At 42.0% G+C, this 144,179-nt stretch overlaps 2 protein-coding genes and 1 long non-coding RNA gene across 3 annotated transcripts in view; all 3 read left to right on the forward strand.

Moving 5' to 3' along the window:
- Positions 1–16,156: 16,156 nt before the first annotated feature.
- On the forward strand, positions 16,157–87,921 carry LOC115569835 (NACHT, LRR and PYD domains-containing protein 14-like; the record flags this gene model as incomplete). Its single annotated transcript, XM_030398000.1, has 10 exons — positions 16,157–16,230; positions 17,633–17,645; positions 17,840–19,878; positions 21,462–21,635; positions 26,615–26,788; positions 27,222–27,395; positions 29,245–29,418; positions 57,509–57,682; positions 87,298–87,471; positions 87,753–87,921. Coding segments are annotated over 10 exons (3,339 nt in total), but the record flags the coding sequence as incomplete, so codon positions are not given.
- A 21,334-nt stretch (positions 87,922–109,255) lies between these two features.
- On the forward strand, positions 109,256–114,867 carry LOC115570013 (uncharacterized). The gene is made up of 3 exons (XR_003981673.1): positions 109,256–109,293; positions 111,021–111,171; positions 114,856–114,867. It is a non-coding gene; the product is annotated as an uncharacterized LOC115570013 (long non-coding RNA).
- A 28,741-nt stretch (positions 114,868–143,608) lies between these two features.
- Positions 143,609–144,179, forward strand: part of LOC115569889 (NACHT, LRR and PYD domains-containing protein 14-like) — a 75,362-nt gene continuing 74,791 nt past the window's right edge. The window contains exon 1 of the mRNA XM_030398096.1: positions 143,609–143,756. The gene's annotated coding sequence lies outside the window, so the exon portion shown is untranslated. The remainder of the gene's footprint in view (positions 143,757–144,179) is intronic.

Genomic DNA, 144,179 nt, shown 5'->3' on the forward strand with positions numbered 1-144,179 from the left:
CAGGACACAGTGTGACTTCTACGTTTATACATAAAGCCAGTCTCTGTCACACACACACACACACACACACGGAGGATACAAACACACTCTTACACTTACAGGAGCACACAGCGACAGCAAAGCTTATTTCCTAATAGAGCTGTTTGAAGCATCATATCTGATCTGTCACCAACAATTAATGATGCCTCCATTCAGACAGGATGTCACTTTGTGAACAGGAGCATAAATTATACACTATCTGTACAGTAAGGTAGGATTAAGAGATGGAGCATCTTACTTTACTGAGTAAAGTTTAGAAGATGATTTAGGATGAAGCTCAGAGTCAGTCAGCTGATGTTGATGGAGTTGATGATGAGGAAAGTATGAATGTGTGAGCAGAGAGTGAGTGCTGGAACAGGTGTTTGTAAAGTGATGCATTTACTGAAATATTGTATTCGGGGCTGAAAGTAGAAGTGCCGTCTGCCAATGATATGATGGGAACCAGGGCGGGCTGGCCATAGGGAGGGTTAGGAGTATTCCCGAATGGCCAGTCTTTTCCAGGCCGAACCGGTCGGTGGTCGTAACGTTTTTTTACCCCATAAAACGGCCGCAGGTGGCACAGAGTGGAACGTTAGACTGGGTCAATCTAATATTTTGCATATTAAAGGGGGATACGAGTGGCCCCTCCCAACATGAGCTGATCCTTGTTTCTATTAAAATGTGATTGGCTCAGCCGCTCAGTCAGTCATTAAACTGTTATTTTCCTGTTAAAAAAAAAGAAAGTGGAGCGGGATAAATTAAAATTAGCAAACATGCTAAAAAGAAAGAAGCCGGAGAAAGAGATGGGTGGAGCAGAAAAACTAAGGGCAAAAAAGAAAAAACGGTTCATACAGGATGCAGCCATATGCGCCATATTAACAGAGCTTTTAGTGGTGGAGGGCTGAAGGTCAGTGCGGCTACAGTCAGCCAGGCCAGTGAAGACACAGACCCAGCAGCAGACCCAACGCCGGTGTTGTATCGAGCTCTGCTTACTCGTCGAGATGTGTTTCCTCTGGTTCCGCCCCCATCCGAAATGGCCCGATGGGCGAAGGAAGCGCGCGTTCATAAAAAGCTCGCCCCCGAGCTGCTGTGCTCGTACCACAGAGGCACTGTGGAGAGAGCTAAGGTTCAAAATTGACTTCCCTCGAGATTTGGTCAAAGCTCTCCCGGAGGTGGGAGTTAAAGACGTTCCCAGCAGGCCCTCACAATGCGTTTGGGTCTGCCAGGTCTGTACAGCTTCCTGACTGACCGTGTATGGGAGACTTGAAAACACCGTAAAATACCAAATAACAGCCGGGCCGTTTATTTGTTTCAATCACTTAACAGACCAGGCAGCAATTTGGGACAATCGTTTAAAGTCCGTGTAAACCAAAATCAGCCATTTTCTTCTAAACACATTAAATGGGTCATAAATGTGTTTACTTAAAACATGTAAAAGCCATTCGGCCATGTAGAATTTAATTTTGGAGCTAGGCTCACAAACAGTTTTTCAACATTTCTGTGTTCAGGATTTAATGGGCGGGTCAGAAATCATGCAAATCATGGCCGCGTTAGGTAACGCGGCCATATGATTTGCATAAACCCCGCCCTGCTGCGGAAGTGGTATAAATACGTTCAGCGCATCGGCTTCAGCGGTTCTCCCACTCACTCTCCAGTTTTGGATTGCATTGCTTACAATAGTTTGCAGCTAGCTAACCAGTCAGCTAACCAGCCATGTCTCCTCCACATCGCTCTGCATCTTTCCTGGATGCCACAGTGTGCAGGGTGACTGCGCTGTTAGCTTATTTAAGTTTCCTTCGGATGAAACGTAAGGAAAGGGGGGAGTCCATTGACGCTGGTCAACTCCGTCCCCGGTCTCCGCCAACGAGGAGATGTGACCGCTGCTGACCGCCGCTGACACTCTCCGTCCTGCTGACGGCGGGTCCCACCGGCATGATGTGGCCGCCGCGCCGCAGCATGCCCTCCGTCCCGCTGACGGCGGGTCCCACCGGCATGATGTGGCCGCCGCGCCGCAGCCGGCCCTCCGTCCCGCTGACGGCGGGTCCCACCGGCATGATGTGGCCGCGCCGCAGCCGGCCCTCCGTCCCGCTAACGGCGGGTCCCACCGGCATGATGTGGCCGCACCACAGCCGACCCTCTCCGTCCCGCTGACAGCGGGTCCCACCGGCGGTATGTGGCGGTAGTATCAGGGCCGCATTATTGGTGAGCCGTCCCAGTGTGAACGGCTAATCCGGAGGCGCGGAGCGAGGGCGTGTCGGTCTGACAGTCTAACTGCACAGGTCCTTCACTCAACTAAATACAGAGAAATGTCCCACAAAGCAGCGTTACATGACCGAACAAAAGTAACGTAGTAACTATAACTGTCTTTAGCAACTTATATGAGGAAAACAAATCCCACAGCTGTATGTGGAGAAGCGTCTGTCCTCCTGTCCGTCCCCTCCCTGTCCTCCCGACTCTTCCTCACATTTCTGCTCACAAAACAGCGTCTGTCACGCTTGTCACAAGAGTGTTTAACTCACCGAGTGTTTGACGAAAATAAATCACCGCGACCACCAGCCCTCCTGACTGAGACTTAAGGAAACTGTCCCCCAGAAAACAGCCTCCGTCCCCGCGAGTGACAGAGTCAGACAGCGTCCTGTTTACTGATGGTGATTATGTATAATTATGTAATTTAGCGCGAAAAACTTCACTCCGTCACTTTCCAGGATGTTTAGTGGGTCAGGATCTCAATCACTACACGTTATAACAGCATCTATATGATTATAAACTGTCCGCGGGTTTAGATAGACAAGGGGAACACCTGGGGAACACCTGGGGAGACACCGACGTCATTAACATGACGTGTAGCCCCCGCCGCATGGGCGTGGTTCCAGCGCCTCTAACTGACACGCCCCCAGCGTTTCACAGCAGAAAGAAGTGCTTGTTTTTCCATGATTTAGAGACCTAATTTTATATACTTAACAATTTTTTTAATCTTTCAAATTTGGCTCAGTGGTCAATGATACATGTTTCTTTGGTGTGACAAACTCATAACACAATTTTTTTGCCGCTTTACACGGACTTTAATTCCTTCCTCTCAAAAATGAAAATGTCTCCCAACACCTGGTGAATGTATGTAAAAAATGCAATATTTGAAGATAAAATTGCTCTGACAAAACTGTCAATGGAGTAAAAACCCAACACAGGAAAGTGATTATAGCCAATGCCTCAGTTCTTATGCTGGAATTGAAAGTTCAGTTCAGGATTTGTATTTGCTTTAACCCCTGCTGTATTTGCTTAATACCACAGACAGACACACACAGACACACACACACACACACACACACACACACACATAAATGTATATTTCGACAGTTGCCATTTTAGAATTCGACAGAAAACATCTGTCTGAGTATTTTTATGAATTAGAAACAGAAGAGGATGAAAGTACAAAAATAACATTATGTCTGATTTGATAATTGATCCAGACCTGACTGAGATCAGCAGCTTGTTATTAATCTGTGTTGACATGAACAGCTGTCTGAATGTTGTGCTGACATGTGGATGATGTCTGTAGAAGGCTGATGATGATCCACAATAACACAATGACAAAGTCTCTCTACTCATTTTAGAGAAAAGCTCATTGATGGGGACACAGTAATGTTGAGCTACACATTTAAAACCTGAACACATCTGACTGGATTATAAAGTGATTTTTATCTCCACCATTTATTCTTTTTTATTTATTCATTCATTCAGATTGTGGAACTGCAGTTTGTCAGAGATCAGCTGTGCTTCTCTGGCCTCAGCTCTTAAGTCCAACCCCTCCCATCTGAGAGAGCTGAAACTGAGTGACAACAAGCTGCAGGATTCAGGAGTGAAGCTGCTGTGTGATTTTCTACAGAGTCCAAACTGTAGACTGGAGAGACTGATGTGGGTTCACTGACTATGTTACTGTTAAATAAATATTTGAGCTTACATTCATACATTACTTACATCCATAAAATTATAAATCTCCCTTTGTTCATATGTTCATGTTTTTTAAATCTAAATTTAGTCTTCAGACTTCTGTTTCTTAAAATAATGTAGAAAATGTTCAGTTAGTTGTTAAAATAAATTAATGTTTATTATTTAATCTGTTAACAGAAGATCCTCTGAACTTATATTTGTTTTACACACATTGGATTATAAATTGATTTTTATCTCCATCATTTATTCTTTATTCAGATTGTGGAGCTGCAGTTTGTCAGAGATCAGCTGTGCTTCTCTGGCCTCAGCTCTGAAGTCCAACCCCTCCCATCTGAGAGAGCTGGACCTAACCCTCAACTACCTGCAGCATTCAGACATGAAGCTGCTGTGTGATCTGAGGGAGAGTCCAGATTGCAGACTGGAGACTCTGAGGTCAGTAGAGGGTTGGAGTCAGTTCATGCTGGTTTCAGCAGCAGGGGCAAACTGGGGGGAAAGTGGGACTGACTACCAGGGCCCCAGTGGGGGAAGGCGCCCTCGAAGGGCCTGAAATAAAAATGTTGTTTTTATTTATTTTATTTTTTTAAATCTCAAAGTAATTAGTGTCATAACTAACTTAAAATTGGTAGAATAAATCAGATGAGAGACTTTACTCTGTATAAAATAAATAGTGGAGGCTGTCTGAGGCCCCTCTCACCCCTCACCGTACAGAATGTTTCAGTCCACCCTGCAGCTGCAGGAGCGGGAAGATGCGTCTCCAAACATCTTCAGGAGCGGAGTGGCTGCTGCTCATTAACATGTCTTTCCCCAAGAAAACAAAACCAGGGAGCCTTAAACGAAAGGAAAAGGCAGAAAGGGAAAGCAAGCAAAGAGAGGGAAGACAACTCCTCACACATTTCTTTCAAAAGAAAGATGAGCACAGTTCACAACTGGCACAGTTTAAGAACAGTTAAAGCTAATTATATTGTCAGCAGTTGTAAAGACTGAAGGCAGTCAGACAGCCATGAATCTAGTTTCTCAGTTTGAGCAGCAGCAGGTTCCTCATCCTCATCTCACCCTTCATTAAGTGCTGACTCAAAGTTATTATTACAAGTAATCATTTCACATTCAGGTCGCGGACCTCGTGGTAAAAACAGTTAAAAAATGGAGCGATATTTAGCTCCTTTCCCGTAAGCTAGCATGACATGTTTGGTATCAGGATTCATTTTAATTCCAAGATTTCTTGATGCTTATGGCTTAAAAATCTTAAAAACTGATTGACCATTAATGTTAATGCCAGATGATCCACCATCGTTTTCAGAGGGTTTAAAGTAGCCAAGAAAGCCAAGAGGTGGAGAATAATTCCAACTTTAAGATGATGGTGATCAATGAGGCAGAGTATAATTAAAATAAACATGTCGTTCGGTTAAATTATGTTAGAAAATAGACCTACCATTAGGCTGCAGTTTAATTTCTGGCCTATTCAAACAAGTCAATTTCATTTAAAGATATCACGTTACCTTGTTTGTTTCAGTGTGTTACTATTACTGGTGCATTCTAGTCACATTTAAATGTTTTTCTTTATGAAAATAACATTTAGTCTAACAGATACATTAAGTGCATCAGCAGCAGCAGCAGCATCATCAGCAGCAGCTGTCTGTCAGCCCCCTATAAAATAAAAATAGCCTATAATCCATCTTATTTCAGAATGATTTTCATGTATCAAAAACAGTTCTGAAATAAAAAGAGCTGATGCATGTGTATATATACAGTGTTTCCTCTACATCCATTTAGAAGTGGCGGCGCAAATACACCACCGCCACCGTCATATCTCCACCTTCACAGCAGAGTCCTGCACTGGGTCGGGTGTCGCGAGTGCTGAGGTAAACTAGATAACTATCTTGCTCAGTATCTACTCTTTGGAGTAGATTCCCCCCCCCCCCCCCCCCCCCCCCAAGAACTTACTGGTGCCATCGACGTTAATTACTCGCGAGAATGCGGCCTTGAAAGTGACATCACGTCAAGCACCCAGGCACCAGGTCGGAGAGTCAGATGAGTTTCATCTTGAAAATAGGGCAACGACTCACTGGAGAAAAGGTAGACTTATTAGCTTAAGAAAATGTATAATAGATTTTATAAGTTCAATAGACATTCACAAAATATTAATGGCCAGCTAAGGTTAGGTAACATATCTGTAGCTTAATTAATTGGGCCCAGTGCCAAATCAACTCAGTGTCGCTAACGTGAGTAAACTAATTGATAGCATTAAGCGAGTATATACACGCCATGATGTAACTGCTGACTGCATTTTCAGATGAGCTTGTTCAAATATTTCTCAAAGAAGAGAAAGACACCTGATGAAGATGACGCTAGTCAGGTATCATTAGCCTTTTACTGACTCAAATGATGATGGTTAGGTAAAAAATTGTGTTCACACTTGTAATCTGATGTGATGTGAGTGTAAATTATCTAAGGTTTATGTTTTTTGTAATCATATAAGACAAGTAACATTAGACAGGGAGGAGCAGTCGAACAAAGTGAAGGAGAGCAGAGTACAGCAGGGGGAGAGCAAAGTGAAGGAGCAGGAGAGTAAAGTGATGGTGCAGGAGAGAGAGATGAGAGTAGAGGAGAAAAACCTAATGGGAAGCACAGGCTATCAGGCTGGGACCCTAAATGGGTTGAAAAAAATAGCCGGTTCCACTCATGGCTCTACCACACTGATAATGGTGATAATGGTGAGTGTTTATGAACCTTTTTTTTTTTGCATGATATACATGTAAATATTTCTGTTAAATAAATAAACAATAAAATAATAAAAGACATTTTCCATGCCAGCCATTCAATAAAAAGGGGCATTATGCTGGGCATAAAAGTAAAATCTGCAGTCAAGTCATTTGTTTACGCCGCCACAGCTCCTCGGAGAGCCTGCCCCCGCTGCTGAAAAAAATCCTAGAGGAAACACTGATATAATATAGTTCAAATTCAGTAATCACTAAAATAGAATGTTTGGTCAGTAGTTTGGGAATCTCACCTTCCTGCTCTGTAAGAACAGAGGAGAACATTTCTGCTGCATGCAGACTGTGCGACTCAATACAACTCTCAATACAATCAGAGAAATGTTTATATTTTCTGGAAATCAGGAGATTAAATCGCAACAACCATAAAGGCTCATATATGTCTTTTTTCACCCCAAATCCAAAGCTACCACCTGTGAGTCTGCAGCTGTGGAGATAAATTAGAGCTGCATGCGGGACGACAAGGGAGACAGTGAGCAGTAACCCCGTAACTGTCATGTTGCTCTTTCACAAATATGGGAATGATAGTCCAAAATATCATTAAAATGCCTAGTTTTATATAAAACAGCGTCAAAAAATTTTGCCAGCCTATACAAGGGCCCAATTAGATTTCTTTTCATGGGGCCCAAAATCCCTGGTGGTGCCGCTGTTCAGCAGTATTGTACTAAACACAGTATCAAAGTAAAGATCCAGTATTTTCTGCTTTCCTCAGTGAAGCTGTGAGAGGAGAACAGTCAGCCAATCAGACGAGCCAGAAGCTTGTTGTGATGGTGTGTTTGAGTTGATGTGAAGACGACTGTTGTTGTTGTGTTCATGTCTACAGGAAATAAAGCTGATCACAGCTGACAGCATCACAGGATGTATAGAGACAGTGTCCTCATTCATCAAACTGTCGGAGCATCAAATCTGATCTCAAAGTGTTTGTTCTCTCATTTCAACACTGAAGAACTCATCACTTCATCTTTGTCACAGCTCTCAGATCAGTCTGACTGAAGGCTCTTATTTCAGAGAACCATCATTACACTTAGTAACCATGTGGTCTGTATACAGACCAGAACCTCTGCTGAAGTCCAGAAACCACAGCTGATGTTTTACTGTTCAATCTAGGACCTTTAACGTTATATTTATATCTGCCCATGTGTCATTTGATTTGTCCAAATATTTTATAACAGACTCCATATTTACATATTTGTCATGTAATGTTTCCAAAGTAGATGAAATCTTTAAATGTGAGTGAGACTCTGGTTTTTAACAGCAGTAAATCATCATTAAAGTGAGCTGTGAGTATCTGTGTTCCTGCAGTAATGATGCGTTCAGGGACTGTCAGCAGTTTATTTCCACTGTGTCCTTCAGTGAAACCTGCAGAGTAAACAGACTTGATGTCCAAAGTGTCTGCAGGTCTGTGAGCTTCACTCCAACACGTTAACATGAAGCTGAAAGGAAGCTGGCTACGCTACACAGCCGCTCCACTTGTGGTCTGAACAGGACTGAAGTCCTGCTGGTCTTTATATCACTGACTGACAGCTGATGGAGGGAGTCTCTGGAAACACTCATTTATCACTTCTGCTGTCTCTCTGCTTCTCTCATCAGCTGGAGGGGATATCTGTGGTAGTGATGAAAGGTGGAGGTGTTGAGAGGATCAGCTGTGTCCTGATGATCCAGAGAGGTTGAAGCAGCACCATCAGCTGGTGGGTGGAGAGGCTCTGACTGGGCCGTGTTACTGGGAGGTGGAGTGGAGAGGAGAGCTTCATCCAGCAGTGACTGACGGACCAATCACAACAAGTGGAGATGACTGTCAGTGCTGCAGTGTGAACTGCTCTGAGATCAGCTCCACTGTCACACACAATGTCCAGTCCAGCATCATCCCTGTGTTCCTCTGGATGTGACAGAGTATCATCAGTGTATCTGGACTGCTCTGCTGCTGCTCTGTCCTTCTACACAGTCTCTGCAGACACACTGACACTCCTCCACTCCTTCTGCTCCACACTCACACACCTCCTCCACCTGGACCTCCACCTGGACCTCCACCTGGACCTGGACCTCCACCTGGACCTGGACCTTTATTCTTTTATTCACTCACATGTTCTGAACATAAAGAGCCTCAACAACTGTTTGTCGACAAAACTGTAGATTAACATATTTAATTGCATATTTATTTTTGCTGTCAGTTGCAGCTCCACCATGTGGAACGATGGTGAATTGCAGTTTATTTCCACATTATATTTTAGAAGTTGATGTGAAAAAGCAGTTCTGGTTCTGACCACCAACACCAGATTCTCTCAGAACTGAACAGAAAATAGTTTGAGAAGAAGAAAAGATTTAATCAGAACTTCACCGAAGTCTCCAAACTGAAACACGGTTCTGACTCCAAACCCGAGTGTTCTGAAGATTGTATGACAGAGCAGGGGCCTCATGTATCAATGTTGCGTACGCACAAAAACGTGGCGTATGTCATTTTCCACGCCAACGTTCAGATGTATCAAAAGTGAAATGACCGTGGAAATGTGCGCTGCCTCACGCAGGTACGCACGTTTCTACAGCTATTGTTCCTTTGGCGACACTTAGAGGTGATGCTGGGAAACTGTTAATTATGTGAAAACAATTAGTCCTCAAAGTAATGTGCACATCAGAGACACAATAATGGACAATTAACACACACGTGTTTGCAATCATATGGATGGATATAAAAGCATGCGCAAAGTGATGAAAAAATGGCATTAACAATGGCAGCCTTGGCCTTGTTAGAAGACATCGCAAATGGTAATATCAGACGTGAGAGGGTGTTTAGAGAACGGGAAGATCTGTTGGCAAATGACGACAACTGGCTCATGAGTCGTTTTAGGTTGTCGAGGCCAGTGTTACTGGAGCTGTGCGCAGAGCTGCGGCCCGCCCTAGAACGAAACACAGCCAGGAGCCAGGCGTTGTCCGTGCCCACACAGGTGCTGACCACTCTGTGGTTTCTGGTAACAGGAGCCTTCCAGAGGGAACTGGCCGACCGGTCAGGAGTGTGCCAGTCCACTCTGAGCCGAGCCATGCCAGCTGTGTGGGAGGGGATCATAAGAATGTCATCCAGGTACATCAAATTCCCATACAATGCTGTTGAACAGACCATCATTAAAGCGTAATTTGCAGCAAGAGCCTGTTTCCCTAATGTAATCAGAGCTATTGACTGCACACATGTTGCTGTAAAAGCGCCATCACAGGATGAATTTGTTTTTATCAACAGGAAACCTTTTCATTCAATTAATTTTCAAATGATATGTGATGCGCAAATGCAGCTCACCAACATCGTGGCAAGTTGGCCTGGTTCAACACATGACTTCATTCTCACCATTAGCATGGTTGGTAACAGGCTGGAGGCTGGCACGGTGCGCGATGGGTGGCTTCTGGGTGAGTTAATAATTCATCCGTTTAATTGCGCCCCGAATGTAAACCAGCACAATGCCTATTTGGGCACGTGCATTCAAATATATATATATATATATATATATATATATATATATATATATGTATATATGTGTGTATATATATATATATATATGTATATATGTGTGTATATATATATATATATGTATATATGTGTGTATATATATATATATATGTATATATGTATATATATATATGTATATATGTATATATATATATATATATATGTGTATATATGTGTGTATATGTATATATATATATATATATGTGTATGTGTATATATGTATATATATATATAATTATTATTATTATTATTATTATTATTATCATTATTATTATATATTTCTTTTTTTTTTTTAAAGCAATAGTGATTCAATCGAGTGGTGCATGAACAAAGGAAACTAAACCTATTTCACATGTTGTATTCCTCCTTCATTTGACTCCTGTCCCCCGCCCGTTGCGGTCACGCTTCGGCGGTGGGCCGAAATCCTCCGCTTCACTTTCACCTTCACGTCGGACCATTTTTTTATTTTTTTTATTTCAGTGAGTGTGCGCTGCTCTGACCCCACAGCGTTAACTGCATAGTAATAAATACCAAATAATACAGATCTTCGCGTCTCGACTTCATTTAATAGAGTTTCGAGCTCAGACTCAGTGAAGTTGCGCTTCTTCACTTTACTCATGGTGTGAATCTGATGGTGCAGAGAGGGGAATCCCCGGTGCAGGCCCTATTTAAATGAATTTGCATATTTAAATGGGGGCGTGGAAAGGGACAAAGGAAAAGTGCTTGGATCCATGCGTAAGCAGACTTTGATACATCTGATTTCTTTAGTGCGTACGACAGTTTCTGGATTCTCGCTTTCGCCATGTTTCAGTAAGAAATCCACGCAAGTCTTAGTACATGAGGCCCCTGGTGATTTGAGTGGATCCAGCCACTAGGGGCGCTGACGAGCTCAATCAGGTTTAGTGCTGCTGATTGAGAGTGAGAGAGAGAGAGAGAGACGGTGAAAAGTGTGTTTAGCAGGTGGATGAAGTTGAGTTTGCCACTTTGTTTCAGTTGATCCGCCGTTTGTGGTTCAGTGTGCGTCCAGAGAAATTAAGTTACATTGTTTATTTACTGGATGCATTTTTCATTGTTGTTATATTTTGTCTGTTTATAAGTCTGCTAATTGAGATTATTTCTGGTACTTAAGAGTGTATTTCTAGCAGTGTTAGCTTTCACTGCTGATGGTTTAAATGGTCATTTATGTTATATTAATGCCACTGCCTATTTTCTTTGATGTCAGTTACATATATATGTGATATAATATCATGTATATTGCTTCTGTATACGATGTGTCATATTTTCATGCTGATGACAGATTATAAATTGGAGTGTGTGTATGGTCAAGCATTTTGTGAGCTGTATATTGATGACTGTTATTGTTTTGGTTTATTCTAGAACCACACATACCACCTCTGTCAGTGTACACTGTCTACACTGGATTAAAGTGTCATTAAAGGGATTGACTGTTTCCTGCTTCATTTCATTTAAGTCTTGGGGGAACATCATAGACTGTGTTCTAACCGACACACACTTCGCGATTACAAATCAGAGAAGCCAGACTACAACCTGTAAACCTCCATCACACCCAGTATGTTTGTTATTGTCGAGTGGATCCGACCAGACTGTTGTGGCAGAAAGTGACCTAAAGAATCCAAAGAGTCTGGTCATCATTGTGAATCTGTCGCCTTAAACAAACTTTAACTTTCACATGATCATTTGATCCGTTGTTAAAAAAAGACATTTTCTTCCGCTGATCTGGAACTGGTTCAGAGAGACGATGTCGGTTTTTTAATTTCTCTAAAGAAAAACAGATTCTGTAAAAGACAAATCACTAAAAATGAGCTGGATTTGATGTTCCCTCTACGGGTCGACTGATGTGATTATGTTTGTTATTAGTAATCAAGTAGATAACTGATATTAATTTACAGAAAAATAAAAACCTCAGTGTGAAAGTGGAGAATAATCAGTGATGGAATGTAACTACAATTTACACCAGTACTGTACCTGAGCTCAGTTCTGAGGTTCTTTCCTTCAGTCAGTCCATTTTTCTGCTACTTCCTCTGTACTTCCTCTGTACTTCCTCACCAGTGACTCAACAGATTGAGATCATTCAGTGTTGAAAGGCTGTTAATTGTGATGTGTAACCAATCAGAGTGCTGTGGGGGGACGTGGAGTGAGACCAGACTGGTGACGACAGACAGAACGCTGCATCAGAGGTAAAGGATCTGTTTTCATTTCATTTATTTTATTGGCAGCTGGACACAAAACACTCAGGAAGCATTGATCAGAGAAATGCTGAATATCTGCCCTGATAATGGCTCTACACACAGTTCAGCTGCTGTCGTTCTGTCTGTCAGCCTTCATCTACAACACATTGATGTGTTCTGGAGCTCGGCAGCGTTGAAACCAGAACCTTTGAGTGTGAATACTGTCGTCCAACCCAAACCATGATCTGTGGGTTATTTCCTCCAGCTCTGATTTGTAATATAGCAGGTGTAACAGAGTTAGAAATAACCTGTTGTGAATTTCTACAAAATAGACATGCTTGTCTTCTAAACATGTACACTGTAGTTTTGGAGCCACCTGGTGGTTAATAGTGCAGATTCCTCTTTACGCGCCTCAGCAGAGGAAAATCCTCCGAGCTGGAGGTGGAGACATGTGCACAACTAATGTTTCTGTGTTTAATGTTTTAACGCTCTGTGAGACTGTGAGGAGCATGTATTTTTACTGTGAGGATTACTAGCATGTATACTGAAAGTTACAGACGTTTCTGTGCAGAAATAGTAACTTTATCAGCCAGTAATTAACGTGTGCTGCCAATGCTAATTATCTAGCCATGCACTTGCTAGCTTGCTCCCGGTGCAATATTTCATGGTTGAATATGTTCAGCTTGGGCTGCACTGCTACATCCTTCTTGGACTTGCTGATATCTGTGGAAAGATGCACAGTAAAGATAGGGCACAACTAGAAACAACATTTATTTACTGTTGTATGCATGGATTTTAAAATGGAGCCCAAATATTTCTTTCTTTTTTGAACATAAGAATCACAGATTAATGAGGCAAAAACTCATTTCTGGCAGAAAGCATCATTTTATGGACACACTGTACTATGAATTGTAATGACACTGCTTTGCAAATGTCCTGAAGAAGAAGAGCTGTTGTACATGACAAACCTGATGGTGCAGTACTTGATCCACATGAATCCACTTGCTGTTCCTCTGGTTGTTCCTCTCTCTGTCCCTGTATGTTTTCTTCCTCCTCACCCTCTGGAGTGTCCCTCTCTGTGTCAGTGCCCTCACTTTCATCACCTGCCTTCTCTCCAACCTCCACCAGCTCCTCAGCTCTCTCAATACCTTGATATGTTTCTCTGGCACAGCGGTGGCCAGGGACATTTTTACAGGGTCACTGACCCCTGTAGGCCCCCGTGTAGAGCCGCCACTGGCTGTCACACATGGACGTCTTCTTTCTTTACCTTTTCCTTCACTAGTGCTGCACTTTGTAGCTTTACTCACCAAACACTCTCATTTATGACTTATTCTAATTAGAAAATCACACCTTTAAGCATCAGCAGCTTCAGTTCTGCTAAATTCAATATATTTAGTCGACGGTCTGTGATTTGTTTTGCTTTTTACAAACTTTAATCCTCCATCTGCTCAGTGATGCATTAAAACTTACAAACTCATTCTTAGAAATGATGATAATAAATAAAGCTGCAACATTCACTATCTGTTGAGCAGGAGGTTAAAGAAGAAGAGTTGAGTGATGTTCAGCTTCATCACTGATGAATGTGACAAACGTTGTACTGCAGCGCCCCTCTGCAGGTGGAAGCAGTCACCGCCTCAGATATCTGATTTCCACCTTTATTATATTTCTACATCTGTCTTCTGTTTCAGCCAGTGTTGGAGAAAGTACTCTGAGTCAGACTCCAGTAAAAGTCAAAGATGTGCTGTTGAAATATTAGTTTGGTGAAAGTGAAAGTCACAAACATGAAGAGTACTCGAGTAAAAGTCTTTATTACAGTTGGTATTAAAAGTAACTGATCCATATATTTACATGTTTGTATGAAGCGTTCACTCTGAGTCAGCTGATTATCACAATCACTGTTTGGATTGTTGATAGAATAAATTAATTTCAGAATGATCAACTTTGGCTCTGATGCAGAATGTAATCTGCAAAGTAACTAGTAACTAATGTAATCACATGTCATCAGTGGAAACAGAGAACAAGAATCATTTGTTTGTGTAACTGAGCTGATTACAAAACACTTCCACAGTATTTGACTACATGATCATCATGTCTCAGTGTTTCTAGCCTGGAAAGTAACTAAGTACATGTACTCAGGTACTGTACAGGTACAAATTCAAGGAGCTTAACTTGAGTGTCTCCATTTTCTGCAGCTGTATACTTCTACTCCACTACATCTCAGAGGGGAATGTTGTACTTTTTACTCCACTACATCAGTCTGGCAGTTTAGGTTACTAGTTACTTTTCAGATTACATTCCCGTCCTGTTTCTCCAGGTGTGTTCATGTTGAATGTTTGTGATAAACTGACAGTGTTGTAAAAAAGTACCCAGAAGTCAAACTGGAGTAAAAGTAAAGTATCTGATATTAAATGTACTCGAGTAAGAAAAATACAAGTGAAAGAAAATGATGCATAAATGTACATGTATGTTTGTAATGTGTGTATGCTGCGGGTCGACTGATTATCAGAGCTGATGTTCAACTTTGTATTGATTGTTGGAATCAGGATGATAATAAAATAAAGTGAACAAAGTGTGTGTGTCACTGAACCTGACTGAGAGCATGAAGCACAATATTAAACACACAAACACACATGTGGCCCCTGTGGTGGACAACAAGAAGACAACACGTCCAGTATCAGACTGCGCTCCAGCAGCCGTGGCTCATTTACGGTAATCGTACTGAACCGGCTCTGACTGGGTCAGACTGCAGTCTCACATCACAACCATCAAACATGTAACCAGACTTTTACAGCAAGCAATTCTGAAGCCAGAATATTGTGTTCCGCTCCGTTCTCTCCTGCTTGCTCCCTTCTCTGTTTCCTGTCTGTCCTGGCCAGAGGTCAAAGGGAACACACACACACACACACACACACACACACACACACACACACACAGCAGTAGGTGGAGAGAGGAGGAGGAGCTAAGATCATGTGATCCAGTGAAAGTGAAAGTGTTCAGTCAGTTGTCTGAAGTTTGAGGCGACAGACGAGGGAGGAATCTAAAGCTGATGCAGGGTGAGTCTTCATCTAACCTTTTTTATTTCACTGCCAAAGTCTGTGAGTGAATGTTCAGATTTAAAGAGAGCTGACCAAGTGGAGATCTGCCTCCATATATTATACTGTACACTGCTGCTGTGGGTGTGAAGGGAGAACCGGAGATTGTGAGCTACTTCCTGTTTCTCAGACATGTCGTCGTGTGGAGGAAGCAGAGAACAAAATGGAGTCTCCAGTGTCCAGCTGTCTGTCTCTGAAGAGTGACTGGTCCAGAGAGAAACCTCCAGTCTTCAGTACTGAACCAGAACCCTCAGACACACAGTAAGAGAACTGATACTAACTTATTTATCTGACTCATTTTCAGTCTTTTCTGTTTCACTGGTTGATTGTGTGTTTTATGTGACATTATTTACTGAGATGTATTTGCTGCCTAAATCTAACAAACTGTCTGTGAAACTAAAATAAATAATGTGTCTTCCTCTTCTTACCTGTGACAGCTGTCAGTCACCTTGAAGAAAGCTGTAATCTGATCTAAGAGGACTAATACAAACTTTTAAACTGTTGCAGGAGTTTGTGTTTTTAGAGCTTCTTAAATGACATCATAGATTTTTTTTAGGGTGTTTGTGAGATTAATAAAAAAAAAAACATGTTTGTGTTTGCAGAGTTCAGTCCAACAGACAGAGAGCAGAGTCTCCAGTGTCCAGCTGTCTGTCTATGAAGAGTGACCGGTCCAAAGATCATCCTCCAGTCTTCAGTACTGAACCAGAACCCTCAGACACACAGTAAGAGAACTGATACTAACTTCAGTTTATACAATTAAATCATTACCATTATATGACTGTAGCTGCACAAAATATAGGAGTAAATATTTTGTCTGGAAATTACATTTTAAATCTTTATGATTTGTATTATACGTAGTGACGAGACAATTATGTGTCAACATCAGATATTCTTTTTGAATCCAGGAGTGTTGCATCATGGGATATAGCCTAAATATTGTTGACTAGTGAGATACTTCAATTTCATTCATTGTTTGTCTGTTAGAGAAATTTAGTCTTCAAAGTGTTTAGTTTGCTCAGTTAAACCTTCAGGAGTTTGATGGCTTATTCAACGTGTTTTGCTGCGATGGAAGAATTACTGATGAATGAAAACCAACAAAAGTCATCTCAGTGTTTTTACTGCAGATGGATCAAATGATCTGTTCAAAACACAAGAATTACAACTTTCACTGAATGTCAGGATGAGGAGCACAAAGTATTTTACAGATAGATAAATGACACAAATGAGGGATTTATGTTCCGCTTTAATGACAAGTGAGGATTTCTTCTTTATCTTTGCAAAGTAAAAGGCTCCATTGATGAGGGCTGGAAGTATCTCATGGAAACTGTCCCAGAATCTTCACTCTGAGATTGTTTTTATCTTCATCAAACCTTTTTTATCAAACACAGTTGTTGAAGAAAGAGGAGGGTATATTGTACTAAGCAGGGCTCTACGCTGACATGTTTCCCAATGAGCACATGTGCTCCTAAAGTAAAATATCTGGGAGCACAAAAAATATTTATTTATCAATTTATTGAACACTTCACACTTAAATAGGCAGCACAAAGAAAATGATTTACAGTATTTGATTTCATTGTTTTCATTTCATTTTGTATCCAGTACTGAACACAAAGGATGTCAGTTGTCCAAGTGCATATTAATATTCATATAAAATAGAGGAAGCACTGAAATACAAAATAAAATGGTGTGTCTTATTTCTCCAATTTACTAATACAATCTGCTGCTGGTTTGGAGTCACTGGGCCACATGACATGAAAGATATTGAAAAACTGTAATTATTTAGTATTAATATATTGATGCTTAGTCATTTAATGAGGGTCCCTAAATCAGTCTCAGTGATTCAGCGCGGCTCTGGAGGTGAGCTGACCGTCCTCCTGCTGCTCACACTGGGTGAACCTCAGTAAAGTCTCAGCTGGACCCCAGTGAATATCCGCCCAATATCCAACCTGAAACTAACTTCAGCACAGTCCGTTGACCTGCGTTGCGGCCAGAGGATTGTAGTTTTTGAACAATCGCAGACAAACGAAGGTTGTGACAGTAACTTGTGACCTTTGCTCGCACACTGTGCGCCGAAATCAATCAGATCGATCACTGTTTTTTGCCTTAATGTGGCTTTAATGACAGTACAGGCACAGATGTGACAGGAAACAGTGACATGCAGCAAAGGGCGCCCAGGCCGGGACTCGAACCCGGGGCCGCTGCAGCGAGGACAAAGCCTCTGCATATCAACTGAGGGAAGCAGCGCCTCTATGATTTCTAATCTGAGTGATTTTCTTTTATCTCTTCAGAAAGACAGAGGGAAGTGTTTCTGTGGAGGAGCAGCCGTCCTGCTGTTCTTTGTGTCAGGACGTCCTGAAGTATCCAGTCTCTACCAGCTGTGGACACTGGTTCTGCAGACAGTGCATCACCTCATACTGGGACCAGTCTGCTTCATCAGAACACTCCTCCTGTCCCCAGTGTGGAGAAAGATCCAGAACAAGAGCTGATAGTGTTCTGCAGGAGGCTTTAGATGAATACAAGATCAGTCTGAGGAGGAGATGTGAACGTGTGACTGAAGGAAGTGATGGAACAGGAAGTGATGAAACAGGAAGTGATGAAACAGGAAGTGGAACCCTCCTCAACAGGATCTACACTGAGCTCTACATCACAGAGGGACAGAGTGAAGAGGTTAATACCCAACATGAGGTGAGACAGCTAGAGACAGTTTCCAAGATGGAGACCCTCCATGACACTCCAATCAGGTGCTGCGACATCTTTAAAGCCTCACCTGACCAACAGAGACGCATCAGAGTGGTTCTGACCAACGGCGTCGCTGGAGTTGGAAAAACCTTCTCGGTGCAGAAGTTCACTCTGGACTGGGCAGAGGGCTCCGAGAACCAAGATGTCAGTCTGCTGGTTCTGCTGTCGTTCAGGGAGCTGAACCTGATCAGAGATGAGCAGTACAGTCTTCTCAGGCTGCTCCATGTTTTCCATCCAACATTACAGAAGGTGACAGCAGAGAAGCTCGCTGTCTGTAAACTTCTCTTCATCTTTGACGGCCTGGATGAAAGCAGACTTTCACTGGATTTCAACAACCATGAGGTCGTGTCTGATGTCACACAGAAGTCATCAGTCAGCGTGCTGCTGACAAACCTCATCCAGGGGAAGCTGCTTCCCTCGGCTCTCGTCTGGATCACTTCCAGACCTGCAGCAGCCAATCAGATCCCTCCTTCATGTGTGGACAGGGTAACAGAAGTACGAGGCTTCACTGACGTCCAGAAGGAGGAGTACTTCAGGAGGAGGTTCAGTGATGAAGATCTGTCCAGCAGAATCATCTCACACATCAAGACCTCCAGGAGCCTCCACATCATGTGTCTGATCCCAGTCTTCTGCTGGATCACTGCTACAGTTCTGGACCACATGTTGACTACAGACCAGAGAGGAGAGCTGCCCAAGACCCTGACTAACATGTACTCACACTTCCTGCTGGTTCAGACAAAGAGGAAGAAGCAGAAGTACCATGAGGGACATAAGAACAGTTCACAGAAGCTGACGAAAGCTGACAGGGAAGTTCTTCTGAAGCTGGGGAGGCTGGCGTTTGAACATCTGGAGACAGGAAACATCATGTTCTACCAAGAAGACCTGGAGCGCTGTGGTCTTAATGTCACAGAGGCCTCGGTGTACTCAGGAGTTTGTACAGAGATCTTCAGAAGAGAGAGTGTGATCTTCCAGAAAACAGTCTACTGCTTTGTTCATCTGAGCGTTCAGGAGTTTCTGGCTGCAGTCTACATGTTCCACTGTTTCACCAACAGGAATACAAAGGTCCTGGAGGCTTTTCTAAAAGAGTCCAAATTCAGGGAACCCAAACCAAAGTTTGTTTTTGAGAAGATTTCAGAGTTTTTTTCTGGCCATGAGACCAGTTACCCATCCCTGGATGACTTCCTGAGGAGCACCATGCAGAAATCCCTTGAAAGTAAAAATGGCCACCTGGACCTGTTTGTTCGCTTCCTTCATGGCCTCTCTCTGAAGTCCAACCACAGACTCTTAGGAGGTCTGCTGGGTCAGACAGACAACAGTCCAGAACTCATCCAGAGAGCCATAAACAACCTGAAGGAGATGAACAGGGATGATGTCTCTCCTGACAGAAGCATCAACATCTTCCACTGTCTGATGGAGATGAACGACCACTCAGTTCATCAGGAGATCCAAGAGTTCCTGAAGTCAGAGAACAGATCAGAGAAGAAACTCTCTGAGATCCACTGCTCAGCTCTGGCCTACATGCTACAGATGTCAGAGGAGGTTCTGGATGAGTTGGACCTGAAGAAGTACAACACATCAAAGGAGGGACGACAGAGACTGATTCCAGCTGTGAGGAACTGCAGGAAGGCTCGGTAAGTCCAGATGTGATTATCAAGACTGTAAAACAACATCAGTGTTAGAGTAGAGATCCTCCATCAAGACACATGTACGATATAAAACCTCCACATTGGAAAAGTTTTCCTTAAATTAGTATTTAACCTGTTTCTTTATCAAACAATTAAACATGTGTTCATTTAGAAATGTCTATAACAATCATTGTTGTGTTTCTATCTATGAAACTAGTGAACACTAGTAACTTCTGTCATCTTCTCACTGTCTTTCTTTGGGTGATGGAGGCTTCAGAAATGTCTCCACAGTCGAAATTTTAATCCACATTTTGTTCATTGTTTGTTTTTTAATGCGTCTTTATCAATTCAGTTCAGTGGAGTATTTTATCATCACCGAGCTCAGAGAAGAAGTGAAGCTGTTACACACCTGAACTCCACTTTACACAAACTGTCACTGATACAATTATAATTACAGCTCAGTATCAGCAAGGACTTGATTCAATAAGTGTCATGATACATTGTGATACGATACATATTGTGATATATTGCACTTTAACACATAGTTACTGAAAATGTAAAAACAGATCTGAACTACAAGTTGCTGTGTACAGTCACACTAGCCTCATTCACACGGCCCTGTCAGTGCAGGAATCATGCAGCGATTCTCTGCATCACCGTCTGTGTGACAGTTTCACTGCGGCTCTGATCCGCCTCCGGAGGTAGAATCAGAACCACAGAGGTGAGCCGGGTTTGGATCAGGGCAACTTATATGAGGAAAGAAATGCTGCAGTTATACATGGAAAAGCTTCTGTCATCCTGTCTGTCCTACTGACTCTGATCACATTTCTGCATGAAAATGAAGGTCAGTGATTATCTGACGCGATTCAGAGCAAAAAACATGAAAATAAAGTGCATTAAGTTCTTTTGGGTCACTGAACTTATGTAGATGTCTTCATGAATTGCACAAGTATTCTGACTGTGTCCCTAAACACACAGGAAACATCTTCAGAAAATAAAGTTCTTGTATTCATTTCTTGTGTCACTGTATGAACAGTGTCCTGCGACACCTACAGGAGGTTGTCGGCTTTCACAGCCCGTTTAAAACAAGAAAAGTTAGTTTATTCATTCAGCACTGATTAAACTATTAATGCAAAAGAAATCATTAAATGAATTTACTGGTAGATGAAAAGCAGAGTGACGTTGTGTTAAACACATGCGAGCACATAACTGAGATAAAAACATACAAGTGCAGTTTCAACTGAGTGATTTTACAGCAAATCTACATCATGTTAAATTAGAGTTAAACAAACAAATCACAGCATGTTGGTTATTAGAATATGACACTTTACATTACAGCTGTTTGATGGACACTTTTGTCTAAAGCCTCAGATTTGTGTTCATCATGTTGCTGGTTTGGGTTTGACATGTGGACAGGAGGTGCTCAGTTTTAAACCACAGACCTGCTGATCAGTGACTGACCAGCTCAGACTCAACAACTGACCAGCTGGCCACAGACACTCATGTTCATTTGCTTTGTGATTAAACATGCAGCGTCTATTTTTATGATGAAGAATGTTTACAGGTTTTTCTCTGTTTTTCTCTCACAGATTTGTTGACTGTGAACTCTCAGAGATTCACTGTGAAGTCGTGGCCTCAGCTCTGAGGTCCAACCCCTCCCATCTGAGAGAGCTGGACCTGAGTGGAAACAACCTGCAGGATTCAAGAGTGAAGCTGCTGTGTTCTGGACTGAAGAGTCCAAACTGTAAACTGGAGGTTCTGAGGTCAGTTCCTGTCTCTCTCTTATACACTGTATATCTACCTGATTTAAATCTGTCACAGAAGTTTTAATTTCCTTCAGTTCTCTTGTTTTCTGTCTTTATCTGAGCACAAATCACGCAGATCTTTTTAATGTTTGTCAGTCTGAACATTTTGATTCAGAATTCAGTCTGAACTCAAACTGGGTTGGTGTTAGTACAGAAACTGAAGGATTTATATGTTATTGTGCTGCAAAATGAAATCAATATCTAAATTCTTGGGACACATCTACGTATGAAAATGTAGGAACACATGCCTTTGTCTCTGCATCTTAAGGTGGTCTCATTTCGGCCATGATTACCTTTAACCCAAATCGACTGCTTTCTCCAGCATATGGGACTGAAAGCCCCCATATCCTGGCCTGGCAAATCCTCTCCTCCCCACAAAGTGAGAGAATGTTGTTTATCTTGCTATAAACAGATCACCAGAGATCTTCTAAGTAATTTACAACAACTAAGCACATCTGGTCTGTTCCCCTTTCTCCAAGAAGATAAACCCTGTTTCCTAAGGTCGAACAAGGTCAAGCCTGATGGAGTTTTCTTTGGTCACACAAAAAGGAAGAAGGACTGGTTTTCTAACATAGATGTGGTGATTTAAGATGTTTCACTCTACGTTTCTCTCCCTCTGGAACATTCTCCAGTGGGGGAAGGCTTAATGGGAAACCTAATCTGTGTGTTCTTCTCCTCACATGTCCAACTGTTATTAACAACTGCTGTTGTTCCTGGGTCTGGCATCCCAATCCCCTTTTGCAGTCTTCTGTTCTCACCCAAATTCAAATACGTCCTAAATAACTGATAAACTACAATTCCAACTTCTTAATTTTAGCAGATTCCAAAAATAGCCTAAGAAGGTCATTCAACAGATCTTTCTTATGTTATTGTCAAGTCAAATGAAGTTTATTACTCAATAAGTTTGAGGTCAACAGAAACCCCCTCCCCTAGGTGAAGATGGAGGAGACTTGATCATCATCATTGTGTGATACTTGTGTTATTTACCCGTTAAATGTCTGATATGTTTTGTTAAGATAGAACTACAAGGAATATGTATAAGTCCTTGGTTCTACTGTGTATTGTATACTTTATGGTTATGTGTTGTACACTGTGGTGCTCCATGTCTTAATCAGGTTATAATTCTTTTGAATGACAAATGATCATTATCATGTTGCATCTTTTCACGAAGGCAAAAATTCGACTTTTAAGATGGTGAAGTTTTGGGAAGGTTAAAACACGATTTCGAAATGTTAAATACAAATAGTATAGTTAGATTAACTTTTTGGGAGCAGATCACAGGAGGTGTGACACTGTCAGCCGGCCTCCCCGTTCAGTCTGCTGCAGCCGGTCATAAAAACAGACACTCTCCCCTGCTCTTCTCTCTCTCTTCTTCTCAGGACACGCTCCTCTCCCTGTCCTCTTCTCCCCCTGCTTCTTCTCCTTCTTCTCTCTTCTCTTTTTTGTTTTCCATTTTTATTTCATTTTTAATTTTAAAGTAATCTTTACTTTTATTTTTGGCAACAAGCTCCAAGACAAGCGAATTGAATCCCTACTTTAAGTACTTTACTTTTCTTCAATTTTTAATAGAACAAATTCTTTTTGATTTTATACTGTTAAAGTATCACCGCCTGATTCAGAAGAAGTTGAATTAGTTTCAGAATCAGAACTTGAGTATTACTATTTGAAACCACCAACAAAAGTCTTTTTCAAGACTGGGATCATCTGATGTAGAACATTGCAAGCCTTGCAAAGAGTCCAACGAAAGAGACTTTGTGTGCTCCCAGCCGAGACCGACTCTGCCCCCAGCGCTCCCAAGGCGGAAACCCCCGCTGGGCCTTCGGACCAAGAGTTCCTCAACAGAGCACCGGCCTTCCCTCTGGCTACTGGACCAACGCGCCGTGCCGTAGTCCAACCCAGAACTCTCAAGAACACCAAACTTCAGTGCTTCCCGACTCCCAGACAAAACAGGCTGAACGTCTTCATGCAGCTGGATCCACACGCATGAGAATGAGTGGTGTCTAAAGTTCTGACTTCTGTCAAAGTTCTGACTTCTGTCTAAGTTCTAACTTCTATCTCATGAACTTGAGAGAATTAAGATTAAGGTCTCGTACGATTAAAAATGACTCCCATAATATTTAATAAATATATAACTCGATCCTTTAACTTTACCATCTACTGACGGTCACACGACTTTATTACTTCCCTAATTACAGTCTTTACATTTTCTGTTGTCTGTTGTTCGTCTAAAATTGTCATGTCTTTATTTTACCCAAATTATTTAGTCAATAAACATATAATCGTTTGTCTTTGTCTGGAACTTAATTTTAATATGGAGAACCGATGGATACGTGCAAAGAATTCACTACTTCAGAATATTGAGACTGAATAAATTGATTTTGAATGGACTCTAACTGTCCAAGCTAACTGATTCAGTTAGGTGTTTGGAATAATGTCCTCCGGATTATTCCAATAACTAAACACGGAGGTGGTGCCCCTTTAACGAGTGTAATATTAATTGCCAGTGATTAATAATCATATATATATCAAAGTAGTGTGTGAGCAGTGTCTCCTACATTATCTAGTTATGGTGCTGCCCATGTCAGGACCATACTTTGCTACAAAAAGTTAAAATAAAATGTCTTTTTATACATAACCTTCAGGACACAGTGTAACTTCTACATTTATACATAAAGCCAGTCTCTGTCACACACACACAGACACACATGGAGGATACAAACACACTGTTACACTTACAGGAGCACACAGAGACTGTAAAGCTTATTTCCTAATGCAGCTGTTTGAAGCATTATATCTGATCTGTCACCAACAATTAATGATGCCTCAATTCAGATAGGATGTCACTTTGTGAACAGGAGAATAAATTATACACTATCAGTACAGTAAGGTAGGATGAAGAGATGGAGCATCTTACTTTACTGAGGAAAGTTTAGAAGATGATTTAGGTTGAAGCTCAGAGTCAGTCAGCTGATGATGATGATTATGATGATGATGATGATGATGATGAAGTCTGAATGTGTGAGCAGAGAGTGAGTGCTGGAACAGCTGTTTGTAAAGTGATGCATTTACTTAAATACTGTATTCAGGGCTTAAAGTATTCCGGCACCGTGCCGTCTGCCAATGATATGATGGGAACACAACTCTCCCGCTGTCAAACTGACATTATTAGCCAATCAGAAGTAAAATGGGGCGTGTCTTGGAAAAATGTGCTTCAACCGAGTCTGCTGCATTGATCCCCGTGCAGAGACGTCACAGAGGAGATTAGGATGGAGAGCAAGTTGATGAAGCCTGGGGGAGATGCGCTCCTAATTGATAACGGATTAACAAATAAATGGCGCTGGTTGTGGATAGAAGAAATAGAGAAAGGCGGTCAGCCTTTTGGTAGCTGCTGCAAGAAAAAGAGCAGCAGCTTGCTCCTGAACTTTCTGCTCCAGACAGCTAATATATGCAACTAGCGGGGGAAAAAACCACATCACGGATCTGACCCGGATCATAGAGCAGCTGTTCGAACTCTCCAACGCACAACACGATTACCGGGAGCAACAACCACAGCTGACGTACCGGCATCAATGACTGACCGTGTGTGGGAGACTTGAAAACACCGTAATATACCAAATAACAGCCGGAGCGTTTATTTGTTTCAATCACTTAACAGACCAGGCAGCAATTTGGGACAGGCGTTTAATTCCTTCCTCTCAATAAATCCCGGATGAAAATGTCACACACTTCTCCAGCTACTCTGTGAATTCTCTTGCATCCTTCTGGGCAATAGTTGTCTTCTGCAGGTGAAGTTGTTGCGGCGGAGGAAACGATTCAGCCGACCAGCACTCCTCATCTCTGCTGTCACTCACGGTGGCGGACATTTGTTTCTCCATTGTCCTGATCATTTTGCGGGACACTCTCTCGTGGCGTGCCCGTTTGCTGATAACTTATCCCCGCATGTTTATCTCAGGCTCCTCGCTAGCCTTCTTCCTCCCTCCAGCAGGCAGCCTGGCCCTGTTGCTGTCCTCCTCGGACAGACGCTGAAGCTCCGTTTCTCTCACTCTCTTCTGGTCGACAGAGAAACATCGAGCGGCTGCTTCTCCCGAGTTTTCCTCTGCATGTTTAAAGACAGAAAGTTTGAATTTCAAGTCGTACTTTTTCTTGTTTTGCTGCACCGGAGCCATGGTGATCATCAGTGTGATACTGACTGACAGAAAGCAGCACGACACGTGAAAAAGGCGAAGAAGAAAAACGTGCAGTGTCAGTAGTCACATGTTCTTCCTCGATTTAAATACATAAATAAATAAATAAATGAATTAGACCCGACATTTATTTGGAACTGGCAGTTATTCACCAACATATACACCTGCACCCGGCGTTTAAAGGGACCCTGCGGTTCATTGAAACCCGGATATTATTTGGTCATTTACGGGACACGTGTGCACGTTCATCGCAGAACATGATTTGTCTTTCAAGCTCTCCCAACACCGGTAAATGTATGTAAAACATGCAATATTTGAAGATAAAGTTGCTCTGACAAAACTGTCAATGGAGTAAAAACTCAACACAGGAAAGTGATTATAGCCAATGCCTCAGTTCTTATACTGGAATTGAAAGATGTCCTGCCGGTTTTTTTCAGTATGATCTAAAAATATTGATCATTTTAAATACTTTTAATGATAAATGTTTAATTGATCCAGACCTGAGTGAGATCAGCAGCTTGTTATTAATCTGTGTTGACATGAACAGCTGTATGAATGTTGTGCTGACATGTGGATGATGTCTGTAGAAGGCTGATGATGATCCACAATAACACAATGACAAAGTCTCTCTACTCATTTTAGAGAAAAGCTCATTGATGAGGACACAGTAATGTTGAGCTACACATTTAAACCTGAGCACATCTGACTGGATTATAAAGTGATATTTATCTCCATCATTTATTCTTCATTCAGATTGAGGAGCTGCAGTTTGTCAGAGATCAGCTGTGCTTCTCTGGCCTCAGCTCTGAAGTCCAACCCCTCCCATCTGAGAGAGCTGAACCTGAGTAACAACAAGCTGCAGGATTCAGGAGTGAAGCTGCTGTGTGATTTTCTACAGAGTCCAAACTGTAGACTGAAGACTCTGAGGTCAGTTCACTGACTCTGTTACTGTTGTATTGTTGAATAAATTGAGTATACATTCATACATTACTTACATCCATGATGTTCTAAATCTCCTTTGGTTCATATTTTCATGTTTTTTTTAATCTAAATTCAGTCTTCAGACTTCTGTTTCTTAAAATAACTGTAGAAAATGTTCAATTAGTTCCGTTCCGTTCCATTTTCTTTTCCGCTTTTTCCGTGAGGGTCGCGGAGATGTTTTATCCTCCCTTTTTCAGGGGGGTTACTGGGGCCAAATCCAGTGACTATGGGCGAAGGCCAGGGCACACCCTGTTAGTTGTTAAAGTAAATGAATGTTTATGATTTAATCTGTTAACAGAAGATCCTCTAAACTAACATTTGATTTACACACATTGGATTATAAAGTGATTTTTATCTCCATCATTTATTCTTTATTCAGATTGTGGAGCTGCAGTTTGTCAGAGATCAGCTGTGTTTCTCTGGCCTCAGCTCTGAAGTCCAACCCCTCCCATCTGAGAGAGCTGAACCTGACTGGCAACAAGCTGCAGGATTCAGGAGTGAAGCTGCTTTGTGATTTTCTACAGAGTCCAAACTGTAGACTGGAGACTCTGAGGTCAGTTCACTGACTCTGTTATTATTGTGGATCTGAAAGTTTCTATAACAAATGAACCTAATTCATATTCACACATCCAACACTTGTTACATTTCCTCAATTTCTTATTTATTGCTCAGATTAATATGATGTGAAAGTTGTTCTGCCACTAAACTGCAGACATAAGGCTGATGTTATACTGATCCTCACTGAGTATCTTAATGCTAAAGTCTGTTTTCTTCTTCTGTGGTTTAACTGTGGTTGTTTAATGTTGAGCTGCACATTTAAACATATACTAGACAATTCATCCTGAACATCTTCAACTCTTGATTTTCATCTCAAATTTCAATTTGTTTTCTAAAACAACTACATTTCTATTCATCTATTGAACAATAAAAGATATTCATGATCTTATTTTCTAAACATTTTTCATGAATCTTAAACTGACTGAATAGTTTAAACTGACGATGGTTTTATTTTATGACTCAACTATTCCTAAAATTAATATTGTAGATGTTTTTTGTTCACATGTCCCCAAATTCATCCTGACATATTTGCATCTTTATAAACTTTGTGATCTTGAGTTGAATCTTAAATCAGTTTCTGTGGGTTTTATTTGTGTTTGGCTGCACAACATGAGGTTGTATAGATGGAGCCACTGGTGGAGCTGCAGAGTTTTCCATTTTCTAAACTTCTAAATTCTAAACCTTCTTCAGCTCTGAACACATTATTAATCACTGAGGACTCTATCTGTAGTTATAAACTCTCCAAAGGAAACGAGTCAGGAGTTTTAAATAATCAATAAAGTTTATCATCTGTTCCTCGCACACATGCTAATGTTGAGATACACATAGACACACATTCACATAGTTTCTGCTGCTGGAGGATCACTGCAGGTGATGTCACTAATATTTTCCTCATTAAGGATGTATTTCTCCCTCATCCCACCGTTATTGATCAGGATGATACCTGTTACGGTCCCTTGCATTCAGTAACGAATAGGCTGGAGCTCGGCTGGTGCAATCTTTTTGTTTATCTTCTGGCACCGTGGAACTAAAAACACACACGAGCGGTTTCATTAAAAACAAAAAATTGCTCACACAAAAATATACTGCGCAACGAGTTCAAGTTACACTCCCGCTCCTCTTCCACATTCATACAATTTAACACCGCAATTCATTGTTCATTCATTCACATACAAAACACACCAAGCATTTACCTCAGTTAACCTACCAAGGATGTAAACGTTGCACTCCAGCTCGTACCAGCTCCGACTCGTATCTCTTCTGGCAGTAAACAAACGCTGCAGTTAAAGTCCTGCTTACATAAACAATAGCATCATGACTGAACATACTTAGTTTACATACCAAATTCCTTCATTCCTTTCCATTACTACAAAACCTGGTGGCTAATCATGGCAAAGCTTGGCGTGCTTTGTGTGACAAAAGTAGCGTGTGACGACACCAATGACCCTCATACTGTTTCCAGGGCGCATGAAGAGACCCGGAAGATGTATAGAAATAACACAGGTACAAAGACACCTGGTGGCCACTTACAATACCCTTTATGACCCGTCACACCTGATCCACACACTGAGATCTGCACACACAGAAAGACGCAGCAGTGCTCCTCCTGCTCCTCTTCCTACTGCTCCTCATCCTCTTCCTCCTCCTCCTCCTTGTGCTCCTCCTCCTCCTGCCCCTCTTCCTACTGCTCCTCATCCTCTTCCTCCTCCTCCTCCTGGAGGACCTAAATTCAGTATAGCGATGCACTTTAAACCACGTGCTTTAGACTGTATAGACTGGGCCCTTAATGTTTTTTGAAACAGGAACTTTGTCTTCTAAACTTACATCATTTATTCTTTATTCAGATTGTTTGGCTGCAGTTTGTCAGAGATCAGCTGTGCTTCTCTGGCCTCAGCTCTGAAGTCCAACCCCTCCCATCTGAGAGAGCTGGAGCTGAGTTACAACAACCTGCAGGATTCAGACATGAAGCTGCTGTGTGATCTGAAGGAGAGTCCAGACTGTAGACTGGAGACTCTGAGGTCAGTAGAGGGTTGGAGTCAGTTCATGCTGGTTTCAGCAGTATTGTACTAAACACAGTATCAAAGTAAAGATCCAGTATTTCCTGCTTTCCTCAGTGAAGCTGTGAGAGGAGAACAGTCAGCCAATCAGACGAGCCAGAAGCTTGTTGTGATGGTGTGTTTGAGTTGATGTGAAGACGACTGTTGTTGTTGTGTTCATGTCTACAGGAAATAAAGCTGATCACAGCTGACAGCAGGTCCGTTTCTGTCTTTTTGCGGGCCCTATGCAAGATGCTGTTTGGGGGCCTCTATTTTGTCAAACTATGATGGATAGATTCCTAACCCTTTTAGGTGATCCACAAAGATGCAACAATCTATTACATTTTAAGAGGAAAACAGGTTAGAGTCGTGAAAACCTCTCAAATTAAAATAAAACATCTTAAATTGACCCAACCAAGCAAGTTGAACTGATAGAACATGATAATACAAAGTAAACAATGGGGATCCTCTATAGGTCAATACATGAAACTGGTGCAGTGCTCCCCAAAAATATTTATTTTAAATTGTAAAACATTTTTAAACTTAAACATCCTGGTCCGGTGGTGCTGAAGGCGGCCGCGCTGCTTCCTGGTCCGCGGCTCCATATTATTTCAGAATTGCTCCTGCAAAGACAAAACTCCTCAAGTTACCAAGCAAAATAGATCCTCAGCAAATATTCAGACCATATAACTGAGTTATGTTATACTAATGCAGAAATTCATAATCTGATTTTATATTAAACATTGTAGTATTCAGCACAGTGTCATTTTAAAGCACCCAATTTCAAAGTTGTCACTCTTAAGCAGTTTTAAACACATTGTACTTGTTAGAGTTACAAATGAAGATAAATGACTGATGAGCACTTTGTGATACTGAAGGAATATTTGTGTGTATATTTCACAGGTGGTACAAAGTGGACTACTTGTGTCTAACTGATGATCTGGTCTTAACTTATATTCTGTGGGCAGAACTAACGGTCATATATAGTATAGTTTACTTTATGATTATGATTCTTTTAAATAAAACAAAGTAATACATCAAAAACATAACTAAACTGTAGGAATGTAGCCAAATTTGTCCAAATGATATCGTCACAATAAATATTGTAATAAATGTGGTAAAGAAAGACACAACTAACTCAGTGGAGTTAACAATAATCCAGTCAGAGCAATAATCCACTGCCACAATAGTCCATAATAATCCACAATAGGCCTGATATGTATATGTGTGTTTAGCACACTTCACATTAGAGAACTATGAACTGAGAACACAAGAACTGATAAATTAATCATAAAAATAATTCTGAAGTAATGTTACGTGGCAAATATTGAACAGGAGGTTTATGACGGAGCAGCAGCTCCACCCGACGAGGATCCAGCAGACATGACAGACTTCTGCCTAACAACACACCCTCCCTCACAAATGTAATGCCAACAAATTGGACCTGCTGTAATCAGCCCGTTCCTAAAGGAAGCACTTAAGCTAGCTAAACATTCATTAAGCTAGCCCCTCCACCCAACATCATGAAAACAAACCTTACCTTCATCTTGGGAGTGTTTTTCTTCATCTAGTTTCTTGTTTTTTCTGAATTAGATGAATACTTTCGTTTTGACAACATGCCGTAAATGACCGGTACAGGCAGCTCAGCACAACTCGCCTCGCCTCTCCTCGCTTAGTAATACTGGTCGTCATAGCAACAGGGCGCAATAGACACCAGATCGGACCAATCGGTAGAGAGCAGATCTGACCAATCAGACGAGCCAGTTGCCAGGTACTTTTCACACCTTTTCCGTCGGGTCACTCCTCAGATATTGAGAATGAACCTGCAACTTGAGGGGCCCCCTGGTAGCACGGGGGCCCTCTGCACCCGCATAGTCCGCATATAGCAAGATACGGCTCTGCTGACAGCATCACAGGATGTATAGAGACAGTGTCCTCATTCATCAAACTGTCGGAGCATCAAATCTGATCTCAAAGTGTTTGTTCTCTCATTTCAACACTGAAGAACTCATCAGTTCATCTTTGTCACAGCTCTCAGATCAGTCTGACTGAAGGCTCTTATTTCAGAGAACCATCATTACATTTAGTAACCATGTGCTCTGTATACAGACCAGAACCTCTGCTAAAGTCCAGAAACCACAGCTGATGTTTTACTGTTCAATGTAGGACCTTTAACGTTATATTTATATCTGCCCATGTGTCATTTGATTTGTCCAAATATTTTATAACAGACTCCATATTTACATATTTGTCATGTAATGTTTCCAAAGTAGATGAAATATTTAAATGTGAGTGAGACTCTGGTTTTTAACAGCAGTAAATCATCATTAAAGTGAGCTGTGAGTATCTGTGTTCCTGCAGTAATGATGCGTTCAGGGACTGTCAGCAGTTTATTTCCACTGTGTCCTTCAGTGAAACCTGCAGAGTAAACAGACTTGATGTCCAAAGTGTCTGCAGGTCTGTGAGCTTCACTCCAACACGTTAACATGAAGCTGAAAGGAAGCTGGCTACGCTACACAGCCGCTCCACTTGTGGTCTGAACAGGACTGAAGTCCTGCTGGTCTTTATGTCACTGACTGACAGCTGATGGAGGGAGTCTCTGGAAACACTCATTTATCACTTCTGCTGTCTCTCTGCTTCTCTCATCAGATGGTGATCTCTGTCATAGTGATGAGAAAGGTGGAGGTGTTGAGAGGATCAGCTGTGTCCTGATGATCCAGAGAGGTTGAAGCAGCACCATCAGCTGGTGGGTGGAGAGGCTCTGACTGGGCCGTGTTACTGGGAGGTGGAGTGGAGAGGAGAGCTTCATCCAGCAGTGACTGACGGACCAATCACAACAAGTGGAGATGACTGTCAGTGCTGCAGTGTGAACTGCTCTGAGATCAGCTCCACTGTCACACACAATGTCCAGTCCAGCATCATCCCTGTGTTCCTCTGGATGTGACAGAGTATCATCAGTGTATCTGGACTGCTCTGCTGCTGCTCTGTCCTTCTACACAGTCTCTGCAGACACACTGACACTCCTCCACTCCTTCTGCTCCACACTCAGACTCCTCCTCCACCTAGACCTCCACCTGGACCTGGATCTCCACCTGGACCTTTATTCTTTTATTCTCTCACATATTCTGAACACTAAAAGCCTCAACAACTGTTTGTCAACAAACTTGTAGATCAACATATTTCATTGGATATTTGTTTTTGCTGTCAGTTGCAGCTCCACCATGTGGAACGATGGTGAATTGCAGTTTATTTCCACATTATATTTTAGAAGTTGATGTGAAAAAGCAGTTCTGGTTCTGACCACCAACACCAGATTCTCTCAGAACTGAACAGAAAATAGTTTGAAAGAAGAAAAGAAGTTTGTATTTAATCAGAACTTCACTGAAGTCTCCAAACTGAAACACGGTTCTGACTCCAAACCCAAGTATGTTTGTTATCAGAGCAGGTTCTGTATCTGACAGCTTTAAAGTCTTCTTTGTCGAGTGGATCCGACCAGACTGTTGAGGCACAAAGTGACCTAAAGAATCCAAAGAGTCTGGTCATCATTGTGAATCTGTCGCCTTAAACAAACTTTAACTTTCACATGGTCATTTGATCCGTTGTTAAAAAAAGACATATTGATCAGAGTTGCTTTTATTTGCTGTAATATCTGTAGATTTAGTTGTAAAGTCAGTTCAGTCTTAAACTTTGCTCACACACTGAACATCAGAACATTTTCACTTCCTTTAGACGTGAAGTAAGAAACATGTACTAACTGTTACCCTGAGTGTCATTATCAGTGATTAAGAAATATATAATGAATGTTTTATATTTAATCCCACTATTCAAATCTCATGTGATGTAAATCGCCTCCATCTATATTATCATAAATGTTCTGCTTGTTTAAACGACGTCCGTTTGTTGAATCACTTCTCTGGATTCAGGTTTTATTTCTGATCATTTTCATCAGCTTCTGGATTCTTTTCTATAACAACATTTATTTGTTGGTAACAGGAACAATTGAAAATAAATCAAACTGAAGAAAGTCTTTGTCCTAAAATGAATCAATAAAATCTCCAAAGTATCAGAAATGATTTGGTCAGAGTTCATCCCCGCACACACACACACACACACACACACACACACACACCAGAGTGGAGACACACTTTAATGAAGGATACACATTTTAAACATGCACATCTACACACACACACACACACACACACACACACGTGCTGATCACCTGTACAGCTGTGTGTGTCTCAGGCTCCTCCCTCCTGTCAGGTGAAGTCTCACAGACCACAAAACATTTCTGGAGCTTCACAGTAAAATATGAAAGAACTGCAGCAAATGAGGAACTGATTTAAAATGTAAAAAACAACCAAAGTAACATCAAATGTCTCCACACAGCTCGTCTGCTGATCACAGTCTCACACACAGACTCCATGTTTCTACTGAAAGACAGAAAGAAGTTCATGTAGAACATTTGCTGAATGAACAAGAAGGTCCAAATAATGCAGAATGAGTCAGAGACAGAGTTTCACAGAGTTTATAAAGTGTCTCCAACTCAACAACTCACTAAACTGACACATTTGTTAAGGGAGTCTGGGGACTTTCTCCACGGGGACAAAGAAGTAGCCTATATTGTTACTGTTTAGTGTCTTTGTAACATGTGACATGTTTAGATCAATAACATGTTTCTTCTTTCATAAATGGAGTGTAAATGGTGAAATCAGTGTAAACAGTGTGTTCAAACAGCTGATCAATGTTGGCAGGTAAGACTTTAGCACTTTAGACACAGAAGCAGACAGGCTGGTACAGACATGCTGCCACAAACTGACACTTTTTACAAGGAGACAAACAACTTCAGCTGAAAGATTTAATGCTGAATTTACAACAAGGACACAATGAGTTACAATCTGTCACACACACAGTTTCATAATGTTTATAAAGCTTTACGCTACACAACAACTCCTTAAATTAGCTGATTTGTTAAGGGAGTCTGGTGAAATTGTGGTTAATCGTTGGCTTTATGTATCAAATGTAATGCTGAATTTACAAGGAGGAGACAATAATTCAGAATCTGTCACAGACACAGTTTCACTACGTTATAAAGTTTGTTTTAACTCAACAATTCTTAAAATCACCACATTTGTTAATGGAGTCTGGTGATGTTGTGGTGAAACAGTGTTTGTGAGAGCAAACATGTCAGTTTCATCACAGTGAGAGAACTCTGCCTGTTGATGTTTCTTTTTCTTCTTCTTCTTCTTCTTCTTCTTCTCTGAATGTGTTCTGATCGGTGTCACATCACTCAGGACGGATGTTGAGAGCAGGTCTGATCAGCCTCTCAGTTTAGTTTAGTTTAAGATGATTATTTAATAATAAAAACATAAATATGAATATTTACATTTCTGGTTATAGATCCTCCTAAATCCTGCTCACTGGACCTTTAAGATCAGAATGAAAAGCAGCTGAAAGAAAAGAAGGTTGACTGACTGTAAAACACACTTTTTATTATCCCAACATGATATTAATATATTATAAAAACCTGAAACTTGTGTCTCCAGAGAAGTTAATGATCATTAAAAGCTAATTTCAAGATATAATTTTGTCATTTGAAAACTGTCTTTGCACTGAGACACATGTAAGAAATGTAAAGTGTCATTAAAGCAATAAAACTGGTCCTCTGCTGGCTGCAGTGAGTCCACAGCATGAGGAGCAGCAGAGTCTCCCCCTAGTGTTCAACATCAGTCAGTGTGATGACAACTGTCAAATACAACACATTCATATATGAAGAGATTTCATCTGTTTAACTTTCTGATACACAGATGGAAAAATCATCTACACACCAGACCTGGTTTGGATTTTCCTCAATTTAAGCAGCAGTACAAACAGGATGATACCTGCAGGTTTTCTCTCCTCCGTCAGACTGCCAGCATGTTTGATTGTGTGCAGAAATGTGTTTTTGAATCAAAGCATTTTAAAACACGTCTCTGCTGCTGCTGCTGCTGCTGCTGCTGCTCGGGGGACAGGAAGAGGAGTCTCATGTTCATGTTGGACCAGGGTTGGTTTCCCTCAGGCCCAGTAACAGCTGGGGGCTCGTCCGGGATCTGAAGGTCCATGAGGAGGTTCAGTTTGTCTCTGTGTTAGTGGCCTGCAGTTAAATGTGGTGTCGTCTCTGTTGTTAACTTGTTGTTGCTGCATGTTAGTTGTATTTCTGACTGAGCACACTGACCAGATCGCTGCCGGGAAACTTCAACAATTTACCACTTTATTATTTTTGCTGGTGATCCTGAGTGGACCCACGCTTCAGTGTTTTACAGCCGACTAGATTCCTGGTTTTCGGTGAAGCAGCTAAAGTTTGTTTCCTTGGTTTTCTGCTTTAAACAGCAGCGTGGTTTTGTGTCGGTCGTGTTGTGATGTGTGGCTGTCATTAATACTTGTGTGCAGTAACTTCTGCTTGGAACTGGACTCCACTTTTGTTGGGTCACTCGTGGTTGTTTTGGAACTCGGTGGTTCTTGGTTTCTATTCGCTGACTCCGTTTCTAAATGAACGTTTGCTGCCGCTGCTCTCTGTTAGCAGAGCGGAGAGACGCTGTGAGACGAATCCACAGAGAAATCAGGTCCAGTAACACGAAACAACTTCAACAATCCTTCACAGGCAACCAAAGAGCTGTGAGGGTCTGATTGTTCATGTCTCCTTACAGAAAGTGATTCACACGTGTCAATGACTACCAATAGTTACGTAGAGGAAGTCTGCATCACTGTCCTGTAGAAACTTCTGTTTGAATGACTTGATTGAACTCTGTCCTGTATCATCTGCAAATAAAAGCATAAAACAGTCTCCATCTGATGCTGATGTCTCTGTACGAGGCGACATGAGAAGCAAACGACCGTCAGACGCATCAGATACGTCGAATTATTGAGACCATGAAGACAAAGTTTACTGTGTTTCACCTCCGTCATCTCTCGTCACCAGAATCAGCAGAAACAGAAGTTCCTTTGTTGCATGAAAGAGACAAAACTTCAATCTAAACTTCACGTTAAAGCTGCTGTCACACATGGAAGTCTTCTTTCTTTACCTTTTCCTTCACTAGTGCTGCACTTTGTAGCTTTACTCACCAAACACTCTCATTTATTACTTATTCTAATTAGAAAATCACACCTTTAAGCATCAGCAGCTTCAGTTCTGATAAATTCAATATATTTAGTCGACGGTCTGTGATTTGTTTTGCTTTTTACAAACTTTAATCCTCCATCTGCTCAGTGATGCATTAAAACTTACAAACTCATTCTTAGAAATGATGATAATAAATAAAGCTGCAACATTCACTATCTGTTGAGCAGGAGGTTAAAGAAGAAGAGTTGAGTGATGTTCAGCTTCATCACTGATGAATGTGACAAACGTTGTACTGCAGCGCCCTCTGCAGGTGGAAGCAGTCACCGCCTCAGATATCTGATTTCCACCTTTATTATATTTCTACATCTGTCTTCTGTTTCAGCCAGTGTTGGAGAAAGTACTCTGAGATGTGTGTATTGTAGTTTAGCAGATGTAATATGATTTGGATGGGTGTATTTTCTTTGTTAGTGGATGTAAATGGGGGTGTGTGTATACAGGTTACAGATGATGTGGTGTAAATATAGGAATAAAACTGGTGTGTTAAACATGTTGGTAGGCAGTGGATCCCGGTGGATGGAATCTTCCAGGGTCATCAGCTGTGACTCCCTATAAACAGGCTCCATTTTAACAACCTGGTGTGGTTGTACTGAGGACTCTGTGCTGTTTGCTGAGATGGACGAATAAAGAACCACCTCAAACCTCCTGTTGGATCATTCTGTGCTGAACCATCCAGCTGTAACTGTGGTTCATTCTCACAGTGACTGTTGCTGTGAACACACTTTAAATACACAGCAGGCTGCACAACTGAATACACAACACACACACACACACACACACACACAAACACGTTTTACTCTCCACCACATCTGCTGAAGAGCTGAATCTTATTTTGCAGACTCACAATCAGATGATGAGTCATAAAATATGATTTTTTCCAGCATCATGGATTAAAATGTCAAACAGTGGAGTGGTTTAACTTGACAGCAGCTCGACTCAGCGTTTACTGAAGTTAAGACCTGATAATACAGATCTGAGTACAGTGGTAATATTACTCTGTTACTCTGGCAGCTGCAGTTTGCTGCTCGCTGTCAGGCTGCTGTTGACACACTGAGACTTGATAGACTAACTCAAGTTGTTGTGGTGTTACAAAGACGACTGCAGCAGCAACATGTCTGTGAAGAAGCTGTTCCAGGACAAAGCTCACGTTGAAGAGCTGAACGTTACCAAATACTTGTTCAGCTGATCTACAACCAGAAACATTGTTCAAGGGAGGTAAACTCAGCTGACCAGGGGAAGATTGTCTGACAGCAATCTGAACTTAGTTTGCTGTGTTTGGTTTATCTGTGTTAGTTTGAGCTGTTCAAGCAGAGGGAGGTCATCATGGAGACACCTGAACAGAACAAAGTACACATGTGATTTACAGGAAATGACAAGAGGAGGAGCAACACTGACCAGGTGGTTCAGGTACAGCAGGTGAGAACAGGACAGGGACAATAAAACTATAAAACTGAACGTGTTCAGTCAGAGTTCATTTTGAGTCGACAGCAGCAGGACGAGGAAAAGAAGTCAGAGACAGGGTGAGTTTTATTTCTACATAAATATTGTTCTGTGGTCAGAGTCTCTGATCTGGATCAGAACTTCTGACTGTATATGGTGTATATGTGATCCTCTCTTCTCAGTCTGGGTTGAGACTCTTAAACAGACTTGTTTGATTCTCATGTTCTGAGTTCACTGTCAGTGTTACTGGTTACCTCTCAGACTGACTGAAGTCCAGAAGACCACAGTGGTTTTGTTTTACTGGATTTAATTTGATATTCAATATTTTGTCCACCACTTCAGGTTCAGCTGACAAAATGATTTGGTAATTTCACAGTAAATCATTATCAGCAGGTTCAACCTCAGTTAAACATGAACTGCACAAATGTCTGTTTTATAGACTTGGATCAAACTGCACAGGCAGTCAAGATATTGTGTTGTTCCAGTGTAGATACAATAAATGTTGGTCAAAAGTATCATGTTGCTGTTAAATATTAACAGAATGTGTTCATATTTCACAGTAAAGACTGTGAGCCTCTAACATCTGAGGTCCAATCATATTGCAAAGTTTTTTTTCATGCCCATTTAAAGCAAAGGATTCAAAAAATAATCAATCATTGTATTTGATAAACACCAATTTAAATGAGATATCACAACATGTATTTTAGAAGCTTCTTAAAACATGTGATTTATTGCAGGACTATTCAGTGAGGTTACATTCTTTTGAGCAAAGAATAACAGAGAGAAGCTCATAAAGTGATCACACCACAAACCTGAGCAGGTGATCCAGGTACATGAAACATGGAGGAAGCAACCAACAAGTTAGAGAGAAAGTGTGCAGGCAGTTAGTTGAGTCTCTGTTTTGAGTGGACAGAGCAGGACATCATACTGAGGGACGTCCCTTTAATTACACATAAACATGGCCCATCTTTGTAAATGTCACTTTTGTTGAGCATCACATTGGGTGATGAGTCTGCAGCTTCACCAGCTCCATTTTACACCTTCCTCCTCCTCTTCATCTTGTTTCACCTGTTTGTCTTCCTCGTCTTCATGTTGTTCTCCTTCCATGTGCTACATATTTACCTCAGTGCTTTCTGAAGTGCAGAAGATGAGTGATTGTGTGGAGGAAGAGGAGGATGGAGCAGAGTCTGCAGTCTCCAGCTGTCTGTCTCTGAAGAGTGACTGGTCCAAAGATTTAACTCCAGACTTCAGTAAGGAACCAGAACCCTCAGACACACAGTAAGAAGACTGCCATGTGTTTAATCACAGAACTGTCAGTATCAGAAATGTATGCATTTAGAACTGTGTATTGACAATTTAACAGTGACACCAGTGGCGTGCACAGTTAGACACTAGGTGGTGCTAAAGCACCTGCCCTTTGCCCTCTGGACCAAGCAAGTGCCCTATAGAAATTTCTTCTTCATCTATAAGTGCACGTCGATTAAAAGCGTGTGATAATAATGCCCCAATTAATATTCCCTCCACCCCAACCCCACCCGCACACACCTCTGTGAACGTGAACGCGCAGAGCGGACACAAACGGAGGCACGTTGTAGCAGCAGACAGTGCGCAGACACACACCTCCTCCCCTGCACACCTGCCAGGTAACACATACATGAATCTAGTCGAGTGTGTTGTTTGCCCCCTCAGCCTCAGTTGCTATAACTTGCATGTATGTGTGTCTGTTGTGAAGCAGCCTGTCTCAACGCCACACAGCTGGGCATAAATTAGCCGACTGCTCACCTGCTTAACAAGCTAGACGCTACCCAACATCAGTAATAGATATGACGTGATGATGACCACCGGTAGAGTTTGTCATTGGTGTCCTACAGCATGTGAATCTATCAGTATACTTACTTAGGATGAATATTTAGTAGGCTATTGTGTAGGTTTACATTAGGCTACATAATTAACACTTGCAGTAATTTATTTGCTAAATGACAAACAGGCAATTCCCAATTGCCTGCAGAAAAAGAAGCCCTGTGCCTTGTTGAAATATAACCAAACAGTCTTATTCATATTGTCAGTCTTTCTAATGCCTAGAAAGGAGAGGATAAGAAAGGAAACAGAGAGGGAGCTACACCAGGCAGCCCAGGGGAGCAGCTCTCTGCTCTCCTGGGTAAAAGCATCCACCAACAGCAAGGAGGAAGAGGAAGATGAAGAGGAAAGGTCAGAGTCAAGAGTCATGTTCACTGTTTAGGACATTTTAAAGCTCAGATTTGAAAGTTGAACTGCTCCTCTAGTTTTACTGAAATATCTTAAAAGCTGTCCACATTTTATTTTAACTACACAAAGTGGTTTGGCTGTACTAAATTAGGCATTAAGCTATTTTAGCTAATTATATTATTTTGTACCAACAAGTTATTTATATGTTACAAGACTTGCATTTTGTATTTACATTAATAGGCTATATTCAACCTTAAAAAATAGGCTATTACTAAAACTATAATCATGCTATTCTAGGCAGCTACAGCAGGGAAGCAGTAGGCTTATTTTTTAAATCTCACACTGCTATAATAAGGCAGCCGTCAGTTCTACATGCCGCATAAAGTGCCCTTATTTTTCCACTGAGCACCTGCCCCCCAAAATGTCTGTGCACGCCACTGAGTGACTCACATGAAATAAATACAAACATGTTGGTGTTTCCAGAAGTCAGTACCACAGACGGAAAGAAGAGTCTTCAGTCTCCAGCTGTCCGTCTATGAAGAGTGACCGGTCCAAAGGTCTTCCTCCAGTCTTCAGTACTGAACCAGAACCCTCAGACACACAGTAAGAGAACTGATACTAACTTCAGTTTGTACAATTAAATCATTACCATTATATGACTGTAGCTGCACAAAATACAGGAGTAAATATTTTTTCTGGAAATTACGTTTTAAAGCTTTGTGATTTGTATTATACGTAGTGACGAGACAATTATGTGTCAACATCAGATATTCTTTTTGAACACACTGCAGTGTTGCATCATGGGATATAGCCTAAATATTGTTGACTAGTGAGATACTTCAAGTTCATTCATTGTTTGTCTGTCAGAGAAATTTAGTCTTCAAAGTCTTTAGTTTGCTCAGTTAAACCTTCAGGAGTTTGATGGCTTATTCAACGTGTTTTGCTGCGATGGAAGAATTACTGATGAATGAAAACCAACAAAAGTCATCCCAGTGTTTTTACTGCAGATGGATCAAATGATCTGTTCAAAACACAAGAATTACAACTTTCACTGAATGTCAGGATGAGGAGCACAAAGTATTTTACAGATAGATAAATGACACAAATGAGGGATTTATGTTCTGCTTTAATGACAAGTGAGGATTTCTTCTTTATCTTTGCAAAGTAAAAGGCTCCATTGATGAGGGCTGGAAGTATCTCATGGAAACTGTCCCAGAATCTTCACTCTGAGATTGTTTTTATCTTCATCAAACCTTTTTTATCAAACACAGTTGTTGAAGAAAGAGGAGGGTATATTGTACTAAGCAGGGCTCTACGCTTACATGTTTCCCAATGAGCACATGTGCTCCTAAAGTAAAATATCTGGGAGGACAAAAAATATTTATTTATCAATTTATTGAACACTTCACACTTAAATAGGCAGCACAAAGAAAATGATTTACAGTATTTGATTTCATTTTTTTCATTTCAGGCAGCACAAAACAATTTCTTAAATTTACAGTCATTTATTTTTTTTCATTTCATTTCGTATCCAGTACTAAACACAAAGGATGTCAGTTGTCCAAGTGCATATTAATATTCATGTAAAATAGAGGAAGCCCTGAAATACAATAAAAAGAGGTGTGTCTTATTTCTCCAGTTTACTAATTCAATCTGCTTCTGGTTTGGAGTCACTGGGTCACATGACATGGAAGATATTGTCCATCCATCCATTGTCAACCGCTTATCCAAAATCGGGTCGCGGGGGCAGCAGCTTCAGTAGCGAGCCCCAGACATCCCTTTCCCCGGCCACATCGGCTAACTCTGACTGGGGAATCCCCAGGCGCTCCCAGGCCAGAGAAGAGATATAATCCCTCCACCTGGTCCTGGGTCTACCCCTAGGTCTCCTCCCAGTTGGACGTGCCAGGAACACCTCCTTAGGAGGGGCCCTGGTGGCATCCTCATCAGATGCCCGAACCACCTCAACTGGCTCCTTTCCACGCAGAGGAGCAGCGGCTCTACTCCGAGTCCCTCCCGGATGGCTGAGCTTCTTACCCTATCTCTAAGGGAGACCCCAGCCACCCTGCGAAGAAAACCCATTTCGGCCACTTGTACCCGCGATCTCATTCTTTCGGTCATGACCCATCGCTCATGACCATAGGTGAGGGTAGGGACGAAGATTGACCGGTAGATCGAGAGCTTTGCCTTTCGGCTCAGCTCCCTTTTTGTCACAACCGTGCGGTGAAGCGCATGCAACACCGCACCCGCTGCTCCGACTCTCCTGTCAATCTCCCGCCCCATCATCCCCTCACTCGTGAACAAAACCCCGAGGTACTTGAACTCCTTCACTTGGGGCAAGGACACATTCCCCACCTGGAGTAGGCAATCCACCGGTTTCCTACTGAGAACCATGGCCTCAGATTTAGAGGTGCTGATCCTCATCCCTGCCGCTTCACACTGCGTTGTAGATCTACAGCCGATGATGCCATCAAGACCACATCATCTGCAAAAAGCAGTGATGCGATCTTAAGGTCACCGACCTGTAGCCCCTCCATACCACGACTGTGCCTCGAAATCCTGTCCATGTAAATCACAAACAGAATCGGGGACAAGGCACAGCCCTGGCGGAGGCCAACACCCACTTACTTCCGAGTATACGCACACAGCTCTCGCTTTAAGAATATAGGAATTGGATGGCCCTGAGAAGGGACCCCCTCACCCCATACTCCCGAAGCACCTCCCACAGAACATCCCGGGGGACCCGGTCATACGCCTTCTCCAGATCCACAAAATACATGTGGACTGGGAGATTGTACTCCCAGGCCCCCTCCAAGACCCCTGCCAGAGTAAAGAGCTGGTCCGTTGTTCCACGACCAGGACGGAATCCGCATTGTTCCTCTTCAATCTGAGGTTCGACAATCGGCCGGACCCTCCTTTCCAGCACCTTGGAGTAGACTTTCCCAGGCAGGCTGAGTAGTGTGATACCTCTGTAATTGGCACACACCCTCTGGTCCCCTTTCTTAAAGAGAGGGACCACCACACCTGTTTGCCACTCCTTCGGCACCGACCCTGACCCCCACGCAATGTTGAAGAGGCGTGTCAACCAAGACAGCCCCTCAACACACAGAGCCTTCAGCATTTCTGGTGGTATCTCATCGATCCCTGGGGCTTTGCCACTGTGGAGTTGTTTGACTACCACAGTGACTTCACCCAGGGAAATCGGTGATGATACCCCATCATCCTCCAGCTCTGTCTCCATTACAGAGGGTGGCTGAGTGGGATTCAGGAGGTCATCAAAGTACTCCTTCCACCGCCCTATGACCTCCTCAGTCGAAGTCAACAAGGTCCCATCCTTGCTGTACACAGCTTGGATGGTTCCCCGTTTCCCCCTCCTGAGGTGGCGGACAGTTTTCCAGAAGCGCTTTGGCGCCGCCCGAAAGTCCTTCTCCATGGCCTTGCCGAACTCCTCCCACACCCGCTGCTTTGCCTCTGCCACAGCTGTGGCTGCTGCCCTTCGGGCCCGTCGGTACCCCAAAACTGCCTCAGGAGTCCCCCGGGACAACATGTCCCTGAAGGCCTCCTTCTTCAGTCGGACGGCTTCCCTGACCACCGGTGTCCACCATGGTGTCCGAGGGTTGCCGCCCCTTGAGGCACCTAAGACCCTATGGCCACAGGACACAGCTGCAGCTTCAACAATGGAAGCTTTGAACATCGTCCATTCAGGTTCGATATCCCCAGCCTCCACAGGGATGCTAGAGAAGCTCATCGGAGGTGGGAGTTGAAGGCTTCTCGGACAGGAGCCTCCCCCAGACGTTCCCAGCTTACCCGCACTGCACGTTTGGGCTTACCAGGTCTGTCCAGGGATTTCCCCTGCCATCGAAACCAACTCACCACCAGATGGTGATCGGTTGACAGCTCAGTCCCTCTCTTTACCCGAGTGTCCAAAACACACCCGAGTGTCCAAGCCCCAGCCAGGACCTCCAAGTAGGCCGCATACTCCGAACTGCTGTTCGGTGCATACACAGAGACAACAGTCAGGGTTTTCCCCCCAGCCCTTAGGCGTAGGGAGGCGACCCTATCGTCCACCGGGGTAAACACCAACACGGTGGCGCTCAGCCAGGGACTTGTGAGTATCCCCACGCCCGCCCGGCGCCTCACACCTTTGGCAACTCCGGAGAAGAATAGCGTCCAGCCCCTTTCCAGGAGTTTGGATCCAGAGCCGATGCTGTGCGTGGAGGCAAGCCCCACCAGATCCAACCGGTAGCGCTCAACCTCCCACACCAGCTCCGGCTCCTTCCCCCCAAGAGAGGTGACATTCCACGTCCCCAGAGTCAGCCTCTGCCGCCCAGTTCTGGGCGGCCGAGGCCCGCCACCACCACCGCCACCCATGTGGCATCGCACCCGACCCCAGCGGTTTCTCCTGCGGATGGTGGGTCCACGGGATGGGGGAGGGAGAAGTGCCACGTTGCTCTTTCGGGCTGTGCCCAGCCGGGCCCCGTGGCAGACCCGGCCACCAGGCGCTCGCTCTTGGGCCCTCCGTCCGGGCCTGGCTCCAGACGTGGGCCCCGGGCTTCCTCCGAGCAGGGTCTCTCGCCTCACACCTCTATTTTCCATGGGGTATTTTGAACCATACTTAGTCTGGCCCCTCACCTGAGACCAATTTGCCTTGGAAGACCCTACCGGGAGCACATGGCTCCTGACAACCTAGCTCCCAGGTTCATTGGGACACGCAAACCTCTCCACCGCGATAAGGTGATGGTTCCCGGAGAGAATGGAAGATATTGAAAAAATGTTATTATTCTGTATTAATAAATTCAAGCTAAGTAATTTAATGATGGTCCCTAAATCAGTCTCAGTGATTCAGCACGGCTCTGGGAGGTGAGCTAACCGTCCTCCTGCTGCTCACACTGGGTGAACCTCAGTAAAGTCTCAGCTGGACCCGAGTGAAGATCCACCAAATATCCAACCTGAAACTAACTTCATCACAGTCCATTGGCCAGAGGATTGTAGTTTTTGAACAATCGCAGACAAAATAGGTTGTGACAGTAACTTGTGACCTTTGCTCGCACACTGTGCACCGAAATCATTTTCCCGGTTCACACATACATTTTTTTAGGGGTAAATACGAGTGAAATGCTCGAACTGTAGAGCCCTGCTAAGTGTGACCATGTACTTTGTCCAGCATGGTTGAAGTGTTTAATAGCTGCTAATGAGTTAATGTTTTATGGTCCTTTTTGTTTGTGTAAAAAAATTTCCCATTAAAATAAATGTGTCTACTATAATCAAATGATGCAAACTAAAGCCCGACCGATTTATCGGCGGGCAGATATTATCGGCCTATATTTGGCATTTTCTAAACTATCGGTATCGCCATTTATAATGGCCGATAAATGAATATTTTAAAAATTAAATAAAAACGGACGAAACACCCTCCAACCATGTTATGAGTGTTGTAGTCCACCAGAGGGCGCTCTACAACAGGTCGAGTCTATGCCACCTGATTGACGGACAGGACGGCCAGTCTGAGATCTTCTTGTTGGGTCACGGGTCACCATGCATGCGCAAACGCGCTAGCTACCGTCGCTACTCTGAAGAAGGGGAATGTTGAGGGGTACTTTGAACTGTTTATAAAAAGTACAACACTGACTTCCCTCTGAAAAGCAACTGAGAAGGAGAAACGCGAGGGAACTAAAATCACAGTTTATCGGACAGCATTCGTTTTTCACACAGTGGAATTCACAAGCAAAGGCCGCCATCAAAGCATCGTTATGGGTGAGTCACTCTATCATGCGAGGGGACGCTGGCGTGAATATCACCGCTTCTCAATCTGTGGCAAAACTGTTTTTTCTGTTGGAAAAGAAAACCAAATTGTGCCGACAAGCTCTGGGGCTGTGCTACCGACTTTCAAGGCTACACACCTGAACAATTGGCTCCGTGGACTCATTGGCTGTGGATCAGTGGGTAGAGGGTCGTCTAGTGATCGGAAGGTCACTGGTTCGAATCCCGGCTCCTCCCAGTTGCATGTTGAAGTGTCCTTGAGCAAGTTACTCAAATTGCACCTGATGAGCAGTTGGCGCTTTGAGCTGTCAGTAGACTGGAAAAGCGCTATAAACATGAAAGACCATTTACCATTTACCTTTCTCCGCCGATCAGTTGTTAGCCTAGCAACGCTAACTTTCAAACCGACGTACTCAGTACTCTGTGGGCTGTCCATCATTGGTCCGCTGGTCCTCCCTCCACCACAACCTCGGGGTTATTCACCGCTTGGCTCCTTTGTTGCTGTCCTCTGCTGCTGTGGTCTCTCCCGGCTCATGGCCATGTTGGATGGTCGCTGCTTCGCGTTGCTGGTGGGGTCTTCATGTGTTCAGTGCAGGACCTCTGCTGTCACTTCACCCCACGCTGTGCTCATGGAGCCTCCAGAAGTTAAATACGGACGGTGCTATTCCCTCCGTGCTGACTGACAGGCCATACATTTATTTCTTGTTTTGTTTGTCTCACTTTGTTAAGTGCTAAGATGATAAAAGAGGCCTCCGTTGAGGCAGCTGACTTCTTCTTTTGGGATTTTGAATACAAACTAGAATATTATCAATGAAAGCTCTTCAGCTATCAAGAAGTACAGTTACACAGAGCTGTGAAGTCATGGCCGAGGATTTGACACAGCAGCTTCGGAGAGACATTGCAGACTGCGAGTGTTTCTCACTGCAGTTAGACGAGTGTACAGACACCAGAGATACAGCCCAGATGTGTGCTCTTATTCGGATGGTGTTTACAGATATGACCGAAAAGATGGATTTTTTTTCTTCTTAAATATATATATCTGCTGATATATCAGAATGTTTTAAATCACCAAATATTTGCATCGGTCAGGCTCCAATGCTCCACTGTGACTCAGACAGAAACAAAGTGTTAGTGATTGGGAGTTCAGTCCAGATTCAGACCTTGGAGAAGAAATACTTATGTTTACAGTCTGTCTTCTCTTTTGTCAGACTGATCTATGATTTCTAATCTGAGTGATTTTCCTTTATCTCTTCAGAAAGACAGAGGGAAGTGTTTCTGTGGAGGAGCAGCCGTCCTGCTGTTCTTTGTGTCAGGACGTCCTGAAGGATCCAGTCTCTACCAGCTGTGGACACTGGTTCTGCAGACAGTGCATCACCTCATACTGGGACCAGTCTGCTTCATCAGAACACTCCTCCTGTCCCCAGTGTGGAGAAAGATCCAGAACAAGAGCTGGACTGCAGACAGTCAGTCAGACTAACACTGTACAAAGTAAGACTGAACATCTGTCTGCTGATGTCATCATGTCTGAAAACAGGAACTGTTCATTTATTAAAGGAACAACTGTTGTGTTCTCTACAGCATTTAATATTATCATGAATATCATTCATTCAAAAGCATTTGTATTTCATCAAGATTCTTGCTCTCAATTTAATCCCAGAATTTTTTCTTCTCTTTCAGCTGATAGAGTTCTGCAGGAGGCTTTAGATGAACATAAGATCAGTCTGAGGAGGAGATGTGAATATGTGACTGAAGGAAGTGATGAAACAAGAAGTGATGGAACAGGAAGTGGAACCCTCCTCAACAGGATCTACACTGAGCTCTACATCATAGAGGGACAGAGTGAAGAGGTTAATACCCAACATGAGGTGAGACAGCTAGAGATAGCTTCCAAGATGGAGACCCTCCATGACACTCCAATCAGGTGCTGCGACATCTTTAAAGCCTCACCTGACCAACAGAGACACATCAGAGTCGTTCTGACCAACGGCGTCGCTGGAGTTGGAAAAACCTTCTCGGTGCAGAAGTTCACTCTGGACTGGGCAGAGGGCTCCGAAAACCAAGATGTCAGTCTGCTGGTTCTGCTGTCGTTCAGAGAGCTGAACCTGATCAGTGATGAGCAGTACAGTCTTCTCAGGCTGCTCCATGTTTTCCATCCAACATTACAGAAGGTGACAGCAGAGAAGCTCGCTGTCTGTAAACTTCTCTTCATCTTTGACGGCCTGGATGAAAGCAGACTTTCACTGGATTTCAACAACCATGAGGTCGTGTCTGATGTCACACTGAAGTCATCAGTCAGCGTGCTGCTGACAAACCTCATCCAGGGGAAGCTGCTTCCCTCGGCTCTCGTCTGGATCACTTCCAGACCTGCAGCAGCCAATCAGATCCCTCCTTCATGTGTGGACAGGGTAACAGAAGTACGAGGCTTCACTGATGTCCAGAAGGAGGAGTACTTCAGGAGGAGGTTCAGTGATGAAGATCTGTCCAGCAGAATCATCTCACACATCAAGACCTCCAGGAGCCTCCACATCATGTGTCTGATCCCAGTCTTCTGCTGGATCACTGCTACAGTTCTGGACCACATGTTGACTACAGACCAGAGAGGAGAGCTGCCCAAGACCCTGACTGACATGTACTCACACTTCCTGCTGGTTCAGACAAAGAGGAAGAAGCAGAAGTACGATGAGGGACGTGAGACGAGTCCACAGGAGCTGATGGAGGCTGACAGGGAAGTTCTTCTGAAGCTGGGGAGGCTGGCGTTTGAACATCTGGAGACAGGAAACATCATGTTCTACCAAGAAGACCTGGAGCGCTGTGGTCTTAATGTCACAGAGGCCTCGGTGTACTCAGGAGTTTGTACAGAGATCTTCAGAAGAGAGAGTGTGATCTTCCAGAAAACAGTCTACTGCTTTGTTCATCTGAGCGTTCAGGAGTTTCTGGCTGCAGTCTACATGTTCCACTGTTACACCAACATGAACACAAAGGTCCTGGAGGCTTTTCTGGGAAAGACATATGTTGATTCAACACTTGATGTCTTGCTGACGGGAGCCATGGAGAAATCCCTTGAAAGTAAAAATGGCCACCTGGACCTGTTTGTTCGCTTCCTTCATGGCCTCTCTCTGGAGTCCAACCAGAGACTCTTAGCAGGTCTGCTGGGTCAGACAGACAACAGTCCAGAACTCATCCAGACAGCCATCAACAACCTGAAGAAGAAAAGGAAGAAAAATGTCTCTCCTGAGAGAAGCATCAACATCTTCCACTGTCTGATGGAGATGAACGAACACTCAGTTCATCAGGAGATCCAAGAGTTCCTGAAGTCAGAGAACAGATCAGAGAAGGAACTCTCTGAGATCCACTGCTCAGCTCTGGCCTACATGCTGCAGATGTCAGAGGAGGTTCTGGATGAGTTGGACACAGAGAAGTACAAAACATCCAAGGAGGGACAACAGAGACTGATTCCAGCTGTGAGGAACTGCAGGAAGGCTGGGTAAGTCCAGATGTGATTATCAAGACTGTAAAACAACATCAGTGTTAGAGTAGAGATCCTCCCTCAAGACACATGTACGATATAAAACCTCCACATTGGAAAAGTTTTCCTTAAATTATTATTTAACCTGTTTCTTTATCAAACAATTAAACGTGTTCATTTAGAAATGTCTATACAAATCATTGTTGTGTTTCTATCTATGAAACTAGTGAACACTAGTAACTTCTGTCATCTTCTCACTGTCTTTCTTTGGGTGATGGAGGCTTCAGAAATGTCTCCACAGTCGAGATTTTAATCCATATTTTGTGCACTGTTTCTTTTTTAATGCGTCTTTAACGGTTCAGTTCAGTGGAGGATTTTATCATCACCGAGCTCAGAGAAGAAGTGAAGCTGTTACACACCTGAACTCCACTTTACACAAACTGTCACTGATACAATTATAATTACAGCTCACTATCAGCAAGGACTTGATTCAATATGTGTCACGATACATCGTGATACGATGCATATTGTGACATATTGCACTTTAACACATAGTTACTGAAAATGTAAAAATTGATCTGAACTACAAGTTGCTGTGTACAGTCACACTAGCCTCATTCACACGGCCCTGTCAATGCAGGAATCATGCAGCGATTCTCTGCATCACCGTCTGTGTGACAGTTTCACTGCGACTCTGATCCGCCTCCAGAGGTAGAATCAGAACCACAGAGGTGAGCCGGGTTTGGATCAGGGCAACTTATATGAGGAAAGAAATGCTGCAGTTATACGTGGAAAAGCTTCTGTCATCCTGTCTGTCCTACTGACTCTGATCACATTTCTGCATGAAAATGAAGGTCAGGGATTATGTGACGCGATTCAGAGCAAAAAACATGAAACTAAAGTGCATCAAGTTGTTTTGTGTCACTGAACTGATGGAGATGTCTTCATGAATTGCACAAGTATTCTGACTGTGTCCCTAAACACACAGTAAACATCTTCAGAAAATAAAGTGCTTATATTAATTTCTTGTGTCACTGTATGAACAGTGTCCTGCGACTCCTACCGGAGGTTGTCGGCTTTCACAGCCCATTTAAAACGAGAATCATTATTTTCAGAATACAGATCGTTGGAGCTGGAAATCGATTAAGTATATTGCCATTAAATATTACAATATATTGTTGTATTGACATTTTAGCAACCCTAATTATAATTATCGTATTCATTTAGCTCTAATTACACGATTAATGCAAAATAAATCATTAACTGAAGTTACTGGTAGATGAAAAACAGAGTCACATCAAAGTTGTGTTAAACACATGCAAGCACATAACTGAGATAAAAACATACAAGTGCAGTTACAACTTAGTGATTTTACAGTTAATCAACATCATGTTAAAATAGAGTTAAACAAACAAATCACAGCATCTTGGTTATTAGAATATGACACTTTACATTACAGCTGTTTGATGGACACTTTTGTCTAAAGCCTCAGATTTGTGTTCATCATGTTGCTGGTTTGGGTTTGACATGTGGACAGGAGGTGCTCAGTTTTAAACCACAGACCTGCTGATCAGTGACTGACCAGCTCAGACTCAACAACTGACCAGCTGATCACAGCCACTCATGTTCATTTGCTTTGTGATTAAACATGCAGTGTCTGTTTTTATGATGAAGAATTTTAATAGTTTTAGTTTTTTTTCTGTCATCACAGATTTTATGATTGTGGACTCTCAGAGTTTCACTGTGAAGTCGTTGCCTCAGCTCTAAAGTCCAACCCCTCCCATCTGAGAGAGCTGGACCTGAGTGGAAACAACCTGCTGGATTCAGGAGTGAAACTGCTGTGTTCTGGACTGATGTGTCCAAACTGTAAACTGGAGACTCTGAAGTCAGTTCATGTCTTTTTCTCTTATACACTACTACCTACTTATACTACTTGATTTAAATCTCTCACAGAGGTTTTGAATTTCCTTCAGTTCTCTTGTTTTCTGTGTTTATCTGAGCACAAAACACACAGCTCTTTTTAATGTTTGTCAGTCTGAACATTTTGATTTAGAATTCAGTCTGAACTCAAACTGGGTGGTTAGTACAGAAACTGAACGATTTATCTGTTATTGTGCATACACTATTGACGGAGGCTGCCATGCAAGGCGCCAACTCATCAGGAGCAATTTGGGGTTCAGTATCTTGCTCAAGGACACTTCGACATGCAACTAGGGGGAGCAGGGATTTGAACTGGTGACCTTCCAATCACTTGACAACCCGCTCTACCCACTGAGCCACAGCCGCCCCAACCCCCCGGATGGCACCCCCGTAGGCAGGCCAGACAGAGCTCCCGGAGCGGAGGGCCCCCATGAGGAGAACACTGGAGCTGGAAACTAAGAAACAATAAATAAAATAAGTACTCAAAAAAATGAAAAACCTCATCATAAATGTATGTTCATATAAATTTCTAAGAGCAAAACACAACTTTTAAGCACTAAACCCGTAAAAGCAGCGTTAAAAATAAATGAATAATAAAACCTTTAAGAGAAAATTAAAGGACAAAGAAAAATGACAGGACAGTATAAATGAGTGGAACTAGATGAGTAAAAGGGGACTCAGTTAAAAGCTAAATTAAAAAGGCGAGTCTTGAGCCTGCGTTTAAAAGCATCAACAGACTCTGTGGCCCTGAGGCCCTCCGGCAGGCTGTTCCACAGACGAGGGCCGTAATGATAAAATGAGGCTTCACCAAAGGTTGTGGTTCTAACATTGGGAACAGATAAAAGACCAGCACTGGAGGACCTCAGGGTCCGCGAGGGCCGATGCGGTAAAAGCAGGTCAGACAGATAAGAAGGCCCAAGGCTGTTAAGACACTTAAAAACTAATAAAAGAACCTTAAAGTCGATCCTGAAGTGCACAGGGAGCCAATGCAGTGATTCTAAAACTGGTGTAATGTGAGCCCGCCTTCTGGTCTTTGTCAGCACCCGTGCAGCTGAGTTCTGGAGCAGTTGAAGCTCTGAAATGCTCTTTTTTGGGAGACCAGAGAGCAGGGCATTAGAGTAATCTAACCGGCTAGAGATAAAAGCATGCATTAGCACCTCTGTGCTGGCCAGAGAGAGAAACGGGCGAACTCTGGCTATATTCTTAAGATAGTAAAAACCAATCTTTGTAGTATTTCTGATGTGTGGAATAAAATCAAGCTCAGAGTCGAAAAGAACGCCCAGGTTTCTTATGCACTGTTAGTTTTGGTAAAAGTTTCTCTCTCTTGCCTTCAGGACCAATAATTAAAACCTCTGTTTTGTCCTGGTTGAGCTATAAGAAGTTCTCTGCCATCCATGACTTTATATCTAAAATACAGTTTAAAAGGGAATCAATAGGCCCCGTGTCATCAGGAGACATGGCGATGTAAAGCTGTGTATCATCAGCATGGCTGTGAAAATTGATGCCGTGCCTCCTGATGACATCCCCAAGGGGAAGCATATATAAATTAAAAAAGTATTGGACCTAAAATTGACCCTTGGGGAACATGCATCCATACTTACAAGAAAGTGACGATCTGTGAGGTAGGAATAAAACCAGTTAAGAACAGTACCAGAGAGGCCCACCAGGTGTCTGAGTCTATTTAACAAGACTAGTGCAGTGCCCGTAGGAAAAGTGTATTCCTATAAAGAAGTAGGAGGTTAAGTATCTTTTTCATGGATGGCCAAATGAGGCTGTGTTTGAAGGTGGGACTTCAAGGATATTTAGGTTTGTTATGAAATCCGATATTCCAGGGTATAATTGGCTGTTTTTGACTATTTTTGATTTTGCCTTTATATTTCACCTTAAAAGCTATTTACTTGGTGTCATTATTTTCAGCACAACCTCACATGTGTGACTGTACAGTTATTTTTTTATTTTGACAAACTGTATTAACACAATTGACCTAAAATCACAAAAAAACATAAAATCCGAGTAGAAAAAGTTTTTTTTTTACTGCGAAAACCACAAATATGTTTAACAAACCATTTGTTTTTTGTTTTTTGTTTTTACTTATAATGCAAATATAAATTGTTGTTTGCTAAATTTGTGCATACATTTAAAAAATGTACAAAGTTATATGTAACTATTTACATTTAAATGCAGGCAATGCTCAGGTCTGCCCGAGCTCCTTAAGAGCTGCACTGCCTGCTCCACATTCAGCTTCTACTCATTATTCTGACTCATTAAAAAAAAAACGACTCCACTACACACTAAACACACTACACCAAACAATACATAACACACTAACTACACACTGCAAACACGCTAAATGCCACAAATCTCTCAACTCTCAATATCGCTGTCTCTACACCGACCGTCGTAGCCTGTCAATCATCCGCCTGGGTCCCTCCCACAACTTCCTGTTCCTCAACAACCAAACTTGCTGCTTGGACACTTTCGTGACAAACCCGTTTTTACCGTTTCTTCCTGCACCAGACACAAAGTAAACGTGACGGCAATGTTCGCGAAAAAGCGTGGCAGACATTATTTACCCTAGGTCCGGTTGTCCGGTCGGAGGTGGGCCATGTAGCTAGCGGCTAGCTACACACGAACATCCACAGATTCAGATTCCACTTTGTTGTCCGCGCGTCTCCGGATCTCCTCAGACCCGAACAGACTCGGTCTGGACTCGTTTAATCTCATTAATCCACAGCAGTCAGTTTAGATGCACAGAACAGGACCGAACCGCCGGCAAAATCCCAGTCAAGCTCGCGCCGCTGCAGGTATAAATCCGTTTGTTTCTTCAGGTATATCGTGGGCTTGAGCTCTGCAGTGATTGGCTCTGGTGCGCACGTGGCCATGGTGTGCAGTGATTGGCTCTGGTGCACACGTGACTGTGGTGGCTCCAGTGGACAATGCTTGCAGAATTTGAAGCATTTATGAAATAATTTATTCGCGGTATCATTGCAGTCCAAGCAAATGCTTCGATGCACACCACTGAACCACACAGCAGCCATGTTGAAAGTTTCAGGTCAGTGTGATCCTGATCCGCAGAGATATTTGACTAACAGAAACACACACACACACACACACACACAGACAAAGATTCCTTGTATTTATAGAGAGATGTGGTGCTCTACTGTATCAAAAGCAGCGCTTAGATCCAGTAGCACCAGGACTGACAGTTTCTGAGACTCCATGTTACACCTGAGATCAATAACAATCTTCACGAGGGCTGTCTCGGTACTGTGGTTCATCCTGAAACCAGATTGACACTGTTCTAAAAAATTGTTGCTGTTTAAAAAATTATTTAATTGGATATAAACCAGCTTTTCTAAAATTTTACTTAAAAAGGGTAAGTTGGAGACAGGTCGGTAGTTGGCAAAATATCAGGATCCAAATTGCTCTATTCCAGAAGGGGCTTCACCACTGCTGTTTTAAAGGCAGTGGGGAAGACACCCGTCTGGAGAGAGCAATTCACAAGATTTAAAAGTTCAATCTCAAAGAATGCATGAAATTGTTTTAAGAGTGATGTGGGAATTGGGTCTAAAAGGCAGGTTGTTGGGTTAACTCGGGAGAAAACTCTACCGAGTGTTTCTGCATCAACCAGGACAAAACGCTCCATTGTCTCCTCAGATAAAAGCGATGGTTCAGGTCTGTTAAAAGCAACATTGTTTTGTTCTAAAAGAGTGGATCTAATGCCATCGATTCTACCTCTGAAGTGGTCTGCAAAGTCCTCACATAGATTGTATGTTGGAACTATGGAGGACTTCTTAAAATCATTATTAATTAAACGAGCGATTGTGGAGAAGAGGAATTTATGGTCGTTCTTTTTGTCTGAGATGAGTTGTGAAAAATGGGAAGTTCTTGCCTGTTTTACTGCTTTATTGTCGGTCTTGAGTTTGTCCCGGAATATGTCATAATGAACTGTTAACTTTGTGTGCCTGCATTTTCTCTCTGCACTCCTGCAATTTCTTTTCAGTTGTTTTATTTCAGTCTTTATCCAAGGTGGTGTAGGTTTGATTGATACCATTTTTGTGGAAAGTGGAGCCACTGAATCTAGGGCTGACCTGAGTTTACTGTTAAAATTATCAACAATAAAATCGCAGGGTGCAGGTAAAATGTCAGCAGTGCTATTGTGTAAAGTTTCAATAAAATGCGCAGCCACTTCAGGAGTAAGGTAGCGCTTCCTCACTGTTCTCGTCGGGCCTCCTGTTGGATAAAACTGGAGATATTAAAAAACAAACAATAATGGTCAGACACAGCCAGGTCAACAACAGAGGACACACCAGTGGACAGGCCATATGTTATGACCAGGTCCAGGGTGTGTATCATCTGTGTGTATGTTAAAATCACCAGTTATTAAAACTTTACTATAAGTTGAGTGTAAAATTGATAAAAGTTCGGAAAACTCACTGATAAAACAGGGATGGTGCTTGGGTGGTCTATAAATAGTCATACATAAAATCGGAGGACTGCTAAAAACAAAGGCATGGTATTCAAATGATGTATAGTTGTTAAAAGAAATGTCCTTTGTTATTAAAGAGTTTGAGATGATTGTTGCAGTCCCACCACTTCTCCTACCACTCCTCTTAGAAAATAAAAAACTAAAGTTTGGTGGGGAAGCCTCAGTGAGAACAGCTGGTGCATCAGTGCTGAGCCATGTTTCAGTTAAAAATAAACAGTCAAGTTTGTTCTCTAAAATCAGGTCATTGATGATAAAAAACTTGTTCGACAGGGAGCGAACATTAAAAAGTGCCATGTGGAGGGCTGCATGTGGGCTGGTTGACTCACTCACTTAAAGGGATAGTTCGGGTTTTTTGAAGTGGGGTCATATAAAGTACATATCTATAGTCGATCTGTTTCCTACCGTAATCACCTATCAGTGCAGCCTCAGTTTGGAGAAGTAGAGAGCCGCTCCAGCCCAGAGGCTCAGCTTTGTACTGCAGTGAACGGGTTCCAGGGAAAAAGCAAAATTAACCACCTAAAACAAGACTCACCTAAAAAAATGTTACATCAGTTCAAGTGTACGTTGTATAAGTAAAATTCACATCGCTTTACATCGCCGTCAGGCCGCGCTTTCTTTTGGCACTACATTTTCTCAACCGCAGAACCCCCGTATCACTACACATAACCGCTAATGCGGAAGGATACGGAGAGTTAAGTTTTGTTTTTAACGAAAGTAAACCTCTCGTCCAAGCTCAGTTTCTCTCACTCTCTTCTGGTCGACAGAGAAACATCAAGCGGCTGCTTCTCCTGAGTTTTCCTCTGCATATTTTAAGACAGAATGTTTGAATTTCAAGTCGTACTTTTTATTTTGTTGCTGCACCGGAGCCATGGCGATCATTAGTGTGATACTGACTGACAGAAAGCAGCACAACATGTGAAAAAGGTGAAGAAGAAAAACGTGCAGTGTCAGTGGTCACGTCCTCTTCCTTGATTTAAAAAGAAAGAAATAAATTAGACTAGACATTTATTTGGAACCGGCGGTTATTTACCAACATATACACCTGCATCCGGTGTTTAAAGGGACCCTGCGGTTAATTGAAACCCGGATATTATTTGGTCGTTTACGGGACGCGTGTGCATGTTCATCGCAGAACATGATTTGTCTTTCAAGCTCTCCCAACACCTGGTAAATGGATGTAAAAGATGCAATATTTGAAGATAAAACTGCTCTGACAAAACTGTCAATGGAGTAAAAACTCAACACAGGAAAGTGATTATAGCCAATGCCTCAGTTCTTATGCTGGAATTGAAAGATATCCTGCCATGTCTTCCAGTATGATATAAAAATATTGATCATTTTAAATACTTTTGATGATAAATGTTTAATAATTCTATTGATCCAGATCTGACTGAGATCAGCAGCTTGTTATTAATCTGTGTTGACATGAACAGCTGTATGAATGTTGTGCTGACATGTGGATGATGTCTGCAGAAGGCTGATGGTGATCCACAATAACACAATGACAAAGTCTCTCTACTCATTTTAGAGAAAAGCTCACTGATGAGGACACAGTAATGTTGAGCTACACATTTAAAACCTGAACACGTCTGACTGGATTATAAAGTGATTTTATCTCCATCATTTATTCTTTATTCAGATTGAGGAGCTGCAGTTTGTCAGAGATCAGCTGTGCTTCTCTGGCCTCAGCTCTGAAGTCCAACCCCTCCCATCTGAGAGAGCTGTGGCTGAGTTACAACAAGCTGCAGGATTCAGGAGTGAAGCTGCTGTGTGATTTTCTACAGAGTTCAAACTGTAGACTGGAGACTCTGAGGTCAGTTCCCTGACTCTGTTACTGTTGTAGTGTTGAATTAACATTTGAGTTTGCATTCATACATTACTTATATACATATACATATATACTTATATATACAAGTTATAAATCTCCTTTGGTTCATATTTTCATGTTTTTTTAATCTAGATTTAGTTTTCAGACGTGCACAGGATTATAGAGAGGCTCAATGTCAGAAAAGGGCAGTATATGTGTGCACACACTGCAATTCTAAAAAGCAATTAAACACTGGTTTATTATTAGGCTATTTATTAGAGGGCAAGTGCAAAGTAGAAATACAGGCTACACATCTAAACATGTGACAAAACCAAGAAATGTGACTGTTTGTAGGAACAGCATGTTTACAACAGCAAAGTCACAATACACTCTGGAAGAAGTTTATTGTGACTTTGCTGTTGAGTTTACATTCATACATTACTTACATCCATGAAGTTATACATCTCCTTTGGCTCATATTTTCATGTTTTTTTTTAATCTAAATTCAGTCTTCAGACTTCTGTTTCTTAAAATAACTGTAGAAAATGTTAAGTTAATTAATATTCATGATTTAATCTGTTAATAGAAGATCCTCTGAACTAACATTTGATTTACAAACATCAGATTATAAAGTGATTTTTATCTCCATCATTTATTCTCTATTCAGATTGAGTCGCTGCAGTTTGTCAGAGATCAGCTGTGCTTCTCTGGCCTCAGCTCTGAAGTCCAACCCCGCCCATCTGAGAGAGCTGTGGCTGGGTGGAAACAACCTGAAGGATTCAGATGTGAAGCTGCTGTGTGATCTGAAGGAGAGTCCAGACTGTAGACTGGAGACTCTGAGGTCAGTAGAGGGTTGGGGTCAGTTCATGCTGGTTTCAGCAGTATTGTACTAAACACAGTATCAAAGTAAAGATCCAGTATTTCCTGCTTTCCTCAGTGAAGCTGTGAGAGGAGAACAGTCAGCCAATCAGACGAGCCAGAAGCTTGTTGTGATGGTGTGTTTGAGTTGACGTGAGGACGACTGTTGTTGTTGTGTTCATGTCTACAGGAAATAAAGCTAATCACAGCTGACAGCATCACAGGATGTATAGAGACAGTGTCCTCATTCATCAAACTGTCGGAGCATCAAATCTGATCTCAAAGTGTTTGTTCTCTCATTTCAACACTGAAGAACTCATCAGTTCATCTTTGTCACAGCTCTCAGATCAGTCTGACTGAAGGCTCTTATTTCAGAGAACCATCATTACATTTAGTAACCATGTGGTCTGTAAACAGACCAGAACCTCTGCTGAAGTCCAGAAACCACAGCTGATGTTTTACTGTTCAATGTAGGACCTTTAACGTTATATTTATATCTGCCCATGTGTCATTTGATTTGTCCAAATATTTTATAACAGACTCCATATTTACATATTTGTCATGTAATGTTTCCAAAGTAGATGAAATCTTTAAATGTGAGTGAGACTCTGGTTTTTAACAGCAGTAAATCATCATTAAAGTGAGCTGTGAGTATCTGTGTTCCTGCAGTAATGATGCGTTCAGGGACTGTCAGCAGTTTATTTCCACTGTGTCCTTCAGTGAAACCTGCAGAGTAAACAGACTTGATGTCCAAAGTGTCTGCAGGTCTGTGAGCTTCACTCCAACACGTTAACATGAAGCTGAAAGGAAGCTGGCTACGCTACACAGCCGCTCCACTTGTGGTCTGAACAGGACTGAAGTCCTGCTGGTCTTTATATCCCTGACTGACAGCTGATAGAGGGAGTCTCTGGAAACACTCATTTATCACTTCTGCTGTCTCTCTGATTCTCTCATCAGATGGTGGCGATCTCTGTGAGAGTGATGAGAAAGGTGGAGGTGTTGAGAGGATCAGCTGTGTCCTGATGATCCAGAGAGGTTGAAGCAGCACCATCAGCTGGTGGGTGGAGAGGCTCTGACTGGGCCGTGTTACTGGGAGGTGGAGTGGAGAGGAGAGCTTCATCCAGCAGTGACTGACGGACCAATCACAACAAGTGGAGATGACTGTCAGTGCTGCAGTGTGAACTGCTCTGAGATCAGCTCCACTGTCACACACAATGTCCAGTTCAGCATCATCCCTGTGTTCCTCTGGATGTGACCGAGTATCATCAGTGTATCTGGACTGCTCTGCTGCTGCTCTGTCCTTCTACACAGTCTCTGCAGACACACTGACACTCCTCCACTCCTTCTGCTCCACACTCCTCCACCTGGACCTCCACCTGGACCTCCACCTGGACCTGGACCTGGACCTCCACCTGGACCTCCACCTGGACCTGGACCTGGACCTGGACATTTATTCTTTTATTCTCTCACATATTCTGAACACAAAGAGCCTCAACAACTGTTTGTCAAAAAAACTATAGATCAACATTTTTCATTGGATATTTATTTTTGCTCTCAGTTGCAGCTCCACCATGTGGAACGATGGTGAATTGCAGTTTATTTCCACATTATATTTAGAAGTTGATGTGAAAAAGCAGTTCTGGTTCTGACCAACAACAGCAGATTCTCTCAGACCTGAACAGAAAATTGTCTGGAAGAAGAAAAGAAGTTTGGATTTAATCAGAACTTCACTGAAGTCTCCAAACTGAAACACGGTTCTGACTCCAAACCCAAGTATGTTTGTTATCAGAGCAGGTTCTGTATCTGACAGCTTTAAAGTCTTCTTTGTCGAGTGGATCCGACCAGACTGTTGTGGCAGAAAGTGACCAAAAGAATCCAAAGAGTCTGGTCATCATTGTGAATCTGTCGCCTTAAACAAACTTTAACTTTCACATGGTCATTTGATCCGTTGTTAAAAAAAGACATATTGATCAGAGTTGCTTTTATTTGCTGTAATATCTGTAGATTTAGTTGTAAAGTCAGTTCAGTCTTAAACTTTGCTCACACACTGAACATCAGAACATTTTCACTTCCTTTAGACGTGAAGTAAGAAACATGTAATAAATGTTACCCTGAGTGTCATTATCAGTGATTAAGAAATATATGATGAATGTTTTATATTTAATCCCACTATTCAAATTTCATGTGATGTAAATCGCCTCCATCTATATTATCATAAATGTTCTGCGTGTTTAAACAACGTCCATTTGTTGAATCACTTCTCTGGATTCAGGTTTTATGAAGGACTCATGAAGATTAAAGTTTTGCTCATTTTCATCAGCTTCTGGATTCTTTTCTATCACAATATTTATTTTTAGGTAATAGAAACAATTAGAAAAGAAACAAACTGAAGAAAGTCTTTGTACTAAAATGAATCAATAAAAATAGTATCAGAAATGATTTCTCAGTCCAGACGTTGAGGCATCACTCTGCTCGGTGTTCTCTGTTTGCTGATCTGGAACTGGTTTAGAGAGACGATGTCGGCGTCTCATTTCATTTAGTTTTGTTTGTTTGTTTGTTTGTTTTTCATCCTTTATGTTGTGTTTTTTTATTTTTTCTAAAGACAAACAGATTCTTTAAAAGACAAATCACTGAAAATGATCTGGATTTGAAAGTGGAGAATAACCAGTGACGGAATGTAACTACAATTTACACCAGTACTGTACCTGAGCTCAGTTCTGAGGTTCTTTCCTTCAGTCAGTCCATTTTTCTGCTACTTCCTCTCTACTTCCTCTGTACGTCCTCTGTACTTCCTCTGTACTTCCTCACCAGTGACTGAACAGATTGAGATCATTCAGTGTTGAAAGGCTGTTAATTGTGATGTGTAACCAATCAGAGTGCTGTGGGGGGACGTGGAGTGAGACCAGACTGGTGACGACAGACAGAACGCTGCATCAGAGGTAAAGTATCTGTTTTAATTTCATTTATTTTATTGGCAGTTGGACACAAAACACTCAGGAAGCATTCATCAGAGAAATGCTGAATATCTGCCCTGATAATGGCTCTACACACAGTTCAGCTGCTGTCGTTCTGTCTGTCAGCCTTCATCTACAACACATTGATGTGTTCTGGAGCTCGGCAGCGTTGAAACCAGAACCTTTGAGTGTGAATACTGTCGTCCAACCCAAACCATGATCTGTGGGTTATTTCCTCCAGCTCTGATTTGTAATGTAGCAGCTGTAACAGAGTTAGAAAGAACCTGTTGTGAATTTCTACAAAATAGACATGCTTGTCTTCTAAACATGTACACTGTAGTTTTGGAGCCACCTGGTGGTTAATAGTGCAGATTCCTCTTTACGCGCCTCAGCAGAGGAAAATCCTCCGAGCTGGAGGTGGAGACATGTGCACAACTAATGTTTCTGTGTTTAATGTTTTAACGCTCTGTGAGACTGTGAGGAGCATGTATTTTTACTGTGAGGATTACTAGCATGTATACTGAAAGTTACAGACGTTTCTGTGCAGAAATAGTAACTTTATCAGCCAGTAATTAACGTGTGCTGCCAATGCTAATTATCTAGCCATGCACTTGCTAACTTGCTCCCGGTGCAATATTTCCTTGTTATTACTTGGGATAGTAATTGTTTTACTTTTCATGACACAGATGTGAATGATTGCAGTTGCATAACGTTGTGCAGAACAACTGTGTGTTCCTGTGTGGCCGTGCTGTCCAAAGGGGACAGACATCATCTCACACTACCAGCTGTCTCAGGTGTGATGGAGGATTGGAGCTCGTCAGCTCAAGTCACTCTGAGAACAGCTGATGGTGTTTTTAATCACATGATTTGGTCACCATTAGAAACATCAGCTGTTGATATCAATAACAAACTCAATAATCAATCAGACACAAGTTTCTTTGTTTTTTGCTTTTTCTTTTTTATTCACAAAGAAAAACAAAATCAACTTTTTTGCTCTTTTATACATTTTTTTGTCAGGATGCAGCTCTTCTTATATTTACAATGATCAGATAATGAAATGGTTCAATTCAAAACGCAACTGCGTCATAATTCTGAGAACATTGTTTTCTGATGATATAATAGTCATGCAGTTATTAGAATAAATGAGACTACATTAGATAACATCAATCAATGTGGTAAAACTGGTGAGTTGTTGTGGTGAAAAATCAAAGTGACACATCAGAGAAAAACATTTGTAGTAAAACAGATAAAAACACATGGATCAGAATGTGACAAATCAACAATGTATACATCACACATCAGCAATAAATCCACATGTATTCTATGATATATCAGCGGTTCCAGACACGTGTGCTGTGGTTGTCTCTAGGTTGTATTTTGCATGGACCGTGCCTTGGAGTCTGCCCCAGCATGTCACAGGTTCAGGATACTGAAGGCAGAGTGTTTAGCGCTGCTGGGACGCTGCCCAGAGGCTCAGTCTGTAGCCAGGTGAGAGGACATGTTGGAAACATACTTTGAGCAACACATTTGTTTGACATGAGTGGAATTTGTAACAAAGACTGCAGGGTGAAAGCAGATTAAAACATGTCCATTTATTCCATGAAATGATGTGAATCTTTGTGTAGAAAATCAAGTGTTTGTTCTCCTCAGTGTGATTGACAGGAGAGATGATCAGAGGAGCAGAGTTTTTACCACCATCATTAGTACATGGACAGAATAGAGTTTGTGAGTGAAGCAGCAGCCAGTAAAGGAGCAGATAAGAGCTGCAGCATCAACGTCATAAAAGGAGAGCAGACCCTCCTCATAATCCACAAACACCCCCACCTTCTCAGGCTGACGCTTCAGAGAGAGACTGACTGGAGGGCTAGCGTTAGCTTTGGACTCATTTTTATTCCTCAACCATATCGTCCAGTAACCATTCTGAGGATTCACTTTGATTAGTCCCTTCCTGTTGATCCACTCTCTGGCCACTCCTAAAGTCCACTTACTCTTCCCTTTAACTTGAGCCTCATAATAAAACTCTGCTTTGCTAAGACACAAGTATCAAATCTCTCTGGTTGTCTGGGAGATTCTTCTCCACATCACTATCACATCCACCGTAGAACCACGCACACACACAACCCGTTACATTTAAACAACGTCCGTTTGTTCAATCACTTCTCTGGATTCAGCTTCAGTTTTGCTCATTTTCACCAGCTTCTGGATTCTTTTCTACAACAGTATTTATTTGTAGCTAACAGAAACGATTACAAAAAAACATCTTTCCGCAGATTTTCAGTCACACCGCTCTTAAGGTTCTCTTATCGTCAGTGGCAAGGCGCGTCGTTAGACAGAAAAATGATGTTTGTTTCAAAACCAAATAACAGCAAAATGTACATTTTAACAAGTTTAATTATACATTTATCAATATTCATATCATCGCACATAGTTAACCGTAATTATTTCAGATTTACACAAGATTTTAATAGAAAAAACTCAGAACAAGAAAATTAACAATTAGAAATAACTTATTTGATTATGAAACATTTTATTATATATATATATATATAGAGAGAGAGAGAGCCGCCACTGGCTGTCACACATGGACGTCTTCTTTCTTTACCTTTTCCTTCACTAGTGCTGCACTTTGTAGCTTTACTCACCAAACACTCTCATTTATGACTTATTCTAATTAGAAAATCACACCTTTAAGCATCAGCAGCTTCAATTCTGCTAAATTCAATATATTTAGTTGACGGTCTGTGATTTGTTTTGCTTTTTACAAACTTTAATCCTCCATCTGCTCAGTGATGCATTAAAACTTACAAACTCATTCTTAGAAATGATGATAATAAATAAAGCTGCAACATTCACTATCTGTTGAGCAGGAGGTTAAAGAAGAAGAGTTGAGTGATGTTCAGCTTCATCACTGATGAATGTGACAAACGTTGTACTGCAGCGCCCTCTGCAGGTGGAAGCAGTCACCGCCTCAGATCTCTGATTTCCACCTTTATTATATTTCTACATCTGTCTTCTGTTTCAGCCAGTGTTGGAGAAAGTACTCTGAGTCAGACTCCAGTAAAAGTCAAAGATGTGCTGTTGAAATATTAGTTTGGTGAAAGTGAAAGTCACAAACATGAAGAGTACTCGAGTAAAAGTCTTTATTACAGTTGGTATTAAAAGTAACTGATCCATATATTTACATGTTTGTATGAAGCGTTCACTCTGAGTCAGCTGATTATCACAATCACTGTTTGGATTGTTGATAGAATAAATTCATTTCAGAATGATCAACTTTGGCTCTGATGCAGAATGTAATCTGCAAAGTAACTAGTAACTAATGTAATCACATGTCATCAGTGGAAACAGAGAACAAGAATCATTTGTTTGTGTAACTGAGCTGATTACAAAACACTTCCACAGTATTTGACTACATGATCATCATGTCTCAGTGTTTCTAGCCTGGAAAGTAACTAAGTACATGTACTCAGGTACTGTACAGGTACAAATTCAAGGAGCTTAACTTGAGTGTCTCCATTTTCTGCAGCTGTATACTTCTACTCCACTACATCTCAGAGGGGAATGTTGTACTTTTTACTCCACTACATCAGTCTGGCAGTTTAGATTACTAGTTACTTTTCAGATTACATTCCCGTCCTGTTTCTCCAGGTGTGTTAATGTTGAATGTTTGTGATAAACTGACAGTGTTGTAAAAAAGTACCCAGAAGTCAAACTGGAGTAAAAGTAAAGTATCTGATATTAAATGTACTCGAGTAAGAAAAATACAAGTGAAAGAAAATGATGCATAAATGTACATGTATGTTTGTAATGTGTGTATGCTGCGGGTCGACTGATTATCAGAGCTGATGTTCAACTTTTTATTGACTGTTGGAATCAGGATGATAATAAAATAAAGTGAACAAAGTGTGTGTGTCACTGAACCTGACTGAGAGCATGAAGCACAATATTAAACACACAAACACACATGTGGCCCCTGTGGTGGACAACAAGAAGACAACACGTCCAGTATCAGACTGCGCTCCAGCAGCCGTGGCTCATTTACAGTAATCGTACTGAACCGGCTCTGACTGGGTCAGACTGCAGTCTCACATCACAACCATCAAACAAATACACACACACACACACACACAAACACACACAGCAGTAAGTGGAGAGAGGAGGAGGAGCTAAGATCATTTGATCCAGTGGAAGTGAAAGTGTTCAGTCAGTTGTCTGAAGTTTGAGGTGACAGACGAGGGAGGAATCTAAAGCTGATGCAGGGTGAGTCTTCATCTAACCTTTTTTATTTCACTGCCAAAGTCTGTGAGTGAATTTTCAGATTTAAAGAGAGCTGACCAAGTGGAGATCTGCCTCCATATATTATACTGTACACTGCTGCTGTGGGAGTGAAGGGAGAACTGGAGATTGTGAGCTACTTCCTGTCTCTCAGACATGTCATCGTGTGGAGGAAGCAGAGAACAAAATGGAGTCTCCAGTGTCCAGCTGTCTGTCTCTGAAGAGTGACCAGTCCAAAGATGATCCTCCAAACTTCAGAACTGAACAGTAAGAGAACTGATACTAACTTATTTATCTGACTCATTCCGTTCCCGTTCCGTTTTCTTTCCGCTTATCCATGAGGGTCGCGGGATGTTGCCGCTTTTTTCCCCCCTAAGGGGTTGCGGGGCTTACTGGGGCCAAATCCAGTCTTACTCTATGGGCGTAGGCCAGGGTTCACCCTGGACGAGTCGCCAGCTCATCGCAGGACCCTTACTGATGGCAGTGGCTGCCTTCACAAGGTGCCAACTGCACATCAGGAGCAACTTCGGGGTTCAGTATCTTGCTCAAGGATACTTCGACTTGTAGCTCAGTCCCGCCCTGGGAAGCTGGGATTTGAACCAGTGATCTTCTGATCACCAGTCAACCAGCTCTACCCACTGAGCTACAGCCGCCCGTATTATTATTATTATCTGACTCATTTTCAGTCTTTTCTGTTTCACTGGTTCATTGTGTTTTTTATCTCCCTGGATTTAAATCTCCAGGTTCATTTTGACATTTATAAAGAGAGACTTTACATTTTTAATTTAGAATTTAAAAAGTCAAGGCAGTCCTTCTTCTCAGACATTATCACCAAGAACAAAAATAATGCTCGTGCCTTGTTTGCTACTGTTGACAGGCTAACAAACCCTCCTGTGCCAGTAGCCTCTGAACATCTGTCTACCAGGGCCTGTAATGAATTTGCATCATTCTTCACTGCCAAAATTCAGAACATTAGACAAGCGGTCAGTGCCACTCTACCAGGTACTGGAGGTGTGTTGTCGTTTTGTCCACCTAAACCCAACTCTAATACCCTGACACAATTTGATCCAATTAATGACAAAAACCTTCAAGACATTATACAGCATTGGAAGTCTTCCTCCTGCAGCCTGGATATTTTACCAGCAGGGTTCTTCAAAAAAGTTTCAGACTGCATGATTCCAGATCTGCTACAGATTGTTAACACGTCTCTTCTCTCAGGTGTCTTCCCCCAAGTCATTAAGACAGCAGTCATTAAACCACTCCTGAAGAAGAGAACTCTAGACACATCAGTAATGAATAACTATAGGCCCATTTCAAACCTCCCAATTTTAAGTAAAATAATTGAAAAAGCTGTCTTTCAACAGCTGAACAATTACTTAATAATAAATGGCTGTTTTGATGTTTTCCAATCAGGATTTTGACCACATCACAGCACTGAGACGGCCCTCGTTAAGGTCCTCAACGACATTCATTCAAACACAGACAGCGGAAAAATCTCAGTCTTAGTATTACTGGATCTCAGTGCTGCGTTTGACACAGTCGACCATAATATACTACTGGACCGACTGGAAAACTGGGTTGGACTCTCTGGTACAACACTAAAGTGGTTTAAATCTTATCTAAATGAGAGAGATTACTTTGTGTCTATTGGTGACTACACATCTGAACGGATGAAAATGACAAGCGGAGTACCCCAGGGCTCCATTCTGGGGCCTCTACTATTCAACATTTACATGCTCGCTCTAGCTCAAATAATGGAAAACAATGAAATTTACTACCATAGTTATGCAGTTATGCAAATTTACATAACCATATCACCAGGGGACTATAATCCCATACATACCCTGAGTAGATGCATCGATCAAATCAATGATTGGATGTGTCAGAATTTTCTTCAGTTAAACAAAGATAAGACTGAAATAATTGTTTTTGGATCCAAGGAAGAACGACTTAAAGTCTCTGCTCAGCTTCAGTCTGTAATGTTGAAAACTACAGACCAAGTCAGAAACCTTGGTGTAATTATGGACTCAGACATGAATTTCAGCAGCCATATTAAGACAGTTACAAAGTCAGCCTACTATCACCTTAAGAATATATCCAGGATAAGAGGGCTTATGTCTCGGCAGGATTTGGAGAAACTTGTTCACGCATTTATCTTCAGCAGACTCGACTACTGTAATGGTGTCCTTACAGGACTCCCTAAAAACTCCATCAGACAGTTAAAGCTGACTCAGAACGCTGCTGCTCGAGTCCTAACAAGAACCAAAAAAGTAGATCACATCACTCCAGTTCTTAGAACTTTACACTGGCTTCCTGTCTATCAAAGAATAGATTTCAAAGTCCTGTTGTTGGTTTATAAAGCATTGAATGGTTTCGGGCCAAAATACATTTCTGATCTGCTGCCACGTTATGAACCATCCAGACCTCTGAGATCGTCAGGTACCGGTCTGCTTTCAGTCCCCAGAGTCAGAAGTAAACATGGAGAAGCAGCTTTCAGTTACTATGCGCCACATATTTGGAACAAACTCCCAGAAAATTGCAGGTCTGCTCCAACACTCACCACTTTTAAATTAAGACTTAAAACATTTCTTTTTGCCACTGCTTTTAACTGAAGCAATTCAAGTCTTTGAACTGCATTATGACTCTGACTCTACAGTCCTGTTTCTTTTAAAGCTTTTCTATTTTAGCCTACTTGTTTTGATGTTTGTCTCTTAATGTTTTACTGGTCTTAAAATGCTATTTTTATTTATTATTATTATTATTATTTTATTTTCTATTTTTTTATTATTATTATTATTATTATTATTATTATTATTATTATTTGTTTATTTATTTTTAATGCAATTTTTAATGTCTTTTAAATGAAATGTTTATGTCTTTTAATGTAATTTGTGTGTGCCTGTAAAGCACTTTGAGTTGCCTTGTGTCTGAATTGTGCTATACAAATAAACTTGCCTTGCCTTTTATGTGAAATTATTTACCAAGATGTACTTGCTACCTAAATCTAACAAACTGTCTTCCTCTTCTTACCTGTGACAGCTGTCAGTCACATTCTAATGTAATCAGCAATGTAATCTTAAAGGACTAATACAAACTTTAAACACCTAATAATCAACTGTCACAGGAGTTTGTGTTTTTAGAGCTTCCTACATTTTAAGGTTGTTGGTGAGATTTATAAAAAAAAAACATGTTTGTGTTTGCAGAGTTCAGTCCAACAGACAGAGAGCAGAGTCTCCAGTGTCCAGCTGTCTGTCTCTGAAGAGTGACCGGTCCAAAGATAAACCTCCAGTCTTCAGTACTGAACCAGAACCCTCAGACACACAGTAAGAGAACTGATACTAACTTCAGTTTATATAATTAAATCATTACCATTATATGACTGTAGCTGCACAAATATAGGAGTAAAATATTTTTTCTGGAAATTACATTTTAAAACTTTGTGATTTGTATTATACGTAGGGACGAGACAATTATGTGTCAACATCAGATATTCTTTTGGAACACACTGCAGTGTTGCATCATGGGATATAGCCTAAATATTGTTGACTAGTGAGATACTTCAAGTTCATTCATTGTTTGTCTGTTAGAGAAATTTAGTCTTCAAAGTGTTTAGTTTGCTCAGTTAAACCTTCAGGAGTTTGATGGCCTATTCAACGTGTTTTGCTGGGATGGAAGAATTACTGATGAATGAAAACCAACAAAAGTCATCTCAGTGTTTTTACTGCAGATGGATCAAATGATCTGTTCAAAACACAAGAATTACAACTTTCACTGAATGTCAGGATGAGGAGCACAAAGTATTTTACAGATAGATAAATGACACAAATGAGGGATTTATGTTCTGCTTTAATGACAAGTGAGGATTTCTTCTTTATCTTTGCAAAGTAAAAGGCTCCATTGATGAGGGCTGGAAGTATCTCATGGAAACTGTCCCAGAATCTTCACTCTGAGATTGTTTTTATCTTCATCAAACCTTTTTTATCAAACACAGTTGTTGAAGAAAGAGGAGGGTATATTGTACTAAGCAGGGCTCTACGCTGACATGTTTCCCAATGAGCACATGTGCTCCTAAAGTAAAATATCTGGGAGCACAAAAAATATTTATTTATCAATTTTTTGAACACTTCACACTTAAATAGGCAGCAGAAAGAAAATTATTTACAGTATTTGATTTCATTTTTTTTCATTTCAGGCAGCACAAAACTATTTCTTAAATTTACAGTGATTTAATTTTTTTCATTTCATTTTGGATCCAGTACTAAACACAAAGGATGTCAGTTGTCCAAGTGCATATTAATATTCATATAAAATAGAGGAAGCCCTGAAATACAATAAAAAGAGGTGTGTCTTATTTCTCCAGTTTACTAATACAATCTGCTGCTGGTTTGGAGTCACTGGGTCACATGACATGGAAGATATTGAAAAAATTTAATTGTTCTGTATTCTATTTCTATTCTATTTATGCTAAGTAATTCAATGACGGTCCCTAAATCAGTCTCAGTGATTCAGCGCGGCTCTAGGAGGTGAGCTAACCGTCCTCCTGCTGCTCACACTGGGTGAACCTCAGTAAAGTCACAGCTGGACCCAAGTGAAGAGCCACCGAATATCCAACCTGAAACTAACTTCATCACAGTCCGTTGGCCAGAGGATTGTAGTTTTTGAACAATCGCAGACAAAGTAGGTTGTGACAGTAACTTGTGACTGTGCACCATAATCATTTTCCGGTTCACGCATACATTTTTTTAGGGGCAAATACGAGTGAAATGCTCGCACTGTAGAGCCCTGCTAAGCATGACCATGTACTTTGTCCAGCATGGTTGAAATTTTTAATAGCTGCTAATGAGGTCACGTTTTATGGACCTTTTTGTTTGTGTAATAAAATTTGTCTACTATAATCAAATGATGCAAACTAGAGCCCGACCGATTTATCGGCGGGCCGATATTATCGGCCTATATTAGGCATTTTCCAAACTATCGGTATTGCCATTTATAACGGCCGATAAATGAATATTTGGAAAATAAAATAAAAACGGACGAAAAACCCTCCAACCATGTTATGAGTGTTGGCGTCCACCAGAGGGCGCTCTACAACAGGTGGAGTCTATGCCACCTGATTGACGGACAGGACGGCCAGTCTGAGATCTTCTTGTTGGGTCACGTGTCACGGGTCACCATGCATGCGCAAACACACTAGCTACCATCGCTACTCTGAAGAAGGGGAATGTTGAGAGGCACTTTGAACTGTTTATAAAAAGTACAACACTGACTTCCCTCTGAAAAGCGAGCTGAGAAGGAGAAAAGTGAGGGAACTAAAATCACAGTTAATCGGACAGCAATCGTTTTTCACACAGTGGAATTCACCAGCAAAGGCCGCCATCGAAGCATCGTTATGGGCGAGTCACTCTATCATGCGAGAGGACGCTGGCGTGAATATCGCCGCTTCTCAATCTGTGGCAAAACTGGCTGTGCTACCGACTTTGAAGGCTACACACCTGAACAACTGGCTCCATGGACTCATCAGCTGTGGCTCAGTGGGTAGAGGGTCGTCTAGTGATCGGAAGGTCATTGGTTCGAATTCCGGCTCCCCCTAGTTGCATGTTGAAGTGTCCTTGAGCAAGATACTCAAATTGCTCCTGATGAGCAGTTGGCGCTTTGAGCTGTCAGTAGACTGGAAAATCGCTATAAAAATGCAAGACCATTTACCTTTTACCTTTCTCCGCTGATCAGCTGTTAGCCCCGCCAATCAGCTGTTAGCCCCACCGATCAGCTGTTAGCCTAGCAATGCTAACTGTCAAACCGAAGTACTCAATACTCTGTGGGCTGTCCATCATTGCTCCGCTGGTCCTCCCTCCACCACAACCTCGGGGTTATTCACCGCTTGGCTCCTTTGTCGCTGTCCTCTGCTGCTGTGGTCTCCCCGGCTCGTGGCCATGTTGGATGGTCGCTGCTTCGCCGTTGCTGGTGGGGTCTTCATGTGTTCAGCGCAGGACCTCTGCTGTCACTTCAACCCACGCTGTGCGCATGGAGCCTCCAGAAGTTAAATATGGACAGTGCTATTCCCTCCGTGCTGACTGACAGGCCATACATTTATTCTTTGTTTTGTTTGTTGCACTTTGTTAAGTGCTCAGATGATAAAAGATAAAAGAGGCCTTCTTTGAGGGAGCTGACTCCTTGTTTCGCGATTTTAAACACAAACTAGAAATTTTATCATCAATCAAAGCTCTTCAGCTATCAAGAAGTACAGTTACACAGCTGTGAAGTCATGGCCGAGGATTTGACACAGCAGCTTCAGAGAGACATTGCAGACTGCGAGTGTTTCTCACTGCAGTTAGACGAGTGTACAGACACCAGAGATACAGCCCAGATGTGTGCTCTTATTCGGATGGTGTTTACAGATGTGACTGAAAAGAGGAGCTATTAACATTTCTGCCCATGAAAGAACGCACGCGGGCAGAGATCATTTTTCAGTCTTTCAAAACCTTCAGTGAGAAAACCAGCAGCTCCCGGTGTGTAAACTGTGTGCAGTATTGATGGCTGTTTGTCACCTATGTGCATTACTGCTGTCAGTTTTTATGTGCAGTATCAAGGCTTACATTACTCTATATATCAGTTATGCATTGTGTTATATACAGTATACTCAGTGTATGTATAAATTAATAGATGTTTAGTATTTGTTATGTAGGTAGATCATTTTGACCTGCTCATTTTGAAAGTAGCTCTCAAGTTAAAACAGTGTGTGCCCCTGCTCTACAACGTCCCTGTTGGCAACACTCGTGTTTAGAACGCCACAAACTCTATCATATATTTTGATGTTCCTCTGTTCTGTTGTGACAATAAAACAACCAAGTTTATTTTTAAACTGCATTATCATGTTATTTCAGTGAGGACTCATAAGTAACTACAAATAACTAATGTTACGAAAATCTGTTGATGTTTTGTGACACGTTTCTGGATTATTTTTTTTTTTTTTAATATATATATATTGGCTGATATATCAGAATGTCTGATTTTTTAAATCACCAGATATTTGTATCGGTCGGGCTCCAATGCTCCACTGTGACTCAGACAGAAACAGTGTTAGTGATCGGGAGTTCAGTCCAGATTCAGACATTGGAGAAGACATACTTCTGTTTACAGTCTGTCCTCTCTTTTGTCAGACTGATCTATGATTTCTAATCTGAGTGATTTTCCTTTATCTCTACAGAAAGACAGAGGGAAGTGTTTCTGTGGAGGAGCAGCCGTCCTGCTGTTCTTTGTGTCAGGACGTCCTGAAGGATCCAGTCTCTACCAGCTGTGGACACTGGTTCTGCAGACAGTGCATCACCTCATACTGGGACCAGTCTGCTTCACCAGAACACTCCTCCTGTCCCCAGTGTGGAGAAAGATCGAGAACAAGAGCTGGACTGCAGACAGTCAGTCAGACTAACACTGTACAAAGTAAGACTAGACATCTGTCTGCTGATGTCATCATGTCTGAAAACAGGAACTGTTCATTTATTAAAGGAACAACTGTTGTGTTCTGTAGAGCATTTAATATTATCATGAATATCATTCATTCAAAAACATTTTTATTTAATCAAGATTCTTGCTCTCAATTTAATCCCAGAATATTTTCTTCTCTCTCAGCTGATAGTGTTCTGCAGGAGGTTTTAGATGAACATAAGATCAGTCTGAGGAGGAGATGTGAACATGTGACTGAAGGAAGTGATGGAACAGGAAGTGATGAAACAGGAAGTGATGAAACAGGAAGTGGAACCCTCCTCAACAGGATCTACACTGAGCTCTACATCACAGAGGGACAGAGTGAAGAGGTTAATACCCAACATGAGGTGAGACAGCTAGAGACAGCTTCCAAGATGGAGACCCTCCATGACACTCCAATCAGGTGCTGCGTCATCTTTAAAGCCTCACCTGACCAACAGAGACGCATCAGAGTCGTTCTCACCAACGGCGTCGCTGGAGTTGGAAAAACCTTCTCGGTGCAGAAGTTCACTCTGGACTGGGCAGAGGGCTCCGAAAACCAAGATGTCAGTCTGCTGGTTCTGCTGTCGTTCAGGGAGCTGAACCTGATCAGAGATGAGCAGTACAGTCTTCTCAGGCTGCTCCATGTTTTCCATCCAACATTACAGAAGGTGACAGCAGAGAAGCTCGCTGTCTGTAAACTTCTCTTCATCTTTGACGGCCTGGATGAAAGCAGACTTTCAATGGATTTCAAGAACCATGAGGTCGTGTCTGATGTCACACAGAAGTCATCAGTCAGCGTGCTGCTGACAAACCTCATCCAGGGGAAGCTGCTTCCCTCGGCTCTCGTCTGGATCACTTCCAGACCTGCAGCAGCCAATCAGATCCCTCCTTCATGTGTGGACAGGGTAACAGAAGTACGAGGCTTCACTGACGCCCAGAAGGAGGAGTACTTCAGGAGGAGGTTCAGTGATGAAGATCTGTCCAGCAGAATCATCTCACACATCAAGACCTCCAGGAGCCTCCACATCATGTGTCTGATCCCAGTCTTCTGCTGGATCACTGCTACAGTTCTGGACCACATGTTGACTACAGACCAGAGAGGAGAGCTGCCCAAGACCCTGACTGACATGTACTCACACTTCCTGCTGGTTCAGACAAAGAGGAAGAAGCAGAAGTACGATGAGGGACGTGAGACGAGTCCACAGGAGCTGACGGAGGCTGACAGGGAAGTTCTTCTGAAGCTGGGGAGGCTGGCGTTTGAACATCTGGAGACAGGAAACATCATGTTCTACCAAGAAGACCTGGAGCGCTGTGGTCTTAATGTCACAGAGGCCTCGGTGTACTCAGGAGTTTGTACAGAGATCTTCAGAAGAGAGAGTGTGATCTTCCAGAAAACAGTCTACTGCTTTGTTCATCTGAGCGTTCAGGAGTTTCTGGCTGCAGTCTACATGTTCCACTGTTACACCAACAGGAACACAGAGGTCCTGGAGGCTTTTGTAAAAGACTCAAAACCAAAGTCTGTTTTTGGGAAGATTTCTAAGTTTTTTGGTAAAAGTGTTGATGGCCATGGGGCCTGTTACCTAACCCTGGATGACTTCCTGAGGAGCGCCATGGAAAAATCCCTTGAAAGTAAAAATGGCCACCTGGACTTGTTTATTCGCTTCCTTCATGGCCTCTCTCTGGAGTCCAACCAGAGACTCTTAGGAGGTCTGCTGGGTCAGACAGACAACAGTCCAGAACTCATCCAGAGAGCCATCAACAACCTGAAGGAGATGAACAGAGATGATGTCTCTCCTGACAGAAGCATCAACATCTTCCACTGTTTGATCGAGATGAACGACCACTCAGTTCATCAGGAGATCCAAGAGTTCCTGAAGTCAGAGAACAGATCAGAGAAGGAACTCTCTGTGATCCACTGCTCAGCTCTGGCCTACATGCTGCAGATGTCAGAGGAGGTTCTGTATGAGTTGAACCTGAAGAAGTACAAAACATCAGATGAGGGACGACAGAGACTGATTCCAGCTGTGAGGAACTGCAGGAAGGCTGAGTAAGTCCAGATGTGATTATCAAGACTGTAAAACAACATCAGTGTTAGAGTAGAGATCCTCCCTCAAGACACATGCACGATATAAGACCTCCACATTGGAAAAGTTTTCCTTAAATTAGTATTTAAGCTGTTTCTTTATCAAACAATGAAACATGTGTTCATTTAGAAATGTCTATAAAAATCATTGTTGTGTTTCTATCTATGAAACTAGTGAACACTAGTAACTTCTGTCATCTTCTCACTGTCTTTCTTTGGGTGATGGAGGCTTCAGAAATGTCTCCACAGTCGAGATTTTTATCCACATTTTGTGCACTGTTTCTTTTTTTAATGCGTCTTTAATGGTTCAGTTCAGTGGAGGATTTTATCATCACCGAGCTCAGAGAAGAAGTGAAGCTGTTACACACCTGAACTCCACTTTACACAAACTGTCACTGATACAGTTATAATTACAGCTCAGTATCAGCAAGGACTTGATTCAATATGTGTCACGATACATTGCGATACGATACATATTGTGATATATTGCACTTTAACACATAGTTATTGAAAATGTAAAATGACATCTGAACTACAAGTTGCTGTGTACAGTCACACTAGCCTCATTCACACGGCCCTGTCAGTGCAGGAATCATGCAGCGATTCTCTGCATCACCGTCTGTGTGACAGTTTCACTGCGGCTCTGATCCGCCTCCGGAGGTAGAATCAGAACCACAGAGGTGAGCCGGGTTTGGATCAGGGCAACTTATATGAGGAAAGAAATGCTGCAGTTATACGAAGAAAAGCTTCTGTCATCCTGTCTGTCCTACTGACTCTGATCACATTTCTGCATGAAAATGAATGTCGGTGATTATGTGACGCGATTCAGAGCAAAAAACATGAAACTAAAGTGCATTAAGTTCTTTTGTGTCACTGAACTTATGTAGATGTCTTCATGAATTGCACAAGTATTCTGACTGTGTCCCTAAACACACAGTAAACATCTTCAGAAAATAAAGTGCTTGTATTAATTTCTTGTGTCACTGTATGAACAGTGTCCTGCAACACCTACAGGAGGTTGTCGGCTTTCACAGCCCGTTTAAAACAAGAATCATTATTTTCAGAATACAGATTGTTGGAGCTGGAAATCGATGAAGTATATTGCCATTAAATATTACAATATTTTGTTTTATTGACATTTTAGCACAGCCCATGTTATAATTATTGTATTTATTCAGCACTGATTAAACTCAAAATAAATCATTAACTGAAGTTACTGGTAGATGAAAAGCAGAGTGACATCAAAGTTGTGTTAAACACATGCGAGCACATAACCGAGATAAAAACATACAAGTGTAGTTACAACTTAGTGATTTTACAGTTAATCAACATAATTTTAAAATAGAGTTAAACAAACAAATCACAGCATCTTGGTTATTAGAATATGACACTTTACATTACAGCTGTTTGATGGACACTTTTGTCTAAAGCCTCAGATTTCTGTTCATCATGTTGCTGGTTTGGGTTTGACATGTGGACAGGAGGTGCTCAGTTTTAAACCACAGACCTGCTGATCAGTGACTGACCAGCTCAGACTCAACAACTGACCAGCTGATCACAGCCACTCATGTTCATTTGCTTTGTGATTAAACATGCAGCGTCTATTTTTATGATGAAGAATTTTAATAGTTTTTTCTCTGTCATCACAGATTTTATGATTGTGGACTCTCAGAGATTCACTGTGAAGTCGTGGCCTCAGCTCTGAGGTCCAATCCCTCCCATCTGAGAGAGCTGAACCTGAGTCTCAACAACCTGCAGGATTCAGGAGTGAAGCTGCTGTGTTCTGGACTGAAGAGTCCAAACTGTAAACTGGAGGTTCTGAGGTCAGTTCATGTCTTTTTCTCTTATACACTGTATATCTACCTGATTTAAATCTCTCACAGAGGTTTTGAATTTCCTTCAGTTCTCTTGATTTCTGTGTTCATCAAAGCACAAATCACGCAGCTCTTTTTAATGTTTGTCAGTCTGAACATTTGATTCAGAATTCAGTCTGAACTCAAACTGGGTTGGTGTTAGTACAGAAACTGAAGGATTTATCTGTTATTGTGCTGCAGAATGAAATCAATATCTAAATTATTGGGACACATCTACGTATGAAAAGTTAAAAGAAAATGACTTTTTATACATAACCTTCAGGACACAGTGTAACTTCTACATTTATACATGAAGCCAGTCTCTGTCACACACACACACACATGGAGGATACAAACACACTCTTACACTTACAGGAGCACACAGAGACTGTATAGGTTATTTCCTAATGCAGCTGTTTGAAGCATCATATCTGATCTGTCACCAACAACTAATGATGTCTCCATTCAGACAGGATGTCACTTTGTGAACAGGAGCATAAATTATACACTATCTGTACAGTAAGGTAGGATTAAGAGATTGAGCATCTTACTTTACTGAGTAAAGATTAGAAGATGATTTAGGATGAAGCTCAGTCAGCTGATGTTGATGGAGTTGATGGCAGTGGCGAACCGTGGGCCTGGACCCTGGGCCTCCACTAGGACCATCGGGCCACACTTGGCAATAAACAATCAAACAAAGCAATAAAAATAATAGCCATTGCCCTACATGTGACATGCAAGGTCAGCATATCCTCCTAAGACCGGGAAGAAAAAAAACTTTTTGTACATAATTTAATTAATTGTTTAAATAAACATATCACCAAGATGATTTTCTCAAAAATGTTATTGATTTATTGTTTATAACCTGTCCCTTGCAGTGGACATCAGGGTCATTCTTTTCCACAAAAAGAACATTACAAGGCACGATTTGGTAATGATAAAATAATGCATTTTCCTTTTAATTCTTTCTCATTTTATGAATATTGGAAACAAATAAAAAACACATTTTAAAATCTGCTCTACTGCCTTGCTCTCTACCTCCTCATCCACTGACAGCTCAATGTCTTACTCTCCCTAAATCTTAAACAAAATCTTTCCTGCCTCTGTTTCCTGAAGTATGGAAAATGGTTGGAAATGAGAAGAAGCAAGTCCCACTGTCCCCCCAAAAAAGTATTTTGAAAGGCTTAACATCAACATACACTTCTAATCTTCTATCTTAATATAATATAGTTCAGACTCTCATAAATAAAGAACAACTCCTCAGGATAAACAGAAACATTATTTCTGTATAAATTTGATCACTTAACTCTCTTACTAGCACAAAATGTGCTGGTTGCAATTCCCACCATTTTGAAAAGACAGAAGATGAGCTCTGTTGACCACACCCCCTTGTGTATTACATCACTAGAAAGCCCAGGGTGTGCTTTACACAGGACAGTAGGACGTAAATAAACTGCATGCATGGTTTTTGAAATAAAGGCCCTAGTGTCATGTTAACCACAGTGGACAAAAAGTAATTGCCGGTTCTTAAAGGTTTCTTTGCCCTAAATGACTTCACAACACACAAAGGCCATTCAGTAAAACAAGGCACACAAAGCTGGCTATATGACATCACTACATCTAATTATGACATGTAAAACAATTAGATTATTTTGTGAAAACAAATGATACAAGCAAATCATATTGACTTATTTTGCATATACTGCATCCAGTCAAAAGTTTGGACACACCTTCTCATTCAATGTTCCTTCTTCATTTTTTATTATTTTCTACATTGTAGATTAATATTGAAGACATCAAAACTATGATGGAACACTTATGGAATTATGTAGTAAACAAAAAAGTGTTAAACAAACCAGAATATGTTTTATATTTTAGTAGTCACCTGGAATGGTTTTTGATTAACAGTTAATTTGTCTTATTTCTTGCCTTCTTAATGTGTTTGAGACCATCAGTTGTGTTGTGCAGAGGTACTGTTGGTACACAGTTCTATACAGTGAATAGCCCTATTTGACTACTATTCTAATCCATATTATGGCAAGAACCACTCAACTAAGTAAAGAGAAACGACAACTGATGGTCTCAAACACATTAAGAAGGCAAGAAATTCCACAAATTACTCTTGACAAGGCACATCTGTTAATTGAAAACCATTCCAGGTGACGACCTCTTGAAGCTGATTGAGAGAATACCAAGAGTGTGCAAAGCTGTCATCAAAGCAAAAGGTGGCTACTTTGAAGAATCTAAAATATGAAACATATTCTGGTTTGTTTAACACTTTTTTGTTTACTACATAATTCCATGTGTTCCTTCATAGTTTTGACTTATCTTCAATATCAATCTACAATGTTAAGCATAATAAAAATAAAGAAAAACCATGGAATGAGAAGGTGTTTCCAAACTTTTGACTGGTACTGTATGATTAGCTGGAATGAAAGTAAAATTTCTAAAATATTCATCTATTCCCTTGAAATATATTCCATCTGAACACATCAGCGATAAGGGTAACTCTCAGTTGTTTATCAGTAGTTTTATCCAGTGGAGGTATCACTGCAGCTTGTACAAGACATTACTGTTTTATTCTGAAAATAAGTACTGTGTGTGTGGTGACGAGGTTAAGGGTGCAACTGGGTGGTAGCAGATAGCTGATTGACACCAGTCAAGTGTCTGTCATAAACCACATGGAGGGCCCTGAGGTGACACCGAGTCGCAGCAGTAGAGCTCTGTGTTCCAGGCTGTTTGTGGTGCAGCATCACTGGGCCTCCTCCCCAGCCTCCTACCCCACCTGTGTCTGCCTCTTGCTCAACATGTGGCGGCTGAGGTTCTGGTTTGGGCTCAGGTCGCTGTGCGATGTGAATCACGAGGCCGATGTGCAGATAAAACTTTCTTAGAACAGCCCGGCGCTCAGGGATCAGGTTGAACTGCTTGATCTCACACAGCAGAGGGTAGTATCTGGAGACATGAGCTTTGACCTGAGAGTAGAGATGAGATGAGACAGAGAGAGAGTGAGACAGAAAAAAACACTTTTAGGCACTTAAATCTCATTTATATCAGTCATCGTCTGTGGGCAGATTGTTGTACGTCACAGGGGGACTGAAAGTTAACTGCAATGATGAGGTGTCAGAACAATAAGAGTGTTGCATCTACTTAGAAATCGTATTAGATATCAATGGAGGTAGCTGAATAGGTGCAATTCTCATATCCACTAACTACCATCCACTACCACTTAAGGGTCAACAGTCGCAGTGATGGTGCAGTGGGATATGAACGTATCACGTTTGTTCCTTACTTGAGCAGTCATCTCTGGACCTCCTCCCAGGCGTTCTGGCAAATCTTGTTTGTGTTCATACCAAACAGGATGCGCAGGCCACACGTCAGACTGCTGGTCTCCTGCTTCGACAGGTTGGGCTTCAACTTTCCTTTGAAACCTTGACCACACACACATACAGATGCACACAGTTACAGTCACAGCCATTTTAATTTTTCTATTATGATACATTATCTCCAAACCGCTTCAAGAAAAAACACAGTCTGAAGAGCTAATCACAGTCTAACTAAGAGTCCATTTCCTTTGACCTGGCAACTGAACAAATGCAAAGCAACAAGGTGCAGACAGTAATTTCTTCCCTACCTGCTTTCCACAGTAAGGTCCTCTGCTGGTCTTCAAACATCACATTCAGCCCCCTGGGAAATGCACACACACATTAATTCATCCTGCTCGGTACAGCTTATGCTCTAAGCACAACATGCTTATATTCTGTCAAACTTGAAATGTTAGTAAGAGGTACATGTATATTGAATATTTTGAATATCTATTTTTTTGCTGCTTCAACAAACCAATAATATTCATGGTCTATCTAATCTGATGCACAGCTGTGGCACCTTTACAGTAAGAAATAAATGTATAGGCTATATAGAGCAGGGCCTGTTATTATGTTTAACGTTATTGAAAAAGGTGACGATACTCACCAAATGAAGATCACTTAAAAATGAAGTCCATCCTGCGATCCTTTTTAACAAAGTGTGCAATGGCTGGGTCACACAGCCCAGCTGGGATGTTTTTGAGCTGCTTTGGTCAAGCAACTCAAATTATTGAATCCCGCGCTGCACCGGGCCCCTTGTCGGGATGGAAAAGCAGGCAATCCCAGCAGTACAGCTTGTTGGTGCGCGGGCTGCCCGTTAGCCACGGGTAGCGGCTGTAACGTTAGCTGCCAGCTTGAAAATGCCTCTGGTAGCTCTTGCTAGATTGCACCAATCCTGGCAAAGCGGGTGATGGTCGACCTTTCCAGACAATTTCAAGTTTATCCTGACAAGGCAATCTTGAAAATGGAGTTTCAATAAATCCAGTAATCAAACAGTTTTCTTCACTACTAACTGCCGCGATTTCATACGCTCTACTTGTCTCCTGTTCGTTCTTCTCCTCACTCCCTCGCTGAAACCTTCGCGGGTCGTCCTGTTTATATACGTTCATGCTAGGTATTCCCGAATGCCCGGAAGATGCCGTGAAATGATCCTGCCCCCACCTCAGCGAAATATGATTGGCTAAGACACCTGTCAATGTCAAATTCATGCCACATTCACTTGAATTACACAGGCCTTCGTTGCTGCTACCGAATATGGAGCGCTACAGAGCACAAATCGTCCAAAAGTGCATGTTGTCGGTCTCATATCTTTGTCGTGAATCTCTGTACTCTTAAACAACTCATGTGTGGAACAGTATTAAGCATTTGTTCACGCCGAGCGGCTCGAGAGCGTGTGGACACCGCTGTTAGCAGTTAGCTGTTAGCTGCTCGCTGTAGCGCTAAGAGCGTAGCGTCCAGGTTAACTGTTGACACATGTTACCACCGAGAGTGAGATACATGTCTGGGCTTTCCTATGAACCATTGTCGCTACTGGTGTTTGTATCACAGGTTGATCTGGACGTCTCACGATTTGCCACAGCAGATTGACCTCACGCTGAGCTCGGGCTGGATGTCAACGTACTCTGCAGACTGTTTGACCAGCAGGCTGTATGACAGTGTACAGTTTTCACACCGACTTAGCTTCAGCTTAATAACGATGTATGCGGCTCGGAACGATGGCTTTAAGCGACCATTTGAACAGTGCGGAATGAAAAATACCCGTTGGTAACCGGTGTCACAAGGCAGCCTGGACGTTGTGCTACAGCGAGCAGCTAACAGCTAACATAAGAGCTAACAGGGGTCTCCACTCCGCTCTCGAGCCGCTCGGCGTGAACAAATGCCTCAGCCTGTTCCACCCATGAGTTATTTGAGAGTACAGACATTCACGACAAAGATATGAGACCGACAACATGCACTTTTGGATGATTTGTGCTCTGTAGCGCTCGTCTAGAATACACATATACATGACTTGGAGCGATGAGCAGAATGTTTTTCCTGGTTAGTGGACATGGCTGAGGACCCCTCTCTCTCCAGACGGGATTCTCAAACCACACCACCAGCACACCTGGGACCCTCGCTAGTTAAAATTAAAGCCAGTCAAATTCATTACTAAACCAGAGCTACATGAACAAATGTCAACAACTGCCGCTAACAGTTAGCTGAGCGGGCTTGCTGGTAGCCAGCAACATTCCTGTACAGTGTACAGGAATCAGCGCTGCTAGTAAGGCAGAAGTAGTAGACCCTCATCGAGCATACTCCTGTAACCAATCATGCTCTTGACTGAGGTTAGGACCTCCTACCTCCTCATTTACATATGGACACAGAAATACAGAAATAAATATATGTAGGTGACCAGAAATACAGAAATACAGAAATAAATAAATGTAGGTGAACAGAAATACAGAAATACAGAAATAAATAAATGTAGGTGAACAGAAATGTATAAATAAATAAAAAGCATTTATTCTTTTATTTATACTTTTATTTATTTATTTATACATTTATTTCAGCATTTATTTATTTATTCATTTATTTATGCATGTATCTATTTATGCATTTATTTATTTATACATTTATTTCAGCATTTATTTATTTTCTTTCTTTATTTATTTATGTATTTATGCATCTATTTATTTATTTATTTATACTTATGTCAGGTTTGGTCCTCCATAACCGAAGGCCCTGCGAGGGGAGTAATTTACCCAGATACCAACAGAAGAAAAATTGTGATTGGTCCATTTCTCGTTCCGTTATATTAACCCACTGTGTGCCAAGACAAGTGAATCCAAGTGTAAAATAGCCTAATCTATGCATTATTCATATTATTTTAGTGAATAAAAACAAATAAATGAGTAAATAATATATAATTCAATACATTTATTTGGAGTACACAAAATTATTTCAATATTTTTTCTTAGGCCTTCACTGAATACCTAGAAGGCCCAGAGGGTTTCCCCTCTGGTTGATGATGATGATGAAGTCTGAATGTGAGCAGAGAGTGAGTGCTGGAACAGCTGGTTGTAAAGTGATACATTTACTTAAATACTGTATTCAGGGCTTAAAGTATTCAGGCACCGTGCCGGATTTCTGGCGTGCAGCGTTTGGCTGCGGGAAAAATATTTCCTATATTCATACTTGAAAACATTTGGTTGTGAAAAATAGGGAGATTTTTTTCATTGGTGTATCGGCCCAAGTAACAAGGGTCCTTCCCCAGGTGTGTGTATTATTTGTCATCATTTCTTGCCTTGTATTTTAAACCACACATGTCAAAAAACAGTCAGTGTTTCCCCTAAATTTTTTGTAGCAGCTGTGCTCTGAGTTGATAACCTAGCAACACTAGGGGGGTCCGGGGGCATGCCCGCCTGGGAGAAAATTTTGAAAAATGACCCTTTAAATGTCACCTAGTGGTGAGATTTAAAAAAAAGAAAAATTCATTTTCAGAATTTCAGAATCAGAATCTAAGACATTAGACAAAATAGTGTAGAAGCTGACATTGCTGCTTGAAAATATGTGAACCTCTTGAGCATCAGAGAACTTTCTTAACACTATTTTCAGAAGTCAGTGGGCCACATGACATGGAAGCTATTGAGAAAAAAATCATTTCTACATATTAATATTCATATAAAATAGAGGAAGCACTAAAATACAATAACAATAGGTGCGTCTCATTCGTCCAGTTTACTAATACCATCTGCTGCTGCAGTCACTGGGTCACATGACATGGAAGATATCGAAAACATGTAATTTTTTGTATTAATATATTTATGCTAAGTAATTTAATGACGGTCCCTAAATCAGTCTCAGTGATTCAGCGCGGCTCCCTCCTCATTTTCAGGTCGGAAAAGCCGGATTGCCGGAAACTAACATTATTAGCCAATCAGAAGTCAAATGGGGCGGGTCTTGGAAAAATGTGCTTCAACCGAGTCTGCTGCATTGATCCCCGTGCAGAGACGAGTGATGGGAACGGCAGTTCTTTTTACTGTACTGAATCTCGAGAATCCGTTCATTAAAATGATTCGTTCAAAAGATTCGTTCACCGAATCTTTCAGTGCTCTCCAACTCCCTGAACTGATAAGCAGCCAAACGATCCGTCATTCAATTCATTAATCAGCCCTGAGGTTCACGTTCACTTACTGAGGGACGGTGCATTCACGGGCTATAGTACACAATCATTTGAGGGAGACGCAGCGCTGCTTTGAGTGGTATACATGCACTAAAATTATTGCACGGTGAAAGTGTCCTCTGTGCACAGTAAAATCACTTAACATGATGCTACACGGATGTTAGCAACACAGCGCTAATTTTAGCAGTACGGTTACTGAACGTGAATCAACTCCTCTGCCCTGAGTGAGTGAGTGAGTCACACAGCGCCACTTTCAGCACAGTACGTGAACGAGAATCACGTCCTCAGCGACGCGAATCATGAGTGAGTGACAGCGCGAACGTGATTCACGTCCTGACGTCCCTCGTTCGTGAACGACCTGTTGAGGACGTGAATCACGTTCGCGCTGTCACCGAAGCTGCTGTCATCCAACTCGGCTCTCAGCCACCGGAGCTGCAAAGGGAGGAGGGAGGGGCGGGACAAACGCAAGTGATGGTGATTGGCTCTCTAAGGTAGAGTGAGAGTTTGTAGGCCAATCAGAGGCAGAGTTCAGTTTACCCACAAACCGCACACGCACGCAGCAGCCTCACACACAAACTAGCAGAGGTGAGCTGCAGCAATGAAGAGTCCGGAGGGAAAGTTAACGTTTTCAAAGTGGAAGTACAGACACTACTTTAATCTCTTTTGTCCACGTCTGTTGTAAACAACTCTGATCTAATGAATCATCTCTCAGCAGCACACGCTTCTATGAAACTAACACTGGACAAAAACTCTGTTGCTGACGCTGTTGATGATGACAGCAGGCCAGGTGTGGCTAACGTGAGCTCCGCTAACAGCTTCACTAAAACTTGTGACACAGACTGAAGTGAATGCAATGATAGACAGGTATGTTGTTGAGAACTTGCTCCTGTTATGATCAGCTGACTCAGACTCCTTCAGAGCTTCACTGGTAAAATATCAGGGAGAGCAGGAGCCGGTCCGCCATAAAGAAGACATTTTCTAAATACATATGTAGATGCTGAGTAGCTGAAATGACTGCTGAGCTCAAAAGGGGGAATAATTAAAAGTAACACAATAGTTACTTTTCCTGGTAACTAATTACTTTTATAGTGGAGTAATTCCGTTACTAACTCTGTTACTTTTTGAGGGAAGTAACTAGTAACTATAACTAATTACTTTTTTAAAGTAACGTACCCAACACTGTCCAACACACAACACGATTACCGGGAGCAACAACCACAGCTGACGTACCGGCATCAATGACTGACCGTATGTGGGAGACTTGAAAACACCGTAAAATACCAAATAACAGCCGGGCCATTTATTTGTTTCACTGACTGAACAGACCAGGCGGCAATTTGGGACAGGCGTTTAATTCCTTCCTCTCAAAAATCCGGGATGAAAATGTCACAAACTTTTCCAGCTTCTCGGTGAATTCTCTGGCATCCTTCTGGGCAATAGTTGTCTTCTGCAAGTGAAGTTGTTGCGGCGGAGGAAACGATTCAGCCAACCAGCACTCACTGCAAACTCATCTCTGCTGTCACTCAAGGTGGCGGACATTTGTTTCTCCATCGCCCTGATCATTTTGCGGGACACTCTCTCGTGGCGTGCCCGTTTGCTGATAACTCATCCCCGCATGTTTATCTCAGGCTCCTCGCTAGCCTTCTTCCTCCCTCCAGCAGGCAGCCTGGCCCTGTTGCTGTCCTGCTCGGACAGACGCTGAAGCTCAGTTTCTCTCACTCTCTTCTGGTCGACAGAGAAACGTCTAGCGGCTGCTTCTCCAGAGTTTTCCTCTGCATATTTTAAGACAGAATGTTTGAATTTCAAGTGGTACTTTTTATTTTGTTGCTGCACCGGAGCCATGGCGATCATCAGTGTGATACTGACTGACAGAAAGCAGCACAACACGTGAAAAAGGCGAAGAAGAAAAACGTGCAGTGTCAGTGGTCACGTCTTCTTCTTTGATTTAAATAAATAAATAAATTAGACCCGACATTTATTTGGAACCGGCGGTTATTCACCAACATATACACCTGCACCCGGCGTTTAAAGGGACCCTGCGGTTAATTGAAACCCGAATATTATTTGGTCATTTACGGGACGCGTGTGCACGTTCATCGCAGAACATGATTTGTCTTTCAAGCTCTCCCAACACCTAGTAAATGGATGTAAAAAATGCAATATTTGAAGATAAAATTGCTCTGACAAAACTGTCAATGGAGTAAAAACTCCACACAAGAAAGTGATTATAGCCAATGCCTCAGTTCTTATGCTGGAATTGAAATATGTCCTGCCATGTCTTCCAGTATGATCTAAAGATATTGATCATTTTAAATACTTTTAATGATAAATGTTTGATAATTGTATTGATCCAGACCTGACTGAGATCAGCAGCTTGTTATTAATCTGTGTTGACATGAACAGCTGTATGAATGTTGTGCTGACATGTGGATGATGTCTGTAGAAGGCTGATGATGATCCACAATAACACAATGACAAAGTCTCTCTACTCATTTTAGAGAAAAGCTCATTGATGAGGACACAGTAATGTTGCGCTACACATTTAAAACCTGAACACATCTGACTGGATTATAAAGTGATTTTTATCTCCATCATTTATTCTTTATTCAGATTGAGGAGCTGCAGTTTGTCAAAGATCAGCTGTGCTTCTCTGGCCTCAGCTCTGAAGTCCAACCCCTCCCATCTGAGAGAGCAGGACCTGAGTGTCAACAAGCTGCAGGATTCAGGAGTGAAGCTGCTGTGTGATTTTCTACAGAGTCCAAACTGTAGACTGGAGAGACTGATGTCAGTTATTGTTGAATTAATATTTTGAGTTTACATTCATACATTACTTACATCCATAAAATTATAAATCTCCTTTGGTTCATATTTTCATGTTTTTTTAATCTAAATTCAGTCTTCAGACTTCTGTTTCTTAAAATAACTGTAGAAAATGTTGTTAGTTGTTAAAGTAAATTAATGTTTATGATTTAATCTGTTAACAGAAGATCCTCTGAACTAACATTTGATTTACACACATTGGATTATAAAGTGATTTTTATCTCCATCATTTATTCTTTATTCAGATTGTGGGGCTGCAGTTTGTCAGAGATCAGCTGTGCTTCTCTGGCCTCAGCTCTGAAGTCCAACCCCTCCCATCTGAGAGAGCTGTGGCTGGACAACAATGAGCTGCAGGATTCAGACATGAAGCTGCTGTGTGATCTGGAGGAGAGTCCAGACTGTAGACTGGAGTCTCTGAGGTCAGTAGAGGGTTGGAGTCAGTTCATGCTGGTTTCAGCAGTATTGTACTAAACACAGTATCACAGTAAAGATCCAGTATTTCCTGCTTTCCTCAGTGAAGCTGTGAGAGGAGAACAGTCAGCCAATCAGACGAGCCAGAAGCTTGTTGTGATGGTGTGTTTGAGTTGATGTGAAGACGACTGTTGTTGTTGTGTTCATGTCTACAGGAAATAAAGCTGATCACAGCTGACAGCAGGTCCGTTTCTGTCTTTTTGCAGGCCCTATGCAAGATGCTGTTTGGGGGCCTCTATTTTGTCAAACCACGATAGATAGATTCCTAACTCTTTCAGGTGATCCACAAAGATGCAACAATCTATTACATTTTAAGAGGAAAACAGGCTAGAGTCGTGAAAACCTCTCAAATTAAAATAAAACATCTTAAATTGACCCAACCAAGCAAGTTGAACTGATAGAACATGATAATACACAGTAAACAATGGGGATCCTCTATAGGTCAATACATGAAACTGATGCAGTGTTCCCCAAAAATATTTATTTAAATTGTAAAACATTTTTAAACTTAAACATCCTGGTCCGGTGATGCTGAAGGCGGCCGCGCTGCTTCCTGGTCCGCAGCTCCAAAATATTTCAGAATTGCTCCTGCAAAGACAAAACTCCTCAAGTTACCAAGCAAAATAGATCCTAAGCAAATATTCATATGATCTAATTGACAGGGTTCGTACACATTTTTCAAGGTCAAATTCAAGCACTTTTCAAGCACTTTTAAGGGTCATTTTCAAATTTTTCCAGCACCTTATTGCTGCGGTAAAATACATATCTACAGGAATATATACACTCATGTTTATTTTTGTACATTGTATTATGCTGCGAACATCTAAAATCATGTTTCATAATAGCAAGAACTTTAGAAATTAAAGGAGAACCAAAAAAAGGGAAGCCACTTGTTGTTCTTCAGGAACACTCGCACCGAGACAATGAGAGCACGCTGTAATTTCCTTTTTTGACATAGATCTTTATGTTTCAGAGTGCAGTGTTGGGAGTAACGCGTCACAAAAGTAATGCAATTACTGTAATGCATTGTAAGGCATTACAAAAAAAAAGGTAATATTTGACTCAGTACAAATCTCAGTAACGCGCATTATAATGCATATAATGCTAGAGAACTATTGATCGAGGAGAAGATGACTGGAAGGATGTGAAGAACATTATAGTTAAGTGCATTTTGTGTGCAAAACCAAAAGATCTCTCTACCTTGCAAAATAGCACAAGTAATTTAACGAAACATCTAGAGCGGTGTCACACTAACATTAAGCTAGTGACCAAAAGAAAGCAAACTGAGGATGAGAGCGGAGAAAAAAACATTCTCCTGTACTGCGATGCTTAAACCTCAAGCGAGGAGATTGGTGGCAGAGTATGTTGTCAAAGACATGCTTTTATAAAAATTGTGAGCAAGATCCCCGTCCAGGCTAGCAATGACAAGGTAAGCTATTATTGCCTCAACAGGTTAGTGCTGCTGGGCTACTAACTGTAATATAAATATAGCGACATAATGTCAGTCTGTTTTACACCAGTTTGTATCCAGATAAAACATTTAAAAAAATTCTGTTAATCACAACAAACATTAGCTAAAGGGCCTTACTATGTAGGCTCCCCCCCCAAAAAAACACACACACACAACCAGCTGTTTTTGAAAGGTCTGCCCAAACTGAATTTGAGTGTTAACATCGAACATTTTGAGATGTATGACCACTTTCTGCCCCATGAACAGATTTAGGCTACATTGAAAATCAATGTGTGTGTTTCAAAAACTTTCAATACAATGTAGATGCATTCTAAGAATATGTACTGTCCCTGATATATAGAGGAAGGTGGGACATGTTTATGCATCATGCATGTTTAATCACATCTAGAGGACATAAGCTTTTAGAAAATGCTTTCCCTTACATTAATAACGACCAAGGTGTTGACATACAAAAAGTTATGACACATATTGATTTTTCAATGTAAATATTCTCATGAAACAGGTACTGCACCCCAAATGTTTCAATTTTAACACTGCAATTCATCTTCAGCACGGCCAGCCCTTTCAAAAACTGTTGTTTTCAGTGTTGGTGGTTGTGAATGTTGGTGAAAGTAACTTAAAAGTAATGCAATAGTAGTGTAATGCCTTACAATTAGAATACAGTAATATCACAATGTAATAAAGTTACTGAAATTAAAGTAACAAGTAATAAATAACGCATTACGTGTTTGGAGTAACTTGCCCAACACTGTCAAAATGTGTCACCTATCTGTAAGAAGTCTTGGCTTGCCATCTAATCTTACTTTATTAGTAGTAAGCAATGAGAAGTGGAGAAAAGGGAACATTTCCTTTTCACACTTAAAGCTCTGACTGACGTCAGTGCCTGGTGTGACGTTACAGAGACAAACTAACAGTCAGTTTCTGACTCTGGCACTTTCAGCTCTGGTGTTAACCAGTGTGAGTGACTCCTCTGCTGACAGCCAGTCAGCAGCAGGAGAGATGCTCTGTGCTGCACAGAGTGCTGTTCGCTTATTTATCAAAGTTATTAATATTGAACGTGTCATCAGTCCAAATTGCATCAAATTCCACCTTCTCCTCAGCCACCCTTCTATTGCTACCAGGCTGCATGTGTGACGACACACACACACAGGCCACAGACTGCATACACAGACAGTCAGGCACTACCTTAACGAGGTCACGTAACGTGATTAATCGTCCATTAATTATTCCTTAGCGTGTTATGGTTTAGCTAACGTTAGCGGTTAGCATAAACAAAGTGTTAACTTGCATGTGACGGCCCCGTATGTCTGTGTGGGCTTTGACTTCCTGTGTTGTCTCTGAGGTGGGAGCTGGCTGCAGTGGTGACTGCGAGGACCTGATTGTGATTATTGGAGGCACCTGGGCTCAGTGCTCCACAGGATATAAAAGGCCCAGCGTCTTGCCAGCCGCTCTCTCTCTCAGACCCTGACCACATTTGCACCTTCTTGGTTTTGTTACTTTTTGTTTACTTTACTGCACAACACCCATCACACCTCCATATACATGCACCCACATGAACACCACTGATAATGCTGATTGAAACACATCCCATTCTTTACTGATTATTTTGAGTTACAATAAAACATGGACTTGCCAGTTTTTGTTGTCCTTTTCCCTTCGTTTGTCATGGCCTAGAGCCAGGTTTGTGACAAAATGGGGGCTCGTCTGTCTTTGTTTAGTTATAATATTTGTAGATTTGGTTGTGGATTGTAGTTGCTTAGTTGGAGTTGCGCTTGTTGCTTTGGTGCACACGTGCGTAAAAGTTGTGTGGGGGCGTTTTGCGCATTTGGGTTCCTTTTGTTCTTTGTTTATCTTTGCTGTAAATATTGTTGGTTTAGTTAGGAGTATGATTTTCTTTTTTTTCTGAAGGAAAGGACGTAGTACTTGTTGGCTGGCGAATTAGTGGATCTATGTAGAGTTTGGGTCCAGGAGCAGTTACAGGTGACTGGCGCTTGTTCTGGTGCGCACTGCATTTTGACGGTGCGGAGTTTTCCCTGGTAGGCTGTAGCGGCGTTCCCCTTTGGGTTCGTTGGGCTGTCCTGATAGTGTTGTGGCCAACGTGGGTGAAGCATTGCTTGGGAGTACATCCGTGGTTTTCGGGAGGGTTACTAGCATGCTAGTCGCCCGACTGATCCATCGGGCTTTAGTACATAAATACCCACCACAAGTAGCCGCATGAAGACTAGGGGGGAGCTTAGCTAGGGCAACTGGGTGATTAGATAGCGGGGAAACTCCAAACCGATGGGGGATTAATTCTCCGATACGCACAGAGAAATTTTGCAATGTCTTGTCGGGCCTGTTTTGGGGATTACGTGTGTTGGTTCAGCTGTTTATGCGTAAAAGTTGCCGGTCGAGATGGCTGAATGTGAGGCATTTATTGCGGCTCCGTCAGAGGAAGCCTTGGAGAAGTGCACAAAGGAGCGGTTACTTAAGATTGCGGAGCATTATTCAGTGGTTGTGGGGGATAAGCGACTCAAGGAAAATGTAAAAACTACTTTGAAGGTAAAACTGGTTGAACTGGGGATTATGACAACAGATCCGAGTGAGTTGCATCCAGTGACCTCTGCTCTTTCTGTCCAAGCGCAGGGACTTACGTTTGAACAGCAGAAAGAACTACTCTTATTGCAGATGGAGCATGATGAACGGAAACATCAATTGGATATTAAAAAACAAATTGAGTTGGCTGTGATTCACCAGCAGACAGAAAAAGCTAAGTTGGACCTTGAGGGATGTCGGGTAGCTCAAGGGAAGGCATCTAGTGAAGATCAGGGCGGACAAGGGACTGGATCTGGAGTCAGTCCGTTTGACGTTCGTAATTTGCGGTTAGTGCCACACTTTAATGAGAGAGAGCCAGATGTGTTTTTTTCTATTGTTTGAGCGTGTTTCCAAGGCGAGGGGCTGGTCGGATGCGGACTGCGCGCTGATGCTCCAGTGCGTCCTCACGGGAAAAGCGCAGGAGGTGTACTCATCCTTGAGTATGGAGAATAGCGCCAACTATGAAAAAATAAAATCTGCAGTACTTAAGGCTTATGAATTGGTGCCGGAGGCATATAGACAGCGTTTTAGGTCATGGGAAAAGAGGACTGGACAAACCTATGTTGAATTTTCTCGAGACATAACCAACCACTTTAAACGCTGGTTAACTGCGCTGGAGGTTAACACTTTTGATGAGTTGTGTGATTTGGTGATTTTAGAGCAATTTAAGAATACGCTCCAAGGTCGAATTGCGACGTAAATCACCGAGAGGCAAGTCACTACAGCTGTCGATGCTGCTGTGTCAGCAGACGAGTATGTTTTACTTCACAAGAGCAGTTTTGGGGAGAGCGCGGCTGTGCGTAATGATTTTGGATGGAGAGGGAATATTTCGGGTACAGCTTCACTTGACCGGACGCTGACAGGGAAAGCTGCTTCTAAGTTTGACCTTAAACCACGAGGTAACTATGATAAAGTTGGAAGCTGCAACTACTGTCGTGAGACAGGCCACTGGAAGGCAGAGTGTCCTATGCTGCAGGCTAGAAATGGAGGAACGAAATATAATGTTAAGCCTGTTGCAGCTGCTGCGCCAGTCAGGACTGCCGGTGCCTCCGAGCTGCTGTCCCTTGTTCCTTCGGTTTCTTGTGAGGCTGGTGTGTTGGCTGCATATGCGCCTTTTATTCGCGATGGTTTTGTTTCTCTGGTTGGCAGTGACGTTAAAGTCCCGATAAAAATCCTGAGGGATACAGGGGCCTATGACTCTTACATTGTGGACTATGTGTTGCCTTTGTCAAAAGAGACTGACACTGGTGATTGTATTCTCAGTCAAGGGATGGGCTTAACTGTCTTGTCTATTCCTTTGCACAAAATGATCTTGAGCTGTGAGCTTGTGCAGGGTGAAGTTTCTGTCGGGGTGCGGTCGGCCCTGCCTATTGAAGGGGTGCAGTTTATTTTGGGAAATGGCTTGGCTGGTGGTCGGGTCTGGGCTGACACTCCTCACTCACCTGTGGTTAAACTCTCTCCGGTTGACGGTCAGCCTAACAGAGGCTCTGATGGGTTACATGATGTTCTTTCAGCCTGTGTGGTTACCCGCGCAGGGGGTAGAGCTGGACCGGTGGCTTTGGCAGATGTGGAATGTGATAAAGCGGACGTGGTTCTGTCCCTGTCTGATTTTCCGTTGTCAGTGTCACAAAGTGAGCTGGTGCAGGAGCAGCGGAGTGACTCATTTAATGAAATGTATGACCGTGTTTTGTCTGCGTCTGAAGTTAGCAGTGCTGCTAGTGGCTACCTTTTGCAGAATGGGGTGTTGTTGAGGAAATGGGTCGCTCTGGCTTATGACAATGTGGGGGAGGCTGTTTTTCAGGTAGTGGTGCCAGTTAAATTCCGTCCACAGGTTTTAAAAGTGGCCCATGATGAAAGTGGACACTTTGGCGTGAGAAAAACCTATTTGAATGTCTTAAGGCATTTTTTTGGGCCGCGCGTAAAAAGGGACGTTGCTTTGTATATTAAAACATGTCGTGTGTCAATTTAACAGGAAAACCGAACCAGGGTATCAAGCCTGCCCCACTTCAGCCTATTCCAGCTGTAAGTGAACCATTTGAGCGTCTCATTGTGGACTGTGTGGGGCCGCTGCCGTGCGCAAAGTCTGGCTGTAAGTATCTGCTCACGGTTATGTGCCAAAGCACCAGGTATCCTGCTGCGTACCCGCTAAGGTCCATAACAACAAAAGCGGTGGTAACGGCGTTAACCCAGTTTATTTCAGTGTTTGGTATTCCGAAGAGTATTCAGAGTGACCAGGGCTCAAATTTTTCTTCACATATGTTCGGGCAGGTGTTGAAACTTTTACGCGTAGGACATGACCAGTCATCGGCGTACCACGCGCAAAGCCAAGGCGCTTTGAAAAGGTTCCACCAGACGCTGAAGTCTCTCCTGCGCGCATATTGCGTCGAGCTGGACAAAAACTGGGAAGACGGTCTTCCATGGCTGATGCTGGCCGCGAGGGAGGCTGTGCAGGAGAGTACGGGCTTTAGCCCGAATGACCTGGTTTTTGGACATAAGGTGCGGGGGCCCTTAACGGTCCTCAGGGATAAGTGGGTGGATGCAGAACCGCCTAAAAATCTGGTTGACTTTGTGAATGGGTTTAGACACCGGTTATTTATGGCAGGTAGTATGGCGAGGGAGAAGTTGCAGGTTTCCCAGAGCAGGATGAAGAAGCTGTATGATCGGCGGGCACAACACCAGGAGTTTAGCCCTGGCGATCAGGTTCTGGCTCTTATGCCAATTGTGAGCTCGCCATTTCAGGCCAAGTACGTGGGTCCATACACCGTGACTGAAAAGATTTCAGATTTGAATTATTTAATCGCAACACCAGGACGGAAAAAAGCTAAACAACTTTGTCATGTGAACCTTCTGAAATCTTATTATAAACGGGACTCCGATTCAGAGCAGGATATTAAAGATGCCGTCAGCCCTGCTCTGGTCGTAAGTTCAGTGTCCATTATGCATGAAGATGGTGTGCCGGAGCCTGATGACAGTTTGCTATATGGTCGTCTTAAAAAACTCTGAAGCATTACGTGATTTGGACAAATTGTTGTCTCACTTGCCAGAGTTGGGACGTAGTGAGTTATCTGAGTTGGTGCTGAAATATCCTTGTTTGTTTGCCGATATCCCTTCTCGTACACAGTGGATAGAGCATGATATTGACGTGGGAGATGCACAGCCTAGTAAACAGCGGTTCTATCGCATGTCACCTGAGAAGCGTAGATACCTGGATGCGGAAATAGATTATATGCTCCAAAACGATATTGCTGTGCCTTCTGCGTCAAGTTGGGCCTCTCCATGTATTCTGGTTCCAAAGCCGGATAAAACACCTAGGTTCTTCAAAAAAGGTTCTTCAAAAAAGTTGACCAGCAGGGTTCTTCAAAAAAGTTTCAGACTGCATGATTCCAGACCTGCTACAGATTGTTAACACATCTCTTCTCTCAGGTGTCTTCCCCCAGGCCATTAAGACTGCAGTCATTAAACCACTCCTGAAGAAGAGAACTCTAGACACATTAGCAATGAATAACTATAGGCCCATTTCAAACCTCCCAATTTTAAGTAAAATAATTGAAAAAGCTCTCTTTCAACAGCTGAACAATTACTTAATAATAAATGGCTGTTTTGATGTTTTCCAATCAGGATTTCGACCACATCACAGCACTGAGACGGCCCTCGTTAAGGTCTTCAACGACATTCATTCAAACACAGACAGCGGAAAAATCTCAGTCTTAGTATTACTGGATCTCAGTGCTGCGTTTGACACAGTCGACCATAATATACTACTGGACCGACTGGAAAACTGGGTTGGACTCTCTGGTACAACGCTAAAGTGGTTTAAATCTTATCTAAATGAGAGAGATTACTTTGTGTCTATTGGTGACTACACATCTGAACGGATGAAAATGACAAGCGGAGTACCCCAGGGCTCCATTCTGGGGCCTCTACTATTCAACATTTACATGCTCCCTCTAGCTCAAATAATGAAAAACAATGAAATTTGCTACCATAGTTATGCAGATGACACACAAATTTACATAACCATATCACCAGGGGACTATAATCCCAGACATACCCTGAGTAGATGCATCGAACAAATCAATGATTGGATGTGTCAGAGTTTTCTTCAGTTAAACAAAGATAAGACTGAAATAATTGTTTTTGGATCCAAGGAAGAACGACTTAAAGTCTCTGCTCAGCTTCAGTCTGTAATGTTGAAAACTACAGACCAAGTCAGAAACCTTGGTGTGACTATGGACTCAGACATGAATTTCAGCAGCCATATTAAGACAGTTACAAAGTCAGCCTACTATCACCTTAAGAATATATCCAGGATAAGAGGGCTTATGTCTCGGCAGGATTTGGAGAAACTTGTTCACGCATTTATCTTCAGCAGACTCGACTACTGTAATGGTGTCCTTACAGGACTCCCTAAAAACTCCATCAGACAGCTGCAGCTGATTCAGAACGCTGCTGCTCGAGTCCTAACAAGAACCAAAAAAGTAGATCACATCACTCCAGTTCTTAGATCTTTACACTGGCTTCCTGTCTATCAAAGAATAGATTTCAAAGTCCTGTTGTTGGTTTATAAAGCATTGAATGGTTTCGGGCCAAAATACATTTCTGATCTGCTGCCGCGTTATGAACCATCCAGACCTCTGAGATCGTCAGGTACCGGTCTGCTTTCAGTCCCCAGAGTCAGAAGTAAACATGGAGAAGCAGCTTTCAGTTACTATGCGCCACATATTTGGAACAAACTCCCTGAAAATTGCAGGTCTGCTCCAACACTCACCTCTTTTAAATCAAGACTTAAAACATTTCTTTTTGCCACTGCTTTTAACTGAAGCAATTCAAGTCTTTGAACTGCATTATTACTCTGAGTTTTGTTTTTTTATAATGCAATTTTTAATGTCTTTTAAATGAAATGTTTATGTCTTTTAATGTAATTTGTGTGTGCCTGTAAAGCACTTTGAGTTGCCTTGTGTCTGAATTGTGCTATACAAATAAACTTGCCTTGCCTTGCCTAGGTTTTGCACAGATTTTAGAAAGGTAAATGCGGTCACGAAACCAGACTCCTTTCCACTGCCAAGAATGGATGATTGTATTGATCAGGTAGGGCCAGCTAAGTTTGTGAGCAAGTTCGATCTGCTCAAGGGATATTGGCAGGTGCCGCTGTCTGTGCGCCCACAGGAGATTGCTGCGTTCATCACGCCAGCAGGTCTGTATTCCTATACGGTGATGCCATTTGGGTTAAGAAACGCTCCAGCGACGTTCCAGCGCCTGATGAATCGGGTTGTGGCAGGGTTAGAGGGATGTGCAGTTTATCTAGATGATTTGATCATTCACAGTGACACATGGCACTCTCACCTTGAGCGCATCCGTGCGCTGTTTGAGCGGCTGGCTGAGGCGCGGCTCACCATCAACCTCGCCAAGTGTCAATTTGCTAGGGCAACCGTCACTTACTTGGGCCGTGAAGTGGGGCAGGGCTGTGTGGCTCCAGTCCAGGCCAAGGTTATGGCAGTTGCAAATTATCCACCGCCTACGACAAAAAAGGAGCTCCAGCGGTTTTTGGGCCTAGTCGGATATTACAGGAGCTTTTGTAGAAACTTCTCTACGGTCGTGTACCCTCTGACCGAGTTGCTTAAGACCAAAGCAAAATTTGTGTGGTCTCCTGAATGTAGGCAAGCCTTTGAAAATGTGAAATGTCTACTGTGCTCTTCCCCTGTTTTGGCAGCTCCACGTTTTGATCGGGCATTTTTGGTCCAGGTGGATGCCAGCCAGGTGGGAGCAGGTGCGGTCTTGCTGCAGGAGGATGATGCGGGGGTAGTGAGACCAGTTAGCTTCTTTTCAAAAAAGTTTAATGGCTATCAAGCCTTCTATTCTGTTATAGAGAAGGAGGCACTGGCACTCGTCTGGGCTTTGCAGCATTTCGAGGTTTATGTGGGAGGAGCGCCTCTAGTGGTCTATACAGATCACAACCCCCTGACATTCTTGCAGTCTCTGAGATGCCCGAATCAGAGGCTTTTGAGGTGGTCTTTGTTTCTGCAGGCCTATGATCTTGAAATCCGGCATATTAAAGGAACAGACAACGTCATGGCAGATGCGTTGTCACGTGATCCTTTGACTTGAATTTAGATTTTTTCTCTTGACATGATGTTAACAGTATACTGCCATTTCCTACTGACTTACTCTTGCTCTGCCCTTTTTCTTAATTTGCTTCCCAGGTACCAGGGTTGCTGAGGATGGGTGAGTGAGCAGTAGGCCAAGGACAGGAGGAAGGTTATGCGTACATGTGTATATATATTTTTTCTTTTTTTTCTTCATTAGTCTCTATTATTGGGAGTGATTTAAAGTGTTTTGCTTTGTTGATTATAGAATGCCGGTGGTTCCCTTTGGTCACACCGACTTTATGGGGGAGGGTGTGACGGCCCCGTATGTCTGTGTGTGCTTTGACTTCCTGTGTTGTCTCTGAGGTGGGAGCTGGCTGCAGTGGTGACTGCAAGGACCTGATTGTGATTATTGGAGGCACCTGGGCTCAGTGCTCCACAGGATATAAAAGGCCCAGCATCTTGCCAGCCGTTCTCTCTCTCAGACCCTGACCACATTTGCACCTTCTTGGTTTTGTTACCTTTTGTTTACTTTACTGCACAACACCCATCACACCTCCATATACATGCACCCACATGAACACCACTGATAATGCTGATTGAAACACATCCCATTCTTTACTGATTATTTTGAGTTACAATAAAACATGGACTTGCCAGTTTTTGTTGTCCTTTTCCCTTTGTTTGTCATGGCCTAGAGCCAGGTTTGTGACAGCAGCGTTGGCATAAGTTACTCAAAAAGTCTTAACTTACATTTCATGTGACTGGAGAGCGCAGACTCTCCCATTGCACACATCTGCAAATCTTTTTTGCAGACCTTGCATGACGCCACTCTTTGATTCGGTCCTCGTCATAACCATTGTTTGTACTTATAATTTTCAAGCCAATGCTCGTTAAATCAGCAGTCTCCCGGCATTTTGTCATCTCCTGCTGTCGCTCTTCTAAGAGGGGCGGGGCTACACACAGACTGGCAGGTCTCAGAGAGGAGCAGAGAGGCTCAGCGGAGCCCAGGAGGAAACATCTCCACATACGGTTTTCTTACCGATTTTATTTCTCCTTGTAATAAGCAAACTATCCAGTCCATCTCAATTTTGTGAAAGACATAGAGTTATAATGTCAAGCACTTTCAAGCACTTAAACTACAATCCAAGCACTTTTCAGACCTTGAAAATACAACACTGAAATTCAAGCACTTTAACAGATTTCAAGCACCCGTACGAACCCTGAATTGAGTTATGTTACACTAATGCAGAACTTCATAATCTGATTTTATATTAAACATTGTAATATTCAGCACAGTGTCATTTTAAAGCACCCAATTTCAAAGTTGTCACTTTTAAGCAGTTTTAAACACATTGTTCTTGTTAGAGTTATAAATGAAGATAAATGAGTGATGAGCACTTTGTGATACTGAAGGATTATTTGTGTGTATATTTTAGGGCTGCAGCTATCGATTCTTTTTGTAATCGATTAATCTAGCACTTTATCAATCGATTAATCGAGTAATCGGATAAAAACATTTTTTGCGTTTTTAAACAACCAAAACAAATAATGCATAACGAAAATGATGTGGCTGTTAAATGATCAAGCATTTCTCAAAAAAAACAGAGGTATTCATTCGAACTCCAACAGTGCCAATAATTAAACAACAATACAGTTAAATCAACTTACTGTAAAACATGTAAAACTGTGAATACAAACTTAAATAGTAAAGGCCATTTGGCCTTGGTTTTGTTTTCTTCATACAACATTACAAAAAAAGGATTGCACCTTCTGCAAATTACCCACCTGAGAACAAAGAATGAATATAAAATATCAAGCCAAACAGGTACACAATGTGTACAATTTATAAAAAATAAATGTAAATAAAACAATTATAAATAAATAAAATAAATAAGTTATAAATAAGACTTTTTCAGTCTTCAGTCCCCAAATCCATGATAACCACATTAACCTGCCAATCACAAGGGGGCAAATACACTGTGTGGGAAGACTAGGGTCCTACCTACTCCACACTATACGTGTCCTCCTGGAACCGAAACTTATCCTGAACTGTCAGGAATCATTTCAAAGTGACACAGACACATTGGATTAGCCGGTGGAGGCGGTGGAATGCACTCAAACAGAGTTTAAAATCACAAAACAGCCAATGTAGCACGTAATTCATGATCATATCTGTATAAAGTGATGTTTATTTTTGCTCTTCTTCGGCAGCTGTTTCAGTGAGTTTTGGGCGCAGAGTGATGAAACGTATACCGTTGAAATTTGTAGAGTCCCAGCTTTCATATGACATGCTGTATTTAGCATTAGCATGAAGTAGCGTAATCGCTAACGCCGATTTTTCAGACATGCGCCATTAGCGTTTTTTTTTCTACGTGCTCCTTTAGTTGCTTGGTGTCTGAATTGAGTTTTCGTTTAGGTGAACATGATTATCATGAGCCTTTAGCCGAGCTTCTTCCCGTTAAGTTGATGTGCTGCATTAATATATTGCTACATGGTTAGCATGCTCTTATAGGGTGTATAATGCAACATGCGCAGCTCGGTTGAAGAGGTTAAAAACATCAAAGCTAAACATCATATGTCAAACCGCATCACGACATCGCTACAAATACAGAGCTAAATTGTGCCAGCCAGCTAAATTCAAAATGTATGACGTGCTGGTGTGCTTCCTGAACAATGGTCCGTGTGGAACAATCAGATCCCTGCGCGTATAGTGCGCGTCATAGCAATTTAACGAGGCTTCGAGGCAGAGTTTTTGCCTCGAGGAATTTTTATAATCGAGTTAATCGAGTAACTCGATGAATCGTTTCAGCCCTAGTATATTTCACAGGTGTTACAAAGTGGACTACTTGTGTCTAACTGATGATCTGGTCTTAACTTATATTCTGTGGGCAGAACTAACGGTCATATATAGTATAGTTTACTTTAAATTTACTTCAATTTGTGTGATTATGATTCTTTTAAATGAAACCAAGTAATACATCAAAAATATAACTAAAGTAGGCAAATTTGTTCAAATTATATTGTCACAGTAAATATTTTGATAAATGTGGTAAAGAAAGATGCAACTAACTCAGTGGAGTTAACAATAATCCAGTCAGAGCAATAATCCACTGCCACAATAGTCCATAATAATCCTCAGTAGGCCTGATATGTATATGTGTGTTTTGCACACTTCACATTAGAGACCTATGAACTGAGAACACAAAAATTGATAAATTAATCATAAAAATAATTCTGAAGTAATGTTACGTGGCAGATATTTACCAGCAGAGGAGGTTTATGACGGAGCAGCAGCTCCACCAGACGAGGATCCAGCAGACATGACAGACTTCTGCCTAACAACCAGTGTTGGTCACGTTACTTTTAAATAGTAATTAGTTATAGTTACTAGTTACTTCTCCCAAAAAGTAACTGAGTTAGTAACAGAATTACTCCAATATAAAAGTAATTAGTTATCAGGAAAAGTAACTCATGCATTACTTTCTTTTCTTCCCCTTTTGAGCTTGGCATTGATTTTAATGTACTCTGCATCTGTGTATTTAGAAAATGTCTTTCTGCATGGCGGACCGGCACCTGCTCTCCCTGGTATTTAGCCAATGAAGGAGTCTGAGTCAGCTGATGATAACAGGAGCAAGTTCTCAACAACATACCTGTCTATCATTGCATTCACTTCAGTCTGTGTCACAAGCTTTTGTGAAGCTGGAGCAGAAACATCCAGCTGTAGCTGCTCGGACAGCTCTGTGTCCTTCTGTGTTAGCGGAGCTCACGTTAGCCACACCTGCTATCATCATCAACAGTGTCAACAACGGAGTGTTTGGCCACTGGTGTTGTAGAAGCGCGTGCAGTTGAGAGATGCTTCATTAGATCAGAGTTGCTTAAAACGGACGTGGACAAAGGAGGTTAAAGTCGTGTCTGTACTTCCACTTTGAAAACGTAAACTTTCCCTCTGGACTCGCCATTTCTGCTTGTTTGTGTGTAAACCGAACATTGCCTCTGATTGGCTTATGACCTCTCACTCTACCTTAGAGAGCCAATCATCACCTCTGCGGTTGTCCCGCCCCTCCCTCCTGCCTCACCGGAGAAAAATAAAGCAGCCCTGCTGCTCCGGTGGCTGAGAGCTGAGTCGGATGACAACAGCTGCAATGAGAAACTTCAATTTGTAACGCGCCACATTTTAAAGTCGGTAACGGTAACGGCGTTGTAGCGATGGGAAAAGTAATTAATTAGATTACTCCGTTACTGAAGAAATAACGCCGTTAGTAACGCCATTATACTGTGATGTGAATGTGCTGTGGGACACAATCGGTGACGTAATGAGCATTACCCGCCTATCAATGGAATTGAGTACAGGTGTGTGTGGGTGATTGCGGGCGGGAGGAGGATTGGAAGGAGACAAGAGCATCTTACCGCTGCGGCTCGGCACTCTTTTGGGAGGGAGGGTGTCGTTCGCAGTTATTTAGGACTGCCGGCGACGAAGACAGGTAGAGCAGAGGGTTAGATGTTCCTGTGTTAGGAGGGAAGTTTGTTGCCTCCTTTAGAAAGTCAGGGCCGGGACTGTAGAAGAGTGCAGTAGCCGCCACTGCTCCTCGTACTTCCTGCTGCAGTGCGTGCCACCGGCGCCCGGCTGAACTCTGTCTGTGCCGTCCAGCGAAGCCGCTCCCCGGGGAGTTGGACGGCATCACAAGCTCAGACCCCGGGGGAGGGTCTCGTCGAGCGGGCGAGTTAAGTTTGACTTTAATATTGATGATTTAATGTATTTCTGTATATGTGTGTCCAGATAGGCCTATCGTGTAATTTGTGTAGTGCGGAGGGGGAGGTTACAGGTGGGAGAGTTACTGTAAGTCATAAGCGGGACATTCATATGGTTTCACTTTAGTCGGTGGGTGTGAGTGGATTGCTGTGATTTCTCAGGTTGCTGTGGTTGATAAATTGCAGTGCCTCCTGCGTCGAGGGTGTAACGTGCCGTGGTTTGAAATGGTGTGTCTTAAGTTAGAATCTAGCCCTGTGTGTAGTGGTTCTTAACTTATGTGAGGCGTGTATTGACTGTCCTGTGATGACTGGTGCCTCTAATTAGTTGTAGCCCTCCTTACCTATGAATTAGTTTTTACATGTTTAACTTGTGATAATTTAATAAAGACTGTTTATTTTGCTATATCGTTGTGATTATTTAAAGGCTCTGACGCTAGCAGTATTTTCCTGCTAAAGGACAAAACCCACATTTATAACAATACTTTAACGCCGTTACTCCCAACACTGCTAACAACACACCGTCCCTCACAAATGTAATGCCAACGAACTGGACCTGCTGTAATTAGCCCTTTCCTAAAGCAAACACTTAAGCTAGCAAAACATTCAGCATTTAAGCTAGCCCCTCCACCCAACATCATGAAAACAAACCTTACCTTTATCCTGTGAGCGTTTTTCTTCATCTAGTTTCTTGTTTTTTCTGAATTAGATGAATACTTTAGTTTTGACGCCATGCGGTAAATGACCGGTACCGGCAGCTCAGCGCAACTCGCCTCACCTCGCCTCTCCTCGCTTAGTAATACTGGCCGTCATAGCAACAGGGCGCAATAGACACCAGATTGGACCAATCGGTAGAGAGCAGATCTGACCAATCAGCGGGCCAGGTGCCAGGTACTTTTCACACATTTTCCGTCGGGTCACTCCTCAGATATTGAGAATGAACTTGCAACTTGAGGGGCCCCCTAGTAGCGCCTCTATTTGTCATGTAATGTTTGCAAAGTAGATGAAATCTTTAAATGTGAGTGAGACTCTGGTTTTTAACAGCAGTAAATCATCATTAAAGTGAGCTGTGAGTATCTGTGTTCCTGCAGTAATGATGCGTTCAGGGACTGTCAGCAGTTTATTTCCACTGTGTCCTTCAGTGAAACCTGCAGAGTAAACAGACTTGATGTCCAAAGTGTCTGCAGGTCTGTGAGCTTCACTCCAACACGTTAACATGAAGCTGAAAGGAAGCTGGCTACGCTACACAGCCGCTCCACTTGTGGTCTGAACAGGACTGAAGTCCTGCTGGTCTTTATATCACTGACTGACAGCTGATGGAGGGAGTCTCTGGAAACACTCATTTATCACTTCTGCTGTCTCTCTGCTTCTCTCATCAGCTGGTGGTCTCTGTCAGAGTCAGAGTCAGACTCAGTGTGGTGAGAAAGGTGAAGGTGTTGAGAGGATCAGCTGTGTCCTGATGATCCAGAGAGGTTGAAGCAGCACCATCAGCTGGTGGGTGGAGAGTCTCTGACTGGGCCATGTTACTGGGAGGTGGAGTGGAGAGGAGAGCTTCATCCAGCAGTGACTGACGGACCAATCACAACAAGTGGAGATGACTGTCAGTGCTGCAGTGTGAACTGCTCTGAGATCAGCTCCACTGTCACACACAATGTCCAGTCCAGCATCATCCCTGTGTTCCTCTGGATGTGACAGAGTATCATCAGTGTATCTGGACTGCTCTGCTGCTGCTCTGTCCTTCTACGCAGTCTCTGCAGACACACTGACACTCCTCCACTCCTTCTGCTCCACACTCACACACCTCCTCCACCTGGACCTCCACCTGGACCTTGACCTGTATTCATTTATTCACTCACATATTCTGAACACAAAGAGCCTCAACAGCTGTTTGTCAACAAAACTATAGATCAACATATTTCATTGGATATTTGTTTTTGCTGTCAGTTGCAGCTCCACCATGTGGAACGATGGTGAATTGCAGTTTATTTCCACATTATATTGTAGAAGTTGATGTGAAAAAGCAGTTCTGGTTCTGACCACCAACACCAGATTCTCTCAGAACTGAACAGAATATAGTTTGAGAAGAAGAAAAGAAGTTTGGATTTAATCAGAACTTCACTGAAGTCTCCAAACTGAAACACGGTTCTGACTCCAAACCCAAGTATGTTTGTTATCAGAGCAGGTTCTGTATCTGACAGCTTTAAAGTCTTCTTTGTCGAGTGGATCCGACCAGACTGTTGTGGCAGAAAGTGACCTAAAGAATCCAAAGAGTCTGGTCATCATTGTGAATCTGTCGCCTTAAACAAACTTTAACTTCCACATGGTCATTTGATCCGTTGTTAAAAAAAGACATATTGATCAGAGTTGCTTTTATTTGCTGTAATATCTGTAGATTTAGTTGTAAAGTCAGTTCAGTCTTAAACTTTGCTCACACACTGAACATCAGAACATTTTCACTTCCTTTAGATGTGAAGTAAGAAACATGTACTAACTGTTACCTTGAGTGTCATTATCAGTGATTAAGAAATATATAATGAATGTTTTATATTCAATCCCACTATTCAAATCTCATGTGATGTAAATCGCCTCCATCTATATTATGATAAATGTTCTGCGTGTTTAAACGACGTCCGTTTGTTGATTCACTTCTCTGGATTCAGGTTTTATTTCTGACTCATGAAGATTAAAGTTTTGCTCATTTTCATCAGCTTCTGGATTCTTTTCTATCACAATATTTATTTGTAGGAAACAATTTCAAACAAAACAAACTGAAGAAAGTCTTTGTCCTAAAATGAATCAATAAAATCTCCAAAGTATCAGAAATGATTTCTCAGTCCAGACGGTGAGGCGTCACTCTGCTCGGTGTTCTCTGTCCGCTGATCTGGAACTGGTTCAGAGAGACGATGTCGGCGTCTCATTTCATTTAGTTTTGTTTGTTTGTTTGTTTTTTATCCCGTACGTGTTGTGTTTTATTTTATTTCTCTAAAGAAAAACAGATTCTGTAAAAGACAAATCACTAAAAATGAGCTGGATTTGATGTTCGCTCTACGGGTCGAGTGATGTGATTTTGTTTGTTATTAGTAAACAAGTAGATAAATGATATTAATTTACAGAAAAATAAAAACCTCAGTGTGAAAGTGGAGAATAACCAGTGATGGAATGTAACTACAATTTACACCAGTACTGTACCTGAGCTCAGTTCTGAGGTTCTTTCCTTCAGTCAGTCCATTTTTCTGCTACTTCCTCTCTACTTCCTCTCTACTTCCTCACCAGTGACTCAACAGATTGAGATCATTCAGTGTTGAAAGGCTGTTAATTGTGATGTGTAACCAATCAGAGTGCTGTGGGGGGACGTGGAGTGAGACCAGACTGGTGACGACAGACAGAACGCTGCATCAGAGGTAAAGTATCTGTTTTAATTTTAATTTATTTTATTGGCAGTTGGACACAAAACACTCAGGAAGCATTCATCAGAGAAATGCTGAATATCTGCCCTGATAATGGCTCTACACACAGTTCAGCTGCTGTCGTTCTGTCTGTCAGCCTTCATCTACAACGCATTGATGTGTTCTGGAGCTCGGCAGCGTTGAAACCAGAACCTTTGAGTGTGAATACTGTCGTCCAACCCAAACCATGATCTGTGGGTTATTTCCTCCAGCTCTGATTTGTAATATAGCAGGTGTAACAGAGTTAGAAATAACCTGTTGTGAATTTCTACAAAATAGACCTGCTTGTCTTCTAAACATGTACACTGTAGTTTTGGAGCCACCTGGTGGTTAATAGTGCAGATTCCTCTTTACGCGCCACAGCAGAGGAAAATCCTCCGAGCTGGAGGTGGAGACATGTGCACAACTAATGTTTCTGTGTTTAATGTTTTAACGCTCTGTGAGACTGTGAGCAGCATGTATTTTTACTGTGAGGATTACTAGCATGTATACTGAAAGTTACAGACGTTTCTGTGCAGAAATAGTAACTTTATCAGCCAGTAATTAACGTGTGCTGCCAATGCTAATTATCTAGCCATGCACTTGCTAGCTTGCTCCCGGTGCAATATTTCCTTGTTATTACTTGGGATAGTAATTGTTCTACTTTTCATGACACAGATGTGAATGATTGCAGCTGCATAACGTTGTGCAGAACAACTGTGTGTTCCTGTGTGGCCGTGCTGTCCAAAGGGGACAGACATCATCTCACACTACCAGCTGTCTCAGGTGTGATGGAGGATTGGAGCTCGTCAGCTCAAGTCACTCTGAGAACAACTGATGGTGTTTTTAATCACATAATTTGGTCACCATTAGAAACATCAGCTGTTGATATCAATAACAAACTCAATAATCAATCAGACACAAGTTTCTTTGTTTTTTGCCTTTTCTTTTTTATTCACAGAAAATCAAAATCAACTTTTTTGCTCTTTTATACATTTTTTGTCAGGATGCAGCTCTTCTTATATTTACAATGATCAGATAATGAAATGGTTCAATTCAAAACGCAACTGCGTCATAATTCTGAGAACATTGTTTTCTGATAATATAATAGTCATGCAGTTATTAGAACAAATGAGACTACATTAGATAACATCAATCAATGTGGTAAAACTGGTGAGTTGTTGTGGTGAAAAATCAAAGTGACCCATCAGAGAAAAACATTTGTAGTAAAACAGATAAAAACACATGGATCAGAATGTGACAAATCAACAATGTATACATCACACATCAGCAATAAATCCACATGTATTCTATGATATATCAGCGGTTCCAGACACGTGTGCTGTGGTTGTCTCTAGGTTGTATTTTGCATGGACCGTGCCTTGGAGTCTGCCTCAGCATGTCACAGGTTCAGGATACTGAAGGCAGAGTGTTCAGCGCTGCTGGGACGCTGCCCAGAGGCTCAGTCTGTAGCCAGGTGAGAGGACATGTTGGAAACATACTTTGAGCAACACATTTGTTTGACATGAGTGGAATTTGTAACAAAGACTGCAGGGTGAAAGCAGATTAAAATATGTCCATTTATTCCATGAAATGATGTGAATCTTTGTGTAGAAAATCAAGTGTTTGTTCTCCTCAGTGTGATTGACAGGAGAGATGATCAGAGGAGCAGAGTTTTTACCACCATCATTAGTCTTCCCTTTAACTTGAGCCTCATAATAAAACTCTGCTTTGCTAAGACACAAGTATCAAATCTCTCTGGTTGTCTGGGAGATTCTTCTCCACATCACTATCACATCCACCGTAGAACCACGCACACACACAACACGTTACATTTAAACAACGTCCGTTTGTTCAGTCACTTCTCTGGATTCAGCTTCAGTTTTGCTCATTTTCACCAGCTTCTGGATTCTTTTCTACAACAGTATTTATTTGTAGCTAACAGAAACGATTACAAAAAAACATCTTTCCGCAGATTTTCAGTCACACCGCTCTTAAGGTTCTCTTATCGTCAGTGGCAAGGCGCGTCGTTAGACAGAAAAATGATGTTTGTTTCAACACCAAATAACAGCAAAATTAACATTTTAACAAGTTTAATTATACATTTATCAATATTCATATCATCGCACATAGTAAACCGTAATTATTGCATATTTACACAAGATTTGAATAGAAAAAACTCAGAACAAGAAAATTAACAATTGAAAATAACTTATTTGATTATGAAACATTTTATTTTAACACTTGATAATATATAATAATAAAAAAGCTTAACCCCCAAAACCAGGGGCGTAAGAATAAGTTTAACATTGGGAGGACAACATGAACACGAGCATTGAGAACATTGTTTGTGTACACAGAGTTTACTAAAAGGAAGATTTTTGAATAACTCACGTTAGCAGTAGCTTCTTTCTCTAGCCGTAGTCATGGCAGCTGAGACGTACTCGGGGATCAACATGTCTGGGTAGAGTGTATGTGGTTCAGTTGAGCTATGTGTAGAGACCCTGGTGATACTACGAGTAAAGTTTCATTTTGTGTCAAGCCTTCTTAGTGTTTTAAAAATAGAGATTTTGATGCTAGCTTAAAGTGCTTGTAGCACTCCCATTGACAATGAGTTTGAGCCAAAAACGAAAACATGGTCAATCTTAAAAGTGCCTCTTTCATCGTAACAATGCTGTTACACGAAGGTTTGACTCATATATGTTCACAAAAAAGCCCAGGTTGCATTTTGGCGAGAGTTTCACTTTAACGTAGTTTGCTGTGTTTGGTTTATCTGTGTTAGTTTGAGCTGTTCAAGCAGAGGGAGGTCATCATGGAGACACCTGAACAGAAAAAAGTACACATGTGATTTACAGGAAATGACAAGAGGAGGAGCAACACTGACCAGGTGGTTCAGGTACAGCAGGTGAGAACAGGGAGGAGACAGTTAAAGTGAAAGTGTTCAGTCAGAGTTCAGACTCCATTTTGAGTGAACAGAGCAGCAGCAGGAGGAGGAGAAGACGTCTGAGGCAGGGTGAGTTTTATTTCTACATTATTGTATTACAGTCAAAATCTCTGATTCTTCTGTGAGTACAGCGTGAATGGATACAAAATTCACACTGAACAAGAGACATGAAGACTGAACAAGCTCATATTTAAAGAAAACTGACTTGTGTGTGTGTGTGTGTGTGTGTGTGTGTGTGTGTGTGTGTGTGTGTTACTTCCTCAACAGACCGGTTTGTCTTGATTCTCCTGTTCTGAGTTCACTGTCAGTGTTACTGGTTACCTCTCAGACTGACTGAAGTCCAGAAGACCACAGTGGTTTTGTTTTACTGGATTTGATTTTATATTCAGTATTTTGTCCACCACTTCAGGTTCAGCTGACAAAATGATTTAATAGTTAATCAGTAAATCGTTATCAGCAGGTTCAGTATTAATTAAACATCTAATGCTCAAAGGTCTGTTTTATAGACTTGGATCAAACTGCACAGGCATTCAAGATATTGTGTTGTTCCAGTGTAGATACAATAAATGTTGGTCAAAAGTATCATATAGTGTGTGTGTGTGTGTGTGTGTGTGTGTGCGTGTGCGTGTGTGTGTGTGTGTGTGTGTTACTTCCTCAACAGACTGGTTTGTCTTGATTCTCATGTTCTGAGTTCACTGTCAGTTTTACTGGTTACCTCTCAGACAGTGAGTTTTATTTCTACATTATTGTTTTACTGTCAAAGTCTCTGATTCTTCTGTTAGTACAGCGTGATTGGATACAAAATTCACACTGAACAAGAGACAACAAGCTCATATTTAGAGGAAACTGACCTGTGTGTGTGTGTGTGTGTGTGTGTGTGTGTGTGTGTGTGTGTGTGTGTGTGTGTTTCATCCTCAACAGACCGGTTTGTCCAGAAGACGACAGTGGTTTTGTTTTACTGGATTTAATGTTATATTCAATACTTTGTCCACCACTTTAGGTACAGCTGACAAAATGATTTAATAGTTAATCAGTAAATCGTTATCAGCAGGTTCAGCCTTAATTAAACATGAACCTCACAAAGGTCTGTTTTAAAGACTTGGATCAAACTGCACAGGCAGTCAAGATATTGTGTTGTTTCAGTGTAGATACAATAAATGTTGGTCAAAAGTATTATGTTGCTTAATTAGCTTTAATTTAACTAAATGTTCATCGAAAGGATCAAGATTGCTGTTACACTGAACATAAGTGTTAATATGAAAACAAAGGACTATGAACTTCTAACATTTTAGGTTGGAATACAAATTCTTGAATAATCAATCATTGTATTTGATAAACACCAATTTAAATGAGATATCACAACATGTATGTATTTTAGAAGCTTATGAAAACGTGATTTATTGCAGGACTATTCAGTGAGGTTACATTCTATTGAGCAAAGAATAACAGAGAGAAGCTCATAAAGTGATCACACCACAAACCTGAGCAGGTGATCCAGGTACATGAAACATGGAGGAAGCAACCAACAAGTTAGAGAGAAAGTGTGCAGGCAGTTAGTTGAGTCTCTGTTTTGAGTGGACAGAGCAGGACATCATACTGAGGGACGTCCCTTTAATTACACAGAAACATGGCCCATCTTTGTAAATGTCACTTTTGTTGAGCATCACATTGGGTGATGAGTCTGCAGCTTCACCAGCTCCATTTTACACCTTCCTCCTCCTCTTCATCTTGTTTCACCTGTTTGTTTTCCTCGTCTTCATGTTGTTCTCCTTCCATGTGCTACATATTTACCTCAGTGCTTTCTGAAGTGCAGAAGATGAGTGATTGTGTGGAGGAAGAGGAGGACGGAGCAGAGTCTGCAGTGTCCAGCTGTCTGTCTCTGAAGAGTGACCGGTCCAAAGTAGAACCTCTACAGTTCAGTACTGAACCAGAACCCTCAGACACACAGTAAGAGAACTGATGCTAACTTCAGTTTATACAATTAAATCATTACAATTATATGACTGGAGCTGCACAAAATATAGGAGTAAATATTTTTCTGGAAATTAAATTTTAAAGCTTTGTGATTTGTATTATACGTAGGGACGAGACAATTATGTGTCAACATCAGATATTCTTTTTGAACAGACTGCAGTGTTGCATCATGGGATATAGCCTAAATATTGCTGACTAGTGAGTTACTTCAATTCATTCATTGTTTGTCTGTTAGAGAAATTTAGTCTTCAAAGTGTTTAGTTTGCTCAGTTAAACCTTCAGGAGTTTGATGGCTTATTCAACGTGTGTTGCTGCAATGGTTTTTACTGCAGATGGATCAAATGATCTGTTCAAAACACAAGAATTACAACTTTCACTGAATGTCAGGATGAGGAGCACAAAGTATTTTACAGATAGATAAATGACACAAATGAGGGATTTATGTTCTGCTTTAATGACAAGTGAGGATTTCTTCTTTATCTTTGCAAAGTAAAAGGCTCCATTGATGAGGGCTGGAAGTATCTCATGGAAACTGTCTTCACTCAGATTGTTTTTATCTTCATCAAACCTTTTTTATCAAAAACAGTTGTTGAAGAAATAGGAGGGTATATTGTACTAAGCGTGACCATGTACTTTGTTCAGTATGGTTGAAGTTTTTAACAGCTGCTAATGAGGTCATGTTTTATGATCCTTTTTGTTTGTGTAATAAAATTTCCGATTAAAATAAATTTGTCTACTATAATCAAATGATGCAAACTAGAGCCCAACCGATTTATCGGCGGGCCGATATTATCGGCCTATATTAGGCATTTTCCAAACTATCGGTAACGCCATTTATAATGGCCGATACATGAATATTTGAAAAATAAAATAAAAACGGACAAAACACCCTCCAACCATGTTATGAGTGTTGGCGTCCACCAGAGGGCGCTCTACAACAGGTGGAGTCTATGCCACCTGAGTGACGGACAGGACGGCCAGTCTGAGATCTTCTTGTCGGGTCACGTGTCACAGGTCACCATGCATGTGCAAACGCTCTAGCTACCATCGCTATTCTGAAGAAGGGGAATGTTGAGAGGCACTTTGAACTGTTTATAAAAAGTACAACAGTGACTTCCCTCTGAAAAGCGAGCTGAGAAGGAGAAAAGTGAGGGAACTAAAATCACAGTTTATCGGACAGCAGTCATTTTTCACACAGTGGAATTCACAAGCAAAGGCCGCCATCGAAGCATCGTTATGGGCGAGTCACTCTATCATGCGAGAGGACGCTGGCGTGAATATCGCCGCTTCTCAATCTGTGGCAAAACTGTTTTTTCTGTTGGAAAAGAAAACCAAATTGTGCCGACAAGCTCTGGGGCTGTGCTACCGCTTTCGAAGGCTACACACCTGAACAACTGACTCAGTGGACTCTTCAGCTGTGGCTCAGTGGGTAGAGGGTCGTCTAGTGATTGGAAGGTCACTGGTTCGAATCCCAGCTCCTTTTAGTTGGATGTTGAAGTGTCCTTGAGCAAGATACTCAAATTGCTCCTGATGAGCAGTTGGCGCTTTGAGCTGTCAGTAGACTGCAAAAGCGCTATAAAAATGCAAGACCATTTACCTTTTACCTTTCTCCGCTGATCAGCTGTTAGCCCTGCCGATCAGCTGTTAGCCTAGCAACGCTAACTTTCAAACCGACGTACTCAGTACTCTGTGGGCTGTCCATCATTGCTCCGCTGGTCCTCCCTCCACCACAACCTCGGGGTTATTCACCGCTTGGCTCCTTTGTCGCTGTCCTCTGCTGCTGTGGTCTCCCCGGCTCGTGGCCATGTTGGATGGTCGCTGCTTCGCCGTTGCTGGTGGGGTCTTCATGTGTTCAGCGCAGGACCTCTGCTGTCACTTCACCACATGCTGTGCGCATGGAGCCTCCAGAAGTTAAATACGGACGGTGCTATTCCCTCCGTGCTGACTGACAGGCCATACATTTATTTCTTGTTTTGTTTGTTTCACTTTGTTAAGTGCTAAGATGATAAAAGAGGCCTTCATTGAGGCAGCTGACTCCTTGTTTCGGGATTTTAAATAAAAAATAAAAATATCATCATCAATCAAAGCTCTTCAGCTATCAAGAAATATAGTTACACAGCGCTGTGAAGTCATGGCCGAGGATTTGACACAGCAGCTTCGGAGAGACATTGCAGACTGCGAGTGTTTCTCACTGCAGTTAGACGAGTGTACAAACACCAGAGATACAGCCCAGATGTGTGCTCTTATTCGGATGGTGTTTACAGATATGACTGAAAAGAGGAGCTATTAACATTACTGCCCATGACAGAACGCACGCGGGGAGAGATCATTTTTCAGTCTTTCAAAACCTTCAGTGAGAAAACCAGCAGCTCCCGGTGTGTAAACTGTGAGCAGTATTGATGGCTGTTTGTCACCTATGTGCATTACTGCTGTCAGTTTTTATGTGCAGTACCAAGGCTTACATTACTCTATATATCAGTTATGCATTGTGTTATATACAGTATACTCAGTGTATGTATAAATGAATAGATGTATAGTATTTGTTATGTAGGTAGATCATTTTGACCTGCTCATTTTGAAAGTAGCTCTCAAGCTAAAACAGTGTGTGCCCCCTGCTCTACAACGTCCCTGTTGGCAACACTCGTGTTTAGAACGCCATCAGAACTCTATCATATTGTCATGACTGTAGATCTGTTGTTGTGTTCTTGTCTGGTTTTGTCTTGTGGTTTCTTGTATTTGATTTCCATGTCTTTGTATCTTGTCTTGTGTCTTGTTTTTCCCATGCCCTCATGTGTCCTTTAAGTTCTCCTGTGTATTTTCCTATGCTCCCTCTGGCTCCCTCTGTCTATTGCTTTGTTCCCTTCATGTTCTCATGTGCTCCTCCCCTTCGTTATCTCACCTGTTGGTCCACCTCACCTGTTCCTCGTCTTGTCATCAGTGTCTGTGTATTTAGTCTCTGTGTTCCCTTCACTCCTTGTCTGGTCATTGTTCTTGTCAGCCCCTGTCTACGTCCATGTTCTTCTCCATGTTCTCCTGTTATGGTAGGTTTTGGTTTTGAGCTTTCCGTGTTTGATTTGAACTTTGCCTTTTTCTTTGTACTTTGTCTTGCTTTTTAGTTGCTACTTTGCCTCTTGCCCCCTTTTTGTCTGCTTCTGTTTTTTGTCTTCAGCTTTGAAATAAAGCTCGCCTTTTGTTTCCCCATATCCTTGCCTCTCGTGTAACTGCATTTGGGTCCACCTTCCCCTTTCCTTAGTCTTACCTTTAACCCCCTGCTTGACACATATATTTTGATGTTCCTCTGTTCTGTTGTGACAATAAAACAACCAAGTTTATTTAAACTGCATTATCATATTATTTCAATGAGGACAAATAACTAATGTTACGAAAATCTGTTCATGTTTTGTGGCGCGTTTCTGGATTATTTTTTTTAAATATATATATATCGGCTGATATATCACAATGTTGGATTTTTAAATCATCAAATATTTGTATCGGTCGGGCTCCACTGTGACTCAGACAGAAACACAGTGTTAGTGATCGGGAGTTCAGTCCAGATTCAGACCTTGGAGAAGACATACTTATGTTTACAGTCTGTCTTCTCTTTTGTCGGACTGATCTATGATTTCTAATCTGAGTGATTTTCCTTTATCTCTTCAGAAAGACAGAGGGAAGTGTTTCTGTGGAGGAGCAGCCGTCCTGCTGTTCTTTGTGTCAGGACGTCCTGAAGGATCCAGTCTCTACCAGCTGTGGACACTGGTTCTGCAGACAGTGTGTCACTTCATACTGGGACCAGTCTGCTTCATCAGAACACTCCTCCTGTCCCCAGTGTGGAGAAAGATCCAGAACAAGAGCTGGACTGCAGACAGTCAGTCAGACTAACACTGTACAAAGTAAGACTGAGCATTTCTCTGCTGATGTCATCATGTCTGAAAACAGGAACTGTTCATTTATTAAAGGAACAACTGTTGTGTTCTGTAGAGTATTTAATATTATCATGAATATCATTCATTCAAAAACATTTTTATTCAATCGAGATTCTTGCTCTCAGTTTAATACTCTCTTTCAGCTGATAGTGTTCTGCAGGAGGCTTTAGATGAACATAAGATCAGTCTGAGGAGGAGATGTGAACATGTGACTGAAGGAAGTGATGAAACAGGAAGTGATGGAACAGGAAGTGGAACCCTCCTCAACAGGATCTACACTGAGCTCTACATCACAGAGGGACAGAGTGAAGAGGTTAATACCCAACATGAGGTGAGACAGCTAGAGACAGCTTCCAAGATGGAGACCCTCCATGACACTCCAATCAGGTGCTGCGACATCTTTAAAGCCTCACCAGACCAACAGAGACGCATCAGAGTCGTTCTGACCAATGGCGTCGCTGGAGTTGGAAAAACCTTCTCGGTGCAGAAGTTCACTCTGGACTGGGCAGAGGGCTCCGAATACCAAGATGTCAGTCTGCTGGTTCTGCTTTCGTTCAGGGAGCTGAACCTGATCAAAGATGAGCATTACAGTCTTCTCAGGCTGCTCCATGTTTTCCATCCAACATTACAGAAGGTGACAGCAGAGAAGCTCGCTGTCTGTAAACTTCTCTTCATCTTTGACGGCCTGGATGAAAGCAGACTTTCTCTGGATTTCAAGAACCATGAGGTCGTGTCTGATGTCACACAGAAGTCATCAGTCAGCGTGCTGCTGACAAACCTCATCCAGGGGAAGCTGCTTCCCTCGGCTCTCGTCTGGATCACTTCCCGACCTGCAGCAGCCAATCAGATCCCTCCTTCATGTGTGGACAGGGTAACAGAAGTACGAGGCTTCACTGACGTCCAGAAGGAGGAGTACTTCAGGAGGAGGTTCAGTGATGAAGATCTGTCCAGCAGAATCATCTCACACATCAAGACCTCCAGGAGCCTCCACATCATGTGTCTGATCCCAGTCCTCTGCTGGATCACTGCTACAGTTCTGGACCACATGTTGACTACAGACCAGAGAGGAGAACTGCCCAAGACCCTGACTGACATGTACTCACACTTCCTGCTGGTTCAGACAAAGAGGAAGAAGCAGAAGTACCATGAGGGACGTGAGATGAGTCCACAGAAGCTGACGGAGGCTGACAGGGAAGTTCTTCTGAAGCTGGGGAGGCTGGCGTTTGAACATCTGGAGACAGGAAACATCATGTTCTACCAAGAAGACCTGGAGCACTGTGGTCTTAATGTCACAGAGGCCTCGGTGCACTCAGGAGTTTGTACAGAGATCTTCAGAAGAGAGAGTGTGATCTTCCAGAAAACAGTCTACTGCTTTGTTCATCTGAGCGTTCAGGAGTTTCTGGCTGCAGTCTACATGTTCCACTGTTTCACCAACAGGAACACAAAGATTCTGAAGGCTTTTGTAAAAGACTTCACACCCAGGGACCCAAAACCAAAATCTGTTTTGCTGAAGATATCAAAGTTGTTTGGTCGAGGAACTGGTGGCCATGAGGCCCGTCACCCATCCCTGGATGACTTCCTGAGGAGCGCCATGGAAAAATCTCTTCAAAGTAAAAATGGCCACCTGGACCTGTTCGTTTGCTTCCTTCATGGCCTCTCTCTGGAGTCCAACCAGAGACTCTTAGAAGGTCTGCTGGGTCAGACAGACAACAGTCCAGAACTCATCCAGAGAGCCATCAACAACCTGAAGGAGATGAACAGAGATGATGTCTCTCCTGACAGAAGCATCAACATCTTCCACTGTCTGATGGAGATGAACGACCACTCAGTTCATCAGGAGATCCAAGAGTTCCTGAAGTCAGAGAACAGATCAGTGAAGGAACTCTCTGTGATCCACTGCTCAGCTCTGGCCTACATGCTGCAGATGTCAGAGGAGGTTCTGGATCAGTTGGACCTGCAGGAGTACAAAACATCACTGGAGGGACGACAGAGACTGATTCCAGCTGTGAGGAACTGCAGGAAGGCTCGGTAAGTCCAGATGTGATTATCAAGACTGTAAAACAACATCAGTGTCAGAGTAGAGATCCTCCCTCAAGACACATGTACAATATAAAACCTCCACATTGGAAAAGTTTTCCTTAAATTAGTATTTAACCTGTTTCTTTATCAAACAATTAAACATGTGTTCATTTAGAAATGTCTATAAAAATCATTGTTGTGTTTCTATCTATGAAACTAGTGAACACTAATAACTTCTGTCATCTTCTCACTGTCTTTCTTTGGGTGGTGGAGGATTCAGAAATGTCTCCACAGTCGAGATTTTAATCCACATTTTGTGCACTGTTTCTTTTTTTAATGCGTCTTTAACGGTTCAGTTCAGTGGAGGATTTTATCATCACCGAGCTCAGAGAAGAAGTGAAGCAGAAGAAGTTACACTCCTGAACTCCACTTAAAACAAACTGTCACTGATATAATTATAGCTCAGTATCAGCAAGGACTTGATTCAACATGTGTCACGATACATCGTGATATATTGCACTTTAACACATAGTTACTGAAAATGTAAAAACAGATCTGAACTACAAGTTGCTGTGTACAGTCGCAGGAGCCTCATTCACACGGCCCTGTCAGTGCAGGAATCATGCAGCGATTCTCTGCATCACCGTCTGTGTGACAGTTTCACTGCGGCTCTGATCCGCCTCCGGAGGTAGAATCAGAACCACAGAGGCGAGCCGGGTTTGGATCAGGGCAACTTGTATGAGGAAAGAAATGCTGCAGTTATACGTGGAAAAGCTTCTGTCATCCTGTCTGTCCTACTGACTCTGATCACATTTCTGCCTGAAAATGAATTTTGGTGGTTATGTGATGCGATTCAGAGCAAAAAACATGAAAATGAATTGCATTAAGTTCTTTTGTGTCACTGAACTTGTATAGATGTTTTCATGAATTGCACAAGTATTCTGACTGTGTCCTTAAAACACACAGTAAACATCTTCAGTAAATAAAGTGCTTGTATTAATTCCTTGTGTCACTGTATGAACAGTGTCCTGCGACACCTACAGGAGGTTGTCGGCTTTCACAGCCCGTTTAAAACAAGAATAGTTAGTTTTTTCATTTAGCACTGATTAAACTATTCATGCAAAATCATTAACTGAAGTTACTGGTAGATGAAAAGCAGAGTGACATCAAAGTTTTGTTAAACACATGCGAGCACATAACTGAGATAAAAAAACATACATGTGCAGTTACAACTGAGTGATTTTACAGTTAATCAACATCATGTTAAAATAGAGTTAAACAAACAAATCACAGCATCTTGGTTATTAGAATATGACACGTTACATTACAGATGTTTGATGGACACTTTTGTCTAAAGCCTCAGATTTCTGTTCATCATGTTGCTGGTTTGGGTTTTACATGTGGACAGGAGGTGCTCAGTTTTAAACCACAGACCTGCTGATCAGTGACTGACCAGCTCAGACTCAACAACTGACCAGCTGATCACAGCCACTCATGTTAATTTGCTTTGTGATTAAACATGCAGCATCTATTTTTATGATGAAGAGTTTTTCTCTGTCATCACAGATTAGTTAAGTGTGGACTCTCAGAGATTCACTGTGAAGTCGTGGCCTCAGCTCTGAGGTCCAACCCCTCCCATCTGAGAGAGCTGAACCTGAGTCACAACAACCTGCAGGATTCAGGAGTGAAGCTGCTGTGCTCTGGACTGAAGAGTCCAAAATGTAAACTGGAGGTTCTGAGGTCAGTTCATGTCTTTTTCTCTTATACACTGTATATCTACCTAATTTAAATCTCTCACAAAGGTTTTGAATTTCCTTCAGTTCTCTTGTTTTCTGTGTTTATTTGAGCACAAATCACGCAGCTAATGTTTGTCAGTCCGAACATTTTAATTCAGAATTCAGTCTGAACTCAAACTGGGTTGTTGTTAGTACAGAAACTGAAGGATTTATCTGTTATTGTGCTGCAGAATGAAATCAATATCTAAATTCTTGGGACACATCTACGTATGAAAAGTTAAAAGAAAATGTCTTTTTATACATAACCTTCAGGACACAGTGTAACTTCAACATTTATACATAAAGCCAGTCTCTGTCTCACACACACATGGAGGATACAAACACACTCTTACACTTACAGGAGCACACAGAGACTGTAAAGCTTATTTCCTAATGCAGCTGTTTGAAGCATCATATCTGATCTGTCACCAACAATTAATGATGCCTCCATTCAGACAGGATGTCACTTTGTGAACAGGAGCATATATTATACACTATCAGTGCAGTAAGGTAGGATTAAGAGATGTAGCATCTTACTTTACTGAGTAAAGTTTAGAAGATGATTTAGGATGAAGCTCAGAGTCAGTCAGCTGATGTTGATGGAGTTGATGATGATGATGATGAAGTCTGAATGTGAGCAGAGAGTGAGTGCTGGAACAGCTGTTCGTAAAGTGATGCATTTACTTAAATACTGTATTCAGGGCTTAAAGTATTCCGGCACTGTGCCGGATTTCCGGCGTTTGGCTGCGGCAAAAAAATGTCCTACATTCATACTTGAAAACATTGGGTTGTGAAAAATAGGGAGATCTTTTTCATCGGTGTATCGGCCCAAGTAACAAGGGTCCTTCCCCAGGTGTGTGTATTATTTGTCATCATTTCTTGCCTTGTATTTTAAACCACACATGTCCAAAATTCTTAGAACACAGTGTTTCCCCTAAGTTTTTTGTAGCAGCTGTGCTCTGAGTTGATAACCCAGCAACACTAGGGGGGTCCGGGGCATGCCCGCCTGGAAGAACATTTCTTAAAATGACCCTTTAAATGTCACCTAGTGGTGAGATTTAAAAAAAAAAAATTCATTTTCGGAATCAGAATCTGAGACATTAGACAAAATAGTGTAGAAGCTGACATTGCTGCTTGTATGTGAACCTCTTGAGCATTAGAGAACTTTCTTAACACTATTTTCAGAAGTCAGTGGGCCACATGACATGGAAGCTATTGAGAAAAAAATCATCATTTCTACATATTAATATTCATATAAAATAGAGGAAGCACTAAAATACAATAACAATAGGTGCGTCTCATTCGTCCAGTTTACTAATACAATCTGCTGCTGGAGTCACTGGGTCACATGACATGGAAGATATTGAAAAAATTTAATTATTTTGTATTAATATATTTATGCTAAGTAATTAATGACGGTCCCTAAATCAGTCTCCAGTGATTCAACGCGGCTCTGGGAGGTGAGCTGACCGTCCTCCTGCTTCTCACACCGGGTGAACCTCAGTAAAGTCACAGCTGGACCCAAGTGAAGATCCACCGAATATCCAACCTGAAACTAACTTCAATGAGTCGCCTGTTGCAGCCTTTGAATAGGATGACGAGGATTTCAGTCACTCAGCTTAAACGCTGACTTGTAGAAATTATACAAATAGCAGTAATGACAATAATAATCAATTTCAGGATAACTTGGAGTGTAGTGCTTTCACTGTGTGCAACTTAAATTCACCATTTCCCCCCCCCCCCCCCGATATTAAACCTACAGAAATCATGTCATCATCAAAATCAAATGTCATTATGTTTACCAACACCTGACGGATGTGCATGATTCACGAGAGCCTCATTTTCAGGTCGAAAAAAACGGATTGCCGGAAACTAACATTATTAGCCAATCAGAAGTAAAATGGGGCGGGTCTTGGAAAAATGTGCTTCAACCGAGTCTGCTGCATTGATCCCCGTGCAGAGACGAGTGTAGGAGCCAAAATGTGCATCTGTTCTGAATTGTTTACTTTTGTTTAGGCAGCGCACATAATTATTATCATCATTGTTGTTTGTTTTGTCATCTTGTTATGATTTCAGGTAAGAGGAAGTGGGTTCGGCCTCCACATTATTTCACCTGCGCAGTTTGTTCGCGGGTGTGCTAGTAGACAAAGAAGGTTGTGTGAGGCCCTATATTTTTTCTTTGACCGTAATTTTGATGTAACTTTGGCCATCATTTTTCTACTTGATTTTGACCATAACTTTCGTTAATAAACTCAAGAAACTTATCTGGAATTGGACTAAAGTTTTTCATTCAACGAGTCACAGAAAGGAGCGTGCTTTGCCACTCAGCGGACTATTATTGAATTAAATAAGACGCTACAACTTGTGATGGGAACGGCAGTTCTTTTTACTCCATTAAAATGATTTGTTCAAAAGATTTGTTCACCGAGTCGTTCAGTGCTCTCCAACTCCCTGAACTGATAAGCAGCCAAATGATCCGTCATTCAGTTCATTTATCAGCCCTGAGGTTCATGTTCACTTACTGAGGGACGGTGCGTTCACGGACTATAGTACACAATCGTTCGTGGGAGACGCAGCGTTGCTTTGAGTGGTATACATGCACTAAAATTATTACACGGTGAAAGTGTCCTCTGTGCACAGTAAAATCACTTAACATGATGCTACACGGATGTTAGCAACACAGCGCTAGTTTTAGCAGTTTCAGCACAGTACGTGAACGAGAACCACGCTGTCACCAAAGCTGCTGTCATCCGACTCGGCTCTCAGCCACCGGAGCTGCAAAGGGTAGGGAAAGTTAATGTTTTAGTGGAAGTACAGACACTACTTTATGTGCATATAATCACATATCACATCCAACCGCCACACACGCATCAAATCTAAATCAAAACCAAAACATGCCAGTCTGGCTACAAGGAATAAAGTCTGCATTAACATGTGCAAAATAACCTCTGAACAGTATCGGTCTGAAAGAGCTGCAAACAGAATAAAACGTGTTGCTTTAATTTATATTATCCATCCATCCATCCATTTTCGTCCGCTTATTCCTGGCCGGGTCTCGGGGGCAGCTGCCTGAGCAGGGACACCCAGACTTCCCTCTCCCCGGACACTGCCTCCAGCTCTTCCGGGAGGATCCCAAGGCGTTCCCAGGCCAGCTGAGTGACATAGTCACACCAGCGTGTCCTGGGTCTTCCTCGGGGTCTCCTCCCGGCGGGACATGCCAGGAACACCTCCCGAGGGAGGCGTCCCAGGGGCATCCGAAACAGATGCCCAAGCCACCTCAGCTGGCTCCTCTCGATGTGGAGGAGCAGCGGCTCTACTCCGAGCTCCTCCCGGGTGACAGAGCTCTTCACCCTATCTCTAAGGGAGCGCCCTGCCACCCTGCGAAGGAAACTCATTTCGGCCGCTTGTACCCGGGATCTTATTCTTTCGGTCATGACCCAAAGTTCATGGCCATAGGTGAGGGTAGGAACGTAGATTGACCGGTAAATCGAGAGCTTCGCCTTTCGGCTCAGCTCTCTCTTCACCACGACAGACCGATACAACGACCGCATTACTGCGGCCGCTGCACCGATCCGCCTGTCGATCTCACGCTCCATCCTTCCCTCACTCGTGAACAAGACCCCAAGATACTTAAACTCCTCCACTTGAGGCAGGAACTCTCCCCCAACCTGGAGGGAGCAAGCCACCTTTTTCCGGTCGAGAACCATGGCCTCGGATTTGGAGGTGCTGATTCTCATCCCGGCCGCTTCACACTCGGCTGCAAACCGCCCCAGGACATGCTGGAGGTCCTGGCCCGAAGGAGCCATTAAGACCATATCATCCGCGAAAAGCAGAGATGAGATCCAGTGGCTCCCGAACCAGATCCCCTCCGGCCCGTGGCTGCGCCTAGAAATTCTGTCCATAAAAATAATGAACAGAACCGGTGACAAAGGGCAGCCCTGCCGGAGTCCAACATGCACTGGGAACAGGTCTGACTTACTGCCGGCAATGCGAACGAAGCTCCTGCTCCGGTCGTTCAAGGACCTAATAGCCCTTAACAGAGGGCCTCCAACCCCGTACTCCCGGAGCACCTCCCACAGAATGCCACGAGGGACACGGTCGAATGCCTTCTCAAAGTCCACAAAACACATGTGGACTGGTTGGGCAAACTCCCATGAACCCTCGAGCACCCTGTGGAGGGTGTAGAGCTGGTCCAGTGTTCCACGGCCAGGACGAAAACCACATTGTTCCTCCTGGATCCGAGGTTCGACTATCGGCCGAATTCTCCTCTCCAGTAACCTGGAGTAGACTTTCCCAGGGAGGCTGAGGAATGTGATCCCCCGATAGTTGGAACACACCCTCCGATCCCCCTTTTTAAATAGGGGGACCACCACCCCAGTCTGCCAGTCCAGAGGCACTGTCCCCGACTGCCACGCGATGCTGCAGAGACGTGTCAACCAAGACAGCCCCACAACATCAAGAGACTTGAGGTACTCACGGCCGATCTCATCCACCCCTGGTGCTTTGCCACCGAGGAGCTTCCGGACTACCTCAGTGACTTCGGTTTGGGTGATGGATGGGTCAACCTCTGAGTCCCCAGCCTCTGCTTCCTCTATGGAAGGCGTGTCAGTGGGATTGAGGAGATCCTCGAAGTATTCCTTCCACCGCACGACGATGTCCCCAGTTGAGGTCAACAGCTCCCCACCTCCACTGTAAACAGTGTTGGTGGAGGTCTGCTTCCCCCTCCTGAGGCGCCGGATGGTTTGCCAGAATTTCTTCGAGTCCTCCTCCATGGCCCCCCCGAACTCTTCCCAGACCCGAGTTTTTGCTCCCGCGACTGCCCGTGCTGCCGCACGCTTGGCCTGCCGGTACCCATCAGCTGCCTCAGGAGTCCCCCGGGCCAGCCAGGCTCGGTAGGACTCTTTCTTCAGCTTGACAGCAACCCTTACTTCCGGGGTCCACCACCGGGTTCGGGGATTGCCGCCGCGACAGGCACCGGAGACCTTACGGCCACAGCTCCGGGAAGCCGCGTCAACAATGGAAGTGGAGAACTTGGTCCATTCGGGCTCAGTGTCCCCAGCCTCCCTCGGGATCTGGTCAAAGCTCTCCCGGAGGTGGGAGTTAAAGATCTCCCTGGCAGAGGTTTCCGCCAGACGTTCCCAGCAGACCCTCACAATACGTTTGGGTCTGCCAGGTCTGTTCAGCTTCCTCCCCCGCCAGCAGATCCAACTCACCACCAAGTGGTGATCAGTTGACAGCTCAGCCCCTCGCTTCACCCCAGTGTCCAAGACATAATTTATATTATTAATTGTTAATTGTTAATTAATTGTTAAAATAAAATGTTTGTGTTCTGAGTTTTCTCTATTAAAATCTTGTGTAAATGCAATAATTACGGTTTATTTTGTGTGATATGAATATTGATAAATGTATAATTAAACTTGTTAAAATGTACATTTCAAAGTAAAGTAGGCTAATTCTATTCTATTTCTTGTTTTCTAATAAAAATATCATGACACAATGAATGCATTCATCACTCATTCGGGTATTTACATGAGAGATTATAGAGTTTAAATCTAACGGTCAAAATGACCGTTTACGGCTGTTCTAATAGTGTTGGAGTTCAGGCCCTTCTAGTGTTAAACAGATTTATTTCTTTGCATAAGCAAAATACTTCTTGTTAATGAAGATCATCTCTCTCACCGCTGTCCGCGGTGCTGAACCAAAGAAGCCCTGACGCATCACTACCTGCCAAGTCTAATGTAATAGTTACTACATTTGTGGGAAATCGCATGTTACGTTTGTAGTAGGCAGCAGCTATTACGTTTGTGGAAAATGGATTACATTTGTGGGTTTACATTAAATGCTGCAGATTTGTATTACCTTTGTGGTTTATTACATTTGAGGACATTATTACATTAGCGAGCATTACATGCTGCCTACCAGAGATCCGATCCTCAGCAGCATCATACAACACAGTGCCAACAATTAATAATCCAGTTTATACAGATTAGACCTTACCGCTTGGCGCAAACTCAAACCGGTGTAAATGGATTCCAGATCTTTTTTCAGTTCTGTAATGTCTAAAAATACATTGTCCACGTCTCCTTTCCCTCTCACATCACACATAATGAGGTATGATGTATTCTCTCCACTGCTGGCTGGTCCAGTTAGCAGGGAGAGAGATGCAGGTGGAGTCACCGTCATCAGCGGGCTCTGAGATGTCTTTAACCCAGTCATCCCAGAAATAGTGATGCGCAAATCATACATTTAAAAACAGTCTAATTTTACACATGGTCCATGATTATGACAATTAAAAAAAACAAAAACAAAAAAAACAAAAAGGAAATGCATGGGAAAAAAAGCATTTTGCCAATATTTTAGAGACCCTGTAGTCATTGGGCTTGTGTGCATCTGTCTCTCTTTGAGCCCGTGAGCATATAGAAAACTCTCCACATCAGTGCTTATAGCCGGTTAAGGAGTCAGTCACAACACCGTGGACAGCACTGTGTGTGTGTGTGTGTGTGTTTGTGTTTGTGTGTAGGCCTACAGCTGCGCGATCAATAGACAGAAAGTGCTCACTCAGTTTTAAATAAAATAAGATTTAAACAAATGACATTATTTAAATGTATGTATGTATGTGTTCATGAAGAACCTGCAGGGAGAACCTGATCTCTACCAAACATGAGCTGCTTCGAGTGCCATCGTTCTAAAAAGGAAAAGACATGAAGTAGAGAGAGAGAGAGAGAGAGAGCTCTCAGTCACAGCCTTCAGTACAGTAGGGTCCTGGCCTAATGGCATATAGTGATGTGCGCCGGTGGAACCGGGCGTCCGAGGCATGGCCGTAAAGTGGGGGGGCCAATGGCCCCCTGGCCCCCCCTGTTCCGGTGCCCCTGCTTCAGAGCCTCACTGGTAAACATATCAGGGAGAACAGGAGCCGGTCCGCCATGCAGGAAGACATTTTCTAAATACATATGTAGATGCCGAGTAGCTAAAATGAATGCTGAGCTTCAAAGGGGGAAGAAATTAAAGTAACGCAATAGTTACTTTTCCTGGTAACTAATTACTTTTATAGTGGAGTAATTCCGTTACTAACTCAGTTACTTTTTGAGGGAAGTAACTAGTAACTATAACTAATTACTTTTAAAAGTAACGTGCCCAACACTGTCCAAGACACAACACGATTACCGGGAGCAACAACCACAGCTGACGTACCGGCATCAATGACTGACCGTGTGTGGGAGACTTGATAACACCGTAAAATACCAAATAACAGCCGGGTCTTTTATTTGTTTCACTCACTTAACAGACCAGGCGGCAATTTGGGACAGGCGTTTAATTCCTTCCTCTCAAAAATCCAGGATGAAAATGTCACAACCTTCTCCAGCTTTTCGCGGAATTCTCTGGCATCCTTCTGGGCAATAGTTGTCTTCTGCAAGTGAAGCTGTTGTGGCGGAGGAAACGATTCAGCCAACCAGCACTCGCTGCATACTCCTCATCTCTGCTGTCACTCACGGTGGCGGACATTTGTTTCTCCATCGCCCTGATCATTTTGCGGGACACTCTCTCGTGGCGTGCCCGTTTGCTGATAACTCATCCCCGCATGTTTATCTCAGGCTCCTCGCTAGCCTTCTTCCTCCCTCCAGCAGGCAGCCTGGCCCTGTTGCTGTCCTCCTCGGACAGACGCTGAAGCTCAGTTTCTCTCACTCTCTTCTGGTCGACAGAGAAACGTCTAGCGGCTGCTTCTCCAGAGTTTTCCTCTGCATATTTTAAGACAGAAAGTTTGAATTTCAAGTCGTACTTTTTATTTTGTTGCTGCACCGGAGCCATGGCGATCATCAGTGTGATACTGACTGACAGAAAGCAGCACAACACGTGAAAAAGGCGAAGAAGAAAAACGTGCAAAAAATTGCTTTGACAAAACTGTCAATGGAGTAAAAACTCAACACAGGGAAGTGATTATAGCCAGTGCCTCAGTTCTTATGCTGGAATTGAAAAATGTCCTGCCATGTCTTCCAGTATGATCTAAAAATATTGATCATTTTAAATATTTTTAATGATAAATGTTTAATAATTCTATTGATCCAGACCTGAGTGAGATCAGCAGCTTGTTATTAATCTGTGTTGACATGAACAGCTGTATGAATGTTGTGCTGACATATGGATGATGTCTGTAGAAGGCTGATGATGATCCACAATAACACAATGACAAAGTCTCTCTACTCATTTTAGAGAAAAGCTCATTGATGAGGACACAGTAATGTTGAGCTACACATTTAAAACCTGAACACATCTGACTGGATTATAAAATGATTTTATCTCCATCATTTATTCTTTATTCAGATTGGAGAGCTGCAGTTTGTCAGAGATCAGCTGTGCTTCTCTGGCCTCAGCTCTGAAGTCCAACCCCTCCCATCTGAGAGAGGTGAACCTGAGAGACAACAACCTGCAGGATTCAGGAGTGAAGCTGCTGTGTGATTTTCTACAGAGTCCAAACTGTAGACTGGAGAGACTGAGGTCAGTTCACTGACTCTGTTACTGTTGTATTAATATTTGAGTTTACATTCATACATTACTTACATCCATAAAGTTATAAATCTCCTTTGGTTCATATTTTCATGTTTTTTAATTTAAATTCAGTCTTTAGACTAAATGTTCAGTTAGTTGTTAAAGTAAATTAATGTTTATGATTTAATCTGTTAACAGAAGATCCTCTGAACTAACATTTGATTTACACACATTGGATTATAAAATGATTTTTATCACCATCATTTATTCTTTATTCAGATTGTGGCTCTGCAGTTTGTCAGAGATCAGCTGTGCTTCTCTGGCCTCAGCTCTGAAGTCCAACCCCTCCCATCTGAGAGAGCTGCAGCTGAATAACAATAAGCTGCAGGATTCAGGAGTGAAGCTGCTTTGTGATTTTCTACAGAGTCCAAACTGTAAACTGGAGACTCTGCTGTGAGTTCACTGACTGTGTTACTGTTGTAGATCTGATTTGTTAAATCAACAATTGAGTTTACGTTCATACATTATTTATGTACATATGAATATATACTTGTATATAAATTTTTTGATTGATTGATTGGTATATTTAAGTGTCAAACACCATGGTTTGTGCCCAGCCCTCATGGGCTTATTAGACGCTAATCATATTCATCAAGTAATAATTTCACAGTTACATCCACGACAGCCACGTGACATGATACAGAACACATCATAACATAACTAAACCATAAAAGATATGGATACAAATAGAAATGGATTGTCATATAGGATACAAAATACTTTGCCGCAGATACCAGGCCTTTTCTATAAATTTTGCCAAAGCAAAAGCATCATTTTCAAACAACCAGCACAGAATCTCCCCTTCATATTTCCAAAATATATCAGGAATTTTAAACTGGATTGATTCAAATAGAGAGTTCCTTAAATCACAATATAAAGGACAATAAAAAACAAAAATGAATTTCATCTTCCACAACCTGGAGATCACAAAATTCACACAAACGTAAATGTTCAGGTGTACCTATTAAATCGACACACTTCTACTACCAGAGGTCAGGTACTGGTTCTTAATTGAGCACAGAGGGACCTCTGCCTTCTCTTTAAATTAATAAAAATATAAGTTTCTGTAACACAGTCATTCTTAAACTTAACATAATTTCTAAGCTTTGGCTTTTTCCATATATCCTGTTTCCACTGATCTTCATATTTCCTAAATAATCTTTGTCTGATGAATTTATATTACATTGCAAATTATTTTGAAACATTATATGTAAGTCAGAGGCAGACAACATTATTGAAACCTCTCCAGACCAGGGGTGATGCTTTACTCTGTCCCAAATAAAAATTTTCCTAGTTAGCCTTTCCTCTGGCAGACTGACAAGACGGTTCTACAATCGCACCATTTCCCATCTTTGTTTTACAATACATGGATCCCATCCTGCGTCCCCTTCATCAGCTACTTTTGCTGCATATTTATGCACACCAAGAAAACACCTCAAACCACGATTCTGAACAGAATTACAATCAAAAACCTCTTCAAAGCCCCAAACCCCTGCAGTATAAGTAAAATTCACACCGCTTTACATCGCCGTCAGGCCACGCTTTCTTTTGGCACTACATTTTCTCAACCGCAGAACCCCCGTATCCCTACGCATAATCGCTAATGCGGAAGGATACGGAGAGTTAAGTTTCGTTTTTAACGAAAGTAAACCTGTCGTCCAGCAGCTGGGCCTCGTGCTGTATTCCGACGCTCGCAGATCAGCTGTTGCCCAGTTACGCGAGTGCGTAGGGATATGGAGGTTCTGCGGTTGAGAAAATGTAGTGCCAAAAGAAAGCGCGTTCTGACGGCGATGTAAAGTGTGTGAATTTTACCTATACTTCGTACACTTGAAATTATATTGATTTTTTTTTTACGTGAGCCTTGTTTTTAGGTGGTTAATTTAGCTTTTTCCCTGGACCCAGTTCACTGCAGTACAAAGCTAAGCATCTGGGCTGGAGCAGCTCTCTACCTCTCCAAACTGAGGCTGCGCTGATCGGTGATTACGGTGGGAAACAGATCGACTATAGATATGTACTTTATATGACCCCACTTCAAAAAACCCAAACTATCCCTTTAACAGACCAGGCGGCAATTTGGGACAGGCATTTAATTCCTTCCTCTCAAAAATCCGGGATGAAAATGTCACAAACTTCTCCAGCTTCTCGCGGAATTCTCTGGCATCCTTCTGGGCAATAGTTGTCTTCTGCAAGTGAAGTTGTTGCGGCAGAGGAAATGATTCAGCCAACCAGCACTCGCTGCAAACTCCTCATCTCTGCTGTCACTCACGGTGGCGGACATTTGTTTCTCCATTGCCCTGATCATTTTGCGGGATACTCTCTCGTGGCGTGCCCATTTGCTGATAACTCATCCCCGCATGTTTATCTCAGGCTCCTCGCTAGCCTTCTTCCTCCCTCCAGCAGGCAGCCTGGCCCTGTTGCTGTCCTCCTCGGACAGACGCTGAAGCTCAGTTTCTCTCACTCTCTTCTGGTCGACAGAGAAACGTCCAGCGGCTGCTTCTCCAGAGTTTTCCTCTGCATATTTTAAGCCAGAAAGTTTGAATTTCAAGTCATACTTTTTCTTTTGTTGCTGCACCGGAGCCATGGCGATCATCAGTGTGATACTGACTGACAGAAAGCAGCACAACACGTGAAAAAGGCGAAGAAGAAAAACGTGCAAAAAATTGCTCTGACAAAACTGTCAATGGAGTAAAAACTCAACACAGGGAAGTGATTATAGCCAATGCCTCAGTTCTTATGCTGGAATTGAAAGATGTCCTGCCATGTCTTCCGGTATGATCTAAAAATATTGATCATTTTAAATATTTTTAATGATAAATGTTTGATAATTCTATTGATCCAGACCTGACTGAGATCAGCAGCTTGTTATCAATCTGTGTTGACATGAACAGCTGTATGAATGTTGTGCTGACATGTGGATGATGTCTGTAGAAGGCTGATGATGATCCACAATAACACAATGACAAAGTCTCTCTACTCATTTTAGAGAAAAGCTCATTGATGAGGACACAGTAATGTTGAGCTACACATTTAAAACCTGAACACATCTGACTGGATTATAAAGTGATTTTTATCTCCATCATTTATTCTTTATTCAGATTGTGGAGCTGCAGTTTGTCAGAGATCAGCTGTGCTTCTCTGGCCTCAGCTCTGAAGTCCAACCCCTCCCATCTGAGACAGCTGGACCTGAGTAGAAACAAGCTGCAGAATTCAGGAGTGAAGCTGCTGTGTGATTTTCTACAGAGTCCAAACTGTAGACTGGAGACTCTGAGGTCAGTTCACTGACTCTGTTACTGTTGTTTTGTTGAATTACTATTTGAGTTTACATTCACACATTACTTAGATCTATAAAGTTACAAATCTCGTTTGGTTCATATTTTCTTTTTTTTTTTAAATCTTAATTCAGTCTTTAGACTTCTGTTTCTGAAAATAACTGTAGAAAATGTTAAGTTAGTTGTTAAAGTAAATTAATGTTTATGATTTAATCTGTTAACAGAAGATCCTCTGAACTAACATTTGATTTACACACACTGGATTATAAATTGATTTTTATCTCCATCATTTATCCTTTATTCAGATTGAGTGTCTGCAGTTTGTCAGAGATCAGCTGTGCTTCTCTGGCCTCAGCTCTGAAGTCCAACCCCTCTCATCTAAGAGATCTGTGGCTGAGTAACAACAAGCTGCAGGATTCAGGAGTGAAGCTGCTTTGTGATTTTCTACAGAGTCCAAACTGTAGACTGGAGAAACTGGGGTCAGTTATTGTTAAATTAACAATTGAGTTTACATTCATACATTACTTATATACATATACATATATACTTATATATACAACTTATGAATCTCCTTTGGTTCATATTTTCAGGTTTTTTTAATCTAGATTTAGTCTTCAGACGTGCACATGATTATAGAGAGGCTCAAAGTCAGAAAAGGGCAGTATGTGTGTGCGCACAGTGCGCCACATTTATTTTCAGGCCTTAACAACACAATATGTAGATTAATGTTAAATGAATAAACACAGTAATTAAAGAAAGCTAACTACTAAGCTGTGTATCCTGTGTAGCTGTGAGTGATATGTAATTGCCATTTCTTTTGTGTCAACAAATTATTGTCAACATGAGTTTATTCACATCATCATAATACTGACAACTGTTTGGAAGACATGCAAATCAGCAGCAAGTCTAAAGAGCAATCAAACACTGGTTTATTATTAGGCTATTTATTGGAGGGCAAGTGCAAAGTAGAAATACAGGCTACACATCTAAACATGTGACAAAACCAAGAAATATGACTGTTAGTAGGAACCGCATGTTTACAACAGCAAAGTCACAATAAACTCTGGAAGAAGTTCATTGTGACTTTGCTGTTGAGTTTACATTCATACATTACTTACATCCATAAAGTTATAAATCTCCTTTGGTTCATATTTTCATGTTTTTTAATCTGAATTCAGTCTTCAGACTTCTGTTTCTTAAAATAACTGTAGAAAATGTTCAGTTAGCTGTTAAAGTAAATTAATGATTATGATTTAATCTGTTAACAGAAGATCCTCTGAACTAACATTTGATTTACACACATTGGATTATAAATTGATTTTTATCTCCATCATTCTTTATTCAGATTGGTGAGCTGCAGTTTGTCAGAGATCAGCTGTGCTTCTCTGGCCTCAGCTCTGAAGTCCAACTCCTCCCATCTGAGAGAGCTGGACCTGGACAACAACAACCTGCAGGATTCAGACATGAAGCTGCTGTGTGATCTGAAGAAGAGTCCAGACTGTAGACTGCAGACTCTGAGGTCAGTAGAGGGTTGGAGTCAGTTCATGCTGGTTTCCGCAGTATTGTACTAAACACAGTATCAAAGTCAAGATCCAGTATTTCCTGCTTTCTACAGTCAAGCTGTGAGAGGAGAACAGTCAGCCAATCAGACGAGCCAGAAGCTTGTTGTGATCGTGTGTTTGAGTTGATGTGAAGACAGCTGTTGTTGTTGTGTTCATGTCTACAGGAAATAAAGCTGATCACAGCTGACAGCAGGTCCGTTTCTGTCTTTTTGGGGGCCCTATGCAAGATGCTGTTTGGGGGCCTCTATTTTGTCAAACTACGATGGATAGATTCCTAACCCTTTTAGGTGATCCACAAAGATGCAACAATCTATTACATTTTAAGAGGAAAACAGGCTAGCGTCGTGAAAACCTCTCAAATTAAAATAAAACATCTTAAATTGACCCAACCAAGCAAGTTGAACTGATAGAACATGATAATACACAGTAAACAATGGGGATCCTCTATAGGTCAATACATGAAACTTATGCAGTGTTCCCCAAAAATATTTATTTTAAACTGTAAAACATTTTTAAACGTAAACATCCTGGTCCGGTTGTGCTGAAGGCGGCTGCGCTGCTTCCTGGTCCGCGGCTCCAAAATATTTCAGAATTGCTCCTGCAAAGACAAAACTCCTCAGGTTACCAAGAAAAATAGATCCTAAGCAAATATTCATACGATACAATTGAGTTATGTTACACTAATGCAGAAATTAATAATCTGATTTTATATTAAACATTGTAATATTCAGCACAGTGTCATTTTAAAGCACCCAATTTCAAAGTTGTCACTTTTAAGCAGTTTTAAACACATTGTACTTGTTAGTTATCAATGAAGATAAATGAGTGATGAGCACTTTGTGATACTGAAGGAATATTTGTGTGTATATTTCACAGGTGTTACAAAGTGGACTACTTGTGTCTAACTGATGATCTGGTCTTAACTTATAATCTGTGGGCAGAACTAACGGTCATATATATTATAGTTTACTTTAAATTTTCTTCAATTTGTGTGATCATGATTCTTTTGAATAAAACAAAAGAATACGTCAAAACCATTAGGAACACTAAACTGTAGGACTGTAGGCAAATGTGTTCAAACTATATCGTCACAATAAATATTCTAATAAATGTGGTAAAGAAAGACGCAACTAACTCAGTGGAGTTAACAATAATCCAGTCAGAGCAATAATCCACTGACACAATAGTCCATAATAATCCACAGTAGGCCTGATATGTATATTTGTGTTTAGCACACTTCTTGTTAGAGACCTATGAACTGAGAACACAAAAATTGATAAATTAATCATAAAAATAATTCTGAAGTAATGTTACGTGGCAGATATTTACCAGCAGAGGAGGTTTATGACGGAGCAGCAGCTCCACCGGACGAGGATCCAGCAGACATGACAGACTTCTGCCTAACAACACACCCCACCTCACAAATGTGATGCCAACAAACTGGACCTGCTGTAATTAGCCCTTTCCTAAAGCAAACACTTAAGCTAGCTAAAAATCCAGCATTTAAGATAGCCCCACCACCCAACATCATGAAAACAAACCTTACCTTTATCCTGTGAGCATTTTTCTTCATCTAGTTTCTTGTTTTTTCTGAATTAGATGAGTACTTTCGTTTTGACGCCATGCTGTAAATGACCGGTACCGGCAGCTCAGCGCACCTCGCTTCGCCTCTCCTCACTTAGTAATATTGGTTGTCATAGCAACAGGGCACAATAGACTCCAGATCGGACCAATCGGTAGAGAGCAGATCTGACCAATCAGCAGGCCAGGTGCCAGATACTTTTCACACCTTTTCTGTCGGGTCACTCCTCAGATATTGAGAATGAACTTGCAACTTGAGGGGCCCCTAGTAGTGCGGGGGCCCTCTGCACCCGCATAGTCCACATATAGCAAGAAACGGCTCTGCTGACAGCATCACAGGATGTATAGAGACAGTGTCCTCATTCATCAAACTGTCGGAGCATCAAATCTGATCTCAAAGTGATGGTTCTCTCATTTCAACACTGAAGAACTCATCAGTTCATCTTTGTCACAGCTCTCAGATCAGTCTGACTGAAGGCTCTTATTTCAGAGAACCATCATTACATTTAGTAACCATGTGGTCTGTATACAGACCAGAACCTCTGCTGAAGTCCAGAAACCACAGCTGATGTTTTACTGTTCAATGTAGGACCTTTAACCTTATATTTATATCTGCCCATGTGTCATTTGATTTGTCCAAATATTTTATAACAGACTCCATATTTACATATTTGTTATGTAATGTTTCCAAAGTAGAGGAAATCTTTAAATGTGAGTGAGAATCTGGTTTTTAACAGCAGTAAATCATCATTAAAGTGAGCTGTGAGTATCTGTGTTCCTGCAGTAATGATGCGTTCAGGGACTGTCAGCAGTTTATTTCCACTGTGTCCTTCAGTGAAACCTGCAGAGTAAACAGACTTGATGTCCAAAGTGTCTGCAGGTCTGTGAGCTTCACTCCAACACGTTAACATGAAGCTGAAAGGAAGCTGGCTACGCTACACAGCCACTCCACTTGTGGTCTTAACAGGACTGAAGTCCTGCTGGTCTTTCTATTACTGACTGACAGCTGATGGAGGGAGTCTCTGGAAACACTCATTTATCACTTCTGCTGTCTCTCTGCTACTCTCATCAGATGGTGGCACTGATCTCTGTCAGAGTGATGAGAAAGTTGGAGGTGTTGAGAGGATCAGCTGTGTCCTGATGATCCAGAGAGGTTGAAGCAGCACCATCAGCTGGTGGGTGGAGAGGCTCTGACTGGGCCGTGTTACTGGGAGGTGGAGTGGAGAGGAGAGCTTCATCCAGCAGTGACCGACGGACCAATCACAACAAGTGGAGATGACTGTCAGTGCTGCAGTGTGAATTCCTCTGAGATCAGCTCCACTGTCACACACAATGTCCAGTCCAGCATCATCCCTGTGTTCCTCTGGATGTGACAGAGTATCATCAGTGTATCTGGACTGCTCTGCTGCTGCTCTGTCCTTCTACACAGTCTCTGCAGACACACTGACACTCCTCCACTCCTTCTGCTCCACACTCAGACACCTCCACCTGGACCTCCACCTGGATCTTTATTCTTTTATTCACTCACATATTCTGAACACAAAGAGCTTCAACAACTGTTTGTCAACAAACTTGTAGATCAACATATTTCATTGGATATTTGTTTTTGCTGTCAGTTGCAGCTCCACCATGTGGAATGATGGTGAATTGCAGTTTATTTCCACATTATATTTTAGATGTTCATTTGAAAAAGCAGTTCTGGTTCTGACCACCAACACCAGATTATCTCAGAACTGAACAGAAAATAGTTTGAGAAGAAAAAAAGAAGTTTGTATTTAATCAGAACTTCACTGAAGTCTCCAAACTGAAACACGGTTCTGACTCCAAACCCAAGTATGTTTGTTATCAGAGCAGGTTCTGTATCTGACAGCTTTAAAGTCTTCTTTGTCGAGTGGATCCGACCAGATTGTTGTGGCAGGAAGTGACCTAAAGAATCCAAAGAGTCTGGTCATCATTGTGAATCTGTCGCCTTAAACAAACTTTAACTTTCACATGGTCATTTGATCCGTTGTTTAAAAAAGACATATTGATCAGAGTTGCTTTTATTTGCTGTAATATCTGTAGATTTAGTTGTAAAGTCAGTTCAGTCTTAAACTTTGCTCACACACTGAACATCAGAACATTTTCACTTCCTTTAGACGTGAAGTAAGAAACATGTACTAACTGTTACCTTGAGTGTCATTATCAGTGATTAAGAAATATATGATGAATGTTTTATATTTAATCCCACTATTCAAATCTCATGTGATGTAAATCGCCTCCATCTATATTATTATAAATGTTCTGCTTGTTTAAACAACATCTGTTTGTTGAATCACTTCTCTGGATTCAGGTTTTATTTCTGACTCGTGAAGATTAAAGTTTTGCTCATTTTCATCAGCTTCTGTGTTCTTTTCTATAACAGTATTTATTTGTAGGTAACAGAAACAATTACAAACAAAACAAACTGAAGAAAGTCTTTGTCCTTAAATGAATCAATAAAATCTCCAAAGTATCAGAAATCATTTCTCAGTCCAGACGGTGAGGCGTCACTCTGCTCGGTGTTCTCTGTCCGCTGATCTGGAACTGGTTCAGAGAGACGATGTCGGTGTCTCATTTCATTTAGTTTGTTTGATGGTTTGTTTTTTATCTCATATGTATTGTGTTTTTTTATTTATCTAAAGAAAAACAGATTCTGTAAAAGATAAATCAGTAAAAATGAGCTGGATTTGATGTTCCCTCTACGGGTCGACTGATGTGTTTTCTGTTTGTTATTAGTAATCAAGTAGATAACTGATATTAATTTACAGAAAATTAAAAACCTCAGTGTGAAAGTGGAGAATAACCAGTGATGGAATGTAACTACAATTTACACCAGTACTGTACCTGAGCTCAGTTCTGAGGTTCTTTCCTTCAGTCAGTCCATTTTTCTGCTACTTCCTCTCTACTTCCTCTGTACTTCCTCTCTACTCTACCTCACCAGTGACTCAACAGATTGAGATCATTCAGTGTTGAAAGGCTGTTAATTGTGATGTGTAACCAATCAGAGTGCTGTGGGGGGACGTGGAGTGAGACCAGACTGGTGACGACAGACAGAACGCTGCATCAGAGGTAAAGTATCTGTTTTAATTTCATTTATTTTATTGGCAGTTGGACACAAAACACTCAGGAAGCATTGATCAGAGAAATGCTGAATATCTGCCCTGATAATGGCTCTACACACAGTTCAGCTGCTGTCGTTCTGTCTGTCAGCCTTCATCTACAACACATTGATGTGTTCTGGAGCTCGGCAGCGTTGAAACCAGAACCTTTGAGTGTGAATACTGTCGTCCAACCCAAACCATGATCTGTGGGTTATTTCCTCCAGCTCTGATTTGTAGTATAGCAGGTGTAACAGAGTTAGAAATAACCTGTTGTGAATTTCTACAAAATAGACATGCTTGTCTTCTAAACATGTACACTTTAGTTTTGGAGCCACCTGGTGGTTAATAGTGCAGATTCCTCTTTACGCGCCTCAGCAGAGGAAAATCCTCCGAGCTGGAGGTGGAGACATGTGCACAACTAATGTTTCTGTGTTTAATGTTTTAACGCTCTGTGAGACTGTGAGCAGCATGTATTTTTACTGTCAGGATTACTAGCATGTATACTGAAAGTTACAGACGTTTCTGTGCAGAAATAGTAACTTTATCAGCCAGTAATTAACGTGTGCTGCCAATGCTAATTATCTAATCATCTATCAATATTTCCTTGTTATTACTTGGGATAGTAATTGATCTACTTTTCATGACACAGATGTGAATGATTGCAGTTGCATAACGTTGTGCAGAACAACTGTGTGTTCCTGTGTGGCCGTGCTGTCCAAAGGGGACAGACATCATCTCACACTACCAGCTGTCTCAGGTGTGATGGAGGACTGGAGCTCGTCAGCTCAAGTCACTCTGAGAACAGCTGATGGTGTTTTTAATCACATGATTTGGTCACCATTGGAAACATCAGCTGTTGATATCAATAACAAACTCAATAATCAATCAGACACAAGTTTCTTTGTTTTTGGCTTTTTCTTTTTTATTCACAAAGAAAAACAAAATCAACTTTTTTGCTCTTTTATACATTTTTTGTCAGGATGCAGCTCTTCTTATATTTACAATGATCAGATAGTGAAATGGTTCAATTCAAAACGCAACTGCGTCATAATTCTGAGAACATTGTTTTCTGATAATATAATAGTCATGCAGTTATTAGAATAAATGAGACTACATTAGATAACATCAATCAATGTGGTAAAACTGGTGAGTTGTTGTGGTGAAAAATCAAAGTGACACATCAGAGAAAAACATTTGTAGTAAAACAGATAAAAACACATGGATCAGAATGTGACAAATCAACAATGTATACATCACACATCAGCAATAAATCCACATGTATTCTATGATATATCAGCGGTTCCAGACACGTGTGCTGTGGTTGTCTCTAGGTTGTATTTTGCATGGACCGTGCCTTGGAGTCTGCCCCAGCATGTCACAGGTTCAGGATACTGAAGGCAGAGTGTTTAGCGCTGCTGGGACGCTGCCCAGAGGCTCAGTCTGTAGCCAGGTGAGAGGACATGTTGGAAACATACTTTGAGCAACACATTTGTTTGACATGAGTGGAATTTGTAACAAAGACTGCAGGGTGAAAGCAGATTAAAACATGTCCATTTATTCCATGAAATGATGTGAATCTTTGTGTAGAAAATCAAGTGTTTGTTCTCCTCAGTGTGATTGACAGGAGAGATGATCAGAGGAGCAGAGTTTTTACCACCATCATTAGTACATGGACAGAATAGAGTTTGTGAGTGAAGCAGCAGCCAGTAAAGGAGCAGATAAGAGCTGCAGCATCAACGTCATAAAAGGAGAGCAGACCCTCCTCATAATCCACAAACACCCCCACCTTCTCAGGCTGACGCTTCAGAGAGAGACTGACTGGAGGGCTAGCGTTAGCTTTGGACTCATTTTTATTCCTCAACCATATCGTCCAGTAACCATTCTGAGGATTCACTTTGATTAGTCCCTTCCTGTTGATCCACTCTCTGGCCACTCCTAAAGTCCACTTACTCTTCCCTTTAACTTGAGCCTCATAATAAAACTCTGCTTTGCTAAGACACAAGTATCAAATCTCTCTGGTTGTCTGGGAGATTCTTCTCCACATCACTATCACATCCACCGTAGAACCACGCACACACACAACCCGTTACATTTAAACAACGTCCATTTGTTCAATCACTTCTCTGGATTCAGCTTCAGTTTTGCTCATTTTCACCAGCTTCTGGATTCTTTTCTACAACAGTATTTATTTGTAGCTAACAGAAACGATTACAAAAAAACATCTTTCCGCAGATTTTCAGTCACACCGCTCTTAAGGTTCTCTTATCGTCAGTGGCAAGGCGCGTCGTTAGACAGAAAAATGATGTTTGTTTCAAAACCAAATAACAGCAAAATGTACATTTTAACAAGTTTAATTATACATTTATCAATATTCATATCATCGCACATAGTAAACCCTAATTATTGCATATTTACACAAGATTTTAATAGAAAAAACTCAGAACAAGAAAATTAACAATTAAAAATAACTTTTTTTATTATGAAACATTTTATTTTAACACTTACTAATATAAAATAATGATGTAAAAATCTGTAAAGGAGCTGATGTAAAACCAACAAAGAGCCGTTGTGATCACTGGTCACAGTCTGCAGATTACCTCCGCTCTCCTCACAGTTACCACACACGGGCTTGTGGCATTTCAAGTGTCCCACGTTTGGTTCCGTTGGCAGCTCTTTGGGACCGGCACTGCCTCCGGTTCTGTGTCTGCTGCTGCTGCGGTGGTTGCTTCCGCTGCTGCCCACCTTGTGCCGACTGTCGCGGCCTCTTTCCCCTCCATGTATTCTGCCCTCAGCTCCCTCAGCTCCTCAATTTCACCATCAATTTTCATACACTCACACAGAAAGTGCATGTATGTATTCCACAAATGAACCCTGACAAGGCTCACCTGTGAAGTGAAAACCATTTCAGGTGACGACCTCATGAAGCTCATGGAGAGAAGGCCAAGAGTGAGCAAAGCAGTAATCAAAGCAAAGGGTGGCTACTTTGAACAATGTCAAATATCAAACATATTGAGAGTTATTTCACACTTTTGACTTTACTACATAATTCCATATGTGTTCATTCATAGTTTTGATGCCTTCAGTGAGAATCTACAATGAGAATAAAGAAAAAGCATTAAATGAGAAGGTGTGTCCAAACTTGTGACTGGTAGTGTATGAAAACATCCAGTTCCATTCCAAGTGAACCTTCTATCAGTTCATTAGCTGCTATAAACAGTCTGCTTATATGTTGGAAGTTCCACTCATTTATTTTCAGCTCATCTTATCTACAATCATACATCTATTGTGTTCATGTGTTCATGTACATGTTTTTACAAGATTGCGTCATTTCTCCGGGTTTTCCTGCTGATGACGTCACTGCTGTTCCCGACCCACGCTGTGATACACCGATCAAGTTCATGTGCATGTTCAGAACTGTACACAGACTCAACAGCATGCAAACATCCAGCTCCAGGTGTTTAGCTCATACCTGATTGATTGCTATGTAGAAAAACTTTGAGGACATTTTACGCCCATCTCGTCGTGGCGTCCATTGGAATGGACATGAAGAAATACTATTAAAAACACCAGTTACCAAAAATGTGTTTTTTCCACTTTGTCTTTATGTTGGAGAGTCAGAATCAGTTTTTTATTGTTTTTATTTTGTCCAGCCAAAAAAATGTGTGTCTGAAGGGGTTCAGAGTAAAAAGGTGAAAGAAGATAAATTGTTGGTGAATCTACAAGAAACTCCAGATGAAAATGAGCTGTGAGCGACTCTGAGTCTGTATATGCAACAACCAATAAATAGAAACTCATAAACTGACTCAGGGTCAGAACTTGGAAAGTGTTGGTTGTGTCTTTGTAAACTTTGCACGGCCGCACAGTCTTTTCTCTTTCTATTAGAATATTCTTTGAATGTTGTAAATAATCATCAGCCTCAGCAGCTTGTTATTAGCATCTTGTATTAATAAAGAATCCTTGGTGTCTCCTAATTGTTGTTTAAAGGTGTCGGAGCAGCAGATCCTGGATCAGCTGCTAACTGCTCCGGGCTGCTGCTCTTTATATGAAACATAAAGCGTCTCATCAGCTCGACTCGTTCGTCTCTCCGAGCAGCACAAACGGCTCTTTTGTCCGTCTGAAGCTTCTCCTCGCCGTCGAGGCTAAAGGTGCCGCCTGATGTCTGACAGCGAGCCGAGACGCTTTCTTTCAACACGTTTCAGTCTCTTTCACTGGACGCAGACGATCTGAGGAGGCAGAGCGTTTGGCCGCTGACAGGAAGTCTCTGAGGTTGGAAACATGCAGTGGCGGTTCTAGACAAATGTTACTGGGGGGGCCAGTGTTTAATCAGAGGGGCACGTTAACAAACGGAAACAAATGATGTTTAAACATGAAATACTTTAATGTTGCATCACATTAAAATCATACAAAAGTTTATCTTGTACACAAAGAGTGCATGGATTGAAACAATGAGGTCGGGCCATCAAAAATGAGAAATGAAATCCAGCAGGACGATGCTGCAAAAGGTGGGCATGGAGCCCTGACCCCCTCATACCAGTCTGGCCTAAAGCTCCGTCTCCTGTCCCCCATCAGAGTGGTTGAATATGTTCAGCTTGGGCTGCACTGCTACATCCTTCTTGGACTTGCTGATATCTGTGGAAAGATGCACAGTAAAGATAGGGCACAACTAGAAACAACATTTATTTACTGTTGTATGCATGGATTTTAAAATGGAGGCCAAATATTTGTTCATGTTTTGAACATAAGAATCACATATTAATGAGGCAAAAACTCATTTCTGGCAGAAAGCATCATTTTATGGACACACTGTACTATGAATTGTAATGACACTGCTTTGCAAATGTCCTGAACAAGAAGAGCTGTTGTACATGACAAACCTGATGGTGCAGTACTTGATCCACATGAATCCACTTGCTGTTCCTCTGGTTGTTCCTCTCTCTGTCCCTGTATGTTTTCTTCCTCCTCACCCTCTGGAGTGTCCCTCTCTGTGTCAGTGCCCTCACTTTCATCACCTGCCTTCTCTCCAACCTCCACCAGCTCCTCAGCTCTCTCAATACCTTGATATGTTTCTCTGGCACAGCGGTGGCCAGGGACATTTTTACAGGGTCACTGACCCCTGTAGGCCCCCGTGTAGAGCCGCCACTGGCTGTCACACATGGACGTCTTCTTTCTTTACCTTTTCCTTCACTAGTGCTGCACTTTGTAGCTTTACTCACCAAACACTCTCATTTATGACTTATTCTAATTAGAAAATCACACCTTTAAGCATCAGCAGCTTCAATTCTGCTAAATTCAATATATTTAGTCGACGGTCTGTGATTTGTTTTGCTTTTTACAAACTTTAATCCTCCATCTGCTCAGTGATGCATTAAAACTTACACACTCATTCTTAGAAATGATGATAATAAATAAAGCTGCAACATTCACTATCTGTTGAGCAGGAGGTTAAAGAAGAAGAGTTGAGTGATGTTCAGCTTCATCACTGATGAATGTGACAAACGTTGTACTGCAGCGCCCTCTGCAGGTGGAAGCAGTCACCGCCTCAGATATCTGATTTCCACCTTTATTATATTTCTACATCTGTCTTCTGTTTCAGCCAGTGTTGCAGAAAGTACTCTGAGATGTGTGTATTGTAGTTTAGCAGATGTAATATGATTTGGATGGGTGTATTTTCTTTGTTAGTGGATGTAAATGGGGGTGTGTGTATACAGGTTACAGATGATGTGGTGTAAATATAGGAATAAAACTGGTGTATTAAACATGTTGGTAGGCAGTGGATCCCGGTGGATGGAATCTTCCAGGGTCATCAGCTGTGACTCCCTATAAACAGGCTCCATTTTAACAACCTGGTGTGGTTGTACTGATGACTCTGTGCTGTTTGCTGAGATGGACGAATAAAGAACCACCTCAAACCTCCTGTTGGATCATTCTGTGCTGAACCATCCAGCTGTAACTGTGGTTCATTCTCACAGTGACTGTTGCTGTGAACACACTTTAAATACACAGCAGGCTGCACAACTAAATACACAACACATGTTTTACTCTCCACCACATCTGCTGAAGAGCTGAATCTTATTTTGCAGACTCACAATCAGATGATGAGTCATAAAATATGATCTTTTTCCAGCATCATGGATTAAAATGTCAAACAGTGGAGTGGTTTAACTTGACAGCAGCTCGACTCAGCGTTTACTGAAGTTAAGACCTGATAATACAGATCTGAGTACAGTGGTAATATTACTCTGTTACTCTGGCAGCTGCAGTTTGCTGCTCGCTGTCAGGCTGCTGTTGACACACTGAGACTTGATAGACTAACTCAAGTTGTTGTGGTGTTACAGAGACGACTGCAGCAGCAACATGTCTGTGAAGAAGCTGTTCCAGGACAAAGCTCACGTTGAAGAGCTGAACGTTACCAAATACTTGTTCAGCTGATCTACAACCAGAAACATTGTTGAAGGGAGGTAAACTCAGCTGACCAGGGGAAGATTGTCTGACAGCAATCTGAACTTAGTTTGCTGTGTTTGGTTTATCTGTGTTAGTTTGAGCTGTTCAAGCAGAGGGAGGTCATCATGGAGACACCTGAACAGAAAAAAGTACACATGTGATTTACAGGAAATAACAAGAGGAGGAGCAACACTGACCAGGTGGTTCAGGTGCAGCAGGTGAGAACAGGACAGAGACAATAAAACTATAAAACTGAATGTGTTCAGTCAGAGTTCATTCTGAGTCGACAGCAGCAGGACGAGGAAAAGAAGTCAGAGACAGGGTGAGTTTTATTTCTACATAAATATTGTTCTATGGTCAGAATCTCTGATCTGGATCAGAACTTTTGACTGTATATGGTGTATATGTGATCCTCTCTCCTCAGTCTGGGTTGAGACTCTTGAACAGACGTGTTTGATTCTCATGTTGTGAGTTCACTGTCAGTGTTACTGGTTACCTCTCAGACTGACTGAAGTCCAGAAGACCACAGTGGTTTTGTTTTACTGGATTTAATTTGATATTCAATATTTTGTCCACCACTTCAGGTTCAGCTGACAAAATGATTTAATAGTTAATCAGTAAATCGTTATCAGCAGGTTCAGCCTCAATTAAACATCTAAAGCTCAAAGGTCTGTTTTATAGACTTGGATCAAACTGCACAGGCATTCAAGATATTGTGTTGTTCCAGTGTAGATACAATAAATGT

This window comes from Sparus aurata, chromosome 19 (genome assembly GCF_900880675.1).
Source record: "Sparus aurata chromosome 19, fSpaAur1.1, whole genome shotgun sequence".
Taxonomy (NCBI): domain Eukaryota; kingdom Metazoa; phylum Chordata; class Actinopteri; order Spariformes; family Sparidae; genus Sparus; species Sparus aurata.